This window comes from Abrus precatorius, unplaced genomic scaffold (assembly GCF_003935025.1).
Source record: "Abrus precatorius isolate BTA unplaced genomic scaffold, Abrus_2018 Scaffold4, whole genome shotgun sequence".
In the NCBI taxonomy this organism is placed as follows: Eukaryota; Viridiplantae; Streptophyta; class Magnoliopsida; order Fabales; family Fabaceae; genus Abrus; species Abrus precatorius.
This window is the reverse complement of record NW_020874384.1, coordinates 19,276,132-19,418,796: the sequence shown is the minus strand read 5'-3', so window position 1 is coordinate 19,418,796 and position 142,665 is coordinate 19,276,132. Positions and strand designations below refer to the sequence as shown.

Sequence of the window (142,665 nt, the reverse complement as noted above, 5' to 3'; positions counted from 1 at the left end):
CATTAATTATTTATTCAAAATAAATCAAGTAACTAATATCAAATTCAAAGTTTAACAATATTTTTTAATTGTTTATCATAATATTTATACATCTTTAAACAATGATATTTTCATAGTGCATAAAAGAATTTGAAATGGATATAAGCAAAAGAGAGATAAAAAAATTAAGAAAGGTAAATAAAATAATATAGGTAAATGGAATGCTATAGAAACTATACTTAGAATATTATTCTTACACCTTTTTTAAAATATTTTTCATTTGACATATAAAATATCGTATAAAGTAATAAAAATTTTATAAGTTCATATTTTGATATATTTTATAACTTAAACTTTATTTTATATATATTTATACTAATTATGTTATCAATTGTTACAGTTTAGTTATAAGTTATTATTAGTGCATTACTGAGATATTCTGAAAAAATTAGATACTTTTAGTTATTTCTGTATTATGTGAAGTTGAGTTTAAATTTTGAATTTAAAATTTAAACTTAGATATTTGAAGCGATTCTGATTGTAGATAAAATTAATTTTAAAAGATAAAGCTTAACCGACCGGAAACTCATAGCATAACTTATATAAAAAGACCTTATATTCTACATTGGAGACATTTTTACTTCTTTACATACCTTATTCCCTTTCTTAGTTCAACTTAAATTCATTTTTTAGAGTCATTAGATACTATTGACAAGGACGACAAGTTTTTCCTTGGAATATAAACAAGTAATTGAGTGCTCATTCGGAAAACAAGAATTCTCTTTGTCTTTTATCTTTTTAGATTTTTTTGTTTGAATTTTCCTTTATGGTTATGAATTTATTTATCATGTTATTCGTATTTTATTTTGTTACGAGTAACTAAACCCATAACTAGAGTTATAACAAATTTTACTTCAAACTTTATGTGGTTTTTACTTTAATATTAGTATTATTTTTTCTTTGATGTTTAGTTTTTATTCTATTGGATTATAGTGTGTATGTTAAGATTTGATCATTCTTAGCATTCCATAGTTAGTTGCATTGTAGGCAATTGTACCACGTGTAATTAACGAAACTATAGGATAAAACGAAAGAAGAGGTTAATCATACTTAATTCCTTTCTTTCAACTATTATTGAATTAACAAACTTATAAGATTTTCATACTTTATCGACTAATTACCTTGTATGATCATTAGGATGTTTGCTCAGAAAAAAGAATATTGATGTTGCATAATTATTTAGTGTTAATAAAACTAATTATAAGTAGTTGTTAAATATTTAAATACTAATATCAAAATTAAATTATTAAAATATAAAAGAATGTAATAAATAAACTCATAAGTCTTAGACATATCTCATATGATTTTTCTCATACATTGTGTTACTGTTATTTTAAATTATTGTTAATATTAAGTTTTATTTTTAGTTTATTAAAATCTTGTTAATTTTAAATAATCGAATCAAATTATTTTTAATATTTAAAAATAATTTACGTGAGATGATAATTTAAAAAAACATAGGTAAGAGAAAAAAGTTGGGAGAATAGTATGTATGGAAAAATTGGCACGTGTGGTAATGGGTTATCAATAAATACGAGACCGAAAGGTTATCAGCAGTCACTCAGAGAGAGCAACAGTGACAATAACATCCATTGTTCTTCCTCGCTTTCTGCGTCAAAATACAGACCCAAATGGCATCGATTACCACCGTCTCAGCACCTCCTTTACTACAACTAGATTTTTCAATGAAGAGAAACCGCTCCTCCAAGCGTCCTTTAACTCGATTGAAAGCCTCAGTCTCAGAAACGACGTCGCTGTCAGTGGAAGAGACCCCCACCCTTCCTCTGCGTAAGATCCCCGGAGATTACGGCATCCCCATCGTAGGACCCATAAAAGACCGTCTCGACTATTTCTACAACCAAGGCCGCGATATCTTCTTCCAAACGCGCATCCAAAAGTACCAATCCACCGTCTTCCGCGCCAACATGCCCCCTGGCCCCTTCATCTCCTCCAACCCAAACGTCGTCGTTTTGCTCGACGCTAAATCCTTCCCCGTCCTCTTCGACGTCACTAAAGTGGAGAAGCGCGACGTCTTCACTGGGACCTTCATGCCCTCCACCGATCTCACCGGCGGTTACCGAATCCTCTCCTACCTCGACCCCTCCGAACCCAAACACGAACCACTCAAGCGCCTCATGTTCTCCCTCCTCAAGTCTCGCACCCGCCACGTCATCCCAGAGTTCCGTTCAACCTATACGACCCTCTTCGACACGCTGGAGAAGCGACTTGCCGCAAATGGAAAAGCTAGCTTCGCAGAAGCTAACGATCAAGCAGCGTTTAACTTCCTCGGTCGCGCCCTTTATGGGAGCAACCCCACTGACACCAACTTGGGACGTGACGGTCCAAGCATTGTTCAGAAATGGGTGCTGTTCCAGCTAAGCCCAATTCTGGTATTGGGCCTGCCCAAACTCATCGAGGATCCAATTTTCCACACCTTCCGTCTCCCTCCTTTTCTCATTAAAAAAGATTACCAGAGACTCTACGATTTCTTCTACGAGTCATCGGGTTCTGTTTTAGACGAAGCGGTGCGTCTTGGCCTCTCCAAAGAAGAAGCGTGCCACAATTTGTTATTCGCCACGTGCTTCAATTCGTTCGGGGGCATCAAGATTTTTTTCCCCACCGTGTTGAAATGGATAGCACGAGCGGGCGTTAAACTTCATGCCCGGTTAGCGGAGGAAGTGAGGTCCGCCGTCAAATCTAACGGAAGTGAGGTCTCGATGGCGGCGATGGAAGCCATGCCGTTAATGAAATCGGTGGTTTACGAGGCGTTTCGAATCGAACCGCCGGTGCCGTTGCAGTACGGGAAGGCGAAGAAGGACTTAGTGGTTGAGAGCCACGAGAACGCGTTTTTGGTGAAGGAAGGGGAGATGCTTTTTGGGTTTCAACCGTTTGCGACGAAGGATCCGAAGATATTCGAGAGAGGGGATGAGTTTGTGGCTGATAGGTTCGTCGGTGAAGGAGAGAAGATGTTGAAGCACGTGCTTTGGTCGAACGGTCCTGAGACGGAGGAACCCAGCGTTTGTAACAAGCAATGTGCTGGGAAGGATTTTGTGATGTTGTTTTCTAGGCTTCTGGTTGTGGAGTTGTTTCTTCGTTATGATTCTTTTGATATTCAAGTGGAAAGGTCACCCTTGGGTTCTGCCGTTACCTTCACCTCTCTCAAGAGAGCAAGCTTTTAGATATTTTGTGCATGTTTCTTCTTCCTTTTGGCTTTTTGTTGGGAATGGTATTCAACATTTTTATGGTTACTTTCACCTCTTTGAATCTTTGAAAGAGAGCGTGCCTTCAAATATTTTTATCGACTTCGCGCATGTGGTTTTTTCTTTTGGGTTTTCCTTGTGTACGAGTCATACCATGCAGATGATTCGATTAAATTATAGTATCTTTTAGTACATTCTTGTATGGATATTATTAATTAAGACTGAGCGCTGAACAAAGCATGTTTGCTCTGCACTGCATTAACCCATTTGGCATATACGGTCTCCCTTCTCAACGTCATTTATTATATATTTTATTTGTTCTCTCTTTCTCTTGTCTCTGTCTGTACCCAAAAATGAAGTGCAGAAGATGATTATCCCTTTTCCAGCTACGTATCCGTTTAAGCATTACTCAAAACCTAGTGTTTTTGATAAGGTTTAGTTGGCGTTTAAAACCTGTAAGGGGTAGAGAGAGATTCTCACGTAACAAATTGCTGCACTGTTTAGTTGAAATCAGAAAATTCTTTTCGTAGGATTTGGAGCTTGGGAGACTCATTTTATTTTAGAATTACAAATTTTAAATATTAAATTTAAGTCAGATGAGAAGATTTTTGCCCCAGTTAATGTAATAAAACATAATATCAATGTTGGAATGTTATTAAAACTGAGAATGAATGGTATAGAACTCATTCCCAAAAATTAATTGTTAATTATGCAGGTCATTATAAAAGTATTTTAACCGTGCATGTATACTTAATTTATGTGAGATCTTAACATAAATTTCTTCCGGACATGATTGGATATTTATATTTTATTTGGATAAGGAGGGAAATGCAAAAAAGAAAAAGAAAGAAAGAAAATAAAGGAAAAAATAAGACAGGTAAAAAACATAGTAAAAAGGGTTGTTTAAATAAATAGAAGTAAAAAAAATGGTAAAAAGGTACAAAATAGTAAAAAAGTTAAAGTGGAATATAAAATAATATTTAAAACTTTTAACTTAATTAAAACATTTTCACTCTATTATTTTTATTAACGTAAAATTATTTATTATGTCTATCAATTTTTATGCTATAGAAAACTCATTTGATTTTTAAAAGGCTAAAAAAATAAAAGCAACTTTCCCTTCTTCACGTTCACACTTGCATTTGGGGGTAAGTTTATTGATGTTATTCTAAAGATATTTCCTCCTCCTTATTTTTCGTACTACATAAATAGTGAAAAAGTACATTTTCATCCAATCTCTCTCTTGCAATTTTTTATCCCAACGTAATGTTAGAATGTGAAAAACTCAAACGCAAAGCGTGTATGAGTGGCCCCGCCTTACAGATTTGATCAGTCATGTACGAACTTTTATGGAATCTTATCACATTCACTCACACTTGAAGCTTAAATTTTGAACCGTAAAACTTCTAAAACAAGACATCCACGAGTGGCCAACATTAGGTTTGGATAAAGTTTTTATACCTACTCAACGTAGGTTCTTCAAAACTAATAAATGGTGAGTTTATTTTAGAAGATCGTAAATCTGTTTACAGTATCATTATCAAATATTCAAAATTGAAAAAACGTTTAGATAATTTGATTTTTTATTAATAACAAAAGCAAAGTCATCAACAGTCCCACTCATGATGTAACAGGTTCTGTTCACTAGCAACTTGTAGGAGAGCACATAAGGGATAAAAAAAATGATAGTGAGGACTACGGCACCCTACCATTTTTTGCTGGATGTTCAAGTGACAAGATATAGTGGATTGATGGGTAGGACCCTGGAATTCCAAGGTAATGATCACTGTACTCTCTGCATACCAATCGGCCACGGACCAATTATATCGAGTGAATTCTTTCTCAAGTGCGTGTACGAAAGAGGTACTAAATCAGGCTTCTTGACAGTAGAAAACTCTTTTTTGGTGGATTTGTACCTTACAAATTAAAAAAAAGTAAGGAGTGATGGTTCGCAAAAGAAACTGAAAGGATGACATTATAATAAATTTTTTTTAACATTTTCCTTTTATTCACGAATCGACATATTGAGTTTAAAGTTTACAAACATTTAAGTGGCCGTAACATGTAATAATGATCATATTATGCCAAACATTTGTGGAATCTCAAACTTAGGACTAACATCTCCAGAACACGAAATTTGTTAGATTTGTGAGTGATTCAGTCTCAAGTTTAGGCGTAGCTATAGCCCTAACTGTAATAGGATATTAATATTATTATACATAAATGTAATATTAACCATTAATCTTATTCTCAGTGATTATTCTCATTTTTTTAATTGTTGCCTTTAAATTAGTGAGAATTGATTGTAGAAGCATATAAGTCTTTTCAAATAAACAAAAAAAAATGTTATAAGGTGTGAAAAGCTCATTAGATATAAGATAGTCTACTTCAAAAGAAAAAAATAATATATTAAATTTTTCAGTGAGAGAGATATATATACTAATTTAACTTTTTTTTTATCATTGACGTAGTGAAAATTTATAAATTCTTCTATTTTTATTTAATATTTATTTTATAAAATATATTTATTAAAAGAAGAAGAATTCATGAAGAGAAAACTTGAGAGAGATTGAAAAACTGTATTTTTTTTTATTAAAAAGGTTATAGAAAGATGAATTATATATACAAAGAATATAATAAAAAAAAGTAATTAACAGAAAAATTAACTAACCATTATACAATTCAGCTACTAATAGAAAATAGAGTGTAAAACTAACTAAAACAAAATATAACACTAACTATTGCTAATTATTGTGTAAACAATATTAAAATAAATAAATAAATAAATAACATAACAAAAATCTAAAAGAAAATAACAGTACGAAATGTGGAACCCGAGTATTTGATTTTTATATGGATATGCTGCGGTACCAATGACGATAGAGGTTGATGCATGGGAGGATATATAGGGCAATGTTCATTGGCACACAACCATTATCTTCATGACAATTGGTCACTGACCAATTACATGGGAAAATATAAGAGGTAGTGAATCAAGTTTGGTGCTTTATTTCTTGTATTCATGTAATTAAGTAAAATAAATAAATAACAAGAGTAAATATATTGCGATTTTAATTTTGTTGTGTGTGAAATATTATTTGATTAGAAGGAGGAAAATAAAGGACAACAAAATTAAATTTCGGATAGAAATGCATGAATTCTTTTGTCAATAAAATTCCAACCTAATACTACAAGACAAATTTAAATTCATATTTCCTTACAATATGCATAACACAATTTACTTTATAAAATATGCATGCATGCCCTTACGTAAATTGTCGTGTAAATAAATATTCTTTTTAAGTGACGGAGAAGAATAAACGTTAACAGTTAATGTAATCTGAATAACGATATTATCATTTGTGACTTACTTTTTTGTATCTCTCTGATGTGATTATAATGTTATTTCAATAAATTTTTAAAACAATCAACTTTTATTACACACTTTAACTAACACTCTAAAAATTGATTTTATGTTTAAAACAATTCTCCCTGTTAAAAATTAAGTCTATATTTCAGATTAAAATATATTATTTTTTCTCATCATATTGAAAAGAATTCTTTTGACAAAAAAAAAAAGGGATACATATTCATTTTGTACAATGCATTAGACCCTATATTTGTTATACTGGAACAATATCCAGACCAAACATGTTTTTAATCAATCAAACAAAATTGATTTTTACTTTTAAAATATCATTTTTAACTACAAATTTAAATGTTTAACTTGAATTTTAAAATATTTCTTTTAATATTATATTTTCATAAACAATTTAAACAAAATCAACCTTAACCTGCCATCCACACTTTTACATATCCTAGATAAGAGGAGAGGAGCAAAATAATGGTCGAGGCTCGATGTTGGTCGGTTAACTTCTTAGACTATCTTTATCTTATCTTTCATCACTAGGGCTCCCTTAGCCACTAATTTTATTCATATAAAATAATTAATTTTAAAATAAATATTTTTTTTAATTTATGTACCAAATTTTTTAAAGATATTTTTAAAAATAGATTGATTTTTAAAATTATTTTTATTTTAATCTATTATAATTTAAATTTAATTTTTAATATACCATGTTAATAAAAATGATATGTGTCGTGATTTTAATAATTTATTTCTCATAATTTGTTACTATTTAATTTTTTTCATCTCTTTAATTTTTATTAATATATAAAATATTATGATTAATAATAATAATGATAATAATAATATAGTACTTTATTTTATTTTCTACTTGTAATTTATATTTAAATTTAAAAATATACGTGCAATGCATTAAAATTTTGCTAGTTAAAAGTAATGATATATTTATAGTAAATTTTACAACATTTTTATAATTTATTTATTCTCTAACTCTATCTCTCCATCGCGATACCTATCTTATTTAGCATTTTCTTTTCTATCTCATAATTAAATTATAAAATCTGTCGTATAAAATTAATTTATGAGTAACATGTTATATATATGTCAATATATATATATATATATATATATATATATATATATATATATATATATATATATATATATATATATATATATATATAACGCGAAATACGTCTCTCATGTCAATGAACCAGGAATGTCCAGCTGTTAATTGAATGGTTTACATGTATTAACTTATACGAATTATTTAAATTTAAATTTTATTAAAGGTTAAACCATTTTTCAAAATTGAGATCCCTTACAAAAGGGATATTCATCCGCCATTGATTCAACGAACACAGCTTTTCAAAAGGCAGACTTTTCAACAGGAAGAACCTACCTACCTTGCTTCTCAAACTCGTTAATTACATCATGCTTATTGAATACCCGCGTGATACTTGTCGATACAATTTACGTAATAAGATGTGCATTATCTTCCCACCCCTAAGTGTAAATAGACCCAAGAGCAAATGAAAATTGGGATCCAAAATCAGATCTTTATCACATAACCATGACTCCTGATAAAGATCAATAGAAATCCCAACTAAGCTACGTTTCACTCGTCAGATTAGGTTTTAATTTAAAGATGACGAACTTTTTTTTTTACAGTTTTTAATGAGACACGTTTACTTTTAGGTATGAGATTTTTATGATTTTTTAATTTAAAGATAACTATTTTATTTTATGTTAGGGTGATAACTTTCAATATTATTTTTATTATATAAATTATTAAAGTAAAATTTTAACTCTGACTAGAGAATAATACCATTACTGATATGTCTATTTTATTTTTAATAAAGTTTTGGGTTTTTCACTGGATTATGTGAAACGAATCTTATTTGAAATATTACGGTCATCGCATCTCAAGTGGTCATCGCATCTCAAGTGGTGTGTGTAATGCAGATGTTAATTAGATAATTATTTGAATAACTTAAGTACTTTTTATAAAATTGTTTGGGGTAAAAAAAAAATTTTAAGTTATAAAATTATTTTGAGAAATTTCTGAAGGATTAGAGAAGGAGGCTTATTCTTTATTGAAAAATAGTTCCAAACACAAAAAAGTATTGAAAAGTTTTTTGATAAGAACTTTAGTTTCTATTGAAAAGGTATTATTTTAAGTTATTTTAGAGGCTTTTACCACAAAAAAGGATTGTGGGCAATAACTTTAACGAAAGAAACTACAACTGAAAGCACGGTTAGAGCCAATTGTGAATAATAGGCAATAGTTAAAGGTAATTACCGAAAAGTGTTCATGAAAAAAGAAAAACGGGCGGTTTCACTTGTCTATAAATATATCAAAGTTTACTTTTCAGATGACGACTTTCTGTACTTAGATACCGCACCTAAATTCTCTGTATGCTAAAATTATGTATCGTGCCAGACAACAGCTACAAGGAAATATATGGCTATTGTTGTTCATTGCTATAAATCGTTCATTTATTTTCTTGCATCATTTATGTTTTTGCATTTTAGTTTTAACTCAATTCCTTTTATGCAATTTGATTCTTGTTTAGCACATTTTTGTAAAATCCTCTACGTTTAATCTAGTTCTACATATTTACTATTCACTAATCTTGTTTAATACTCTTTTTACACTGTCTATATAATCATTTTAATCGCAACATCTTTAAAAGAACTCAAGAGAACCTAAATCTAGTTCCTAGATTAATTTTGGATTATTTATTTACAAAGTAACATTTTTTTACCGTAAACAAAAATAAACTACGCTTATATAATTGTTGGAATGCCTAAAGAAGTAAAATAATTTTGATTAGTTTGATTAAGAAAACTTCACGGGCTCAAATGCTTGTTTGTCTGTAATTATTCCTGCCTTCGGCAATTATTTTGTTCACCTCATTTAGATGTCCATTTGATAAAAGGAGAAAATTTTAGCTCTCTGTTTAAGAGTTTGGGATGCAAATTTTCCCCGTTCTCACTAATAAAATTCCAAACAAGCATATTGTTAATAAATTTAAGCTTTTTTGCTTAGATTTGTCTCCGTTAAATTGCACAGTATAGAATAAAGCATAAACTGTTAATTGAAACATTAACGGTTAAATTTTTTACAATTTATTATATATTCATGCCTATCACTTCTCATTTTAAAAGAATAAAAAATCTTCTCTCAAAGTTTGACAGAAAAACAATGTTTGTTGCACTCTCAATAGTTGAACTTAAATTTATTATTATTCAATATCTTATATTTAATCCGATGAAATGTATAATTATGTTATCGTCGTGTTTGGTTTCTGGTAAATTGAATTTGGATTTCTTAGAATACAAGAAAAATCTCCAAACATTCCACTATAATTCAGAAGGAGAGGATTCCTATTCAAAGTGGTTTGTGATTTGGGCAGAAATCTTAGGCATAAAGGCAAGGAATTCCATTGGATAGCGCGTCCCAAAAGTAAAAGGGTTGCTAAGGAACAAAAAATTGTATAACAGATCAACAGTATTCTACAAGACTAGCACGCCAACTCTGACAGTTCGGCAATTGGCATGGCTCAACTTATAATGTTAACAGATACAGACCATCCACATCGTCCAAAATTACGGTTTAATGCGTCCACATTATAGTAACACGCATTATCAACAGCGAGGAAATGGAATGCTTGACTGAATTAAGATTTCGGAGACAATATCAAAAATATATATTTTTTCAATTTAAGAAGATCTCATTAATCCATGTTCAAAGAGTGATTGGTGATTAATCTAGCATTACTTGAATCATGATTTGGTTAATTTCTCCCATAAATTATATTTGTCCTAAAAATCACCATCTTATAACACAAAAGAATTATGTCCCTCCCATCCCACCTTAGTGATGAGATATTTTGGGGTTTGTGTGTTTCCCTCCTTCGAGGTCATCATTCAAATGATTTACAAGCAAAGTATTTGACGTAACATAGAGCTGTCTTACTCTATCTTATAGCTCAATCAAAGGTCTTACTGGGAAAACTATTTGACGAAGGTGAGCTCTGTTCACTCAACCACAGGTCTTGGTCTTGAACCGAGACCGGCGAATTACTATTAGGCTTTTGTATAGGCTTCAAAGTAATGGGCCCATTTTGGAGATAGAGATGGTCTTTACCCTTTGGCCCAACCTTGGTCATTGTGGTGCTTAGTGGTTTCTCACTTTCATTTGAGGAGGAAGAACAAGAGGACAACTCGGTGGAAGTTATACAATTGTTGTCTCCGAATGTTGTCCACTTACTCAACCTAAGTTGTTCAAGCTCAGAAGCCACTTCTGTCATGGAAGGCCTCATATCTCTGTGGAACGCAAGGCATCTGAATGCCAGCTCAGCAACCTTGTGTATGGAAGAGAGGGTCCAAGCATCATTACTCGCTTCGGGCTCAAGGAATGGGTCTATGATCTCATCCAAAAGCCCTTTCCCGATCCTGTCTGCAGCAAGAGAAGCAAGGTTGACTTCATTGTGAGGACGAGAAAAGTCCACCACTTTGAGTCCCGTTATGATCTCAACAAGAACAACACCGAAGCTATACACATCACTCTTATCAGAAAGGTGAAAGTCTTGATGGTACTGTGGATCAACGTAGCCAGGGGTGCCCTGTGGAGCAGTTGAAATGTGGGATATTTCGGTCATCCCAAGTCTAGAAAGACCAAAATCTGCTACTTTAGATCCAAAATTGTAGTCCAAAAGTATGTTACTTGACTTGATATCTCTGTGGTAAATGGGAGGATTAAGGGCCGAATGAAGATGTGCTATGGCTTGTGCTGTTTCAGTGGCAATTGTGAGTCGAACTGGCCATGAAAGTCCACTCCCTCTCTCCCCCTGTAAATGCTGACTTAGTGTTCCATTGGGCATGAACTCATAGACCAGGATTTGTTCTCCGTAGTCAATGGAACAACCCAACAAGCGAACTAAATTGGTGTGGCTAACTGAGGAAAGGAGCTTTATCTCATTCATTACTTGCTCAATGCTGTCGGTATCTCTATGTTTTATCCTTTTGATGGCAACCCATTCGTCGTTGTGAAGTTTTCCAGCATAAACTGTCCCGTATGCCCCAGTTCCGAGTCGTTGTTTCTCTGAGAAGCCATTCGTGGCTCTCTCGACGTCTTTATAGGGATAGATAGGAACGCTGTAATTGCAAGTTGCTTCGGTTAAGCGCCTTTTTGTGCTCTTTGTGACTCTCAACTTGGAGCGCCGGCGAAAGAAACAACATAAGGAACCCAGAGTAATCATCAGTGAAACACCAAAAACAAATCCTGCAAAATTAAGTTAATTGAGTAACCGTAAGATCTCAATCTTGAGTTTAATATTCCTAGTTATTTTGCATTTTAAGTTAGTAAAACTGAACACCGAAGAGCAACAAGATGAGTGGTTGATTGTTCCGAATTCCTAGTAGTTTACAAAACATGAAATAAGCACAAGTTACCTCCAATCAAGACAACAAATCTCGCTGTCCCTCCACATCGACCAGACATGTACTTTGCCGGGTTGCATGGTGAGGAGGCTGTTTCTACAAGTCCAAATTCACATGATACAGTTAGTAACTTGATCCTGTTAAGGTCATTACTTCATTATTACAGAGAATGGAGTTTTGGAACCAGCCAGATAACTGGAATGTTATGCTTTTAAGGATTTAATGGTTCATTCTCTGATTGCTCAAAGGGAGAAATTTGTTTAACAGCAATTAGCAACAGCTTGATAGTTAATTAAGGTATATTCTTAGCGGGAGAAATCCCTTGCTCCATACTGTTAGTTAAACAGCAATTAAATAAGTTACGACATTAAAAAAAAGTATCAGATAATAATATTTGGCATGACACCCTTATGTCCTTGTCTGGGTACGTGCGGATTGAAAACGACAAAAAGAAAAGAAAAATTAAAGATGAAGATAAAATAAAGAGAATAAAGATTTTTATTATTTAGATTAATAAAAAAGAAAATCTAAATATTTTTTTCTTTATATTTTCTTCAAAGAAGAAAAAAAATTTACGAAGTTTCACCATATTTTTTTTTCACTATTTATAATGTTTCTTAATAAAACCAGAAGTCCAGAGCTCTGATTTCTCTGTCTAACTTTCCTCGTACTATTTCCTATCATATGAAACGGAGAGAGAATGTGATCGAATAATATATTTTTCTTGGGGCTTTGGCCCCTCTTTATCACCTAATATATATTATATTGTTGATCCCGGAATATCAGAGAATTTCTGGTTAAATAATTAGTGAGTCTACCTCTCGAAATTCAAATCAATAATACGTTCATGCAATAAATAAATAATCAAGACTAGGTTACAGCTAGCTGTCTCTATCCTTCTTTAATCTTTGATTTCTATTCACAAATTAGTGCCCAAAAAAAATAAAAAATAGTGAAACGGAGTTAAATTTTCAGTCCTGCCTTGTACCGTTAATGACATGCGGCGAGATTATCGGAAGTCTTAAAAGTTAAAACAATTAAAGCTAAAAATGCTAAATTAACATATATTAAAATATGGTAAATATTTTAAAATAAAAAATTATGAAAGTATTATTAACACATTTTACTATGTTTTTAATTAAAAATATCTATTATTTCCTTAATTAATATCTTAAAAATACTAGTTAAAATATTTATCCACTTTTTTGCTCTTCAATTTTTTATATTTTTTTATTTGCATATTATCTATAACATTTATTATATTTTAATTTCACTTTCACGCTTATCTTTCTTCTTTCCAAAAGTATACAACATACACTTCTCAAAATATGAAATGATAATTTTATAAAATTTATTGATTGTTAGCTAAATAAGGGTATCAAAATCGGTGAAACTCAATGGAATAACCCAAATAACTAGACGCTAGACTCATGTATAGGATAAATTCAGCTAAGCTTGAAAACATTTATATATATATATATATATATATATATATATATACACATACAATCCAACTCAATCTGAAACCTTATCGACCTACAGTGAGCCGATCTAAACGAATTATGCTGTTCGAATGAATACTTCTACATCTTAAGTTTTAAAATTCACTTTATAAATGAAATTATTGAAGTATTCAAGAAAGCATTTGAGTTTTGACGTGTAAAAAACGATTATCCTTTGATTTTAAAAATGGACCGAGATTTAATGAAGTTCAAAATTAGCGCAACTATCAAATTGGAGTAATCGGATGAAGATCAGGCAATTCAGAATTTAAGCTATTCAGCCTGCTTCCTACGATTCTGATTTGATGGTTAGATTGAGTATTCAAATTCGAGTCCTTAAAAAAATAGCAAAAAAATTCAAATTACCTATTAAAAAAAATATGGTTATAGGTGAAACTTCCCTTTCTTGCTGGCAACGTACTCTTCAAAAATTCATATATAGACAAAAAGGGAAAGAAATGAAAAAGGAAGGAAAAGCCCTGAATGGAGCGAATTATGGAAAGAAAATTTGACCACTTGAGTAATTGATTAGTCTCGTTGACCTGAATTCCCCTAATCATGGCGTTCTCCAATATATTAAGTGATACGCATGTTTCAGGTCCACTATCTATTTCCCTCCTCTCCCTATATTCGTTGCACCCGGGCCCCACTTGCTTCCTTTACAGCATTTTTCTAAGGTATCAGTCATTATTTTATATTGGTATTTAGTATATTTTCCTTCTTGTAAAAAAATATTTTTTTAATCATTCATTATTATTTAATTATTAATATCTATTTTTTAACTTGGTAATTATGATATGATGTAATATTGTTTCAGATCATTTTTTTTTATTTTCAACACTCACAAATATATTTTTTTTTACAAAAGCGTTTATTTGCACTAAAATTTGTTTTAAAAAATAGTTATAAAATATTATCAAACCTTAAATGCAAACTTATGTTTATCACTATAAAAAAAAAAAAAAACTGTATAATGTAGTTATCAGTGATGTATGCAATGGAGAGTATGCATACAATAAAACTAAAAGATCAAAGCAACTTCTTTTTTTTTTCACTTTTTCAAAAGGAACGTGGCCTAAAATCTTATACACGTGTATCATTGTGGTTGGCCACTTAATGTATAAAACGAATAATTTTCAGCAGAGTTATTTCCTACGGATAGAAGGAAAAGGTCATGATCTCCTCATGTCAGCACAAGACTAATATGCAGAAAAGGATTTGAATTATTAATGTTTGTGTAAACATTCTACCGAGACGAAGAAAAAGAGCTTAGACTAAAGATGTGCGGAATAAAAGCGTGAATCAAACCTTTGCTTTATTTATTGGTTATTAAGCATTAACGCGGTTATTATTCAAGTCAGAAAATTTGTTGTTATTATTATTATTTGCTAGTGCCCCGCAATGTTTTTAATTTTTAACATAATGCCATCTTATCAACATGAATGGATGAAAACAGAACACTAATCTAATGGATTAATCATTATTATCAAGGCAGAATGAACATGGACAATTGGACATCATTATGGGAAGTCAAATCGACAACAAAACCACTTTAAAGTTTTCATTAAAAAATGTTATTACGCTAATGATATAGAAAGAGTTATTATTATTATAGAAAAATAGTTGTGATTATAAATCGAGGAAAATAAGTTAAAAAAAAAAACAGCAAGAAGAAAGAACTACTAACCTCTGTGGCAACCTGTTCCGGCCAGAAACCCATCGCCGATGAACCCTTCGTTGCAGCGACACCGGAACCCTGGCTTTCCATCAACCGGCGATTGAAGTTTGGTACAATTGGCATGATCGGAACATTGACATTGATCTCCCTGAAGCCACCATCCAAGTTCTACAGTAGCAACCTCCAAGGACACCGCACCCGAATTGTTCCTCAAATTATTGGATGAAATCGACGACATAAAGTGCTTGCACTCGATTTGCTCCAGTATTCGGTCACTCACGAACCCTTTCGTGCTCTTTTCGAAGTAGCAGCTTAAATTGCCGCCGCCGGAGCCGCTGCAACCGTCGGATTGGAATTGAGTGCGGACGAGAGACTCGGGTATGAAGCAGGGCAAGGGGGTGCCTGTGCAGTTGTCAAAGAGGATAACGTTTTCTGAAGTGGGTGCGTATTTGTGGCTGAAGAGGTGGTGGAAGGTATCGAATGGGCGATTGCATTGGGCTTTGATGTTTACGATTATGCTGTCGGCGGTTACGGTTTGGACGGGGAATTCTCCGACGGAGGGTCCGGCGTCAGGGGTGCAGTTGAGGCGGATGGCGCAGCCGGAGGAAAATCCGAAAGGGTAAGGGAAGGGTTTGGATGAACCGCATGTTTGGTGGCAGTCGCGGTGGTTCACTTGAGTGTTGATTATGGGGAAGGGAATTATGAATACAACTAAGATGAAGAGAGGTGGGTGTTTTGTGATCATGGCAGAGAATAATTAAGGGAGGGGTATTTTCATTGCTGAAGGAGAAACCAAAAAGAGAAAGGGAAAGAGACAAGGTTTTATGGATGGTGTGTGACTATGAAGGTGAGAAAATGCATGTGATTTTGGAGTGGTTTTCATTGGAAAAACGTAAATTGATTGGAATCCGTTAAGGAGACTGGCCAAAGGGGCCAAAGGGGGTGGGAGATTTCTTCTGTTTCCACGCCTGTCTTAATCTTTGTCTTCTTTTCACATTCATCACCCAATTGTTTAATCACATTAAATAATGCAACAAGAAGAAAACAGAGACCACATTGTAAATATGTAAAACTATTAAACACATAATAATATTATTATTAATAACTTTTTTAATTTATACACAAAATTTATACATAATTTTTTTTATTAAAAATTGTATAATTTAAAATATTTATACTATTAAATATTATATATTTTAATAAAAACTTATTATTCATTAAAATTTATTGTGTATAGTATTGTACAAATAAAAAAAACTTTAATATTATTAACAAATGTCTTCAAGTATCAATTAAGGAGTTGAAATAAAAAAATATTTATAAAATTGCTAATAATCAATATTGTATTGTTATCACATTATATTTTTTTTTTCCATTTATCTATTTTAAAAATGTTACTTCTTTATTATTATATTAATCGTTACTTTAAGGGTTTATTTTTTTAAAATGTTTATCATTTAAAAATTAAATATATTAATTATTTTTCAACAGTATTTTTATTTATTAGTATTTCTACCTAACCTAATACCTAAATTATTTATATTTACATTTTAAGTGTTTGTGTGGGACAAATTATTTGTAACAAATAATATCTCGTTTTTAAAAAATAAGTAAAAAAATTCAAAATAAGCTGAACTAAATAGACAATAATAAATACAACTAATAATTTTTTATTATTAAAAATTTAACGTTATAGTATGGCTTTTATTGTTTTTTTCATTATTTATGATAAACACATAAAATGTCTAAAACAATAACTCAAAGAAGTGGAAATAAAAATAATTAATATCATCTCAAATTTTAAAAAAATATAACTTTTATTTTAAAAAACAGAAGTAAAAAAAAATTCTATTAAAAAATTCCTATGATATTTTAAATAATAATTATTATTATCACTGTAATATTTGAAAATATTTTATATATAATTTAAATAAAAGATTAAAAAAAAAGAACTGGAATCCAAATGAAGCTTTGAATAATCATGGTGGATGCCGAGCCGATGCCGCTTGCTCACGGGTGGTTGACTGGTCCAGTCAACATTTTTTACGGCGAACGGGTGTTGAAGGATTTTGAGAATTGTTATTCATATATAATTTCTTTTGAATATTTTTTTACGAGCACTTTATATTATATAATTTGTTTTATCTTAGTTTTCTTTTTTCCCTTATCTTCCTATCTCTATTGAATTTATAAAAGTTGTGATAAAAAATATAGCAAGAGTAAAAAGTTATAACAATTGATATGTTTTTTTAAGTAAAACATGATGAGTTTTTAAGTCTAAAAGTTTTAAGATTAAGACTTGTTGATTTTTTAAAAAATTATATATTATAAAATTTAAAATAATATGGTGTTTTTTATATTAAATACGGTAATTTTTTTATTAAATAAATATACCTCGCGTATATAAACGGGACGAAAGTTTATATAACTATGTCTGATCATTGGGTTGACTATTTAGTAATTACACTTTAATACGCCTGTGGACAGTCTCTACTTTAATTACTACTTTACACTTTCCAAATTTATCTTTACTTTAATTTTTTAAAAAATAAAATTTAAAATCATATAAAAAAACGAAGAAAAGGAAGATTACTCTTTTTTTTTCTTTTTAATTTACATGGCATGATCATTTGTAATGTATAAACAATCATAATGACGATGAATAAATAAATGAACTCAACTCAAAGATAATAATAATTTTTAAATAATTTAAATTACAATTTATTACAGTTATGTCTGAATTAAAAAATAAATATATATAGTAATATAAAATAGAATAAAGCAAAAAATTTAATTCATTGTTTAAATATATTGTGATGGAGTAGATTATATATAACAAACAAAGTAAACTGAATTATAATATTTTTTTATCATACATTCTTTTAAAATTATATTCTTATTTTTATACTTTAATAAATAATTATTACTAAATAAAAAAATTATATATATTTAAGTTAAATTTCAATTTAAGTGGTAAAAGATAAGAAGGATGAGATTATTACAAAGTAAAAAGTAAAATATTAAGTGAAATACGAGTTATTATAATATTAATTTCAACATAAATATGTGAGATTGTATAAATAAAATTTGTTTACTCTAACATTTTATTTTATAGAACTTCATCATAAGAGGAAAAAAAAACTTTGAAAAGTTGAATATATCTTTTACCGTTATTACTGTTCAAAGGAAAAAAAAAGTAAAGTTAAATAATGTTAAATTTATTGATTATATTAGTATTTGATTCATTTGTGATGAGTAAGTGTAAAAATGATGAAACACCCACGCATGGGGAAGATAATAAAATTGTTATGAGAAATAGATTTGTGTTAAGTCATTAACATTAACATAAATACTTACATAAAAAATTGTAAAACTTAGCTCAAAGTTTTGAGTGTGGAGGACTACCGTAAGTAGACGAAGAAAGTCATGATATGAGCCAATATAGAAAAAGAACTTGAGACGACTATGTTTAGGTTAATGTGAAATCAAATGTTTCACTTATCACAAGTGATGATGTAATGTTATCTTTAGATTATATTTATCATTTTTAGGATAATAAAATTAAAAATTCAATTATTCGTTTGAGTTTTGTGATTCAATTTTTCTGTAATTATAGTTTCTATAGTCTAAATAGTTTTGTTTTTATTTTTAAAATATTTAAATTAATTTTTTATAAAAAAAATAAAATTTTAATGTATAATTTGAATAAAAGTTGCGAATGATTTCTTTATATTTTTTAACTAAATTCGGGGCCGTGAGACACGACTTAAGGTTGGCATATTGGTTCTTACATGTTGAGTGATGCGTAGCAGTGAAAGCAGTTGCTAATACAACGTGGACACATTAACATTACTATCAAAAATAGAATCTAGAAGCAGAAGACTTTAAAGTTATCAACATAATTTTAGCTGCATAGTAGGGAGTTACCTCTCACCTTGTTTGCGCGTTTTACAGCCACAACTCGGCCATCATCTTCTAACTTAGCCTTTTAGACATTTCCAAAAACACCTATTTATACAGCTTTTGGGAAATCACGGGTAGCTCTTATAACCTGCTCAGGTTGTGATGTAATCATATAAGTCTAACTGACTTTTGGGGACATTGAGAATCTTGATGGACTTGGTGGCACACGAAATGGATTGGCTGGGATCTTATAGGAAGCAGGTACTTCAAAGGAACACCCTGAATTCACTACAATCTCAAAAATCACCCCTAATCTGAAAATTGTTTAAATATATCATTTTTCCGCATACCTTAATATATAATGCATGCAAGGTATCCCATATGAATTCTCAGCAGTAAATATCTTTTGAACTCAATTGTCACACTCAAAATCATGAAAAGCCAGATAAATTACATATCTGTGGTAGAAGGTAGATAGTTCTAATCCTCATCTCTGGAAAAGTTCTCCCGTTTTTCTGTCTTGAGTATGTGTTCCTCTGGCTTATCATCACCCAAAATAAGAGACCAAGTTAATTAAATAAAAGAGAACCAAAAATATAATCAATCAAAACAACCTTAATTTGTTCCAAACATTTAGTTATACCTCTAGATTGTGTTCAGGATGCCTGTACATTTAAGGGCCAAAGCTTACTCACAAACCCAAGTCATGGTTTCTGACTTCATATGAAACAGAAGAACAAAAGCAACACAACTTATGGTTAGAGGACATTCCATTCCTTCACCCACTCATCAGCAGAGAAACATAATAGACTGGACAGTTGAGAGATAAGAAAAAAAGTTGGAGCAAAAGACCTTTAACTTGGTTGAAAAATTTAATTGTATCCCCTTCTCATATCAAAACATAACAACGAAAAAGTAATACAACGTATCAGCAAAAAATATTGAGAGGACAAAGTTGAGCAGAAGGGGTTGCTTTGCATAAAGTCTCAACCATTTGTACATATTAGCAATAGTCTGGCCTAAATCTCCCTTTGTTCTTTCTTAAATTTGATTCCCTCTGGCTCAGTATCACTACCTATAACAAGGATTTGAGTTAATTACACATTGGAACATTACGGATATAAACCAATCTTTTTCAAACCAGTTGTTTTCACCAAATTTTTTGAAAGAAACAACAGAATTTGAGTTCTAATCATTTCCTCTGGCATAGTATATAGCCTGAATTCTGCTTTTTGGAAACCAAGATTTCTGAATCAGTCTCCACTGAAGGCTTCTATTTTATTAATTTACTAAAGCAAGAGAACAAGTCAATATTACAATTAAACTTCCTCAATAGAAACTTATAAGAAAACAAGAAAAAGAATTAGGTAAAGATTTCAATCATACATGGGTGAATTTACACTCCAATTTCTATCTGGAATTTCACATCTTCCTTAATACTAACTATCACACCAAGATTTCCGTTAGTTTTTAATAATGCATTATCTTCTATCAAAATTTTCTGTACAAGAATAAATCAATGACTTCCTAATAGTCTCTGTGTCCTGAAAAACAAGAAAATAAAGTCGGGGAAACAATCGATGAAATTAGACGCCAATCTTTTCCAGAGTTAAACTTAATATCATACCAACATTTCAGTTTCACTGATGGTTCTGCCCTTATCAATTTATCTGAACAAGAATCTTCGACTTGTTTGACATTAGTTTATAACTTACAATCTATAAGTAACGAAAATTTTGATCAAACCAAGATTTTAACTCCTATTCTTTTCCGAGTTTCATGTCTTTCATACGATATTGCCGTGATTACTGCTTCAGTCTTCTTTCATCCTTGCTCTTTAATCAGTTCTATTCAAGAATGAATCGGTGATACGAACAAAACTTATTAATCGTATGAAGTAAGCAATGCACAATGCACAGTCATCAATTTCTCTGAACGACAAGAATCTTTGAAGTAAGCCAGTTCTTGATAGAATTTTATCGTAAAGAAAAAAAAAAAAAGAAGCTGAAGATTGTGAAGCAAGCGATGCAGTTAGAACCGATCAAGTTCTTAAAAGAATTGTTTCGTAAATAAAACAAGAAAAAAAAAAAGGAGAAGGAAGCAATCATTATTAGACACCGACATCTTTGAGTATTCCAATATCAGTTTATCTGCATAACAATTCTTCCTTGAACCAACAAAGTTCCAATTAAAACCTGTAGTGACTGGTGAGAATCAAATTCAAGAAGCACAACAAAGTGGCGATTGATTTCGAAGCGCACCTGGAAATAACGTCGTAAGGTGCTGCGCTTGGGCCATTTTATAGGATAGGGAGGAGGACGGTTCCGTTCCTCGTCATTTAAACCCATTCTACCCACCGATTTAGAATTGTCCGTTTTTAAATGTAAATGCCTTTTTATTTATTTATTTTTAACAAAATTATATTGTTGTATACGGATTAGCTATAAAAATAATTTAAATGAAAAGTATATTCTTTCAAGCATAGCTAATGTAAATTTAAAAGGAAATTAAACAAAATTTCAAATGAATAGCTAATGTAATATAAATCGTTAAAAATAATTTATCTTAAGGTTTGTAGAATTGGTTATAAGAATAAAACAAAAAAAAAATGTAATGGTGGAAATGTTAATTTGACATGTCGAAAAAAATGAATTTTAATGTACTGTAAATGTAAATTTTTTATATTATTAGTTAATTAAAATATATGATAAATATAACCTTTAAATTAATTATTGCAAAAATTAAATTATTATAGTAATTTATAATTATATAAAAAAATAAATTTTATATTCCAATTAAATTATTGAGAAAATATATTTAATCAACAATTAAAATTTGGTTGCGATTTTTGTAGTTTTTTTTTCATAGTTACTTTTTACCTTTTTTTCCAGTCCACCAATGGAGGCCCATTTAAGATTAGAATTTCATATATCATCGTTCTATCAAGTACAACAAAATCAGTTTATCACTATATAAACTCTCCTGGTTTTTGTAACCATTATGGGCTGCAAGAAGAGCAGGCCCAACAGACGTCAACACCCAACTACGCTGTGAAGAAGGAGAATTATGAGATTCTCATGAGAAAAAGGAAAAAAGAGAGATTCCAATCTATATAGACATTGGGTCGGGTTCGATTCCCAGCCATCCAAAAATCCTGGGCAACAAAATAATAATAAAAAAAGATAAATAAATAAATAAATAAAAAGAAACGTGCAGGCTGGCTGCAACGAAAAAAGAAACTTTAACAAAAGCGAAACAGAAATCTTTAGCTAAACAAATTAAAAGCAGTAATACTACATTGTTTAAGGTATTTTGCACAAATTTTTTATTTTTTTATTTTTTATATATTCAAAAACTCAAACATGCGATTTTATTTAAGCGAGCCGCTTAACACTCGTAACAACCTCTTTCACTATTTTTCACAAATTTCACTAAATAATATAATCTCATTCTTTATTGAATGAGTGTAATTTATTACTTAACGAAACCGACGTAAATTTCATCTAATAAAAGAAACTGTACGTTAAAAAACGTGAAAGTGTAATACAATATTACCGTTGCCGAATCAATCTTGAACAAATAATAAAAATTAACATCAATTGCTAGAACGAACTAGCAGAAGCTAAGAGGAAGATGGTACAGTAAAGTTATTATAAATTCCCCAGTAAAACAAATACAACCATTTCCAGGGCACGACATTACTCAAACTATGATTAAGATTTGTTACATTTAGAAGAGGAAATGGGTAGGATTTGAATTTACAAGGCAGCAAAGGCATCATCGACCCATCTCTTTCCCTGAACAGATGGGTCGCTTGTGTTGGTGGAGAAAGGCGAACGTATGAACGCTCCTACAGCGGATCGCACCTTATTCATACGCTTTCGATGACGAATCCGCCGTAGAACAACCTCTTTATCGAGACTCTCAGAGTTCTGCATCGGTTTTATGAACAACTGGCTCGTCACAGACACCGCTTCTTGCTTCTCGTACTCTCCTTCATCTTCCTCTGTGCCCCTCCTCTCGCTGTTACCGAAGTCCACTTGCTTGTCGTTTGACACAGCACCTTGCCGTTTCGCCGCCTTGGAGTTGGAAGACATCCTTTATCACTGAATAGAGTGAAAACTGCTCCAGAGCATAAGCATGAGCGCAAGTATGAGTGATGAGTAGCGGTGATTCGTTTATTTATAGAGAAAATTAAAAGACGGTGGGATGCGATGTTCGATGTGTCGTTGACACCGACAACGATAGAGAATCCGACACGCCATCAATGGTTTCTGTGGTGGTCGGTTTCGTCCTTCCCCTTGTTTTTCAATGTACCAAAGTTCTCGCACATGACACGTGATATCACTTCTCGGCTTCATAAGAATCAGATTCTGTTCAGTTTCTTATTAATTTTATGTATCTAATTACTGCGTTCATACGTGTACCTAACTTGATCTTATCCATTATGCATCCATTTTTATTATTTTTGGGACGAGAGCTTTTAGCTTTCCAAATTCTTACCCAGCTAAAGCTTCTTTTGGCTATTTTTAACTAGATTTGCATGGGAAATTTTAGGTTTGTCATTGTCAATAGTTTGTGAGTGTAACATGATTTAAGGGAAAAAAAGAGAGGGAAAATTAAATAGATGATTACTGATGTAATAAAAATAAATAAATAGAGATTGAGTGGATATAATATAAGAGTTCAATTATATAGTATTACTTAATAGTCTTAAGTATAAAACTTTTTAATTATTTTACAGGAATTAATAAATATAATTACTTTTATTGATGACATTAAATTTATTAATAAATTGGATATTTTTTCTAAAAATATCTTTCAAATTATTAATTTTGTTAATATGAACCCAAGAAAATAAAAGGATGGAACAGAAAAAAAGATAAAAATAAATACAAAAAATGGGTATAAAATATTAATTTTAATGACATAATAAGAAAAAACAGAGATATATATAATCATTTATTGAAGCAATTAATTATTTTTTCATTATTCTTGAGCTTGTTAAGTTGTTTTTTCAAATGACCTACCTTGCATGTTTGATTGTAAGAATAGTGTTTCTTATTAAAGGGGTGCAGTGAATAGAAGTTGTTTGGAAACCATTATTACTCGTTTTTTAGAACAATACAAACCAAATAGTAGCAGAAGATTCTCAGTGCAATAACAAGGAAAAGGAGGAGAGTAAAATAACTCATGCAATTTCAATAAATTACCGGGATAGAAATGTTCTTGCAAATGACAATACTAAGATAAACGTTCTAAAAATAAATTCACATAATTTTTAACACATTTGTATATTCTTTTATACATACTCGATCGAGATTCCTAATTAAATTAAAATAAGTTTTTTATATACATCAGAAAATTAAAGAAACAGAAAAATAAGTTATTACTAATTTACGCACTAAGTGATCCTCAAATATACGATTGGATGTGAAGAAATTATTCTTCCTTTTACTTTCATGGAAGAATAAATGCCTCCTAATTGTCGAGCTAAAATCTCTCTATGCTGTAGAGACCAAACTTAGTAAATATAAGCCATATCAATAAACATATTGAGAGGTACTTACGTTTATTGCTCGATCATGTTAAAAATTAGTTTTTTATCTAACCTTAATTTTCAGGACTAAATAAGTCACTAATAACAATAAATTTTAATAAAAATAAAAATATTTATTATATTTGTCTAACTTCAAAATAATAAATGTATATATTTAAATGATTTTTTATTTTTAAGTGCTTAAACTTAAAGTTAACAAAACTTTTTTCGATATGTAAGATACTAGTGAGCTTTTATTAAAAAATATTGTTAAATATGTAGAAATTGATATTTTAATGACAGGATATAATACTAAGATAGTTGAAACTTGAAAATGTAGGAGTTAACAAAAAAATAAAAGAAGTTCAAAAATATTATAAAAAAATCTTATTTAAGAATAAATTAGTTACTTTCAGTAATCATGAGAGAAACTATTTTATTAAAATGAGAAATGATATTTTTCTAATAAATATTTTTACAAATTAGAGATATATAGAAATTACAAAGAGTAAAAAACAATAATAAAATAAATTTAAAAAATTAGTAGTTTTTAATAAATTTTTCAATATTTGTTGATGTTACACAATTTACCAATATTTTTTTTACAATTTCCTGATGAAAATTGTGTGGCTTAAGAATGAGCATGAAACTCAGATGACAGTAACGGTACGAAGAATTGAAGATCAGATTAATAAGCTGCAAGAAAAGTTTCATCTCTAGAATTCCAAAGTATGGAATGTCTGATGTATTAGAATGATTTGGTCAACAATTTCGATTGTAAGTTTCAAATTGATAAGGAATATGTTAAGGAAATTATATGGTGACGTACAGTTTCTATCTCCTCCAACTCATACTTTCTCTTAGTGTTAAAGTCATCATTAGCATGCTCAAATACTGTATTTGTTAATCAGATTTATTACACAATAAATCAAGAACCATTTACAACACACGATCATTTCTCTTAATTTCTTCCAAACCCTTTGATAATTCGACATGCTTATTCTCTAGTGTTATATCATATATTGCATTTTAGCATTGATATCTTTTGTTTGGCAAGAGCCACTAATGACTGACTTTGCAATGGCATGAAAAATGTAAAATAAAAGGCAAGAATTTGTTCCAAAGTCAGGAGAATCAAATATATACCATATATTTGTTTTACCGCACTAGTCTAACCTTTTAGGTATATTGATGATTTTTGAAAGGAAAAGAAGTAAAGAACGTAATTTTAAATTAAAAAATTTATATATTATTTAAGGTGATAAATAAATGATTAGTATTTTAAATTTATATTAATATATTAATTTATATTTTTTATTCTAAAAATATTAATTTTAAATATAATCATTTAAAATAAAAAATTTAATCATTTCGCGCTTTTTCTCTAAAATTTCTTTTCAAATAACTTTTTTAGTTTTTTTTATTTTATAAATTGTTTGACTTCTTTAAATAAATAACAATTAAATTTTTTATATGATAATTTATTTTTTATCAAATTTAACAGTGTTGTATAATATTTAGCAGAATAAACTTAATTGCTGTTGTATTTTGCTTTCTAATGTTAAAAATTTGAAGATAAGCCTTCTAGAAAAGCTAACAGTTGTGGCAGTATGATAAGACGCAATTAACTAAAGCAGATTACACTGACATACCTTTGTGTATTTGATGATCTTGTATTTTCTATCAATTTTCTGTTTTCTAAACTGAGTCGAATATTAAGACTTCTCCTGCCTTTTTTGAGATTAATTGAATTTTCAGTTTTTGATTCTAAACTCAGTTCTCTCAGCAGCTAATGGACTGTTCTACGATGGCACTTGGGTATTCCAAGTTCAGTCACATTATTTTTTCACTAGAAATTTACCATTTGAGTTGTATCCTCTGATATAATATCAATAGATTACTATGAAGCTCGTCATACACGTTTTGAGCATTCATCTCCCTGAAGCTACACCTACATGAAGCAAGAACATACAAAGAGTTTAGCTCATTAAGTCTGCTCAAAAGTTCAAGCTTTAATTCTCAGAAGTTTACCGAATATGCAACAAAGCCTGAACCAATACTTTGACGTCTTTGATTTCCACAAGCGATGTGTCAAAAATTTTTAATGATCTCACAATTACATAAGTGAATTATTTATTTATTTATTCAATTTCTCCTGCGTTACGCAATTTCACTTTCTATTTGACTGTTGTCTGATGAGGCTGAACCTCTCCCAACCTTGAGTTCAAACTTTCTAACGAGCCTACAGCTGTTAACATTTCTTCTGCATTTTTTTAAACATATTATGTACTTACAAATAAGTTTCGTAAAACAATTGAAACTAGTAGGAAGTTTAGGGTATAGGATATCTGCCAACAATTTATGAAGGTATTGATGTCAACCACAATAATATCTAACAAAAAATGTTTCTGTATAAAAACAACCTAACATGATTTCACTGCTAGAAAACAAGGGTTGGACGTCTCGATCGCTCAGCAAAGTAGCGAGAGCGTTAGGAATTGCTTTTTATTTTACTTTTTGTAATGAAAAAAATTCTGAAATTAAAATATTTGTATATGGATTAGCTGAGAAAATATTTAAATAAAAAATGACCTTTCAACGATATATTAAAATTTTTAAAGAATCAAATAGTTAGTAAAAATTTCAAAGATAATAAAACAAAAATATATCAAACTTAGTAAATCAGCATCTAATACAACATTTCGATATAAAATACTACGTTAATATACCGATCGATATTATTACATGGAGTCATAAAAAACTGGGAAGGAAAAAAGCTTTAACGAGAACATCAAGTAGAGTAGGTTTATGCTTGTTGTCCTTAAATGGGAGGACATAGATCCTCAATACTCTTCATTATCTTGACCATTTAAATTTGAGCATAAATATGAGGAGAGAGACGAGGAGTAAGAATGGCTTGGAGTGGAGAGGCCTTGATGTTGGTTATGCCAATATGTTCATTCATATCGACAGGTCCTCCAATCCATGCAGTAGAGTAGCAAGTGTTAATTCCATTACTTGAAGACCGAAAGAGAGTCCAGGACACATTCTTCTACCTGCGCCAAATGGAATCAATTCAAAATGTTGACCTTTGACGTCCACACCCTTATGAGTTGAGAGAAATCTCTCTGGGCGAAACTCTAAAGGATCAACATATAGCAATGGTTCACGTTGAAGCTTTGAAAGGTTAGTTAATAGACGTGTGCCGGCGGGAACATGATAACCACCGACGATGCAATCTTCCATGGACTCGTGTAACAAATTAAGTGGTGCAGGTGGGTACAAGCGCAATGTTTCCTTCACGATGGATTGGAGATACTCAAGCTTCTTCAAATCTGATACCTCTACCATCTTTTCCCTCCCAATTTCTGTGTCCAATTCGTGGATGGCCTTTTTTAGGATTTCACGATTGTTGAGAAGTAATGCCAGAGCCCAAGTCAATGTCCCTCCGGTAGTGTCCGTGCCAGCTAGAATTAAGGTCTACAAATTACAATAATTATAAATCTTGTTATATTTCTATACACTCTTGTATACTTAGTTGACAGAGAATGAAAAATAAATATCCGTGCTTTGGACATAGAATTTTAAATGATTTAAAAGAGTTAAATGTGAAAAAAAATTACGAATAATAATTCAAAGAGTTAAACATAATGTAAAAAAAATTTAAATTTTACTTAAAAAGTGTCATTTGAAATTGTTTTTATTTAATTAAAATTTTGTAATATTCTAAAAATTCGTTCTCTTTATCTAAATATATGTAATTTAATAATATAAAATTACTTCATCCAAACATAAATTTTATTTTTATTAGGGGTTACATTACCTGCTTTATGTTATAATTTTTCATAACAGATGCAAAAGTTTTAAAGAAAAGACAAAACTTAACAAAGTCATTTACTCAAATTGATAATGTATTTTTCATGAATAGTTTCAAAATTTATGAATAGAATAAATGGAAATTTTCTTTAAAAGTGAATACATTTAAAAATGGAAATGTATATATATATATAAAGATTATGAGCACAATAATTAAACTTCCATTCATATTATCAATCATTAGTACTTAGTGCCCGAATGAACTCATACAAATGTGTCAATTCAATACAACACAGTAAAATGCTGGGTAAAACTTTTTAAATTTTTAATTAGTGTATGTGCTTAGGAAAATTTGTTAAGGTGCTTTCGTATTTTGACTTATAATTCTGTTTTTAAAAAATAGTGTTTTTACATTCCTTTAACGAAAAAATAGAGAAAATAAAAAAACTATAAAATGAAAAGTAACTAATGTTTAATTTTTATTTGGATGTAGTTGAAAGGACAAAGGCAAATCAAATATGCACGCAAGGCAAGAGTTTAGAAAAATCCTATTCTTTTTTAAAATTTTTACAATATTATTCATAATTAAGTGCGAGATTGTTCCAAAAGAGAATAAAAATGTGAAATGATATTAAAAAAATATATATTAACATCAATTTTGAAAATCTATTTAAAATGTAAAAATAATAAAATTAATATTTATTGAAAACTAAAATGTTTATTATATTTTAATGTTATAAATATTTTTTCTTAATAAAAAGTAAAAACTTCTAATTTCAATATTTAAAATTAATCTTAAACATTCATGTTAACAAAATTCTATAAATAACGCAATAAAAATAATTATTTTTTTAAAAAAAATACGATGTAATTAATACCAGGCATGTAGCTTTGACTGTGGTATCGGCATCCCTGCCATCAAATTCCTCACCGTCTTTAACATGAGTAAGAAGAGTGTCCATGAAATCAGATTTATCCAAACGACCCTTCCTGTTGCGTTTGTGTTCTTCAAGCCAAACTTGAATAAACCTATCTAATTCTCTTGCAGTTCTCTTCATCTCCTTCTCTCGTCCATCTAAATCCAACCACCTTAAATACGGCAAAACATCAGAGACAGCAAACGACCCACTAAGATCAAATAAGTCTCTCAGCGTCTTTCGAATCAGTTCGTTCTCTTCGTGCAGGACACCATCACAATTATCCAATGCAACAAAACGTTTCCCTACCACCATTCTAAACAAAATGTTCAAGGATATGTCCCCAAACCATTTCTTCATCTCAATCGCTTCCTTTTCAGAACCACTCGTGTTCGCGTTCATCTTTAACCAAATATTGTAACTCTCTTTCATTGCCACCTTCACTTCCGATTCCATGACGTGCTTGAGCATCTCTATCCGGTTAGTGGAGAGGAGCTCTAAGGTGGCTATCTTGCGTACTCGACGCCAATAGGAACCGTAGGGACTGAACCCAATCATGGAAAAGTTATAGCCCAATACTTCAAAGGCTAAAGATTTCGGACGATTAGCAAAAGCTTTGTCGTTTACAGTAAAGCACTGTTTGGCCAATTCTGAATCGCTCACAATCAATGTTTTGTGAACACCGAGACGCAAGGTGAAAATGGGTCCATATTTGTCCGCCATGTTACCCAAGGTGATGTGAGGTGGTTTTGAGCCACCAAAAAGATGGAGGTGCCCAATCAAGGGCCATGCACCGCTAGCTTCTGGTGCTGCTTTTCTAGCTGCATCAGTGCGAATTCTACGTCTCCATATGGATGAAAGAACTAAGAGAAATAACGGCAGCCCGAAGAAGATGGTGAATGATACTATTGATTGCGAGAAGGGATTTTCCAAGTCCATGTCGCTGGAAGATCTTCTTGTGTATGGTTATTGATGGGGACGGGCTTTCTTATATATATAACAGAAACTAAAAACAATTGGATATCAATGTAGAGATGCTATTTGCATGTTTAAATGAAAAGTAATATATAATCAATTACTTGTTTAAGAAGTAAATAAGAGAAACACCAAAGTTTAAAAAGAATTCTCTTGCATCACATTGGAGTTATGCTTAGCACTTTTTCAATAAAAGGAGACAGTCAATGTCAACAACTTAATTAAAACGATTTCTCTTGGTTATTATATAGGATAAAAATCTAATTTCAAATCAATTAATAAAATTAAAATCTGGGTTTTTTTTTGTAAATAAAAATTTTATTAATTAATTTATTAAAATAGATTTAGTTACAAATAAAATTATTTAAATAAATCTAACTAAGAGGTAGGATAAAAAATTAAAATAATTTTTATAAAATTTACGTTAAATTGCATTAAAATTATAAAAACAGATATATTTATTATATTTTTAAATAAACATTATTATTTTTTTCACCAATATTTTAAAAACACTTAGCTAGCATTTACCTAAATAATAAATTATAAAAGAAAAAGCAAAGTTTGCTGAGAATTCTCCTGTACGCGCTCACAAAGTTGACTTAATAGATAAAAGAAAGTCGTACTCATGGTGTCAGGAAAGGCTCTTGAAAGTTAATTGGACTGTTTTTAACTTTCTAGCACAAATTTGACAAAGAAATAGGTTAATTAATGGATTTTTTAAATAATTTTATTTTTTATCTTTTCATTTTTATAAATTTTCTGAATTATTAAATAAAAATATTAAATAATTTCAAATTTCAAGTTAGTGAATATATAGGGTTTATTTTATAATCCAGTGAAAATAATATTAAAGGAATGTATACCATGGATGCAGCCAATTTTTTTTTATTGTGTAAAAAATCCTACTGTATGTATTTTCGTGTTTATCAGCTAATGGAATCATGGGTGGATGGTTAAAGACTACACAGCGTTAGTGATTAATAGTTGCCGACACTCGAGTGTTAAAACACACATTTATCACTTACGAATTTTAAATTTTTTATAAAATAAAAGATTGATGAATTTAATCATTTGATTATTTTATATTATTTTTAAATTATTTATTAAATTGATGTAATTTATATTTATAAATACATTATTCAATTCCAGAAAAAATATATTATTCATTAAAATAAAATAATAAATTATTTATAACTTTATTTTTAATAAAATTTTATTTAATGTCAATTATTAATGAGTATATATATATATATATATATATATAATTTTCTAAAAAAATAAAAAATAATAATTGATAATTGATATAGCTACCTTGTTGTACATGGTTTGGCTGCGTGGGAGTCTGTACTTGTTTTTTCCTTTAACGAGTGCGCCACTTCTTTCATTTTATGATTGCGCATCAATCAAGCAAGCAATCAATCATGCTCTCGCACTTATAAATTACCCCATGAAAAATAAAACGTTTCCACATTTGTCACTTAGCTCGCCAAATTCCAAATAGCCCAGAGTGAGAGTCCATCACGGCTTAAATAAGGTCTTTTTTTTTAATATTCGTTATTATTTATTTGATTATTTAATTTTCAATATTTTTTATTTTTACTTAGTCACTTAACTAATACTTTTAATCGATATAACTTTATCATTTACATCCGCTACACATTATTTATATAAGTCAAGTTGAATATTACATATTATATATAAAAAATCAACAAATTACAAATAGTAAAATTATAGAAAAAAATTAGAGAATTTGTTTTAAAAAATAAAATAAATGAGACAATTACAAAATTTTAAGAAATAAAAACTTTGTTTAAACTTAAGTCAATAATGATTGTATTTTATAATAATACTATCTAGAGTTAAAAATAAGTTAAAGAATTAAAAACTTTAAAAATAAATTAAAGATAAAAACAATTGTATATATAATATATATTTAAATAATAAAATTGATATAAAATAAAAAATGACATTCTAATTTAAATCGATGAACAAATCATAAGTATTAATTTTTTGAGGTACATTCTCTCATTTTTTCACACAAAACTTTTAAGGCTTAATTATGTTTTTCATCCTTATAAATATAGATTTTTTTGTGATTAGTCTCTACAAATATTTTTGTTAAGAAGTGGTCTTTCTAAAGTTGATAATTAGAATTTAGTTCCTGCCGTTAACATTTTCTCTGTTAAGTGCTGAGCTGGTTAACAAATAACTAATTCAACATTCTACGTGGCCTATTTGAGTCGCTTATGTGGTATGTCATGTCATTATTTTTTTTATTTTTTTAATTTAAAATTATATAATTACAAATAAATCTTAAAAATAATTTTTTATAATTGCATAAAATTCTTTTAATTTTGTTTCTTTCTTGTCAGTCCTTTTCTTCTCCTCTCCCACAACCCGGATCCATACCCTTCCCAGCTTCAACAAGCGCATCCTTATTGTCCACAAACACTTGTTCAGGATTAACTTCATAATGAATATTCCAGCGTCTTTTGTATTTGGGGATTCCCTACTTGATGTGGGGAACAACAACTATTTTGTTTCATTGGCCAAAGCAAATCATGACCCTTATGGAGTTGATTTTGGAATGCCCACTGGTCGTTTCAGCAATGGAAGAACTATTGTCGATATTATAAGTGAGAATTGCTAATTTCTGTTAGGTTCTATCATTTAGAAAAAAATTATTTTATCAATTATTATTTCTCTTTGGACATTGTGTACTACCATATCAGCAACTAGGTCTTGACTTTAGCACTTTCACTGTCCTATGAATAGCCACTTTCAATGGTTATGAACAATGAAAACCCCTTAGTTGATTTATTGACCAGTGACACAAACAAAAGATGTGAACAATGTTCCCTTCCAAAATGGGACCCCACCACACAAACTCAACACGCAATCTAAAAGGAAATCAAGTTGGAATTAGCTAAACAAGTAACTACACATTCAAGTTCGAACTAGATATTGGAGATGGGTTTAACTCGGGGCTTGTCACGCAAGTAACTACACATTCAATCAATGAAAACGAAAATTAGAATCAGAGAAGGTGAATCGCCGTGTGGAAAAATGGAGAATGACAAGAGAGAGACACCCGTTGAGGATTCTCGTGCCGACCTTGCAAAATTGGCAAGGTATTCGAAGAGCTTAGAGTTTGAAGTGGACATCGAACTTGCTCTCGTCCAACATTGAATAAAAAATTATGGAGAAAAATAGTTTCAAGAAGAGTCCTAGAACTCCGAGATTAGCGTTTAGCAACGGCAACTATCGCATGTGGGAAGTAGAAAAGGTGCCGGAAAGTGGTGATAGAGGGGGGAGTAGGTGGAGGTAGGAGAACGTTGAGAATGAGAAATAAATAACGGAAAAAGTAGGAATGTATAAAAGAGAAAGGGTGCCGGAAAAGGGAAAGTAGGGGTGGGGGAGGGGTTGGAAGAATGGGTGAGAATAGAGGTTGGAGTTGGGGTGAGGAAGGTGGAGGTTTAGAGTGAGAGTGGTGAGGTTTGAAGGAAGGAATGAGAGTAGAGGTTGGAGTGGGTTGCCGTATTGTAGGAGAGAAGTTTGAAGAGGAAGAAGTTTTTTTTTTTTTAAACATCTTTATGTACTTTTTAGTAAATATTTATTTTAATTAATAAAAAATTTAAATGACATACTATATAACATGGTATTACATGAATTGTTGAGCTGGTTAACTGCAGGTTTAATGAAAAAAAAGTTAACAGTAAAAATTAAATTCTAATTATCAATTTTAGAAAGACCTTGTTATAGAGACTAATCACAAAAAAAAATTTATATTTATAAGGATAAAAATATAATTAAGCCAACTTTTAATATAAGTATTATTTTGAAACACTAACAGTATTCAGATATACATCAACCATCTAATTCAAAACATACATCAAATCATGGTGGGGGAGGTGAGACCATAAAGGCCTTGGTGGTTATCTAAGTGGGGAATACAATCAACGCATGGAATGTTGATTAATGTGTGGGTTTCCTCTAACTTCGTCAACAAAGAGAAGCTGATGTGATAATCGAGGCTTGACTAAAACATCAAGTGGAGTGGTTTTGATGTTTGTGAGTCCAAAAGTGGCGCTCATATCAACTTGAGCATTAGATGGAGTCATAACTTCAAATGCTTGCAGAAAAGATGCTAATGCCAAGTGTGTCATTTGAAGACCAAATGATATGCCAGGGCAAGCCCTTCTTCCACCGCCAAAAGGAAGGAGCTCAAAATGTTGACCCTTGACATCCACACCCTTATGGGTGTCCAAAAACCTTTCGGGCTGAAACTCCAACGCGTCCAACCATACTCGTGGGTCTCTATGTAGCTTCCAAATGTTCAAAATAAATCGTGTACCAGCTTTAATATGATAACCACCCAAGGAACAGTCCTGTGTGAATTCACGTGGGCCTGATAATGGCCCAGCAGGATACAATCGCATTGTTTCTTTAACTACGGCTTGAAGATAAACTAATTTCTTGATGTCTGATTCATTCACTAGCCTTTCCTTACCCACGTGCTCATCCAGTTCCTCTTGAATTTTGATCAAAGCATGGCGATTATTCAGCAATAAGGAGAGCCCCCACGTCAAGGTAACAGTTGTTGTATCAGTTGCCCCAGCAATTAAGGTCTGTAACAAGCAGAGATGTACTAACTATAATTAAACAGAGGGTGAAATAAAACCAGCTAAGCTGATTAATTAAGTTGATACTTGAAATAATAAAGCTAAAGAATTGATGTAGTGCCGCGTGTGTACCGAGCAGGTGCCTTTTATGACGGTATCAACATCGTAACCAGCAAGATCAACGCCGTTAAGGACGGACAACAACACATCAATGAAGTCTTGTTCTGTTTTAGTCGCACTCTCACCTGAGCTATCTCTTTTCCGGCGATGCTCTTCTAACCATTCACCAACGATGCTGTCCATTTCTATAGCCGTATTCTTCATCTCTTTCACTTCGCCTCCAAAATCAAGCCACCCAAGAGCAGGAATCGCGTCACCAACCACAAACAATCCCGTCAAACGGAAGAACTCTCTGAAAACCCCCCGAATTCGCCTAACTTGTTGCTCATCTTCACTTTTGGTGGAGTATCGCTTTCCCGCAATCATCCTCAGAATCACGTTCAGATTCATGTCTCCAAACCACTTCTTCATCTCCACTGAAAAATCATCGTAGCCTCCTCTATTTTCGACCCATGATCTATACAGTTCTTTCAACGAGCTTTTCACCTCGGAATCTCTAATATCTCGTAGCAGTTCAAACCGGCTAGCAGAAAGTAACTCTGAGGCGGTTATCTTACGCATCTCACGCCAGAAGTGTCCGTAAGGGGAGAACCCAAAATTAGCATAGTTGTGTCCCAAGATTTTGGCAGCGGTATATTTGGGACGAGAAGAGACAAAGAGATCAAGAGTAGTGAAACACTCTTTGGCGAGCTCCCAAGTGTTGACCACAACAGCAGGGTGCACACCGATTCGGATGCTGAATATTGATCCATATTTGTCTGCTAAGGCTCCTAAGGTTATGTGAGGAGGCTGAGCTGAACCAGCTAAGAGGTAAAGATGACCGATCAAAGGCCAGCCACCGGCGGCTACGGGTGGCTTACAGGAATCACTTGCTCTACCCCTCTTGATGAAGTGCAAGTAAGCAAACAGTAGAAAGCCAATAACTACAGCTACTGCTGCATCTAGATACTGAATCGTGAGAACCATGTCACTTTGCGCTGCCTCAGTTGAATGATTAGTAACTTAATATTTGTTTGTTTGTAGAATGGCAGCCCTGTAAGGATCGAGACGAAAGTGACACCGGCTAAACGTGAATAGTTAGACAAAATTAAATTTTAAAACGTATAAGTAGGCAAGAGTAATTTCACTTCATAAATGTTATTGTCGTGAAAACAAAAGTATACATTTTATTTGCGAAAACAAATTACCAAACAAAATCGAATTTTATATTTTTGTGTTAATATTTTTATTGAATCATTAGTTATCTTTTAAAATGTTTAAATTCGTTTAACTTGGCGTGACTAAAAAAGTTAAAGACAAAACAGAAACGAGAAATAAAGTTTAATAAGATTGTTTGAAACTTTTTTTGAAAAAAAAAGAGCAAAAACCAAATACAAAGCCTTAGCATGTTAAAAAGAACACACAAAAAAAATGCATCAAACAACAAAGAGTTATATAAAATATTTATCAATAAATGGAATAACGTCTCTTGAGAAATTTTGACATACGTAGGTTTTTTTACACACACGTAAACACGGAAGAGTTTCACAATCATTCTACTCTACTTTTTTTTGACATATATGCAATCTCTTACTATTAATTTCATTTTCATATAATTGCTCAAATTCTTACTATTAATGAAAGTGAGACCAGTGCATTTTACTCTTCTAATAAATAAGTTGTCCTTTTCTCATTCTTAAATTGATTTGACCGAATTAAAGTAAAGTATACTAAGCATATACAGGACACAAAAGGAAAAGAGGGTAGAAATAAACGACACATTTTAAAGCCAAACTGAAAACTAGGACTGAGGTGCAGTCATAATAAGCTAGCATAGAAAATATGTGGCTGGATTGGATTGAATCATTCGCAATGAAAAAGCACTCCTCCCAGAACCCATGGGACTAGCTAGCTTGCTCGTTCTTCCTGGTTTTCTAAAGTTCACTACTTATCACTTCCTACAAGATATCAACCCGTGCATCAGGCGAACCAAAAAACAGTGATTTTAGACTCTCTTTTTTCCCTAAATTAATGAGGGAATAGTGCCCCAAGAAATAAAACTACATAAAGTTCCTACCAGCACGGGGTATAAAAATGTAAAATTAGAATAAATTAAATTCGCTAGAGTAAGAGGAGAACTGTCTGATTTTTTATAGCACATGTCCAAAATCAGTCGTTTGAATATTTTTCTCTTGATGCTTGTTCTATCATTTTTAGAGCCGGAGTTAGGTAAATTAAATAATTTAAACAGTAACTCAATTAAAAATATATAGTCTAAAAGGAATGTAACTGGCGTTAAGAGTTAAAAAATTAAGATAGCCAGCCTATAAAAAATGCAATTGATATCGAAAGAAGAATGGTTTTTTTAACGGGTCTAAAAAGACATGTTAAGAAACATCAATATATTTTAATAAATATTTTAAATTATTATAAAAAATTTACACTGATTGCTTTTTTATGATTTTAAGATAATAAATATTTTTATTTTAGACTTGTTAACATGTGTCATTAGATACACATTAAAAAAAATTAAAGAACTTAAGAAAAAGTCGTCAAGTTGAGACAATATGCATGATGATGGGGTAACTAAAAAGAGTTTATTATTTTTAATATGTTAATTACACATGCTTCAGATTGATATAATACAGATAAATGTACATAAATTTGGGCAAAAAATCATAAAGGAAAACAATTTATCGTAGAGTTGAACATTTGATCAAAATAAAGGTGCATGGCAAAAAGAGATAGGTACGTAGTATCATGAGAGGCAACAGACACAAATGAACCAAAATAACCTTGTTTATTTCTGATCCATTAATTCTTTTGTATTTCATGCAACTATGTATATATAGTTATAAGTGTTTCTCATTTGTATAAATTGGTTTAGTCCAAGAATTAATTATTGTGTATTCTTGTAGGAATTTACGTACTAATTAAGAATCGTCAATAAAGTTAGATGAAAATGGACGGATGACAATCTTTTACAGTAATTGGGTACTGCTATTAGTGTATTTTCACTTTTGTTTAAGTGATTTCTTTTTGCTTAAATAATAAATAAAATAAAAAAGCAGTAAAGCTAAAAAAATGAAAGGATACCTGTACCTGTCCGGGAATGGATTGCGCTATCACTTTGGATACTGATACCACATATTTTGAAGCCAATCAAAAGCCAACATGCCAAACTTGCAATAGCGTACCAAAAGTTAAAGAGGAAAACAGATTGTAGAAATTTTGACCATTTGATTAAAATAAACAAGGCCAAAAGTGAATACTGTCACATGTCAAACTTTCTTATTATTGTGTATTTGATGCACTAGAAACAAATGAAGAATGAACATGTGGTTCAAGCTTGCACGTAAATGTTTTAGGGGCAGCAGATCGAGACCTGTTAGAGGAAAGAAATAAGGAACAACGAGGGGTTGTATTGTTCACAGCTGCGTACATGTTCAGCTTGATTAGTACTTGTGTGGATGAAATGAAAACCACAGGTTGGGTGGATGTGTAGAACTCCACAAGATGCTTAGGATCTGAATTGATGGACGCCATAGGATTGGTGGATGCTAGTGTCGCGTAAGGCTAGATATTAGTACTTTGTAATAAGGTATTATTAACATTTTGAATATAAAATTAAATCAATAAACAAATATAACTATTGAATATTATTTATGGGCATATATATTATCATTTTTCTCAAACATTTAACTTTTTTTGAACAATTATTAATTTAAAGCATATTCTACTCAAATAAAGTTGTGCACATCAACTTCTAATTTTAAACATGTACCAATTCACGGCGTTGGAGGGAGAGGTAAAACCATAGAGACCTTAGGTATAGATGCTGAAGGTTAATGTACTGAATTTTCTTTAGCTTCATCTATAAGGAGAAGCTGATGTGATAAACGAGGTTTGATCAAAATCTCGAGGGGAGTGGATTTGATGACTGTGAGTCCAAAAGTGGCAGTCATATCAACCTGGGCATTGGATGGGGTAGTGACTTCAAATGCTTGCAACAAAGCTGCTAATGTCAAGTGTGTCATTTGAAGGGCAAATGATAGGCCAGGACACGACCTTCGTCCACAGCCAAAGGGAAGAAGCTCAAAATGCTTACCCTTGACATCCATACCCGTGTGCGTTCCCAAAAACCTTTCTGGCTGAAACTCTGATGGTTCTGACCATACTTGTGGGTCTCTGTGCATTTTCCAAAGGTTCAAGATAAATCGGGAACCTGCTGGAATATGGTAGCCACCTAAGATACAGTCCTGTGTGAATTCCCGCGGACCTGAGAAAGGCGGTGGATACAATCGCAGTGTCTCTTTAACTACAGCTTGTAGGTAAACTAATTTGTTAATATCTGAATCATGCACTAGTCTTTCCTTGCCCACGTGCTCATCCAATTCATCTTGAACTTTCTTTAGAGCATGTCGATTATTCATCAATAACGAGAGTGCCCATATGGTGGAAACTGTCGTAGTATCTACTGAGGCTGCAATTAAGGTCTGCAAGATACCACAAAGTCCATTGTCAACTGTATCAATCTCACTCGCTACAATAACAATTAAAAAGGACCGTCCTTTACTAATCTTAATCATAACAAAAAAGAGGGTGAAAAACATTGACAATTCATTCCTATTTTGGAATATGCTCTCAAGCAAATGTCAAAATGTATTGTAGTCATAATAAGTTAATTTTATTCATTTACGTACACGAGTAAGTTTAATGTAAATCGCAAGGTATAAGATAGATATTGAACATAATCAAAAGAGGAGAGTGGAAATGGGAATGTGTAAAGCTGCGTACCGAGCAAGTGGCTTTTATGACGTTGTCAGCATCGTAACCAGCAAGGTCGACGCCATCAATGACGGAAAGCAACACATCAATGAAGTCTTGTTCTGCGATAGTTTCACCAGTGTCTCTTTTCTGGCGATGGTCTTCTAACCATTCAACAACGATGCGATCCAACTCTATAGCCGTATTTTTCATATTTTTCACTTCGCCTCCCAAATCAAGCCACCCAAGAGCAGGAATCGCGTCCCCAACCACAAATAATCCCATCAAACGGAAAAACTCTCTGAGTACCCTCCTAACTCGCCTCGCCTGTTGCTCATTTTCGGCGGAGAATCGCTTTCCCGCAATCATCCTCAGAAACGCGTTCAGATTGATGTCTCCTAACCATTGCTTCATCTCCACCAACAAATCATCGGAGTCACCTCTTTTCTCCACCCATGTTCTGTACAGTTCTTTTAACAAACTCTGCACCTCCGAATCTCTAACATCTCGAAGCAGTTCAAACCGGCGAGTGGAAAGTAACTCTGAAACCGTTATCTTACGCATCTCACGCCAGAATTTTCCATATGGGGAGAACGCAAAACTAGCATAGTTGTATGTCAAGATTTTTGCAGCAGTGAATTTGGGACGAGAAGAGACGATAACATCAAGAGTAGTAAAACACTCTTTGGCAAGCTCCCAACTGTTAACCACCACAGCAGGGTACACACCGATTCGGATGCTGAATATTGCTCCATATTTGTCTGCTAAAGCTCCTAAGGTTTCGTAAGGAGGCTTAGAGGAACCACCTAAGAGGTAAAGATGACCGATCAAAGGCCAGCTACCGGCTGCTACCGGTGGCTTGGGAGCACGACCTGCACTACCCCTCTTCAAGAAGGAGAAGAACACGTAGCAAGAAATTAGCAGTAAGCCAATAACTCCAGCAACGGCTGCTACGTCCATGACAGTTTTCGATGTCTATGCTGAACGTAAGGTTGGTGTTGCTTTTGTAGTGCGCCAACCAGAGACAAGGGAGATCGTACGCATTATTACTTACGTGCAAGTACCGTTAATTGAAAACAAGGTTACGAAAATAATTTAGAAAACGAAATTAATAAATAGCAGGAAAATTTGGATTAATGAATTATCTTTTTGTTAAGTTATTGAACTTGATTATTATTATTATTATTATTATTATTATTATTATTATTATTATTATTATTATTATTATTATTGACTTTTAAATCACTTAAATAAATACGAAGATAATTTTTTTTAACGCGAACATGGCTAAAATCTCATGCTATTTGTTTTCCTATATTCAAATAGTTATTTCATGAAAGTATATTATGAAAAGCCTTAAAACTTACTTTGAGTAAATATTCTTTATGATCACCACGAGATAATTTCTTAACGTCACAATCAATGTTTGGAAAAACAAAATCTCGGGGACGTTATCAGTTTATCTTCTCTTGTCGCTCATTCATTCATTCATTCTATTCTTAGCAATTTTTATATATTTATATTTATTTTATTTTTCTTCATCTCTATCTTCCTTTCACTATTTTCTTCCGTTTATAAATTTGTGGACCCTTCGCTTACAGATAAAACAATTTTTCAGAAAGCAAAAAAAGACTTAACGAGAGAATCACGCCCACATATGATTCAGAGAATCATGTCCACATATGATGCACATCTAGCTTTATCTGCAACATATCACCCTTTATTTAATTGTTAGCATAAACTTAAGAAACTGATATCTGTCCTTTCCTCATTTAGTTAGTTGTCGATTTTATTAGTACCTTTGTGAATTGGATATATAAATATATGTATCAGCACTCAATAAAAACGATACAGAAAATATACATTCTTTTTAGCAAGACTGATCCACCAATTATTAGTTATTTGGAGTCAATCTGGGATTGTTAGGTCAATGGCTGGACTAGCATTGAAGGCAACAACCGGATCAGTTTTCTGCTACAATCTTTGGGAGCTAGCTAGAGTGAAAGTGCCATTTGTAGACTCCACTTGGGTGCAATGACCATTATTAGCTAGTCCTATACGAACCCATGCCTGGATTAGCTTCCACCTTCTTCGCTTGCTCGTAGCAAAATTTTGAATCCATCTGTTTGATAATTTGAATTTATTTAATAAGTTCGTACAATTTTTTTATATAATAAAGAGAGTGACAGAAAGAGAAAAGAAATATATTCTAATATAATTAAAGCGATGCAGAAAATTAATATATATATATATATATATATATATATATATATTGTAAAAAGTTCTGTAAAAATATATCGTAAACAAATAGCATAGTATAATTTTTATTACTAATTAATTACAATAAATAATTTTTAAAAAGTAATATTTTCTCTCTTAATTAGTATTTTTTTTTTGTTCAATTACTGATATTGTTGTTGTTATTATTAATTAAAATATATGGTGCATTTTATTCATAAGTGTTGCAGTGAAAGAATTACACGAGTAAGCTTAGTTTTTATAATTTTTTAAGAAGTCACGTCTAAATTTTGTGTTTAAATCATTGAATTAAGTGAGATAAATATGAAGAATATTCTCTTAACGAGATAAGTCTAAAATTTCAAGTTATCTCCCTATTTCAATTTGTTTTCGCATATTCATATCATTATTTTATAAAAGTATGTCGTTAGAGCACAAATTAGTAAGACTCGTATTTTTTTTAGGCTGAAGTGTTACGTTAAAACTATCATCACCTCGCAAAATTTTTAAAAACCTCTTTATAAAATAAATATATGAATCATTAATTCTTTATATAATTTAGAAACCTCGCTCACAAAATTAAAACAATTGCATATGTTAAAGAATTAATTTATAAGATACTTTATTTAGGCACAAGATAAAAAGTTTAGGAAGTTTATCACTTCCTTGGAATCACTATTTTGAGGGGGGGAAAATTTTACCTTACCACTACATCTAACGTTAGGGTTAAGTTTATTATTTTGTTTCTGAAAATTTCCAATAAAAAAACAAGAAGGAAAAAATTATACATCTTAACTGTTAGGATATATATGACTAATCTTTTGTGTCTAATAATCTTTTATATTTAAAATTTGACTTAATTGACCATAAAAAAATTGTAAATGTATAAAAACAATTCTCCCAAATTTGGCTTTCACGTGTGGCAATGGCCAATGGATATGAGGTTGTGATTCACTCAAAATATGGCTTCATTAAAGGACGTTGGGTTAAAGTGTAAACGTTCATTTCTTTTTCCTTCAATTTATTCCATCAAAAGGTATAATCTCTAACTTTATAAGGAAAAAAACCTTAGTCTATATTTTAAAAAAATTAAATTTAAAATTTGTCATATTATATTTTGTAAGGATCTGTGGGGATAAATTCCTTTAACTCAAAGGTTTATTAATTGTTATTTTAATATTAATAGACATAAAAAAATTAATATTGTTAGAAAGAATCTCTATTTTATAATTTAAATGTATTTCAATAGATTAGCTTTTTTATCCATAGTGAGTTACTAAAAAAGTTAACTTTATTATAAGGTGTAAAAAAATTTAACGTACGTATAAAAAAAAAATAAAAAAATATTGCTTGTTATTTGAGTATATTATCATTTTTTCTCAAACATTTAAGTCGTTTTAAACCATTATTCATTTAAAACATATTCTGCTTAAATGAAATTGTGCACATTTACATCAATTTCTAAACACTTACCAATCATATAGTATTGATGACGGAGTAAAAGAATAATACAGTTCTCAGAACAGTTTCTCATAATATATTTTTACTTTCTGATCATATATGTGTGTGTGTATTTCATCTCTTCCTAGATGAAATTATTATTGTGAAAAACATATATATGAAAATTACATTACTAAAGATAAAAATATAGAAGCACTCATCAAATTAGGATAAACACCGCAGGTTGACGCAGGGGAATTTTCCTTAAACTTTAACCCCTAAAGAGAAACAACTGCGATAGACGAGGTTTGATTAAAACCTCAAGTGGAGTGGCTTTCATGATTGTGAGTCCAAAAGTGGCGCTCATATCAACTTGGGCATTGGACGGGGTTGTGACCTCAAATGCTTGCAAAAAAGTTGCTAATGCTAAGTGTGTCATTTGAAGGCCAAATGATAAGCCAGGGCATGACCTTCTTCCACTACCAAAGGGAAGAAGCTCAAAATGCCGACCCTTCACGTCCACACCCTTGTGAGTGTCCAAAAACCTTTCTGGTCGAAACTCTAATGGTTCTGACCATACGCGTGGGTCCCTATGCAATTTCCAAAGGTTCAAAATTAATCGGGTATTTGCTTGAATATGGTAGCCACCTAAGGTACAGTCCTCCGTGAATTCGCGTGGACCTGAGAGTGGCGCAGGTGGATACAATCGCAGTGTCTCTTTAACTACGGCTTGAAGGTAAACTAATTTGTTAACATCTGAATCATTCACTAGTCTTTCCTTGCCAACGTGCTCATCCAATTCATCTTGAACTTTCTTTAGAGCATGCCGATTATTCAGCAATAACGAGAGTCCCCATATCATGGCAGATATCGTAGTATCTGCAGCCCCAACAATTAGCGCCTGCATGATATAATAAATTCGATCATCAATTGTTTCAAAAGAAGGAAATAGCAAGCTTTTAAAAATAATAAATATAAAGTGTATATATACGAAGCTCTTCAAGTTTATATCATATTTGAACGTAATAAAATAGTAAGACTACGTAGTAACTGAGCAAGTGGCTTTTATGACAGTTTCAGCATCATAACCAGCAAGATGGACGTGGTGGATGACGGACAGCAACACATCAATGAAGTCTTGTTCTGTTTTAGTCTCCCCGGACTCTCTTTTCCGGCGATGTTCTTCTAACCATTCACCAACGATGCTGTCCATTTCTATAGCCGTATTCTTCATCTCTTTCACTTGGCCTCCAAAATCAAGCCACCCAAGAGCAGGAATCGCGTCCCCAACCACAAATAATCCCGTCAAACGGAGGAACTCTCTGAGAACCCCCTGCAATCGCCTTACCTGTTGCTCATTTCCACTTGTGTATCGCTTTCCTGCAATCATCCTCAGAATCACGTTCAGATTCGAGACTCCAAACCACTGGTTCATCTCCACCAACAAATCACCAGAGCCACCTATTTTCTCCGCCGACGCTCTATACAGTTCTTTCAACGAGCCCTGCACCTCTGAATCTCTTATATCATGAAGCAGTTCAAACCGGCGAGAGGAGAGCAACTCTGAAACCGTTATCTTATGCATCTCACGCCAGAAATCCCCGTAAGGGGAGAACCCAAAATTAGCATAGTCGTATCCCAAGATTTTTGTAGCGGTATATTTGGGACGAGAAGAGACAAAGAGATCAAGAGTAGTGAAACACTCTTTGGCAAGCTCCCAAGTGTTAACCACCACAGCAGGGTGCAAACCGATGTGGATGCTGAATATTGCTCCATATTTATCTGCTAAGGCTCCTAAGGTTTCGTAAGGAGGCTTAGTGGAACCACCGAAGAGATAAAGATGACCAATCAATGGCCAGCAACCGGCTGCTACCGGTGGCTTGCGACCATGGCCTGCACCACCCCTCTTGATGAAGGAGAAGAACACGTAGTAAGAAATTAATAGTAAACCAATGACTCCAACAACCGCTGCTACGTCCATGACAGTATATGCTGAATGTAAGGTTGTTATTGCTTTTGTAGTGCTTCGACCAGAGAAAAGAGAAAACGTCTGCATTATTACTTGGACAGCTTAATGGAATTTTCAACGAAGGTTATGAAAATGATTTTAAAAATGAAAATGATAAATAGTAGGAAATTTTGGATGAGTGGATTATTCCAGTTTGATGGAATATTTAAGTTTTCGTTTTAAATTCAACTAACGGTTTTGATTTCTTTTCTTAAAATTGGAGCAATATATTTTGTATACTACAATAAATGTGTTTTGGAAAATAAGAAAATAAGTTTGTGACTTGTTGTCATAAAATAAAAATACTTAAATATGTTTAATTACTTGTTTTTCAATAATTTAAAGGTAATAACAATTTATTACTTCTTTTAAAATATATTTTGAATTATTAGAAAAACCATTTACATTTTTATTAAGCAACTAAAAAATGTAAAAGAAAATAAATAAAATGATAAGCGATATAAAAATATTAAATATTTTTTAATGTGTGCTTAAATTACATACTAAGAATTTAAAAATATTTTTTTAAAATAAGAAATAAAATGAAAATAATATTTTTTTAATTTCTAATTACAGTAAATAATAATTTCTAAAAATTAGTATTTTATCTTTAACTTTATTATTTTTGTTAAGTTATTGATATTATTATTATTAATTAGTAAAGTAAAAAATATAAAAATAGAATATATGTTTTAATTAATTCGTAACTATTGCAGTGAAAGTTAAATGAGGAGAGTTTAACCTTTGAATTGAAAAAAAACAACTCTAAACTTTGTGTTTAAATAATTTAAATAGATAGATACAAACATTATTTTTTTAAACGAGGCAAGTCTAAAAGTTCAAGTTCTCTGCTTATTTCAATTGGTTTTCCTATATTTATATAATTTTTTTATAAAGTATATAAATTTAATTTATATTCAATGTTTGGAAATAAAAAATGAAAATCTTAGCACCATTATCCGTTTATATTCTATTGAACACTCACTCGTCACTCTCTGTTTTTTATTAGCAATTTTTGTGTTTTTTTTCATTTTGTTTATTTTAGATTTATTCTTTTTCTCTCTCTTCATTTATTTTATATCACGTCATTAATCATATTTTGTTCTTCATTTTACAAATTAAAGGTAAAGACTTTCTTGTTATAGATTTTAAATTTGATTTGGTTTGTGGACCCTTCAGTTACACATAAAACAATTTTTTGGGAACAATTAGGTCAATTGATGGAAATAAGGAAAACACTGATCCACTTACTTTTTATTTTGCTTTTCTTAAGTCGTTTATTTTATTTTATTTTTTATTTCCTTCTAATCTCTTAATAGATATGATTATTTTCGTCAAAATCATGTATGAAAACTACAATCCTAGAGATAAGAAATATGGAGGCAGTAAGATTAAAAGGAAGAAAATAATTTAAAGAAATTAAGAAGATAGAAAAAAGAAGAAGTTAAGCTCCTCTTTTATTTGAGTGTTTTTATATTTTCAAAATTTATGAATTAAATTTATTTTAGAATTTTGTTACCTGTCTTCATAAATAAAAATATTAAAAAAGTATGATTGATTTATATTTTTTGTAAATTTAAATTCATAAAAAATTATATATAATTTACAAATATGTTTTGAATAATAAAAAATTATTTAAATATTTACTAATGAAATCGCTCATTGACATGTGACCTGTTTTGAATTTTTTTATAAATAACCTATAAAATATAGTTTGAGTTTTAGAAGTTATTTTTAATTCATTTTAGTAAATTACTTTAGTTTAATTTATTTTAATAAATCTTATAGTTAAAGTTATAACATAAATGGTTATTTTGGGCTTGGTTTGGATGGTAAAAATGACCAGTAGTACGAATAGGTTGGTTTGGATGGATAGTCGGAAAATAATTTTGGGCTACTGAATATAGAGAATCAGTTCACCAAAATCAGCTACTGGACTTTGTTTTCGGCTTCAAGTCCAGTAAGGTTTTGAACAACAACAAAAAATAAAGGGCACAAAGAAGATTGGATTAAAACTAAAAAGAGCGATACTCAAATCCAATATCGAAATCTACATTTATTGTTGTTAAATCTTAATCTTTAATAAATCTATCTATCACACTTAATCAGCTGGGAATTGACAATTTTCCATTTTTACTTTTAACACCACTCCTGATATATTTTTTTATTCTTCTTTTAAAATTTTTCATTATAATAAATAATAAAGAATTCTTCCTTATCACTCTTATTTTGTTTTGACTTTTCATGTCCATTGAGATTTTTAAAAAAGTATTATTTTCAGTATATGGTTTTCATTTTTTTTTAATTAAAACTTGAATGTAGAATTACTAAAGTAACACTAAGAGTAATCTATCAATCTTTATCCTATTATTTTTAAAATTCATTAAAATAGTTCTTAAACTAATTAAAATATTATTTTAATTCTCAACATATATAATTATGAATCATTTTAATACATATAATTTTGAAAATTATCAAAACAATTCATAATATGAACAAAATATTATTTTAGTCTTTAATGTATGCAATCATCAATCACTTAATTTTTTGATATATGTAATTGTTAATCATTTTATTCTATATCATCATTTAGATATTAATTTTTTTAACAAACAAGCTGACTTAGTTAATCATATCACATAACATTTAATAATAATATGACAAAGTGGTGTCTTGAAATTTATTTTTCTTAAGATTTGCTATTTTAATTTCTAAATAATCTCTAAACTTAGAATTTTATGAAGATTAAATTAGTTGATTAAATATTATGTATCATGTCTACATGACACTTAACATGTTAAATTATCTTATTCATTAGATTAACTAATGTTTAGATAATACATTGATAATTAAATGACTAACAATTACTTGTATTGGAGAGTAAAATGATATATTTTTTAGATTATAGATTATATTCTTAAAGTTATAAAAACTAAAATAATTAATGATTATATACATTGAAAATTAAAAAGACGTTTTACTTAATTATTTTTATAAATTTTACAAACAATAAAAATCAAATTCACATCTTTCTCGTGATATTGATATGAATAAATTTCACTAGGTTAATTTAACACATGACATGACTCGGGACTTCTCATTGTAATGGGCCTAATGGCCTCGTGGCCTAAGTTTATATCAAACACAGAATTTCATAATCAATTCCTTATTGAAATTGACTTTATTAGAACATCCGTTAAATACTTATTAGGCATATAATTTGGCTGGAAGGCAAGGAGTAAGAAGAACTTCCAATGGAGTTGCTCTAGGAATGGTAACCTGGACTCTCAGTCATGTCAACTGGTTCATCTGATGGGGTTGCAAATTCAAATGCATGAAGCAGACGAGCAAGTGTTAACAACTAGGAGTGCAAAGGACATGCCAGGACATGACCTTCTACCAGAGCCAAAGGGAATGAGTTCAAAGTTTTGACCTCTAACATCAAGTGCATGGCTTGTCACAAATCTCTCTGGTCGAAAAGCAGAAGGGTCATGCCAAATCCTTGGATCCCTATGAATCTTCCACAAGTTAACCACCAAGCGTGTTCCAGCAGGAACATGATAACCAGCAACATTACAATCTTCTTGGACTTCCCTTGGTTCTAGGAGTGGACCAGCTGGGTATAGTCGCAGGGTTTCCTTGATAATGGCTTGAAGATATACAAGGTTTATTATATCTGATTCCTCAACTTGCCGATGCTTCTCAACATTCAAGTCCAATTCTTCTTGTGCCTTCTTTAATGCTTGACGATTGTTGAGCAGTAATGAGATGGCCCAAGTAAGTGTGCCTGCTGTGGTATCACTGCCACCAACTATAAGAGCCTGCACACGTTCACCGGGAAAAAAACAAGAATAGTATAGTAATCAAACTACAACAGTAACATAAAAAAATACAAACTATTACAACTTACAAGCACTTGATCCAGTTAGACAATACTTTTTATAAGGTATAACACTGTTGAGCACTATTAAATTTGCATGTACTTGCGGAGAAATTTGATTCTATTTACTTTTTTATTTCATTTCCCTCTTGTCAATTCATGTTTAAGAAGTTTGTCCATATAGCTCTTAACTACAGCTAGGTGGCAGAATAACGTCAGAATATTGGTGATTTTCACCGACAAAGCATAACAAATATGATAGCACAAACAACCTTTGAGGGATTTGGGTAGCTATGGCTTACTAGGCAATTAACTATGAATTCTTCCTCTGATAGCACATATCCTAAAGCATCATAAATCAATTCAGGTACTTGTTGAGATAATAAAGGCAATATAAAGTTAATTATTACAAGAACAAATTAAGTTCTTTTTTTTTCTCACTTACTAGGCATGTGGATTTGATACTTGTATCCGAATCATATTGGAAATTAGACAAATGACCTCCCTCCTGAAGTGACAACATGACATCAATGAAATCCTTTTCAGCCTCCGTCTTAACCATTAACTCTTTGCTTCCGATGCTCTTGTAGCCACCCTTCAAGTAGAGCATCCAACTCCTTAGCTGCTTCTTCATTGCCCTCTCATGCCCTTGCACATCAAACCAACGCAAAAACGGAATCGCATCTGAAACCACAAAAATGCCAATCAGATGAAAGAACTGATCAATAGCCTTCTGACACCGCCTTGCCTCATCATCATCATCACACACAGATGAGGCACCAAAGTAACGTTTCCCGGGCACCATTCTAACCACCATATTAAGAATCAAATCCTCCAACCATCTATCTAGCTCCACAAGCACAGACTGAGCGCTATTGTGGACCCAAGAGTTGTATAACTCCCTCATACCCACGTTGAGCTCAGACACTAACATGCTTAAGCCTTTCAAGCCTGCGGTTGGAAAGAAGTTCAAGAGTTGCAATCTTTCTCATTTCACACCAAAACGGACTGTGAGGCGCAAAACCAAGCACGGCATAGTTGTAGCCCATGTGCTTTGCAGCAACTGTTGTGGGACGTGAGGCAAGTGCTTTGTCATTAGTTGTGAAACATTCTCTTGCCACTTCCCAGTCACTCAACACAAATGCTCTGTGACTACCAAGCCAAATATTGAATGCTGGCCCATGTTCATCAGCCATTGCTCCAAGTGTTCGATAAAGAAGTTGATCATCACCACCCAAAAGGTGGAGGTGACCAATAACTGGCCATACACCAGCTGGAACTGGAGCCTCTTTACTCTTGTTACCTCCTTTCATTCTCTTCTTTACTAGAAAAGCGTACCAGAGAAATAACAAGAGGACCCTAGAGTAGCTACAATTGTTAATAGTAAAGAACAATTCATGGTTCAGAACAGATTGCTCAAAATAGATATGGCGCTTAATCATTTTATATTGCAAATCGCGCTAGATTCAATATCATGAAGCATGCCGGATCTTAAGAAAGGGGTTTCTGACTAGCCTTCACTTTACCAGGGTATATGTTGGCCAAATAAACAAATTCAACATGTTAGATATCTTAGTATTTCAAACATAAATTCAACAATGTTAAGTTAAACGAATGTCATGTTTAACTTCCTCAAAAAATAGTAAATGCTGACAGGAACAGGACTTGTGTACAAGTAGACAACAGATTGTTTGCAATTTCAAATCATTAGTTAAGCCACATGGTGAGGTGTGAGCAAAAAGGAGTGTTAAAGATTCATCCTATTCCACTAATTTGGTATGAATAGAACGTAACTATGAAAGGTTCAAGTTCATGTTTCAGAAATCAGATTATAAGTATTTTATGAATTTGAGTTATGCTTCAAGTCTTTTATAATCCGATTTAATTTCATTTTTTTAGAAAATTATATATTTTAATGATGATATATTGGTAATAAAAGTTAATAATTTGATACATAATATTTTGTATGATATAATTTTATATTTATATTAATTTTTTATTTTAAAATATATGCTTTAAAATATTTTTTTTAAATATAGCTCCTTATATAATTATATTGTTTATAATGTTAAAATTAATATATTATGTCAATAAATTAGGTTAATCTAATATCGTCTTGTTTATTATCTAATTTGATCAAATAGAGTTTAAATTTAAATAACTTGCTTATAAAATTCAGATCAAATAAAGATTAAAATAAATTCGTCTCAATTATTAAAAAATTATCTTAATATATAGTTTTAACACTCAGACGAAAAATTATCTTTATATACATAGAACATTATTATTTGTATATATATAAGGACAAAATTTTCTTACACTAATTTAAATTTAAAAAAATTCTTACATTCTATTTGAATTTTTTATTTAATTGATATATATATATATATTATTTTTATTTTTTTACGGTGTCATTTGCCAATGCCGTGGGGTAGACATTAGAATACAAAACCATTTTTTCTTCCCTTTACAATTATTGGGGTTTCAAGTGATGGCAGAGGTTTTAATCGTGTTGTATAAAGTGGAATTTATAATAATGTATGACAGAGAAAACAATTTAAACGAAAACGCATGCAGGTGTAAATTAACAGCTTAAATTTAAAGAAAAATTAACATGATCTAGATGCAACTTGACTTGTAATATGTTTCTCAGCCTTCAGGCTTGGTTTCACTGTCATTTTGTCGCCCCAAATTACTTTAGCTAATCCGTTACCAACCAAAACAAGAAATAGATTTTATCCATCTAATATTTTTCTATTCTTACCTTCTTAAAATGGCATGCCAAACAAAGCCCTACTCTTGAACAGGGAAGAGATGCCATTCGGCTTAAAAATCATTGCCACAAGTTGTCCAATCTACCCTCCCAATCAGTTAAGAAAGAGGGACGAACCTTCACTGAAAATTAAGGATGCTCAAATTTGACGATCATATAGCATGGCTATTTTATGCTTCGATTGCTGACTCATGTCATCATAATATTGGCAGTGTTGCAGAGCTCCAAAAATTGAACGATAGATACACTGAGTAAAGGACAAGAATGATGTCATGATCAGAATGAGATCGGACAATAACCAGTTCCGTTAGTTTTCACAAAGCTATCATATGATTGATATTTTTATGCCCTGGATGAAAAAAAATAACAAAAATACGTTTAAAAAAAGAGATTTTGATGTAAGTGAGTTGAACAACTTTATCCTAACAAATTTTTCTTAAAACTCCCATGCTATTGAATAAACTCATTAAATAGCTTGGTGGTTTTACTGTAACGTGTTAAATGATTTAGAAGATCGGCCTCGGCCTGTATTGAGTTTATAAGAAAAATTTTGTTAAGAGTATGAAATTTATTGCACAAATTTTAACGAAAGGTTGCTAACTAATCAAAGTCGTTGATTAAATTTGACGGAGAAGCATAAATATTCCATCAACCACACTGGTTTATTACTGTGCAAGCATCATTTCAAAGCATATTAACTTCTATGATTAAAAGTTTTCATTCCTTAGTGATCTCCCTTTTTTGAAAGGAAATCTTCCTCTGTCGATTTAGAAATTCTCGAGAAAAAATTGCTTTTGACCCCATGCACTATGACAGTGGTAAAGAAATTTTGTTTAGGTTGCCCGAACGGATGGGCTTTTTTGTCAATGGATGGGCTTTTATTTGTGAGTTATTACACACAATGACAAAGCTTAATGGGCCCAATGAGTAGAGAGCCAACCGGCCGGCGCAAGTCGTGTGTCGGTCATGAACGAGTTGCAAGATTTACAACCCCCTCCCCCCTTTAGGATTTCAAAAAATTATTTTCTTTTTATTTTAAAATATTTGAAATAAAAAACAGTGAAAATGTAAAAATTTTAATTCCATCGTTTCTTATATAAATCTATAAAAAAAAAATTAAAACCAAAAGTAAAATAAGGTGGTAGTTTTTACAATTAATTATAAAAATAGTAGATAAAAAATTCAAATCAAATAAATTCTGGAACAAAATGGAAGTAAAAACTATGAACATTTTGGTAAAAAAGAAAGGAAGAAATTTATCGCTTTTTAAAAAAAAATAAAAATCATAAATCTCGTAGATACATGATCTGAAAATTATGTGATGATAGTCTCGCATAAATCTTGACCCACCTGATGGATACCAGTATTCTCGAATGCGAATGGGTCCTCCTCTGAACAAAAATTGCAACACATGGTCCATTGTCAGAAAGATCCATTATATTTCTTTTACTCTTATACCTTGCACTGAAAATGACCTCAAAGACGATATTCTGAATTCTTTGGACGGAAGCAAATGTTTCCTAGCAAGCATCCATCATCCTCTTCCCTCATCGCTAGACAAAGCTAATAAATATATATCATAGATAAAATTCATTCATACATACGAATGTCTAGTTCCTCTCTTCATCCATATATAGTAGGAGGAGTGCTTAATTAAGGGACAAAATAAATGTTAGTATATATATTTAACACTTAATTGGGGGAAGAGCTAATGCTGTTGGTGATTCCGCGTGGTATGTTTGCAATTAGTGGTCCTTCCGAGGGTGAACTCTAGATCAAGCATCACATCGGAACGTGACAAAGAGCTAGAATCCAACCTCTCCTTCATGCAATTCGACAGGCCTCCATAATGCTGTCCACCCAACTGTTTAAATATTATTACTCAAATATATAATAAAAAGTAGTATTTCGATTATATAGTACATGCAAACTATACAGCTAGCCAAATTGTATGCCATGTTTGGTCAAGTTCCGAGTCTATGGTTACCAACTTACCATGGTTTGGTTTCCTTTGAGATGAGAATACATCGAATTGATTTCGGGTTTTTGTAGGTAGTTATTTGTCTTTGTCCCTATTGATGATTGCGATGACGCCCTGAATGTATAAAGTGAGCGAAGAAATTAGTGTGTAAAGAAGGTAAACATGTTATAAAGCAACCAAAGCAATAGCTAAGCTTATTTTAAGACTCTATAGAGGCAAGCAAAACTTCGTGCCCAAATGCTAAAAATATGAATCGTGCAAGCATTCGTTAGCTGTTTACGATTGGCTTTTGATGGTAACGTGACAACTAACTGTCAACATCGAAATGTTTCAATTTGGCAAGGAACTTGGAGTCAGATGTGAAAAGCATATAGTAATATCAAGGCGGAAAGGGAAATGGAAAATCTATGCATCGAATAATCACCATTATCAGAGACTATCTAAGCCTGTGATGCTGGTAATCACATTTTAACTAACACTCAACGTAATCACAACGTAAGATCAGAGCTAAAAAAAGCCAATTAATAAAACGATTAGGTGAAAATCAATAAATTATATAATTTCTCAATTATTTCAGGCAGATATAAACCACTTGTCCCTTTTAATTATCTTTATAATTTCTCTAATTAACAAGGAAAAGGTACTAGCAACAAAAAATGTGTTTAGAATAGCTTTTTTAAGCAAATTCTTGTTTACTTTTAAATAAACAAATATTTTTTTAAAAATAGATCAAGCGTGCAATAAATAATAATTAAAAGAGAGAAATTTTCTCGTTAGCGTATTATGTTCTACTTGGAGAAGGAAATAAATAAAGGTTACAGATACGATATACTGATATGGATACTTGTATCGTAGATAACGACTCTTTCACATTCTTTTATACTTTACACTTTATTTGTAACTATGTAAATTAGTTAAATACAAAATGATGATAGGATATAATAAGGAAAAAGAAGAAAGAAAAACTCCGTGTAAAGTGAGATGATCGTGAATCATTGCTCAATCCAAATATGAAATAAATGACCACCCACACATGCACTACAGAATAATTTTATTAATTGAATTATTAAATATTAATATTGTATATAATACTATATCGCTTCTTTAATATTTTATATATACATATGCTAAAAAACATACTTCAAACTATAAGAGTGTTTCTGTCTAGATGTAAAAAAGCATTTCTGTCTACAGAAACCCCTAAGTTTTCTTTGTCTAAACCTATTCATAGCTGGTAGACTATTCATCGTAGAACCTGGTGATGAAAAATTAATAAATATTAAAATTTTATTGAAAATGATAAATGATATATTTTTTTAATAAAATTTTGTTATATATCATTAAATGTATGTTTAAAAAATTGAAAAAAAAAAACACGTTCACGATAATAATGCATAGAGTAGACGCCATCAACCAAAGAATTTAGAATATCCACTCAAACCAAAATTACAGGAGAGAAGAGGGATAGAATGAAATCCATACCTTTGGTATTTTTGTAGTGGATGTGGCAAATTGGCTCTCTCACAAGCTGAGTCTCCATGCAGATCGACAATTCCTGGCTTTTGGCTCAACCCCGTATCTGTCTGCCCATAACCTGCAACTTCACCGCCGATAGAGCCATTGCTCTTGCTTTATCAGACACCAACTTAATAATTCACATCAATACTTAAAACTCACTCATATCCCAACCAACATTTATTTTAGACTTCTATAACCTTTTTTACAATTTATTTTTCTCTTTTACTCTTAGTTAAATAACATACGTTATCGTACATTTTTTTATCCCTTTCTTAATTGTAAAAACTAATTTTAAAAAGAAAAATTATCTTGTTTTTTATTAATGCGAAACGGTACTAGAGCAAATCATAGAATTTCTGCCACTGCCATACTCGAATCACCAAAGATCTCAAACAAAGAGAATAATAATAATAGAAGAAATGAAAATGGGGTCATGGAGAGGGAGCATCCAACTACCTGTGCTGCCTTTGTCAGTGCTCTTCACTGTTCTATACATCTGCATGAACACCCCGCATGAAATAAAATGAGAAGAAAAGTCCACAACGCTAAGATTACCATCTAGATACCCCTTTGTCCTTAGTCCTTGTTCTACCTTCCCCACTACTTGAGGCAATGACTAAGAAACTTTATATACATAGAATTTGTTTATTTTGTCGAGTTAAAAAGTGTAAGAGAAATTAAACTCATTAATTGAGTGGAAAGATTATGAAGAATGGAGAGATAGGAACAATAATCCCACCTGCAAGTGACTCTTGACGTGAGCTAGAGTTAGATCCTTAACATTCATTAACTCTAACACAGACTTCGGAGTTGCCCCTGAAACAGACGTGACAACCCAAAATTAGGCAAAACCTGATACTGTCCAAAGCAAATTAACTGCATAAAACTTTCACGAGATAGAATAATTAATGAAGAAGCTAATGAATATCGATAAAAACTAATCGTGCATGTAGCATAATCTGCAGTTGGAATCTTCAATTGATTTACTTTCATGACCACCAAGTAGCTGAACCGCGTGAACAAAATGAGCATGGAGGGTCGTAGTCCATCTCATTCTAGGAGCTCTAATGGTCCTTTTCACACCGTGAATGATTCTAGCATTTCGTTTGAAGTCGCAAGCATAAATGTGAGGTTGGTAGTTGTGGAGACTGCGATTAAAGTTTCTAGAGAGTCCTTGCACTGGATGAGGATTCAAAGCTACCGTTGCGAAGCCTAAGCTCAATGTGGGTTCACGATGACCATTTTCATGGCTTAAATCGCTTCCACTGCTACCAGAATCCGAGGTTGAGCACATATCGTTGTAAAGCGTTTTTCTAGTCAATGTTAATCCATTGTATCTTCCCACTTGTTTGGTTTCAGAATCTGAAGAGAAGGGTGGGCTTATGTTTAAGGAGAGGTCCGGTTCTGGCAAAGGCGCAAAGGTTGGCATCACAGTGTGCGAAGAAGTGTACATGGACATGGTAGAGAATAGAGATCTGGGTCAGATACAGAAGGGCCAGTGCAGTAGCACAATATACATAAGAAAGGAAAAGAATGAGAGTTTAATCAAGGATATGGGAAAAGGATCTAATGAAGCAAATATAGTAAGACATAGAATCCCCAGGAGGAACTGAGCTGTGAAGAAGAGAATAGAAGAAAGAGTGTAATGGTAATGGAAATGGATGTGTTTATTTATTATGTCATAACTGGCTTATGATTTGCATTGCATTTGTTGTGAGAGGAGGTGGTAGCCTTTTTAGTAGCTTCCCACTAGGGATGAAGGAAGATAGCGAAAGTTTTAATTAATTTGAAGCAGTGACGAAACAATTGCTGAGACTAGATGTCAGTAGTCATATAGCCAGATTAAAAATATGAAATGAAAGAGAGTTTTTTTGGGGGATGGTGGTTTGAACGAAAAGGTAGTGAAAAGGGAAGTAGTTATTTATGGAAGCTGAGGATTAGTCATCGATTCAAAGTACTGTGCAAATAGAAAGAGAACGAAAGGGAGAATTTGAAGGGAAATCTGAGGTCCGTTCCTCTCTCTTCTGTATTTGTAAAATGGTACAACACAGATATTATTATTTAAATGAGGTTGGAGTGATAATGGTGGTTCTGGCAGGAATGGTTGGAATTAGAGAAAAACAAAATGAGTACTATTCAAGGGAATATTGGAATGGAAATTGGACTCTCTCTTTAACGTTGATGGATCGATGATCCATTAAATTTCCATGCTCTTTTTGTTTCTATTTCGAGGTTTTGTTTATCTCTTTTTAATATCATTTCTTTAATTGGAATATTTCACATTTTATTATGAACGAGGACTGAGTGGCAGACCAAAATTTACAGGTTCTAAACTTCTCTGTTTTCATGCAGATCGATGTGGCATTAAACATGCTCATTCCTCTATGTTCAATTGACCACGGGCTGGTTTCATTATTAATCAAATGTATATATTTTTCAATCCTTCAAATTAAGAGGATAGCTCAAATATGGAATAATTTTTTTAGAATAAAACATCCTCATGTCCAACCAAACTCAAAGGATCAACCAATCATATTCGACCGTTTTTTAGGAATAAAAACGACGGAATAAAAATTTAGGAAGAAGATTAAATGTAAGTCACAATTAGATTAAATAGACCCAGCTAAATTTGAGTAGAAATGTTGGAAGAAAAAGTCTCATATTAGTTAAAAATTATAAAAAATATACAAATTCACTTATCTTAAATATTTTGAACAAAGTTATAACGATAATTCTAAATCTCTCAATAAAAAAATTAACAACTATTCTTCGCAAATGTAAGACTTAAAAGTCTATTTAAAACAAGAGTTTTCAAAGCAAATTTTATGTGATAACAAAATTTTTAACAGTGCCATAGTAAAAATACACAGGCATTCAAACATGACTTAGATCAAACCCTGTCCATGAGCTCATCTTCTTTAAATGTCATATTATCTATGACATGACAAGAAAAAAAAAAGGATGAACACGGAAATCAAGAGGGGGTTTTGGCTGCTGACATACTCGACGATATTACATGGTGTATAACTAATCATTTCATTTTCAGATAATAGTTTAGAAATCAACATTGGTTATTATTCATTAATAAATATAGCATTCAATATTATTAATATAATTTTAGAGGTTAACTTTAATATATTATTGATATGAAAATTGTATTGCAATGAAAAGTTATCATCGATATAACTTTTAAAATAATTTTGCATATAAACTTTTATTAAATAATAGTATAAAAATATTTTCATTGTTATATATTTTAACTAAATACGTATTTTTCATAAATTTTAATAATAATATTTATTTATTAAAATTTAATCTAATAATAAATGTAATAAAATTATAATTTTATTATTTGGTTCTAATCCTAGTAACACCTAAAGCAGCAGCCTAGATTGTAGAACTAAATTGAGAAAGGCAAGCACTTTATTGGGTTTGAAAAATTTGAGTAGATGCACCAAATTTCGTGACACAATTAAAGATACGCTGAAATTTGGGCTTCCCTTAATCGTAACAAATTAATTCTATAATGCATCCATTAGACATGTACACAAACTACTGTGATTTAATGTAAACCATAAAAATTAAATTAACCAAAAAATTAAAAATCACAAAAACTAAACCTTTTTATTAAATATAATTTTAGATATAATTTTTTAAATCAATTTAATCTAAATTAAACTAAACATCCAGATACACATGTACAATAATTTTTAATCAGATTAAAGTAGTTTTAATATACTATTTTTTAATTAATTAAAATTTATTATAATATAATTTTAAAAGTAATTATTAAAAGAACAACAATTTTTAGGCACTGACGGATTACGAGTTGTTTTGCGGATTCAACAAAAGCTTCAATAGCTTTAACCTTTTTGTCGAGTGTGGCAGCTTTTAGGAATTAGGCAAGCAAGAGCACCACTCGTAAATGGCAAGTTCTCATTCAAGAATACCCATAACTATGCGCTGATGAGTGAAAACTAAGGTCAAAAGATACTGCTCCAGCTAGCTACCCATTAGTTACACCTAACGGCGATTCTAAAAGCATTTTAACGGCATATCTTAACAGAATACTTATCTCCATTTTTAAAAATATATTTGCCTCATGAAGACATTATTTTAAGTACTATTGCTATTACGAACAACCCCAACACAGTGAAAGATGAATTCGTTTTCTTTGCTTTAAAAGTATTGAAAAAGTTCCACGAGCAAGAGAAACCTTGTATTACTGATAAAGTTGGGCTAAGGCCCAAAAAGGACGTGTATAGCCATTGCTAGCAAAAATGAACAAGGTCACGAAATACTTTACCAAAAAGAGTGGACCAAAAACAAATAGAATATCAAACAGTTGACTTAAACAAGAGTAGTACCGAAAAGTTGCTCTCCTAATGATTAAGAGAGCAATGAGAATAAAGCCAGTGTAAACATAATTAACACGTACAAATTAAATTCATGTCTAATATGCAAAGATGTCTCCAACTTTGAAATTGAGAAGTTTTTAACCCTTTTTTTTATGTTTTATTAACCTTTCCCTGGAAATTCAACAATTATATTTTCTCAAAAAAAAAAATCGACAACTACATCATGCCTTTCAGTACGACCTTTGCTATGTTGTCTATTTTTAATGATTCTCCTATTATTTTATAAAATAAATATAATATATTTTAAAATATAAAAAAATATATATTTTTCTCTTCATTTAACAATTAAAAAGTTTGTAGATATAAAAAGTAAAAAAATTCAAAAGTATTTTTGTTACCTTAATGGCTTCAGATCAGATTCCTTATAATCATAGAAAACCTATTGCCATGTACGAGCAAGCTAAATAATTAGCTGAATTTTCATGATTCAACAAGGACCTTGAAACGGTCCATGCTAATAAATGCTAGTACGTCTTACTACTATTTAGTCTTTTGTTTTACATATTCCTACCATCAATTATATCTATACACATTTACAGTGTTGTTATCTCTTTCTATTTTTTTTTCACTTCATACACCATAAAAAGAGTACATGACAAGCTTCGATTAACAAACCATAAATGTGTTTAGATTAATTTTTAAGTAAAAAATTAAAAAATAGACAACTTCGATAAACAATTGTATTTTTCTCACACTATATGAAATAGGTGCAGAGAAAGGACTATGAAGAGGAAAACAAACAAGAAATGATAAATAAATAAATAAGTGTGTAAATATGATGTAGAAAAATATATGAGAAAGTCAGAGTTACTTGATTAATAAGAACAATTATTTCTTTATTATTAGAAGTAGAAAAGGTGTACTCTTGCGCTGAAAGGTGGAAAAGGTCCAATTTGTGGGTATTGGCAGAGATAAATGGTTCTACAACTTAGCTAATCGATCAATTGCAAATATGAAGTGGGTGCAGAAGCAATGCATCTAGCTATTTGTGTCACGGGTCCACTCTCGTGCAGAAAATCATGTGCCTGTAATCAGTTTTGTTGGGCATTTGACAGTGGTCACTGAAAATTGGATCCTGCTAGAGCTCCTCTGCTACTCTCGGAAACCACGAAACCATTTTCCAGCTTCTCCTGCTCAAAGGAAAAAGGGAGAATAATAAACTAATAATCCAAAAGAATTTGAGTTTGGATGATCCTCACAATTACTATTTAACAGTTTACAAAATGAAAATGAGACGAGACAAACCAGTTACAATTTTCTTTTTTTTTTCATCCGTGACTCTCCACAAAATGATAAATCACCCATTAAGATTTAGTGTGGTATATGGGTTCTTGAAATTTAACTACACAATTATATTGAGAGGAAGACACCATCGATCCAATGGCTACTCATTATATAAAGCCGGTTACAGTTTGTCTCTCCCATAATTCTGGGGTGTGCTTGATTACATTTCAAGACAAATATATAAATCTGAGAAGTAAATGATATAAAGCCATTGTGTTACTAGTAAATTATACAAATTCCATATTTCTCCTGTTACGATACATAATATAATTTTAGGATTGTGTTTGTACACAAATGCAATAAACATACATAATACACGACGCATTTGTTATATTATAGAATTAAATTTATATCATATTATCACTTGAGTTATGCTACTATATAATTTGAAGTGAGACGTGTTTAATATTGGATAAAACGAGTGATCTTGGATAAGAACAAGTAATGTTACGTAGCTTGTCGTGGGTTGATCTTCGATGAAAACGAATGATCAAATAACCCTTAAAAGTCCGTGGATCAAATCAAGACAAGAAATTTGGTTTGTATATAAAAAACAATGAGATATATTTATAATTTAAGATGATTAGTTAAACACTATATGATTAAGATTAATTCAATTCGAGACCACTGCCTTTTCTCTCTCATTTAATATGGTAAGGCGTATGTGTAAGTGAGAAACGGAAAGAAGCGTAGATAAGGGCATATGTTTAATAGATTGTGCCCTATCTTTTTTGGTACCATATAGGATTGCATTTGTACGTTACCTGATTAAGTTAAATTCAGTAGGAGGCGTGTGGGTTTTCTCTCTCATTTATGGGGAGTTCAGGATCAGTTTGGTAAGTTTGATAAACTAATTATTGAATTTAATTAATGTAAAATAGCATAAATATTTGTTTGCATAATATTTATTATGCAATTCGACAGTTTAGTATTCAGAAGAGAAATGAAGGAAATCATAGCAAATATCACATTTAACGTCCAAACGTAGCTGCATAAGGTTTCATGGCATTTATTGTTTATTAATTATTATTTGGCAATGTTTGATAAATGATAATGAGGAGCATGCGAATTAATTTAATTGTGGGGATGAACTATTCACAAGAATCTGTGTTTGTCCCGCGAGCTGCCCAAACATATATAAGATAAATTTGACAAAACGGGAAAAAAGAGAGTATTAAATATTAATAAATTAAAATTATTTATTTTTAAATTTAGGATGACTATTAACTTAATTAAAGTTTTGAAAATCGTAGTTTAATCTGTTGTCATTAAATTGTGTACATTACTAGCGGAACATAATCCAGCTCATCATATTAAATATTTCATAGTGAACTTGCACATAAGGGTGAAAGAATTGTCTAAATTATTTTATAAGCAAGTAAATAGGTATCGGAAAATGATATGCTTTTATTTTTTATTTTCACCGATAAAAGTATGCAAAATTTTGATATATATTAGTTGCAATGCTTGAAAAACTTCATAAATCAATTTTAATGATAATTAAAAATTAAAAACTAGTAAATCTTATTGGGTTTTGATAAAATACTAACTAACCATCATGCTTTGACATCTCATTTAAACTGATAAAAAGGTCTAATATTTGGATATATTGGTCATAATATAGTTTTTTGAAAAAAAAAAGGTCAATCAGTTTCAATAATCATTAAAAAAACAAATTTAATCTTCAGAAAAGTTGAAGAGTCTTCCAGTATAAGGATTAACCTGAAAAAACAATTAAATTGAAAAATTAAAATTAATTTAAAAAATGGAGAATAATAATCATTTTTATCTAAAAGTATTGTTGTTTTAGAAATTTTTATTTTTTTTTTGGTTTAGCACAAAACACAATTCTAGTTCAACTTTCTATTTTTTGGGGTCAACAGCGGACTTCAGTCCAAGCCCGGTTCCTGTTTTGTCTGGACCACGGGCTTTGCAAAATTTGAATGGTCGTTTGTTAGAGTCTTAAGATTTTAAAATCAAAGCCCAGAAAAGAACTGCCGAGCCCTTATATTATAAAAAGAAAAAAAGAAAGGTTGTTATTATTTTAAAAATAAATTAAAACTAGTACATATTTTTTTTGTAAGAGTGGAAATGGATTGAGAGTTGAAGTAATAATAAGCAAGACACACAAATGCCTCAAATTCTCTGCCCCAACATCTAAAAAACAAATTGTGTCCTGTTAACTTCATTGTTGCATTTTAAGTAAATTTAGGTACCTTTTCTAATCTCAATGCTGAGCTTTTGGGCCATATTTAATGGAGCAATATTATCTCGTATAAAAGGTTTCTACGAAGATTATCATTTAATAAGGAATTATTTCATTCAATTCACATTTTGGATTGTGGCTTTCAAGTTTTCTGCTAAGATGTGTCTGCTGCTGATTAATTCATTGTAGTTACCCATTTTTTCTTGGGTCTCTGACCCTTTGGCTCAGCCAAAAAATTAACACAGTCAAATTCAATCTCAATCGACATTTATTAAAAGAAAAAACACTCAGTTCCAGAAAAATTACTTCCCTGAATTGTCTAAGGATACGCTCAAACAACGGTTCACGATAAAAACAAAGAATATTACAACTAAATGATTTTTAAAATCTTATTTTTAGTAAAAAATAATATTAAAGTCACCTTTACGGTTTTATTTTTCATATTTACTTAAATCTAAAATATTATTATAAAAAAATATTTTAAAAGATCAAATATAAGAATATATTTGACATGCCATTTCAATTAACTAATAATTTATTTGATTAGTTTTGTTTTAATTTTAGTTTACTTATTATATATTTTTGTCAAACATGACTAGTAATATACATACAATACATCTTCATGTATTAGCATACAAAATATTTTCTTACAAGTAATTAATTTTTTTTATCTATCTGATCAATGCATGAAAACTTTATTATTATTATTATTATTATTATTATTATTATTATTATTATTATTATTATTATTATCAAACTATAACTTTTTAGAAACTGCTTTTATATCACATGACTTTTCTTCATTAAATATTTACTTTTTTAGTTATTTTTACTTGACTCTTCTTAGATATTATTTATTTATTTTAAATTGTTTAAATTTAAATATCAGCATACTGTATTAAATTTGTTAAAGTCGCATAAAAAACTATATATATTTTAAATTTAAAAATACTCATTTTATAAAAAAAACTAATAGTACACATGACCCTGAAATTTAAAATATTTAAAATTAAAATTGCTAACTTTTTATTTATTTTTTGGTTTTAATATATATTTGATATTCTATTGAAATGAATTATACATATACATATATATTGTATAATTAAATTATTTATTTATTTTAACCAAATATAAAAAACGTGTGTGCAAATTGGATACCCATGGATGATTGTTTATACATACGGGATAAGATATAAAATCCAAAAACATTTAGATAGATGAAAATTTGAAGTTAAAACAGGTTTCTTAATTTCTTCAAAAGAATTAATAAAAAGATATTGATTGTGTAGGAAGCAGAAAAAGAAATATTACGTCATAAGTATTAATAGGAGAGTGGAGTGGGAGTGGGTTGAGTGAGGGGAGAATCAGAATTCAGAAGGTGAAGTCGAAGAGGAAGAGTTTTGTCATTTGGATCTGAGAGAGAGAAAGTGATGACGGTCTTTCACTTCTTTAACTGTGCGATTCTCACCTTCGGCCCCCACGCCGTCTACTATTCTGCCACACCCTTGTAACTATCTTTTTCTCTTTCCTTCACACATTAGATCTCTTTTCTACGTTATTTTCCCCTTCAATTGCTTTAATAATTAACCTTTCATATATCAATTCCATGTTCTCACCACTTTGCCTGCTTCAATTCTTCTAATACCATTTTTTTCTCTCTACATATAGTTGAATGGAATTTCCCTAAATATTTGTTTGTTATAATGTTATATTTCTACTAGGTCTTGTGTCTGGTTTCATATGTTAGTAAAGTAATCAGTTTCAATATGCAGATCTGAGTATGATACACTTGGCACCTCCATCAAAGCTGCTGTTGTTTATCTCGCAACAGCATTAGTGAAGGTTGTTGAATATTTTGAATTCTCAATTTCTTATGCATTTTGCATAAACTTTGATAACAATATCACTCCTTTTTTGGTCTGTATAATCTTGCAGCTTATCTGTCTTGCTACTTTTCTCAAGGTATCAGAGAGTGATAGCTTTGATCCGTACCAGGTTCGCATTTGAATTGCTTATGAATAAGTTTGCATTTATATATGTATTTTGTACATGTAGTGATACTAAATAACACTTCAAGTTTTTAAGCCTTAAATGAATATTGTTTACTTACAGAACAAGTTTTTATTTTATAGTTGAAAGCTTTGGCAATTTGCAAATGGCTGGCATGATTAATTTTATATAGACTACTCCTCAATTTGTGGTTTACTCTTAAATTGTTAAGGTGTGGAAATATTGTAGTTTGAGTTGGAGCTACGGGCATTAGTTGTGCATTCCATGTGTTGAACTGTGTACATACAGGCAGTGGAGGGTACCGGATATAGTTGCATGCCTATATAGATAGTGAAACAAAGAGTATGCTATGAAAAAAAAATCAAGTTGGCAGGTGTTTTTTTTTTTAGTATTCAGACTGATTTATCAAAAGAGTAAGTTCATATTTAGTACACAGTGAATTTTTCCAATGTTAAGATGAGTATTTAAGTGTTTAGGGAAAGTAATAAACATTCCCCCTTCTAGTATTTGGTTTGCTCAAGATTGCTGTTGTGTGTTATTTCATTCCATTTTACATGTGATACATGGAATCTGCATAAAACGAAACCGAAAATCAAAATTGTAGCTAATGAATATAAACAAGGTAACAAAACAAGCACTTATAGCTTCCAGCCTAGAGGGAATCACCATTTCATTCCAACTAATGGATAGGAAGGGGGCAAAATATCATACAAGATACTTAAATGAAAACTAAAATATTGTACTGCGATTCGAAACAAAATATAGTTCCAAATCATTATATTACTTAATGATTACTGTACTACATTAATTGGAACGAAATCTTTCAGAAGTTTATTTTGAATTATTAACTTTTAATATTTTTCGTTCCCTTTTTCTTCTTCGCTTCGACTTACCTTATCCTTGGGTAATAGAGACAGCAATAAAATGACCATTTTGCGTACCAAATGTCCTGTAAGATTGAGCCTGTGAAGAATATGTCAATCATAGATAAACCTCCTACTATTAGAGTATATATGAGGATAAATAAAAAAAAAAAGGCACTGGGTTAAAGAGGTGATGTAATAGAGAATATCCATGGGAAATTTTCTCATGATTGTCAAGACATGTTGGAAGCATGGGATAGAGGAGTGAGGAAGGTGTATATTATATTAGAGACAATGATTTAAAGCAAGGAGAGGAGAGAAGGAATGCAGGCATTCATTGTTTAAGGAATCTTTTCTTTTAATTTTTGCTGTTTTGCTTCTGCTTTCAGAAATTTCAGAGATATTCCTCTGTCGTAAGGAATTAATCTCTGTATTTTCTTAGAAAAACCTAAGTTCCTATCAGACAATAAAATAAAGAAGACACATAACAATAGCTGACTTTGAATTTATCATCTGGACTCTGAAGCCCTTGGATACTCTTGATGTCTATTTTTAGTCCTTATTAAGCTTTTTGTCTTCAATGATAACAAAAGGCTTATTTCTTTTTCAGGAATTTTTGAAGGCATTAATAGGTTTTATAGATGTTGCTGGGCTTTATTTTGCCTTGACCCAGTTGACTCACAGGAACATCTCTCAGAATCATAAATTTCAAGCAGTTGGACTTGGTATGTGTTGCAGGCTATATCCCTTTAGATGATTTCTTTTATGTGTATCTTAAAGTGATGTTCTCCTTCCTAGATCATCCCTCAGTGTTTCACATGTTATTTTTTATCTTAACCTGGATCCTGGTGGCAATTTTCTTGTGGCAGGTTGGGCATTTGCTGATTCTGTACTGCATCGGTTGGCTCCTCTTTGGGTTGGTGCTAGAGGATTAGAATTTACTTGGGATTACATTCTGCAGGGCCTTGAAGCTAATGCAAATTTGGTAGGTTCTTTCATGCTAAAAGCCTTTTCTTTTGTTCTTTCTAAGATTGATACAGTCTTTAGGTCAATACTAAAGCATTTGGTTGGTAATGTTCTCCTAGAATTTGGATGTTCCTTCAGTTCTATATTGGTTAGAATGATGAAACATTTTGTCTGTGTTGGTAATGTGTTATTGGTAAAAACACAACAATTTGTGTGCAGCTTGTAGTATTTGTGTCATCTGTTATTTAAAAGGTTTCTGCATTTGTACCTGTACAGGTGTTGAGCATATCCCTAGCTGCACTGGGATCTTTGATGTGGCTTCGAAAAAATAAACCCAAGACCCTCATTCCCATTATATACTTGTGCGCAGGGATTGTAGCAACCATGCCATCTATCACAAGGTCTCTCTTGACTATTTACGAATACAACTGCTGTTATGATGTTGATATGCAAATGTGTAATTTCATGCTCAATTTAATTTTTCTTCTCCCTCTGCAATTCAAGGTTTTGAATTAAGGACCAATCATAAAATCTTTCTTCGAACATAATAAACCTCTAGGCTCTAGCTCACTTTCTTCACAGGCTCTGGTTATCATGATCTCCCTGTATAAATGGTGCTTTAGAATAGGATGACCCACCATACGGTGTTGGATTAAAGTATTAGGTATGTTGCATGCCTAGTGGTAGTAATTATTTAGTCAATCATAACATGGACTTTCACGTATCATTTGCTGTAGTGTAGTTTTTGATAAACTGTGTCTTCTGCAGCTATCTGAGGCGTGGATTGGGGTGGCATTTTCCCAAAGTGGTAGGGTTTGAGCTCTTCACATCCTTGGTGATGGCTTTCATAAGTTGGCAACTGTTTGCTGCATGTCAGAGACCTTCAGTGTGAGAAAGCCCATTACACAATGATAGCATCCTGCTTAACTATTTTCTGGCTAGATTTTTTATCCAGAGTCTTCTGCTTCTTTTGGCAGCTTCTATGCTGTTTGTTTAAATTTCACAAAACTGTTTTATCAAATGTAGTTTCTTGATAGTTTGATTTTATCTAACACGCTTATTTATGTATCTTGCGGTAGAATTTTGGCTGCAATTCATTAGAAAATTTTGTTTATCAGAAAATGAGAGCTATGATATATCTGGGATGATTTGTTGCAAATCATTTCTCTTCTTTGAGACCATTGGATTTTTTTATTAATCCACGACCCGTCCATTATTAATCGACGTCACGCCCATCGCCAATTAGATGCTACAACTTACCCAGACTTCAGAATGCTGGCAACAATTCATCAATGATTTAAGCATGAAATGGCCCAAGAAGCTAATTCTGCAATTATTGATTTTTCTCTTTGGTAACACGGGAGTGATGCCTGCATATTTCTGCTTATAATTTCAAATCTGTATGGTTTGCATCCCTGAAATTTTTACGCATCCCTACAATGATTTAAGCACCTCGTTAATGAGGGATTGGGGCTATGATCCTCTATAGTTTCGGTTGAAACTGACACTGCAGGGTGTGCAGTTGTGAAGTTGTCGATCTAACAATTGAAGTTTATAAAATTTAATTTGGAGGAATTAATTTATTATGTAATGAAATAAATTGTATGAATGGAATTCATGCATGTTTGGAAAGTAACTCTAGAGGATCGAAATTTGAGGGTGTGAGATTGATCTGCATCAATCTTTTTTTGTGATAACATGATATTGCTTCAGTTCTTATTTATTTGTTTAGAAAGTTTTAATTATTTTGTTAGAATTATTTGATAGATTTGTTGATTTTTTTCTTTTTTTCTTTTTTTACCATTGGACTATTTAATCAGTATAAATACTTTATTAATTGTACATAGAATTTAAATGAATGAAAAAGTGTTAAAAATAATAATTAATACTTTTTTAAAAAAAATTGTATAGACAAATAAATAAAATGAATTTTGTTATCTCTAAATAGATAAATAACAACAACAAAAATAGAATTTTGAGTGAAATACGAGTCTGTGCTCTGAAACTGAAGTGGAAGGTGGGCAATGTAGGCAGTGATTTTTTTCACTCGCAGAATTAATTATTATTATTATTATTATTAAAAAAAATTACACGTTTTGAAAAATATATGTGAATCGTGTTAATTTATGTATCCATTTGAATTATGTTTAATAATTCAAATTAATTTCATTCAACTTTAAACGCACACCTCATTAATCTAAAAGGTTTTAAGACCCCATTTAGGACGATTTACAACATTATTCTTATAGTTTCTTCTTTATTCTCATTTCTCATACCATTGACATTGTCACGGAGTAGTCCTCTCGAAACAATCGCTGTGTCAAGCTAGACATATGTTTAATTAATATGAACTAGTTTCTTGCAGTTACTAGTTATTATGTAAGAATTGCAAGTGATTTCTCGCGGATTGACGAGAGATCCAATTACGACAACAGAAAAACGAAGAACCTTAACAAATAAATTTAGTCACGATGAAAGCAGAAACAGCGACAACATTCGATATACAAACATAGAACTATTCCGAATATTACATGCTTATCTGATTAGGCTTTCACTCTGTCTCGGACTCCTCCACCCACGCTTCAATTCGTAGGAGGACGAAGCCAATTGCAACCCCAACGAGAACAAGGCCATTCATGATAGCAGCAATGGTGAATATCTCACCCGCGGCATTGCCCGTGGACGAGAGTCCCCCTCCTCCCTTTCCTTTCCCACTGGCTTTCACTGAGCTCACGATCTTAGCAAAGCACTTCTCAGTGCTCAAAGGAAGCCCCAACGAGAGAACGCCATTGGTAGCCTTTAGTCCCCCATATGAATTTAGGCCTTTTATGGGTACTACTTTGTTCATTCTCTTCTTGGTCTTGCTGGTTGAGCTCACGATGGCTCCGGTGATGCTCTGAGGAGAGAGGATTGCGGTGGCCATGGCCATTTGATCCTTATTGATGATGACCCAGCAACGAATGTTGATGAACCAAACTTGCAGAGTGAAGTTAAATGGCTCAAGGATCACTTACCTGTGGTGTGGAGAGGAGTTTAAACGACCAAGATCTAATGGCAGGGAAAGCGAGTATTTATTTGGATAAGGGACTCTCAAATTGATTGGTTGATAGGCCAGCAACGATGAATCAAGATTAGATGCTTCAAATATGGAAAGGTGGGCCACAACTCCCCATGTCCACCTTTCTCATTTCACTTGCTATATTTTGCTATTTAAATTTAGACATTTATATGTTAAAAATTCATAAGATATTATATAATTATTTTTAATTTTTATAATATATATATATATATATTAAAAATATTAATTTTATGTATAATTTGTGAGTACTAATTCTTAAACAAAAGCATTTTTATTGATTAATCTTTTCATTATGCGAAGTTTTCACATATGTATTTATTTTTAATTTAATATTAATTTTAATTTTAGTTTTTATAATTTATTTTAAATTTTGTTTAATATAACATTTATTATTAATAATTATAATGTTTACTTTTTAAATTTATAAAATTTAGTTTAATGATACATGTGCAGTGTATGGAAAAATTACTAGTACTTCATATTTAAATGTTTAAGAAATATTTTCCTTTGGAATATTGAAACCCAGATATCCGATTATTAAAAATAAAAGCAAAACGTAATTTTGGTCTTTAACATAAATAAATATATTATGCATTTAAATGTTTATCATGATGCTAATGATATGCGTAGGAGCAACATAAATAAAGTCTATTGAAGAATAATTCATGGTGCACATTTGAAGGCATGGGTATGATTCAACGAAGGAGAACTTCTTAAGGAAGACCAATCGAAGGTTCACTTAAGAGAAATTGGGAAAATAGAAGTTTGGAAAGGGCGTCCAAAGATAGAAAATTAAACCAGACATGTAATTGACTCTGGTTGAAAGCACAAATTTATGACTAATTAAGACAATGAGGAGGGTTAATTTGCCTAATTAAGATAAGTGATTCCATGGTTGAAAGCACCATCCAATATTAGAGGGCATTGAGAGCTTGGAAAATAAAAATAGAAACAAGCACCATCTATTTTTATGACTACAACGTTTGTATAAAGGACGTTCCCATTGTGGCTTCAGAAATCATAGGAAATAGCAAAATCATTCATATGGCTTGTAACGCATCTCTGCATCTCTCAATATAACCCTTTGTAACATTTTCATATCCCTTAACTCTTATAAGCAGCTTGGGGCTTTCCAAGGTTGTGCGTTTTCATAAAATGCGGGCCTCGGGCTGCTTCTTGTTACTTTCATTATTTCTCTTCTCATCCTCATTTTCTTATGCACTTTCCAATGTTGAAGCCGCTTTCATTGCTCGTCGCCAATTGTTACACCTTCGTGAGAACAATGATTTACCCGACAACTATGCAGATAACTACGTTACAGATCTAACTTTCTCCAACTCAAGAGTCAAAAGTGCATACATTGCATTTGAAGCATGGAAAAAGGCAATCTATTCAGACCCAACAAACTTCACAGGAAATTGGGTTGGCCCAGATGTTTGCTCTTATAATGGAGTTTTCTGTGCTGAGGCTCTTGATGATTCTAAGATTGAGGTTGTGGCTGGGATTGATCTTAACCATGCAGACATCGCAGGTTATATTCCTCCCGAGTTCGGTTTGTTAACTGACCTTGCTCTTTTGCATATAAACTCAAATAGGTTTTGTGGTATTCTCCCAAAAAGCTTTTCCAAGCTAAAGCTTTTGCACGAGCTAGATATTAGCAACAACCGTTTTGTTGGCAAATTCCCTACACATATCCTTTCAATCCCAGATATCAAATACCTTGATCTTAGGTACAATGACTTCGAAGGGGAATTGCCTTATGAGCTTTTCAACAAAACACTTGATGCTATCTTTTTGAACAATAATCGATTCACTTCCACAATTCCCGAGAATCTTGGCTCTTCTACAGCCTCTGTTGTGGTTTTGGCCCATAACCATCTTTCTGGGTGTGTTCCTTCAAGCATTGGTGACATGAAAAAGACATTGAACGAGTTTGTTTTGATCAACAACAAAATTACCGGTTGCTTGCCCGAAGACATTGGAAAGCTTCACGAAGTTTCTGTCTTTGACGTAAGCCAAAACCTTTTTGTTGGCGTGTTGCCTAGGACCTTGAAGGAACTCAAAAAGGTGGAACAATTGTCCATTGCACATAACAAGCTCACAGGTTTTGTGCCACGTGGTGTTTGTAGCTTGCCTAGCTTGGTCAATTTCACGTTCTCAGATAACTATTTCAATGGTGAGGAAGAAGGTTGTGTGCCTCCTAGAAAGGAAATAGAATTGGATGATGAGAGCAACTGCATACCAGACAGGCCAAAGCAGAAGAGTGCAAATGCATGCAATGATGTGATAAGCAAGCCTGTAGATTGTAGCAAGGCACAATGTGGCAGTGGCAACCCATCTCATCATTCCAATCCTCCAACTGAGAAGTCAACACCATCTCCATCTACACCAAAATCTAACCCTATTCCCTCCAATCCTCCTACTCACAAACAAACACCATCTCCATCTACACCAAAACCTACCCCTTCTCCCACTGAGAAGCCATCACCGAAGCCACAACCTCAACCTACCCCTTCTCCCCCAACTCATGAACAGCCAACACCAAAGCCCCAACCCCAACCTACCCCTTCTCCCTCTAACCCTTCACATGAGAAGCAAACACCCCCAGATGATGATCCTCATAGGGAATCACCTAAGCGAAGACAAAGGCCTCCACACTCTCCACCACCACCTGTCCACTCTCCACCGCCACCTGTCCATTCTCCTCCTCCACCAGTTCACTCCCCACCGCCACCTGTCCAGTCTCCCCCTCCACCAGTCCACTCCCCACCACCCCGTATCCACTCTCCCCCTCCACCAGTTCACTCCCCACCACCCCCTGTCCACTCTCCTCCACCTCCACCTGTTCACTCCCCACCACCACCAATAGTACATTCCCCTCCTCCACCGGTTTACCCTCCACCACCAGTTCACTCTCCTCCACCCCCAGTCCATTCTCCACCACCACCCGTATACTCTCCTCCACCACCCGTCCATTCTCCACCACCACCTGTATACTCTCCTCCACCACCAGTCCATTCTCCACCGCCACCCGTATTCTCTCCTCCACCACCAGTTTACTCTCCACCACCCCCACCAGTTTACTCCCCTCCACCACCGGTTCATTCTCCACCACCAACAGTTCATTCCCCTCCACCACCACCTGTCTACTCTCCACCGCCGCCGGTCCACTCTCCACCACCCCCAACATCATCGGTTTCAGCTCCTCCTCCAGAAGAAGACGTCATTCTTCCCCCTCACTTTGGCTCTTCTTATGCTTCGCCCCCTCCACCTGTCATCAGCGGCTACTAAAAGGGCTCAACACCTTACTCCCACTTTTAGTAGTTCCTAGCTTCAAACCTGCATCACAGCCTACATTGACCAACTAACATCTTTTTGCCTTTCTTTCCCTCACGAAATATCTTGTATTCAGTTTAACTGAAAGGGCAAATTAAAGATTATATGAAGGAAAATTTATAATGTATTATATTTTGCTTCTCCACCTTATCTCTTGACCAAAAGGAAAATGATATGCTGAAAACCTTAGAATGGAGTGTGTAATGTATAAAAAAGGGTAAAAGAAAAGAGAGATGGGAAGAAAATAAACACAGAAAAATTAAAAATATGATACTATGATTAAATGTATCGGTATTACAATTAAAAACAATTTACTTTCTCTCTGTTAATTAAAAAGCACATATTCTATTTAACTAATAATTTTTTTCTTTTAAATTAATAGAACAAATACTTTACTTTATCTAAGCTTGAGTTTGAATTATATATTGAGTGAAATGATTAAATTATATCAATCTATATTTATTTTTTATTAAATAATTTTATTATAAAATTAATCATTAATGTTAAAAGTTTTTATCGCAGAAATTTTATTTGTAAAATTTTAATTTAATATAAAGATATTTAATATCTTATTTATGTATACTAAAATTAATGCAATATATATTTTTAAAAATATAAAAATAAATGATTTAATTATATTTCTATGATTATTTAATTTTAATAAAATTTTATATAGATAATAAAAGTAATACATATTTATAATTTAACAGTGAAATGAACAAAATAATATTTTATATAAAATTATTAAATGATAAAAATATATATATATATATATATATATAATTATAAAGATAATATAAAAATTTTCAGAGTCAAATTTGTCAATATCATATTATATAAATAAATTATTAAGCATAGGAATCGAGAGAGAAGAATAAGTAAGTACTAAAAGAAACTAAGTTTATGAAGCAAATCAAAATATTATAGGTTGATGATATTTGTATTAATAAATTATTTTTATTAAAAAATTATATTAACAAAAATTAGTTTAAATTTAAATTATTAGTATGCATAATATATATATCAAAATATAATTTTTAAGTTTTATTTTTGGGTGAACTCGACCTGAAAGTAGGTAAAGTTTTCGTTTTAGAGTTCTAATTTTTAAATAATATAATTATTTGTGCATGTATAAAAAAAAATTGATTATTTAATAAACATTGATTTATTGAGAATAATTATTTTTCTTTAAAAAAAATCATTTTATTGTTGTTATTTTTTCTTACTCGATAAAAAAATTATATATATTATTTCATTCTCTTCCCGTACTAACGTCGTTCTATCGATCTTCTCTTCATATGTAATGTCCCATCGACATATTGTAATATTTGTTTTCTTCTTCTTCTTATTTGGTAAAAAGCTTACACTTTATTTTTAAAGATTAAAAAAATTAAACAAGATTAATTACGACGTTTAATAAGTAATTTTACATTGCAAATATTTAAAAATATATATTTTAAATAAAATTATAATAATTTTAATATACTATGTTATTAATTTTTAAAAAAATCATTTTAAAAATTGTTTTAAACTTAAAAACATTGAGCCGATCCTTTTTATGTGATATCATTACATTATTAAAATGTTTAACATTGAAAATTTAGAATTTATGATACTGTTGTTTGAGAGAAAAGGTAAAAAATTTATAAGTCTAATACTATAATGGAATTGGGCACCATCCAAGCTCCCTAAGCCGAGACGTGGAGCTGCGTTCAAATTGCCAACTAATTAGTCGTAGTCAATGAGTTTGGCTAATGAAAATGTATTGAGACTTAATCAAGATTTGTAAACATCTTTTTTACGTTTAACAAAGCATAACTTATAAGTTAATTAAGAGCATGTTTGTTCTATTTTTAAAAATAAAATATAGTACTAAATTTGTACTGTATTTTATTTTTAAAAACATAAAATTATTTAAAAAATATTAAATATGCTCTAAATATTTTATATTGTTTTCCAGTTGACCTGTATATTGGATACCAATTACCAAGCATATAAATCGCCAAAATTACAATAAAATCATAGGCCAAAACATCAAATACTATTCTTCATAAACAAATAATATTATCATACTAACAAATTGTTAATTTTTATAAAATTAATTTTGAAATTATATCTATCATATATTAATGTGATTAATAAATAAATAATATAGAAAATTATATCAACAATGGATTAAACTTAAACTATAATAAAAATACAATTTTATTAAGTTTGATTTTTAAGACTGATTTTAAATATTTAAATATAATTGTTTTATTGAAATATAATGTTTATTTTTTATATTCTTAGATATAATAAAAATATTTTTATAGTGAAAAATTATTGTTTATATTTCTTATCTTCGATACTAAAGTTTGATGTTAACCGGCAAAGTAAAATAAAATAGACTTATTACGTATGATTAATTAAAAATATATAAAATAGACTTATTACATATAATTAATTAAAAATAAAGAATAAGACATATTTAAACAAAATTATCTTATATTTTTTTTATTATATCCATCGAACAACCCTTATTACTTTGAACTTCATACATTTTTTACGCATTATGTGAAATCTAATTTATGTTTGCTTTTTTTAGTTCTGCAAGTTTCACATGAGTTTTTTATTTTTATTTTTTACTTTAGTTTCCAACGCCTATTATATATATAATATTATATACAATATCAAAATTTAGTATTTTAAATGATTAAACTAATTTGAAATATTAGTCATCCTTAATAAAAAATTAATTTCTTTTAAGGGGCGCAAGTGATCTGACCCATGATCATTCTTGCACTTTTCAACTTCGGAATTGGGATTATTTTAATTTTGTGTACCCTTTGACTTGTACTAGCTCAAAAATTTGACCGTGTATTTTAATGTTAGATGACACACGCGCTTACGTCCCTTATAAAGTAGGAGGCCATTTACTAAGCATTCTTTTTATTTACTAAGCAATTTTAATATCGCAACTAAATTATATATTTTATAACTTCCCATTTTATGAAACCCACGTGATGACGCATCTATAAATCTTATTTTAGAAATTTTATTATTTAGTATCTTTAAAGTGTGAATTACAAAATAAAATATGTTAAAATACATTGATAATATATTATGTTAAAAAATATTTATATTTCTTAATCAATGTTTCCAGCATTTATATCTTTATTTAACAAGACCTACTAACATGGGTTAAGCCCACGGATTACAGAATTAATAAATAATATATTTTTTATTAAAATTTATTAAAATATATTAATAACAAAAATAGTATTGTTTTTAATAAACATTAAAATTTCCTCCATGTAAAAACTTAAAAAAAATAAAAAATATTCATTAAGTAAAATTATAACTGAACTTTTTTAGTTCTTAATCAGTCGAATGTATTTGATAGTATAAATTTATAATTTATTTAAGGTTTGTTAATTCTTTTATTAATAAATGATCAATTTGTACTGTGAATTAAAAAAACTTATATATCATTTATCTTATTGAAGGTTACCTGCTAATACTTCATTTCATTTTTTATTTTTAATAATTTACATTCATATAAATGGATGACATTAAATATTTAATTAATTAAATTATTAAAAATACATAAATAAATAAAAAATAATATTTTTATTTTTATTTTAATATTAATATAATATAATATTATATATATCCTGTAATCATTTTATATGACTAATTTTAATTCAATTAAAAATTTTAACTCATTTAACATATAGTCTTTTAACTAGTTTATCACGTATATATTATACGAAATTTCGATTGATTTAAAGGAAAAAACATGTAAAGTGAAAATATTGAGATTTTATTTTTCATAGATTTTAATTTAATTATTTTTATTTTTTAATTTACAAATTTTGAAAATACACAATAAAAATTTATATTTAAATTTTTTTATTAAAATAGTAAAATATTATAATAATCATTATATTAATAAAATAAAATATTAAAAATTTTCAATTAAGTTTAATATTTGTTATTTTTATCATATAATTTTTTATACAACATTAAAAAATATTTAATTTAAATTCAAAGTGCAAAATGTTAGGAGTTGTTTAGTTTTATGAAGTATTTTTTTTTATTTTTTTAAAAAAATAATAGATAAAACACTGAAAATAATTTTTTATTTTTTTACAAAATTTAAAAAATAAAATAAAAATTATAATCAAAATAAAAAATAAAAAAGAAAGAATTTTGAAATTCAAAATAAAAAAAAAAATGTGTTTTTTGTTTTCACTTTATCGATTTACTATCTTGAGTCAACTACAGGCAAAATCGTAAATCGATAATGAAACAAGTCCGAATCCGATGATTAAAAGCAAAGAGTGGAAGCCGCCATATATTAAAACCCTCTTTCTCTGCTTCTTTTTCATTTTTCTTCTTTCTCAAGCTTCTTCCCTCTCCCAACCGAACCAAACCAAATCACCCTTACATTCAACTCCTTCTTCCGGCGTTCAGGGGGTCGCATCGCCGGCGATTCCCTCCCTTCCCCACCTCTCCACTCTTCAATTCGACTTTTCCGCTTTCGTCTCACTGATTCCTTCTTTCAAAATGCATCTTATCGCTTGCTAGGGTTTCCCCACTCCCCAACCTCCCTCCCCGACACCACACTGTACCTTTTCTTCCTCCGACTATTCAATTTCGTTGTTATGGCAATTCGTGTAACCTTTTCCTTCTCCGGCTATGTCGCCCAAAATCTCGTTTCCTCCGCCGGCGTCCGGGTCGCCAATTCTCGTTGCGTCCAAGAATGCTGGATCCGCTCTCGCATCTTCGGAATTAACCAGAAACACGACTTAGATTCCTCCGCCGGCGGAGTCCGCAGTTTCCATTCCGATCTCAGAAAGCCCAAGCCCAATTGCTGGCCCAACACCTCTGCTTGCGCCTACTCCACCCTCACCGGAGATATTATCGGCGACGGCTGCAAGAACCCGATCATCTTGGGCTTGATTTCGTTGATGAAGTCAACGGTTGGCGTTTCTGGGTCATCCGCGGCGGCTATGGGTATTTTGGGTATTTCGCCCTTCAAAACAACTTCCATCATGCCCTTTTTGCAGGGTTCGAAGTGGCTTCCTTGCAACGAGTCCATTCCTGACCCTACCACGTGGGAGGTGGACAAAGGAGGCACGCGCCGCGTTGTTGCGAGTGTGGAACCGAATTTCAACCCCAATGATTTTGAGAAGACTAGTTGGCTTTCGCGGTTGATGAACGTTTGTTCCGAAGATGCGAAAGCTGCGTTCACCGCTGTTACCGTTAGTTTGCTATTCAAGTCTTTCTTGGCTGAACCTAGATCCATTCCCTCTGCTTCTATGTACCCTACTCTTGAAGTGGGTGACCGTGTTCTAACGGAGAAGGTTAGTTACTAGTTGTATGCAGTTTTCGTTTTCTTATGTGAGACATTTCACACTTTTTAACTGATTAAGATTGTTGATGGTGTAACAGGTTTCTTTCTTCTTTAGAAAGCCTGATGTTTCTGATATTGTGATTTTTAAAGCGCCTCCTAGTTTGCAGGTATCTTTCGAAGGCCTTTCTTCTCGTTAAATGTTAAGGTGATGATGAATTTGTGATGTTCATTGATTCGTTTTTCTTGTGTAGGAATTTGGTTTTAGTTCATCTGATGTTTTTATTAAAAGGATTGTAGCTAAGGCTGGGGACACTGTTGAAGTAAGTTATTTACTTATTTTTTTTTGAGTGATTAATTGATCTCTTTCAATGTGTTGTGCCTTGATCTTTTCAGCTTATATTTGTTTTGGTTTGTGGTAGGTTCGTGGTGGGAAACTACTAGTGAATGGTGCTGGTGAAGAAGAGGAATTTGTTTTAGAGCCTCTTGCATATGAGATGGATCCAGTGGTAATGTTTATAATTTGCCGTGTTAATGGTGTTTTGTTATTTGATTTTGGGGTGGGGCTTGGCAACAGGGTTAATGGTAATTTTGTTTTCTTGTTGCAGGTTGTGCCCGAAGGATATGTTTTTGTAATGGGAGACAATCGTAATAACAGCTTTGATTCTCATAACTGGTAATTTTTCAGTCCTACTGATGACTTTTCTCTGTTTCTGTTGGAGGATATTTGCTCTAGGTCGAAGACAGATTTCGGCCCATTTGTTGATGCTGTTCTTCTCAAAACATCTATAGCTTACGTAAACTTGCTACTATCAGATCTCTGAAGTTCCAAATATATATTTGTATATGTACATTTGAATTATGATGTGTGACTGAACCGTTTTACTTTTTTTGTGTCTATCAGGGGTCCCCTCCCAATTGAGAACATTGTTGGTAGATCCATGTTTCGGTACTGGCCTCCATCCAAGGTATCTGACATTGATACCCCTCGTAAACTCCCATCTGGAAACAGTCCTGTGGCAATTTCTTGACATGATTCCCACTGCTTCGCGATGAAGGGTTTGAGATATTTTCATACGTTCTAAATCGATGGCTTCTCTCATTTTGGCCCGGGAGAGTTGATATTCAACGATTCTCCAAGAAGAGCCAGCTTATCTTGAATACAGTTTGGGATGAATATCTTATTCATTGATGCGCATTTGTCAATGACCTAATAATACATTCATTATGCGTTCTTTAATGCTTTCCTGAGATGTATTCTCTTGCCAAAGTTCGGGGCAAAAACAAAAAAGAATTGAAGAAACATGATGATATTACCCCAAAAAATGAAACACCATGATTGTTTTTGCTTTGTATCCTTTCATATATGCAAGTGTCTGAATGATAGAAACTGGTGGAAAGCTTTGATAAGGAGCTACTTGACTTCCTGTAAGTTCCATGATAAAGCCTCCTCCCAATTTGAATCTGTAATGCCATTCAGTCATGCATGAAATTGTATGGGCACGATTATGGTTGCCAATTCTAAAAATCAAGAATGCATTTTCGCACTTTCTTTTCAGTCTTTTTTTCTTATTTTGGCCAACAGCCTCCTAATTTGACTCTGTAATGCCACTTAATCATACATAAAATTGATCTGATTAAAGGAAAATTTTATGGAATTGATGTGATTACATATCTTTTATGGTAGTGAATGTTTGAGAGTCAGTGTATGGGAAAAAGTAGAAATAGGAAGAATAAGAACGATAAGATATAGGAAAAATAAGAATGATAAAATGAATGTATCCATACAAAGGATAAGATACAAAACGATTATATTTGATGGGATATTGGAGTAACTCTTGGCAAAGGGAAGATGATAGAAAATCTATTGCAGTATATTGGCCCCAAGTAAAAGAAAATCACTTAGAAGCACAAGTGAGGATGGTAAATTACATCTCAGTCTAATAACATGAATCATTTGCCGATGTCATCTAATAAGATAAAGGTTTTATCGATACTGAAGCATCTCAAAACGTGTTATGGTGAGAACATTTTAGACAAAGTCACAAACCCGAATTCGTTTTTCAATCCTTCATTTTTATTTCCAGATTTGATACGACCAGCATTAATCTTTGTTATTTATTTAATATATTTATTTATTTATTATTATTATTATTTGCCTCAATCCTACTGGACCAAGCTTCGGTTTATTTTTAAGCTTTATGGAGCCCGAACTTAACCTATTGCAATCAATCGTAATTGTTCGTGCTTGTTTTGTGCATAAAATTGACCAGCCATGTTTTTAGTTTAATTAGGTTTAAACTGATATCCGTAAAACAAACAAATCAATAATAACTGTTTCATGGTCAAGCTCTCCTATCCTATCCAAGCATTGCATTTGATTTATCATGCGACCTTGTCACCATAACAATCAATCATAGCGATTCTAACAGAGTTTCTTGAGCCGCTGACAAGTTGCTTCCGGTCAGCACTGTTCTGCAAATGATCTCTGTTGGTTGTTTCACAGCAGAAGGAAAAAAAATTTAGAAATTAGAATTAGAACAGAAGATAACTACCGTTTCCGCCATATTATTATAATAATAATAACCCTTTTTTCTATTTATGCAGATTTAGCTAGCTTGTACATAGTGGAACAGTAACGTAAAAGTTACAGTGAACGTCTTGTAGGCCTAATAATCTAAACCTTGGGGATATCAACATTGTCTTTTGAATCACCATGCTTGTCTTCCACTGTTTTGTATCTATACCAAGAAGAACAAACCAAGTAAAAGCCAAAGTTGACTACACTTATCACGGACAGTAACCAGTAAAAGTAATTGAGCTTGTCTCTATTCAAGTTATTGCTTGCCAGCCACCCACCACTAACTTTGTTAACCACCTCAACTACCACTGTGCTTGTAAAGTAACCGAATGCCACAGAACTCCAAGAAATTGCTGTGCCAAGTGACTTCATTCCAGCTGAACTTTCTGCATAGAAAAACTCGAGAAGGCCAATGAGGGTAAACATGTCTGCAGCTCCAAAAATAGCATATTGGTAACCCAGCCAGAACACACTTATTGGCAAAGGTTGTGTGGTATCTACCATGTTGTGTTGGATGGCCACAGACTTGCGGCGTGTCTCCACAAAACCAGCAACTGCCATCGAAATAGCTGAGAGAACCAACCCAATTCCAATCCTCTGAAGGTGTCGAATTCCAGTGGGAATCCCTGTGATTCTTCGAGCAAGTGGGACAAATAAACGGTCGTATAAAGGTATTAGGACAAACATGAACAATAGAGGGATGACAGGGAGAGAGGGTCCTGGCATTTTGAACCCCAGGATTGTGGTGTTCATGGTGGTGCTTTGTTGAATAGAGAAAGTCTGAAGTTGAGCCAAACATGTGTTCATAAATATGGTGCTAAATATTATTGGTAGCATGCGGATTAGGATCTTGGTTTCTTCTACTTGTGTTACTGTGCAGAGACTCCAAGGTCCTGATGTTGCTTCAGCACCTGCGCCGCTTCTAGCAATTGCTGCCCGGTCCAAGAATCTGGGAAATTAACCATTTTTCGAAGAACACCAAATGAGGAACAAATCAACATTTATTTCTAATCAAAGATTACTGGACATTAGAGTTAGAGCACCATACATTACAATTTTATGAACCTCAGTCTCTACACTAAGTTTAAATCTCTTAAAATAATAATTTTTTTATTAAAAATATTTATTATACTGATGATACATAAGTGTAATAAATATTTCTTTTTTAATACTTCAACTCAACTTTTAAAGTTGAGCATAATAAAATCGTAATTTTATATTTATATAATTTTTAATAAAAATTATAATTTTTAGATGCTCAAAATGTTGATCTGTCCTATCTTATAACCTGAACTGATCTGTCCTCTTAAGGATTTCATGGTTGTCCCCTCTTTCTTTTTCATGAATCTCGTGTAGTTGGTCTGCATTCTCTGGAATTTCAAGTTTTCGGTTTCTGAAAGCTGCAACCAACACCTGATAGTACAACGAAGTAAATATAGTAGTCCGACAAGTGTCAAAAAATTTACTTTCAAAATACAAGAACATGTTAAAATATATAAGTGAGCATAAAAATAAATGAAAATAACTTTATTTACCTGTATGATTCGAATTAGAGGGCTTCCCTTTGGGATATTGTTTCGGTACAATGACTTGCCCATGCATATGAACAAAATTGCAAATATAACTATTAAAGTGCATACAGTGAAACTCCAATCCCATCCTAGGTTGGCACCAATCCAAACAAGGAAAGTAACACCAACTATGGATCCCATGGTAAGGCTGAACAAGAACCAGTTGAAAAAGCTTGATAGTTGAGCTGCTTCCTTGGGATCTTTATCATCAAACTGGTCAGCACCCAATGCTGGTAAAGCTGCCTTAATACCACCGGTTCCTAATGCAACAAGATATAAACCAATATAAAGCACTGCAGCCTGGCCACCTTCGGCAGCCTTACATTGGCTCATTTGGGTTGGTGCTAAATCTTTGCATGGAATGGGTCTTAATTGGTGGAAACGTGCTTGAACTGTGAGAATTCCATATCCCTACAATTAAAATAATTAGTTCTAAAGGATTCTATTCCTCCTCCCAAGTATAGATGGGTTGGACTTATTCATTGATAAATTCTGTTGTTTAAATAATTAACATAGTAGTATTGTACGTAATATTGTATATAATTTTTTAAAATATACACACATCTTAAAAATAAAGAAGATAAATTACAGTTGTCTCCTAAGATTTTTGGTCATTCATGTTATCCTTTTGCCCTTTCTTGATATAATGTTTTTTTTTTTTTTTTAACATTTCTCGAATACATCTTGGGAGAAAGAAATAGAGAAAAAATAAGATAAATGTAAAAATTTGACGTGAAAGAATCAGGAATGTTTGCGTGAACATTCTCCTTGAAATTTGATGAACGATCGATGGATTATTAAGTTGGGACAAGGAAACTTAAGAGTATGTTTGAATTTAGGTATAAATTATCTTAAATTTAATTTTATAAGGTTTTTTTTTCCCATGTATTACATACTTAAGAACTAAACCAGTGGAAAACTTTAAAATTTTTATATTTCTGATAAAAGGGAAAAGAAAAAAGTTTCCGGGTAAAATGGTCTCTTTGGATTTTCACTAACGATAAAGTACGATGTTGACCTCAATTAAAATAGCATTTTTGTTGTAATAATTGATGTCTTTTGGTGTCGGCATCCTGCTCTTCAGATGGCGCTAAACTTTCTAATAAAATTTTGGGACGTGCCCATCGCCATATTATTGGTTGTTGGTTGGTGTTTACCGAAAAACATGCTAGTCAAGGAACAAGCTGTGCTTCAATAATTGAGCACTATGGTTATGAGGTTCTAATCTAAAGTGTTCAACAAGATTTAAGAGATGCTTATTATTATTCATATGATTCTTCCCTAATCGTTTTAATCACAACTATTTAACGATGCTGAAAGGGTTCTCTTTTTTTCGATCTTTGATGGGCAATGCACTTGTGAGAGAAATTAGTTCAACTTACCAGCAATTCCATGCAAGCAAACATAACACACGTCTTGAACCTAGAAAGATAGGTATCACTGATTAATCCTCCAACAAGTGCTAGTAAAAATGCAGTTCCCATAAAGTTGGTGAGGGTTGTGGCGGATTTTGTTAAGTTGAAGTTCATGTACCCAAAGAAGTAAGTTACCAGGCTCACTGCATTGGCAACAAAAGCCATGTTCTCTAGCCCTTCCATAGCTGCATGCACAATTTTTAATTTCAATTTATCAGAGAAACACAAAATAAGTACCTCCACACATAAAAGGGTACATGGAGTTAGGTTTTTGCATGCTGTTACCATATACAAAAAGTACAGCTCTGCTTCCTCCTAGCCTTCTTTGTAGCCTAGGTTGTGTATCCATGTTTCTGCAGATTCCCTGGTGAGTGATCAAACAAAATTCAATAAACCAAAATATGACACTAAATGCGCGAGGTTAAACTTAAATATGGAGGTTCAAGAATCATGATCACTAAGGACAAGTGGTATTGAGCTTGATTAAGGAAACCTTTGTAGAACATGATTGGTCTAATTAGAATAACATTAAAAAATGTCATGTAAGAAAAACGAGAGGATTAATTACCATTGTTAGTGCCTTCTTTGATACGAAGGACAGAAACTCCCGCTTCTTAAGGAATTAGTGGTTCATTCAACATAAATTTATAGGAACCAAGTTGCAGTTGAAGTAAGCCATAAGAAAATCGAATGTCAACTTGGCATTAGAAAAATAATTTTGGTCACATTTTGTAAGCTTAGCTCTATTCCTGTTCTCCTACCCAACCCCATAATGCGGATGATTTGAACATATTAATTGACTTAATTATTTTTTTATGACTTGAACGAATTAATTAAATGCTGATACAGTTGAATACCACGTTAGTTAATGGAATTGATTGGCATCTCTGAACTACTTTGTTCATGCATGTATGATGTATCAATGCGTATATACCTGTATGGACCTTGTTGGGAAAATTTTGGAGTTCCATCCTGATATCTGGCAATGGCTTCCAAACTTACAATACATAGTTGTGAGTCAATTCCTAATTTGACCAAAAAAAAAACCAATTTTTATGAATCTGACAAGAATAAAAAATTGTGCTAAGGATTATTATGCAACCACGATAAACAAGTCTCCTCGTCCGAATGCTGTAATAGCCGTATTTCTAATTTGGCAACACGCATGACTTTGGTTTAACAAAATAATCTTAGTATCTTATAGTTGCAACGTTGTTGTTGAGACTACAAAGTAGTGGGAGATTAATCCTACAGCAAAAAAAAACTAAGGGTGACAAAAAAAACTGTGATATGTTTGAATGAACTTGTGGATAAATTAAAATATATATATAATGAATAAATGTTTTTTATAAGTTAAAAATAATTTTTAAACTAGAGTTACTAGGTCTATAAACAAAAGAGTCTCTATACTGTTTATTTATGTTTAGAAGCATAAAAAATTAGGAAAGAAATATATTAATAATATCTTTTAATAATAACTTTATAATTTTGTTTCTTTAACCGGTCTCTTATACATTTACTTTCTTCAAAAATCAAATTAGGTAATCATTGAAATTTGAATATAACGGGTACTTACATTTGAAGGTCAATGTTTTAGAAGATTTAGAGGTTAATGATTTGTTTATTGATATCATTTATAATTAAGGCATCATTTCGCATAGTCTATAGTTCACTTCATGCAGAAGCATAAACTAAAAAACCTCTTTTTTCTGCAATTAGAACTTCGCCCGACAGCAACTATGCTAAGGGTCAATTCCGTTTTATATTTGAGGTTAGCGTTTTGCTCTTTTGTACATTATGGCTAGAGTGTACATTTTCGTTTCTGTTTGGATTTTGTTTTTGCCTCTTCTGTTGTTTGATGCTGCTTATGCTCCCACTCCTTTTGTATAATTTTTCCTAATATTATTAAAGATTCTTCAAATTTTGTTTGTTATGAAATAGCAAGTAGAAGCAAAGAAATCTTGGTTAAAATAAAAAGAAACAAGCTGACACCTATAATTTAATATTTTAAAGTTTTAGATCGTATGTAATATAATATCTCTATATGATTGTGTGTAATGTTTTTTAAAAAATATTAATATAAAAGTAAAAAAGAATTAGATTTATATAATTTTTATAATTTGGAATATAATTTAGTTTTGAAGGTGTTAAAAAGGGTATGTTGCTAACATTTTTTTTAATTTTAAAATTTTTATATTTTATTTTAAAAAACCACATTATTTTAATTTTATTTTCTGTATTTAAATATTTACTTAGAAAATGAAAGGCATTAAATCGAAACACATGTTAACAAGATTAACTCTGATAAATTTTCAGTTCATCTCAACAATAGAACTTGAATTTGGATTCAGAAATTTATGATTTTGGTTAGATTAGCAGTTTGGCTTATTCTTAAAATGAAGACAGCCATCATTCAATAACAGTAGTCACAAATGACTATAATATTATGTTATTGAAAAATGGTAGTAAAAAATTAATTATTATTTTTTAGTTATTAATTAAAAATATTAAAATATGTAAATTTTAATTTTATTTAATAATTTTAATTTTAATTTTAATTTAATTTACCACCCTATCCGATACACATGCATTAAACTTCAAAACTATTTGTAACAAATGCTGCGTGCAATGATTGAACTCCATTACGTGCTATGCACTTAACCGGTAAGGGCTAGGCTAGGCCCAACATATATATAATTTAACAAATTAACTGTTAAATTAAACACTTGTAAATTAAATTTATAAAATTTTATATAATTTTAAAACTATTTTAATGCTTCGTTATATAATTTTACTCTAAATTACAATATATTTAAAAATATCAATAATAAAATTATGCGTATAAATGCCTAATTTACTGAGCGACATATATTTTTACAATAAATAGTAATATGTTAACAACCATAAATATTACTATCCTCTCACTTATTTTATTTAAAAAATATATTTACAAGTTATATACTTAAAAATATAATAATAGAATTAATTACAATTTATTTTTATACTCTTCTAAAATATAGAAATGTATTAACAAATCCTCTTATATATGTGTGTGTCAATTTAAAAGCATCATTAAATTTGTATATAATATAAGGACGTGGTGTGATTATTGTCATAACTACAAAATATGTATCTCAACTACAGTATTTGCATGTCCGTGGGAATTAGCAATAGAAATAAATGTGTTAACAATTAAACCAGCATCACAGCTCAACATATTCCACATCCAACCAACGTAAGCCTATTGTTTTATTGCGTGAATCAATTCGAGTTAATTAAGACAAAGGTTTTAACGAACAAGTTGAGATCCGCAGTATAAGCAACTGTGGCCTATCACAGGGACAGTAGAACGTGTTTATTGTAGCTTGAAACAATACACAAATGGTGTTTACTCAGGCCGAAGAAATAAATTAATTAGTAATCAGCACATTATCGTATGACAAAGATTTACATGGTTATTTAATATGAATTTATTATATATTTCTTTATCCTAATTACAGAAGAAAAAGTACGGTTATCATAGTTAAATGCCTGTTTGATAGATGATTGAAATAAAAAAAAACTGAACTCTATAAATATTATAATGCTTTAATTTGTCTTAACAATGTCTGATGTCACATAATATTTTAAAACACAATTGTTTCTATAATTAATAATTGTGATAATTTTTTATATATTAAATTAATATATTTCACATAATACATATTAATGTATATTCATTTTTCCTTTGGTTTCCCTTGGAAGATAATATTGCTAAATATGTGGGTAGGGTTTGTTTAAAGGTAGATACAAAGTTTCCACAGTATTTTAAAATTTGAATTGCTTGTCATCTTGAACGTTTGCTCCAAACACTAACTTCGTATGCGTCCTTCATCGTTTCTGCTTATCAGCATCTTTGTCAGCATCTAGCTCGACACTTTCTAATAACTAAATATTTAGTAACAAGTTGAGTGACAAACCCTTTCTAATTCCAAATATCTTAAAAAGTACTTGATGATTTATTATGGAATACCTAAACAAATATAGCCAAATAGCAACGCGTATATTACTAACCACGCACTTAATAGGACACCACTTTTCCATCACATGACGAATGAATTTCCAGCCACTTGCGTAAGTAAGCAAACTTTGAGGAGCATCTTTCTAGTCTCTTGTTTGTGATACTTACAAACGACACGTAGTACGTGAAAAAGCCCGAGGTACTCGCAAGGTTGCGATTGGCGAAAAATTGTAGTGTTGGGCTACCTTTACAAAATTGATTCCAGAATAACAACTAACAAGTCTCGTGTATTGTTATAAAATGGTTAGAAAGTTCTTGACTCCATATGAGAATTATTTAATAAACTGATGTGTATACCACCTACATTCAAGAGAGAGAGAGGGCTTCTACCACTAAATGTTTACCTTTAAATTTACACCAAATTTCAATTCGCAAGTATCATAATCGATGAATATCTCATGTTAAGAAGGAGGACAGCTGTATCAGACTAAAAAATTAAAATAATTCAAGTGGCTTAACTAAAATTTTGAATTTAAGTCTATGTATATATAAAATATTTTTAGTAATAAACTAATTCAGTACATTCGAGTGTATGATTCAAATCAAATCTAAATTAAATAAAAAAAATTAAAATTATAATATATTAATACGGATAAAAACTAGAAGTAAGGTTAGACTAATTTTAAATAATTGTAATTTATTTTTTAAATTTAAAATTTAAATCTAACTTGTTGACTTAATATAATATTTTTAAAAGCTTATGTAATCACTTTAAAATTCTATTTTACCTTTAAAACATTTTTTTTCATTGAAACTCTTTAAATACAAAAATAAACCCATCTCTCCAAATAAATTAATGAAAAAAACCTTTATATAAAATAATAAATATATAACTTTAAGATATTATTATTATTATTATTATTATCTGCCACTACACAATTTATGACTTAACCCAAAAGTCGTCATGTGAAGGCGGAACACTATCTTCTCCAGCCACAAGCATATAAGTATGGAGAGTGGGATCCATTTGGTAAAGGATTTGCAAAAGCAGCGGCAAAAGAAACTAACTTAATGTACCGAAAAAAAGGGTCCTTTATCGCCATTAGAATATTAGATCATTCCTCAATCAAGTTTAGTCGTACGAGATTTGATTTAAAAATTATGAAATTTGTCTGATTGAGAATTTGATTTCGTTCTTCCCTTCTTCCAAACCCAGGTTTTGTTGTCCATTCAGGGTTTTAACTTATTTTATCCAACTATCCGATTTTAATAGAGAAAATTGAAGAAGTTGGAAGATACCTTTTTTTTCTTGGTCGATACTATACTCAACTTCATCTTTTTTTTCTTTTTCTTCAAAGTATATTGACCTGTCTCACACAGAAGATTGTTGGGGTTATTTTTGTACTTTTCTTGTACCTCTATTCAATTTTTGTTTAAATACTCTTTATAATAATAAAAGGATTTTCTTAAATAATTATTTTAAATTATATTTTTCATTTAAAAATTAAATTTCCCAAAATAAAATTTCAAATTTATAATTTTACACTTCAAGAAATAAGTTTTCATAATTAAGATTTTATAGTTTCAATAATTAATTTTTGGGAGTGTAAAATTTTAATTATAAAACTTTTTTTTGAAAATGGTTAATAATTCTGAAAATTAATTTTTAGAAGTATAAAATTTAATTTCAAAAATTTATTTATAAAAATATATGAAAATTATTTTTGAAATGAAAGAGTATTAACATAGTTAACGAAACTAAATAAAAAACTTTTTTCTTTACGATAAACTAGTTATTATATAATGTATTGAAAACAATTGACATATTTAAAGTGTAACATGCTTAAAATCAGCAATGAAACTTGAAAAAGTTGAAAGTAAAAATTGAAATGTTAGAAGAGACAAAGAGTGAATTTTTAAAGAAGAAAAAAAAACTATTCAATAAAAATAAAAAATTAAATTATTATTAAAAGAATTAAAAAATACAAAAAATATTAATAACGTGTTAAAAAAAGAAGCAGCAAAAAGCATCTCTTAAGATTGGCCCAGGAGAAGACAACATTGAGGAACAGAGGATCTCAGTAATGGGTAAGCTTTTAGTTCATGGGCTTGGTTTTTTTATTGGACAAGATCAGCCACACGACCCCAAAAAACGGGCTAAAAAGTTTCTAAACTCCAAATTCAATAACAAAAAGCTCCAAATTCCAAACTTAATCCCGAAGCATCGGCGTGGCCACGTAGGCAGAGAGTGAGAAATGTCAAAGTGGGAGCGCGACACGGTTGTCCTGAATTAAATTCGGGCGTCGACTCTTGAGTGTGTTTGGAAATCGAAACAACAATGGATCTCCGTGAATCAATCAGCAACCAAACCGACGTTTCTCTGAGCATAGCCAAACTCTTGTTCTCGAAAGAAGGTTCCGACAAGAACCTCGTATTTTCGCCCCTGTCGCTCCATGTTGTGCTCAGCATCGTCGCTGCTGGCTCTGAGGGTCCTACACTCAATCAACTTCTCTCCTTTCTCCGATCTCAATCCACAGACCATCTCAACTCCTTCGCCTCTCAGCTCGTCTCCGTCGTCCTCTCCGACGGTGCTCCCGCCGGCGGGCCTCGCCTCTCTTTCGCAGATGGCGTGTGGATTGAACAGACTCTTTCTCTTCACCCTTCCTTCAAACAACTTGTCGAAACTGATTATAAGGCCACTCTGGCTTCCGTTGATTTCCAGACCAAGGTAAATAACTCTCCATCTTTTTCATCACAATCCTTCCTTGCCCTGTTTTGTTAGCTATTAATTTACCTTCACATATATGCATTTTTATTTTTTTTTACTTCTTAACCTAATTTAGAACAAATGTTATTTATTTCATACAAACAATTAAATTTTCCTAACAGATAACCGTCTAATTTAGACGCAATTTTGAAAAATGTAAAATAAATCTTCCACTTGATGTATTATTTCGTCTCCTTCGTGGACCGCCCCACCCCTCACCGAACTTCATCTTTGAAGTCATCACCAATTTAATAATGATCCAAGCATTGATGGATACCATACGTTGTTCAAATGTTAGGCTAGTCCTGTTAATCTTTTCTTTTTGAGTGTGTCATCAAGTGAAAAAAGAGTGTAAATGAGATACCAAACAAGTGCAGTACTACCTTGCCACAGTAAGCTTCTAGGCTCTGGCTCTTGGTGGCATATCCTTTAGTGACTCCCCAGATCCCTTTAACATACCACTGAAATGGTTTAGAACAGCATAAGTGTTGAGTTTCTTGGCAACTAGATGGTCTATTTTGTAACTCTTCCCATACTTGATCTGTACTGTGTCTAACTAATTTGTTAACATAAATATGCTAAAATAAGATTAGCAGAAAGTTAAATTCTTCTTAAAATGCTTACCCAAAAAAAAGATCAACTGAGATATTTACGCATTTGATTTTAAATGCGGTGATGGTTTTAAGGCTGTTGAAGTGACCAATGAAGTTAATTCATGGTCTGAAAAAGAGACAAATGGCCTCGTTAAAGAGCTTCTTCCTGCTGGATCAGTGGACAGTTCAACCAGGCTCATCTTTGCAAATGCACTGTACTTTAAAGGAGCATGGAATGAGAAGTTTGATGCTTCAACAACTAAAGACTACGATTTTCACCTTCTTAATGGCAGCTTAGTCAAGGTTCCCTTCATGACAAGCAAGAAGGAGCAGTTCGTTAGGGCTTTTGATGGTTTCAAAGTCCTTGGCCTTCCCTATAAACAAGGCCAAGATAAGCGTCAATTCTCTATGTACATTTTTCTTCCAGATGAAAAAGATGGGTTGTCAGCTTTGGCTGAGAAGTTGGCTTCTGAATCTGGGTTCATGGAACGCAAGCTTCCTCATCAAAAAGTGAAAGTAGGAGATTTCAGGATCCCAAGATTCAATATTTCTTTTGGGTTTGAAGCATCTAATGTGCTGAAAGAGCTGGGAGTGGTTCTGCCTTTCGCTGGTGGATATTTGACAAAAATGGTGGACTCTCCTGTGGGACGAAACCTATACGTTTCCAACGTTTTCCACAAAACTTTTGTTCAAGTAAATGAAGAGGGCACTGAAGCAGCAGCGGCCACCGCTGCAACTGTGCGATTGAGGAGTGCGTCAATTATGACTGAAATAGACTTTGTTGCTGATCATCCGTTCTTGTTCCTCATCAGAGAAGACGTAACTGGAACAGTACTCTTTATTGGGCAGCTTCTCAATCCTGTTGCTGTTTGATAATAGCTCCCATACACTGGACAACATTGGTAGCAAAACGTGAACCATTTTTATTCTGCTATCTTGTTTTTCTTATGGGTCCGCAATTTGTTACCATTTGACTCGTGAATTAGGGGTGGAGAGAGTACATATTTATGGACCGGCGTTTTTATATTTTTAGTTGCTGAAAGTTATTAGTTATCACTTATGTAGTTACGTGTTCGAGGGGTGCTGCGAATTTTCAAATATTCATACTTTAATGGATAGGAAAGGGGTATTGAAATTAACAGTGTGACTTGACATCAGGAAAAATTTGCGATCTGTTAGTGTTAATGCGTTCTCTCCGCTTCTCGTTTGCACATTATCTGGTTTTCCACCTTACCAATCAATCTTTTTACTTGGTCGGTCTCTCCCCCTCTCGTATTTATCAAATTTTTTAATGAATTCATTATTGAATTTAAACGGAAATATTTTAAAATATAATATCAATAGTTAAATTGTTAATAGGATGCAATTTTTATAAATCTAATAGTTGAATTATAACTGTACATTGTTTTGATTATTCGTGTTAATATTTGATCGATTCACTTATTTTAAGAGGAGGCTTTGGTTAATTTATTATGCTTAATTTATACATATTGAAATTTATGAATCCAACCATCATTTTAAGAGTAGTTTAAATTTGTAAAATTTTATAAAAATTTAAACAATATTTGATTTTCTTAAAATAAATATCAGAATCAGGTGAAAAAGGTGTCAAACTTAAGACAATAACACCTGTGACAATTTTTTATTAAAAATAAAATTAATAAAATTAATTATTTAACTCAATATGTTTACAAAATAAATCAAGTATACAAAATTTTATACAAATTGCGTGTGCCTGTGTGTAGTCCTCAGTATAACATTAAAAAATTTAAGAGTTAGATTAATAAAATTAACTTTTAATAATGAAGTTATTAAAGATGATATTTTATTTTATTTAATATCTGATGTCATTTGGTTCTATTGATTAACTCATTAACTTACTTTCTTCATTTTCTATTTTATTAACCTATTTAATAATGCTGAACATGTTAATGTATAAAAGTTTTAATAAAATCGTAACATAATTATAAAAAAAAATAAAAATATTGGGAGAGTTGACTTTTATTATGTTGTGAAAGTTTTCAACTCAGATAAATTTAACTCTTATCAAGAATACACATGATATAGACCTAAAAAGAATAAACAATTAAGAAAATAATGAATGACAAACACAACATATTTTTTAAATAGCATATATAATTATGTTGTAACAACTTTAATGATAATTATTGACTAACTTATTTTTCTTAATAATTTTTTATATATAATAAATTTATTTAGTTTAATAATTTATTTTTAAATTATTAATAAATAGATAATTTTACAAAAAATAAATTTTATTAAAAAAATTTATTTTAACGTATAATATAATCTTTAAAATATAAACTGATGTTAGTTATAATACTATAATTTTATAATTGTTTAATTTATTTAAAATTTGTTATGCATTGTTATAAAGATAATATTACATAATTTAATAATTAGATTAATGAAAATTTCATGTAAACAATTATTAAAAGAGTAAATTAACAACACTTGTTTGTGAAATAAGTGGATTGGTTCTCGTTTTTTTTTAGACAGTTAGTATGTTTCCACAACTACATTTATTTTATAATATTAATATACTTTTAATAATGTTAAACGGTTTAACGGAATAGAAATGAAAAACATCAAGTAATAGAATAGATAAAACTTGATCAATTGATGGAAGAAATTTCATCAAAGCAAAAAATAAAATAAAATATTGTGTTTCGACCAACAGATGTTGCAAATGTAGAAGAAACAAAATGGAGCCTCTCGCTTCAATCCAGTCTCGCTTAAACAGTGATATAAACTGTGAAGAAAACATGATTTTTAAAGTTAAAAATACAAAAAAGAATATGATAGACACACATTTGCAAAAATTAAATAAAATATTTTATAATAAAATTAATATAAATAAACATGTTTGAATACATACTAAAAAAGTTGAAAACACTTCAAGCTGTCAGGAACGCATTGTAGGCGGAAATGTCAACCCGGTCCTCTGACAATTTCAGTATTTCTGTATGTGGGTAACATTTCTATTCATTTTTCTTTTACTTTATCCTCATCGTGCTTTTCTATTCCTTCTTCTTCTTCCGTGGGTTACGTCACGTGTTTTATAATCTTAACTTGGTACACCTTTGTCTTAAAAATTGCTTCAACTTTAATTCCAAAGTTTAACTTTTAATATTTACAATTTTAAAAATATAAATTTTAATTCCTGTTATCAATACCAAAATAATTAGGCTGCAAGATGTACTTACTTGAATGAATATGTACAAGTAAAGACAATAAAATTAAAAGTATTAAATCAAAATATATTGAGATAAGGTGAATAGGTGGAGTAGATGTTAGGTTTGAGTTTAGACCTGAGAAGCCCAAGTCAAGAGGCAAGACTCACCAGCGTTGCTCTCTCCTCCAATTTCCTTGAATTGAATTGAATTGAATTAAATTGAATTAAATTAAATCCAAAGTCAGAAGTGCTGACCATGAAAACCAAAATATTGGCTATTCAACCCAAGAGGCAATTTGAATTGGAAAAAACAGCGAGCAAAGGTAAGAAACAACGTAGGTGTTTCCTTCCTCTGGTGCTCGCTGCCACTTTCCATGCCACACCAATTACCAAAAAACAAAGAAAGCACCACTCTCACATGACGACTTCAAGTTCAATAACCAGCAATGAACACTGCAACATCTCCAATGAGTTTTTCTAATTCTAATAACTCCAACAAACCAACGTCTCCTTCACCTACCATTCAGCAACGCAGGCTTACGAGACAGAGAAGGCTTCGTTACATGAGCGACCAAGACGCTGGGTTAGGGTTACATCCAACCTCTTCTTCTTTACCTGCTTCTCCTCTTCCCTCCTTCGTTAAATCTTCAGACCACTGGTCTTCCTCTGCTATTCCTCAACCCCTTCCACGTCCCGATTCCCCGTTGACTCGCAGACCTGATCTTGGATCTCCTCCGTTCGAACACCCTCCCTTCGCTTTTCCCAGGTAAACCCAACTCTTGTGTTTTTTCCTTTGATTTTCAATTCAAGCATGTGTTGATCCGTTTGTGAATTCATTTTTACGTTTCAGAAAGTCGGTGGATCATGATGCGGTGAAAAGTTTACGATCTTCGAGCAATTTAGGAAGACCGTCGTTTGACCAGGCTACTGCTAATGCCAAATATGATTTGAGAGTGAATATTCCGCACGCGAGAGTCTTGGCGGGTGAGTTATGCGTTCTTGTTGTCAATTAAATTTAGGTTTTACTATGTTTTTTATTATGTCTCCTCGTTCATACAGGTAATACTAGTTCATGTAAAGTTCACAAAGAGGTTTCTCATGATAATGATTCTGAGAATATTTCCAACTTGAGATTGCGTTCTTCTGCTAAGAGTGCCCCAACCAGTATATTCTCCAGTCCTGTTACTAGTCCACGTAGGTCCAGTAATGTAGATTTACACGATCCTTCCCTCAATTTTCCTCAAGATTTTCATGATATTTTGAAAGTTTCACTGCCTAAAACTACTCAGAGTCCAGACCGGTCTCCTCTGCACAGTCCTTACCTTAATCCTAATATTCAAGAGGGGTCTCAGCTCCATAAATTTTGCTCCAGAGTGTGGCCTGAAAGTAATCATGTCGATGCACATCCGCTTCCTCTTCCTCCTAGAGCTTCACTGCCTGCACAGTCATGTTCACAGCATCAACCTGTCATCGTGCATCACACCACAGAAAACTCACCTTCCTTGAAAGGTCAATGGCAGAAAGGAAAACTTATTGGACGTGGATCGTATGGAAGTGTTTATCATGCGACCAATTTGTATGCACTCCTTTTTTTTTTTCTTTTCATTGGCTGTTATCTGTTTTACAGTTTACATTTTCAGTAGTTACTCACTTGTGTTCCTGTTTGTGTCACAGAGAGACTGGCGCCTCTTGTGCAATGAAAGAGGTGGATCTGTTCCCTGATGATCCTAAATCTGCTGACTGCATTAAGCAACTAGAGCAGGTTCTTTGCTCAAGTCTTTTATTTTATCATGTTCTAAATTAAGAATACCTCTATTAGAGAGAACAATGTTATGCTAACAGTGAAAAAAAGAATGTTAGCAACACAATCTTTAACACACTTTTTCTAATACACTTTTTGTTATTGGCTAAAATATATTGAAAACTATAAAAACCACATGGATCCCACTCTTTTTTACTATTAATTTTATATTTCTCTCTCATACTTTTATAATTTTCTATTAATTTTAACTAATAACAAAAAGTGTTAGAGAATGTATTGTTAACATTCCTCATAGTAAAAAAATGTTTACAACATGGTCAACCCAACTCCATAGCACAATTTGATTGGCTACATATATTGCTATTGCTCTACTGTTGGATTTAACCACATTACCACTTCTTGAAATGCATGAGGTATCAATCAATTACCCTGTTAGTACATTTCACACAAACAAGGAGAGGTTTTCACGGAGAGCCTCTTAGTACTAAGACTTGCTTCCAATTATAGAAGCCAAATTGTTGTACTGGTCAATTATGCTGTCAGTGTTGATTTGCAGTTCATATTTCTCTTTAGTAGATAATAATAATAATACTTGATTATCATTATTATTATTATTTTCCATTCCATGATATCTTTTCTTATGTACCCTATAATTGTTTGTTCACATTTGCCAATTTGTTGGTGTTTAGCCCGTTGTTCTGAATAGTCCATTATTTCAGGAAATCAGGATTCTCCGTCAACTACACCACCCCAACATTGTGCAGTATTATGGCAGTGAAATAGTGAGTTAATTGTTGGTTCTTGTTCCAGTTATACTATACGAAATGAAAAGTTTAAGGATCTTTATGGCTGTGAATTAAGATTGAATTTGTGGAACATTTGTTTTCAGGTTGGCGATCGACTGTACATATATATGGAGTATGTTCATCCTGGATCACTTCATAAGTTTATGCATGAACATTGTGGAGCTATGACAGAATCTGTAGTTCGCAATTTTACACGGCATATTCTCTCCGGATTGGCATACTTACATAGTACCAAGACTATCCATAGGTATTTCTCTGATTGATGACTTTTTATATTTTGTGAACAATCTATTGGCATCTGAGGATAAAGCTTATTCTAGCTAAAATCATAACTCTTAAATAAAGAAGAACATATTGAATTTGTTCTTGATCAGGAAGAATTTTTTTTTACTCTGAATTTTTGCTTTTTAGGGATATCAAAGGTGCAAACTTGCTAGTTGATGCATCAGGCATAGTTAAGCTTGCAGATTTTGGGGTATCAAAAATTGTAAGTTTTGAAGTTATTTTCTTCTATTTACTTTTAATTATGTAATAATCAATGTGTGCTTTTGCATGTGTGTCTAGAGAGAGAGTTTGCTTGCCAATCTTTTGTTTTGTCCCCCCCCCCCCCCCTCTCTTATCTCTTTTTCTGGAGGTCGTGTAATTTGTACAATCTGCTCCTTTCAGCTGACAGAAAAATCATATGAACTTTCATTGAAGGGCAGTCCCTACTGGATGGCTCCTGAGGTAATTTATTAAATGTATAATCTATGGTACTTTTGATGGGTAATGAGTAATGACATGCCCTTCTTTTACTGTAATTTGTTCGTTGAAGCTCATGAAGGCTGCCATAAAGAAAGAATCCAATCCTGACATTGCCATGGCCATTGATATATGGAGCTTAGGGTGTACTATCATCGAAATGCTGACAGGAAAACCTCCTTGGAGTGAATTTGAAGGGGTGAGCACTTTAAGCATTTTAACTCATTATAGTCAAGGATTTTGCATATTAGTTGGTTGGTTTAATATAAGATCAATAATCCCTCCACCTCGGCTGGGTGGCAGCAGGGTAAATATGTAAAACAAACATCTCGGTACCAGTTATTCACCACCCCCCCAACACAAAAGGGAGTTCTTTCAAGTTTCCCGTGTAGCTTAAATTTATAAGTTCGGTACATGTTTTCCGACAGACATTTCCTAGCGATGGGGTGAGAATGTATGATTTCTATGAAGGTGGAAATTTTTTTTGCATACTCATGGCATGAAACATTGTCTAAAATTCTTTTTTGGCATAACAATCATATTTATAGCAATCTCAAAATAATGATTCTTAAGTAACAATTCCTAGAACATAAAAAAAGATTTTGCAAACCAAATGGCCCTTTAGATTGACCATTTACTGATTCCTTTTTGTTTTTTTATATTAATACATGTTGATTTGATTTTGCTTTCACATATGTCTAAGCAAGGAATTTGAATATCCTTGCTCCCCTTTGATATTACTATTATTGGCATTGGTTTTCTCATTTTTTGTTACTTGGTGAACATAATGGCCTGATTGAATTCTGTCTACTAGCCTCAAGCCATGTTCAAGGTACTTCACAAATCTCCAGATATACCCGAAACTTTGTCATCAGAGGGACAGGATTTCCTTCAGCAGTGTTTCAGAAGGAATCCTGCTGATCGACCATCGGCGGCAACACTTCTTACGCATGTCTTTGTACAAAATTTGCATGATCAAGATGTTGTAGTTCATTCACATGGCCATCCCAGAGGAGACCCTGGACCAGGAGTAAGTGCTATTTACATTTGAACTCCTTGATCATGTCCAATGGTCCAAGGAGATCAATCATTGTGAATTATAACCCAATACTTGCTTGGGTTTATAGGTTTGTGCTAACCTGTTTGGAAGACATAACTCGCTGCTAACTTGTCCAATTGTTTGTGCTTGTAGGATTATTCACGTAAGCATAGTCCCGGTCACACTTCAAAAAATAGCCGTGGTCTAGTGCCAGCCTTTCGCACACGAATTTTTAATAAAATTAATAATTTAATAGGGTATGTGTTCGTCATTATTTGCTGTTGGTATTTCTTACATATATGTTAAATTTGGAAATATGCTTCTGGCTACCTTATCGGAATAATTTTCTTTGTTGTTTTTGTTGTTGACAGTGACACTTCCAAAAAATATGATACTGAATCTAATCATATGACATCTTCTCGCGACTCTCCTTGCTCACTGACAGAAGTAAACAGTCCTCAATCTCCCTTGAGATCTAACGCACTCAATTACATGACTGTTACTAATTCCGGCAACATACCCTTCACCGTTATGAGAATCATCAGGCACATTTGAAGCTTGTCACAGTCAGTACTCTCACTGGGTAAAGGACAATTATCGTTGCAGGGATTTGGAAACTAGGCATTATTCGTGCTGTTAAAAAAATATATCAACCCGAAGTGGTAAAAGAAATGATAAATTCACATTCATTTGCAGTTATTATGTACATAATAACAAGTCTAGGTTAGTTGAACCTATTCCCACGCGAGAAGTTCACATGTAAATTTAATTGATTATATAATCTTTTAGGAATAATCATTATTTGTTCTTTTACATTACAATTTTACATCCTCCGTCGTATCCTTCATCTTTGATCTGTTGACACGTACAACTAGACTTTATGGTTGAGAAGGTGCAGATGCCTTTTTGAATTTCCAATATCACCCGTCACACATAAAATTCAATATTAGAAAGAGAAATGTAATACCAAACGGAAAAAAAATCTTATAATGAATTATTCTAATTATTTTTAATTGTTTAAGGAAACAATAAATTAATAAATAATATTTTATTGAAATTATAGTATTTAATATTGTCAATCTAGTGGATCATGATATTTTATTTATAAAATGTTTATTATATTTTTTTTTTACCGTGAGTCATTGACTTAAGAAGTGTTGTTTTTATTTCATGATATTAAATATGGATTATAAGTTTTCTATCAAAATTATAAGTTAATTAAGTCTCTCTTCTCTTAAAAATAAATAATTTTTGTCCCTTTATCAATTTATTCTGCCAGAAACTTTTAGCTTTTCATTAAAATATTTATAAACTAAATATATTAAATTTTACTGAACTTTTTGACTTCTAAACATTTAAAATTATTCTATACAATATTTTTTTTTTGTAAATCTCAAACATTTGGATAAAAAAAAATAATTTGAGGAATTTAAATATAAAATATCAATAAATAAAACCAATTTTGCTAAATTTAAAAAAAATGTTTAATTAGCTAAAAGATTATATAATTCAAGCTAAAGAAACTAAAATTGAATAAGCCAATAGAAAAAGATACGAACGAGAGGCAACATAACAACGTTTTTTTGTCAGATTGTCAAGTTTAAAAAAAGGTCGTTCAACATGGGTTGAAACTACTTATCCATCAGCCCATTCGCAGCCCAATTAAGGTGCGTTATCTCGGGCAGACCCAGGTGCCAGGGGGTCCACTAAGTCTGAGTATCAGTAATGGCTCCGCCATTAACATTTGAAAGCCAAGCCTATAAGCCTGTTCCGTTCCGATCTCCACAGTCTACACTTTTGTTTCTTACTAACTCTTATTTTCCTCCCCTCTCTGCGGACCAATCCATGAGTGTTCGCTAATAATTCTGCAGAAGAAGATGGGTGCAGAGGCACAAATTTCCCGAAGCTTAATCAACAGAATCTATGCTCCATTGGCTAATGAATTTCATTTTGCAACTCCTCTCTCCTCCTTGCGAACAAATGAACTTGACCTTGTATGCTTCTCTTCTCTCTCTCTCTCTCTCTCATTCATTCATTCTTGATTTGCATTATCCTTTAACTAATGTGTCAATTCGTTGGTGCTTTTCCTCATCCACCTCGTTAATCTGATTAAAGGTGCGAGGTGTTTTACGAATGCTGCAAGGGTTTTCCGGTTCTTTATTCTCTTGGGATAACAGTGGAAACCGTTTTCGTGCCAAGAGTGGAATATACGTTAGTCATCTCTCCCAGAATAGTCTCCACTCTCTTCTCAATCAATTTATCCACGCAGCAACTTGTCTCCAATTGGTAGATATTACACTCAATAGAGTTGAAACTGCGGTGCCAAAACCTCCTCCAACTTTGAAGGCTTTTGCGTCCTCTGCTTCCGCGTGGCTTAAGGTTTCTTTTTTATTCTCATAGAATCCAAAATTTATACATGTTATTCTGTATCGACTTTTCTCTGTTCTCTTTTTTAAATCTGAGTCTACTTTTGCTGTCACGCAGCGTTTACGGAATATTGCGTTGAAGGAGGAAGTGTCCACGAGCAATGCAGATGGCATAACCACTCCAACCTTGTTAGGATTAGCTAATTCTTTATCGAGGTTTCTGCTTTCTTTAAATTTTGATCTGTAGCGGAGTTAGGGTTATTTTGCATGTAGGCTGGTAGTTTTCTGTCTATTGTGTCACAAGAATTTGATTTTAGGAAAGTGAGTTCACATTTGGAATCTTCCTGAATTGTTCTTTTGAATCATCTCTACAAGTTAAGTTTGTTTCTGGGGGTTGTGAAGTTTGTGATAGTATCTGATGGTCATTTGTTGACTACAGTCTCTGCTCAGGGGCTGGGTTCCTATTGCGAATAGTTCATGAGGCCATCCCTGCGGTATACTTTGAGGTTGGTGCATCTGTACCGGCGGCAGAACTGGCTGTTCATGTGCTTGACTATCTTCATAAAAAGCTTGATGAAATGTGTCTTGTTGAAGGTGGTGAGGTCGTAACTATTTTTTCCTGCAGCATGTTACGTATCTTTAAAATGTTTTTCTTGGTTCGTGTTGTCAAACTTTAGAAACTTTCCTAATCACAGGAGGAAGCTTATCAGATGGTGCTTTATATGTATTTTGGAAGCTTATTACCATATATTGAGGGTCTTGATTCCTGGCTTTTTGAAGGAATTCTTAATGATCCTTCTGAAGAGGTAATGGTTATTGAATCTCTCAATTGCTGGAGGGGGAAGAAGTTCTTTCTCTATGTTGTGCTAAAGAATGTTGTAGAAATAAGTATGTTATGTTGTCCAACCAAGTCATTGCTTGGTACTGTTTAAAAAGCAATTATTGTACTTTCCATTGAATATCATGTGTTTCAATAAAATCTATAGCTAAGATCAATTTTGGTGCATATTCCAATTATGTTCAATGGTTTAAACTTCAAAATTAATTCTATTAAAATTGATTCTTCTCAACCCTAAACCAAATAGGGTCCCAAGAAATACTCTCAAGATTCTTTTGGTGCTAGAATTGCTGAGGAATGCCTTTATTTCCTCCTGTTGCATTCTTGAAGTGGTTATGATGGTTTTGCATGACACTCAAGAGAATCATTTGAGTGCATAATTTTCAATTTGTCCTAAGCAATTTGAGATTTAAGTAGGTTGTATTGATGCTGTGAGTATTTGTGGTTGACACATACTGTTAAGAACATATATGGTTTTATTTAATCTTTACACTTCCACTCATACTAAGAAAACTTTTCAGCCAACATCCTTATGTAGAACTTTCAACTTTGACCATAAACTTTCTAAACATAAAATAAATTAATCTTACTGTGTATTAAAATGCTATATTGATTGTATCATCTCTCTTTTCAGATGTTCTTTTTTACTAATAAAGAAGTGTCAGTTGATGAGGCTGAGTTCTGGGAGAGGAGTTATTTATTAAGAATGCTACAGCATGTTAAGTTTGATTCAGAGTTCTCTTCCATGAATTATGCCAGTGATTCTGTGTCAGCATCAAATGACAAGAAGGAAATGGACAGAAGGGATTCCATCCCTTTGTCAAGTACAACTAAAGGAAAAGAGCAGAACACTAGAGGCCATCCAGCTTGTCCTTTTTTTATTAAGGATTTAGCTAAATCAATAGTCTCTGCTGGTAAATCTTTGCAGTTAATGTGTCATGTCCCCAATTCCTCAGCAGCATGTAGCAAGGGAAGTAATTGTGAGACTGGAAGTACCAAATATTTGAACGATGGTTTATATCCTTCTCAGAGATTGTCTGGGCTAACGTTGTCAGAAGTTTTTTCCGTATCACTTGCTGGACTTGTTGGTCATGGTGACCATGTTTTTAAGTACTTTTGGCAAAATGACTGGTACAAATCTGTATCTGTTTCTTCTGTTGTATCTCATGTAAATGAGGAAAGCACAGAGAATGACAATAATAATAAATCATCTCCTCCACCTTACTCAGAGAAGACTTGGTATAAGTTCTTGATCGATACATTATTTCTGAAAGGATCAACTGATTTGAAGCTAAAATACAAAGGCATAAACAGTGACACAAGAGACCTGAGAGGGGCCAGAGTTGTTCAAGATGAAGTGATTCTCTTGAGATCATATGTAGAAAATCCGGTTATTACTGTATGTCAAATGAACCTTGGAAAGAATGGGGATGCCTTAAAAACATTGAATTTGTCTCAGAAATTCTGCTTGCCTTCATTAAATGATGAGGGTTTAAGAAAGGCAATATTTGGTGGAGAAAGTACAGCATTTTCTGATAGCGAGGGAACAAACTATACTTTTGGCTTTCAGTTTGGTGAATCTGAATACCTTCGCTCACAGGATGAGAGAAATCTGTTAGGAATGTTGTTTCCTTTTCCCACTATTTTGCCTTTGTTTCAGGTATTTCTACTAGGTACCGGTAGACTGAGCAGCTTTAGATGCAGGGTGCAGTACTTTAGTATATTGAACAAATATTTGATTTGAAACAGAATGATCTTCCTGTGTCAGAGCTCTTGCCTTTTCAGAGGAACAGCAGTCTTCCTTCAAGAGTTCTTCGTTGGATGCAAAATGTTGACCTAAGAACTACTCCACTTCCACTAGTTATTATGCAGTACTGTCTAACTGTCTACATTCAGAAACAGGTGAATTAAATTAAACCATCTGACATCCAGGATTTAAGAGTATGGCAATATACAATAGCTCTATTTTGAATTGAACAGGTAGAATATATTGGAGTGAATATGTTGTTAAAGTTGATGAACGAATGGAGGTTGATGGATGAGCTTGCAGTGTTGCGTGCTATATACTTGCTAGGTTCAGGTATTTGCTTATTATTTTAATTGTTTTATACTTTTTCTATGTTGTATATTGAGCTTTATAGGGTAGGAGTGGAGTCATCTTGGTTTCTTTGTCTTCTGCACTGATAATTTGTCTTGTGCAGGTGATTTGCTGCAACACTTTTTGACTGTAATTTTCAACAAGTTGGATAAGGGTGAAACATGGGATGATGATTTTGAATTAAACACAATATTACAGGTAGATGTTCTTGTTATTTGCTCTAGTATACATTTTTGTTCTACTTTATTTTGAGTCCATCTAACATCTGCTGCAATTTTTCTTCAAGTTAGACTAGAAAGTTGCATCTAAATTATAATTTCTTGTATTAAATTAAATTTATTTAAAGGTTTGAGGATTAATGGCATGGGTTATCATTGAAATGCTTGATTAGTGATAGAAAGGTCATAACTCATAAGATCTTTGGCTAATTCCATCTAGAAAGAGTAAATTTATATAGTGTGTAAGGCCACTAGAAAGGACCTCAGTACCTATCTATTTCTGGCTAACTTCATAGACTTTTGAACTTTTTAATGGTTGTACTGTTCCCTGTGCATGTGACTCTGTCTTATCGAAATATTACTGCTCAACAAGGAGTAAGTACCAATTGGTCACTTGATGGTATGATTATTTGAATTTCACATTTTTCCTCATTTCTCTGTGAAATGATTTTGAGGGATCATTGGTGTGTTGCACTGTTGAATTGAGCTTGTTTGTGGATCTTATGTTATTGTATAACTCTTGCAATTTTCATGCCCATTATTAACTATTAATGGTTTGGAATTAATTGTTGTGCTGTCATTTCTAGATTCAAATGCTACCGAGGAATGCAAGAATTGAACCACAGTAAACTATTCCACTTAGGAATGGTAATGGGTAAAATACTTAATGGGTACCTGTAAAATTTACCCTCAATGAGTAGGGTATTTACATACTAAATGGGTACAAGTATGAGTATGAAAAAATACCTACAAATTTTAATGGGGATGAGTGCGAGTATAGATACCTAAGTATCCAACACGCCTCATATCCGCATATACTAATATATATATTAATTATGTTACTTATGTGAGAGAGAAGTCTTGACCCAAAAATCTATTATGGGAGAAAATTAGAGTTAATATTTAATATTTTATAGGGCTAAGTTTTCTCTATAATCGTTACCAATTATATAATCATATAAGTTACTTTACAACTTACCCTATCGAGAGTTATATTTTCGAAGTTTGATTTACAGATAAATATCTAATCTATCACTTTTTATAGGATTGAGAGATCAAGTTTGACAATTTTCATATTAAATTAGTTTTTAATAAGTAAGTTGAAAACTCTATTATAATAATAATAATAATTATTATTATTATTAGTATTTCTAATTATCTTTGTTGTTTGAATAATTTTTTACTTACAATAGAGTAACTAAGAATTTAAGAAAACAATAACATAACTCATTTTTAGTTTTTAGGAAGTTTTTGTGAATATATTTATAAAATTTTGGTCAATATAAAGATTTTACTATTTATTTTATGTAATTTCATGTCTTATATTTTTTACTCAGTTCAAAATTCTTTGAGAAGGCCATTATTATTTTATTTTTTTGAATGGACAAATTTTTTATTTTGAATTTTTGAGTAATTATTTTTCAATTTATAATTTTCTGTTTTTAAAATTTTTTCTATGCAAAATAAAAGGTTGAAAAATTTAACATAAATATTTATGTTACTCAAATAAAAAAATGTATATTTAAAGATATAAAAATTTATCTAATTAAGTTTGTTTAATAAGACTAACATAAAAATATATTTACCAATAAACTAAACCATAAAAATAATTTTTTTCATATTTTTAATAGAAAAATTCATTTATTATTTTATATTATTTAATTAGGCTAGTATAATTTAATTATTACATGGTTGATATAAAAATTAATTCTTATTAAATACTTGTATGTTCTAGTTTTTTTTAGTATTCCTAAACCAAAGCAATATGTAAACCTAAAAGATAAGTGTTTGCTCTAATTTAGATTATTTAGTTTTGATGAAAAGGCAAAATAGCCTAATTATATCTATTATTTTGATTTTATAATAAATAATTAACTAATATTCTTTTTTTTAGGTCTTAGAGAGTGACAATACATGACTCTCAAGTTCATGAATTGGTTGTTTTAGATGTCTTGAAGATTATGTGTGAAATTTTGTTTATAGTTTCTAAGTACTTTAGTTTAGAAAGTTAATGTATTAAAATGCACTTAGCACTTGTTATCTTTGAATATTTGTTTTCTATCTATGCTTAAACTTTGTTCAAAAGTTACGTATCAAATTTTTGTATTATCATGCTACTTGTGTAAAATTATATAAGTATTTTTTTTCTTAGACAAGCGTAGGTAATAGAGGTGAGTATGTGTATGTGGATATATAAAAGGTATGGGTATATGGATATCCAAAGGGTACAGTTATGAGGATTAAAATTACTACCCACCTGTAATGGTTTGTTCTTGTGGATTTTCTTATAGTCCATTTAGTTACTGGTATTATTATTTAGACATATTGACTCAATGGGAAAATGATGGGACGAGGTTGTATTACACTAATCACCATAAAAAATGGATGATGATGTCAAATTGTGGATTCTACCTCCTATACTAGTTTGGCAAATTGGTAGTAAAGCAATCATGTGATTAGTCACTATTGCTGTGTATAATGCAAAAGAGATTAGCTATAGTATAATGATGGATTCTATTGTGTGCTTCAGTTTATTTAATAAATTTATGAGTATTTATATGCCCTTATTTTTTATACAATTTTCTGATCATAATCCATCTATGCATGTCAATTACAGGAATCAATCAGAAATTCTGCTGATTGTATGCTGTTAAGTGCTCCTGATTCATTGGTAGTGTCAATAACCAAAAGTCTTGTTGACAGTGATGAGGAAGCTAGCACATCTGGTGTTGTTTTGAGTACTCATAAGAGTCATATCAGTAGCTTTGGAATTAACGGCCTTGATATGCTCAAGTTCACGTATAAGGTCATTCTTTAGTCAATTTATTCTGCCTTTCTAACTGAATTCCTGTTTAGTATGGGTTTCTGTAATTAAAATTATGAATAAAGGTATATGGAAATTGGGAACTGGCAGGTCCCTTGGCCCCTTGAACTCATTGCAAATACAGAGGCAATTAAGAAGTACAACCAGGTGCCTAGCTTGTTTTTGGGATTTTTTCTCTCTTTACGGTAGCCTTATAATTTTTTTCATCATTTAGATTATGATATTTGTCCCTTCTATCTGGTTCGTTCTTTTTGCTTACCATATTCTGTTCCTTTATTAAAAAAAAAAATTAGGTGATGCGGTTCTTATTGAAGGTCAAGCGTGCAAAATTTGTGTTAGATAAAGTGCGGAGATGGATGTGGAAGGTGCTTCTTTCATGAACTAAACTCGAGAATCTAGTTTTGTATTTTACTACATTCTGAGTATTTACTGTAAGGTTGGAAATTGAAATCACAATTTGCAGGATAGGGGATCTATTACAAACGACCGAAAGCATCATTGGTTAGTGGAGCAGAAACTCCTTCATTTTGTGGATGCTTTTCACCAATATGTGATGGATCGGGTATACACAGTACACATTACACTAAGATAATTGCAAAAATAATTGTTCCAAGAAAATATTTATCTGTGACACAATATATATAGGACATGATTAATTCCATTGAAGTAATGATCTAGCATAAACCGACATAACATAAGAGCTGCTATTATAACTTTTTCTGCTAGATTTTGGATGAGAAAAAAAAAGAGGGAATATAATCATTGACGTGTAACCTACCAATAGAATGGCTAGTGGTAATTGCTTTTAATGCCTTCTAATTCATTTTATGGTATTTGCTAATCACTCTATGGAATCTTCCCATTACACTCATGCTTTCATGGTTTGTCATTTTGTCAATGGAACCTGTCACTACAATTTCTATGCAGGTATATCACAGTGCTTGGCGTGAACTATGTGAAGGTATGACTGCAGCTAAATCACTGGATGAAGTCATTGAAGTCCATGAAGCTTACATTTTATCAATTCAGAGGCAGTGCTTTGTGGTTCCTGATAAGCTGGTGATTTATTGTATCTCTTGATTTGGGCATTTATTTTATCAATGTTTTGACTGGCATATTTATAATTTATAATAGAGCAAAGCTTGAGTAGTTTCAGTAATGTTTATTGCATTCAGGGGGCTCTGATTGCCAGCCGCATTAACAGCATCCTTGGAATAGCTTTAGACTTTTATATCATACAACAGACATTAAGTAGTGGTGGAGCTGTTTCTGCAATCAAGGCAAGGTGTGAGATGGAAGTGGACCGGATAGAAAAACAGTTTGATGAGTGCATTGCTTTCTTACTCAGGGTATCCTTCTAAGAATTTATTTAACTATGCTGATACTGTGTGACTGCCAGTTCAACTTGATCTTGATGAAAATAATGGATTCTTTATACTTTGACTAGAATACATGTGCATCATCATTTTCCTCATGAAGTTGTTTGTATAAAACTGAGCACTGGAGAAATTTACAGATGTATGTGACCATACAACAAAATGCTCTCGGGGATTCTATGCTGCTATTGAGTGTCACAAACTCAATCATATTATAGTCTGATATGTGCGGCATGTTGATTTTATAATTAAGATGCCCTCAAGTTAGAAAGGAAAAAATTTGGATCAATAGAAGCCCAATTGACAGATGATAGTGGAATAATTAGAAGTAGAAAAAGAATAAGAAAAATATATGTAAACCCTGAAAATGGATCAGATCTAAATGGCCTGTCTGAAGAATTTGTTTTTGAAAGAGAATGGTGTTATTTAAACCAGGTAGCTGACCCCACATAATGGGAAAAGGTTTTAGTGATTGTTTTATGCCCTCAAATTTGCAGTACATAGTCCATAAATAATATCAGGGTTTGAATTTATTTGATTGGCTTACCCGAGTTGATTGAAATGCACTAGTTGACAGTTAAAGTTCATGTCTGTATAAAATGTCTATTAGAGAAAATACTTGTGGGAAAAAATATTATTGAGGAATCATATTCATAGTTGACTACCCAATCAAACACCATGGTTCAGTTTGGTGCTTGATTTGACATGCAACTATTTCTTTTCTGAAATTTGCCTTCATCTAATCACTTTTTACAACTAGCGATATGTTTTGTCATGGAAGGTGGTTATTCAGTAGGACTTTTTATATAGAAAAGAAAAGGTTGCAGCAAAATGGAATATGATGGCATCAAATAGCACTGAGGAATAATTCCCTCAATGCTATTGTGATAGCATTTTACATTTAAGATTGTGCACTCTTAGTATGTGAAATTTAACACTGAGAGTTTAACTCTACCAGAGGAATCTGGTCATATCCTTTCCCTTTCTCTTCCCCTCCACCATCTTCCAGAGAAAAAAAAAGGGTTAACAGTGTTATTCTTATTCTGGCTTTTCAGGTCTTATCTTTCAAACTAAATGTTGGGCACTTCCCTCATTTGGCTGATTTGGTGACCCGAATTAACCACAACTATTTCTACATGTCCCCTAATGGAAATTTGATGACTGCCTCCGGTTCTGGAAGTGTTACTTCAAGGATGGGGAAGGCCCCTGGGTAGATTGTTTGATCGAAGGTGGATTGTCATAACTTTAATCTGAATATGAGAATAGTTCTGCACCTGCTTTCGTGTTGTACAGTTTTTTGAGAGTATATTCATTTGCTTGATCTTTTGGCTTAGTGAAGGAGGAAAGTTGAAGGCTGTTGTTACTGTGTTGCCAGTAACTGCAGGGCGGCATGTGCTTACGGTTGCAAGAGTGCATAGTAAGATGTAAGTTGTATTGGGTATTGGTTATATGTCAGCTACATTTGATCAACTCATTTTTTGTCTGCATGTTAGTTTGTGCTGGATTTTCTTTTGCTCTACTTTTTTTTTCCATGTCCTACACAGTATTAGCTGTACATAGATGGGCTTCATGAATTAATTTAAAATGGGTAAATTACATTCACACCTCCTAAGGTTTAACAGAATTTTCTCTGATACCCCTCCTTATTTATTTTTACATATATGACCTAATTTATATAATTGTATAAGAAATCAGGGATAGTTTATGTAATCTAGAATGGTGTGTGATGTTATATTATTACATAAATTAAATGAAACTTGTGTAAGGTGAAAAAAATTATCCGGTGAAATTCTATTAAACTTCATGAGATGTGTGTGTAATTTAGTCATTTTAAGTTGTAAATGTGATGACTAAATTAAATGAAACATGCACTACGGGGTAGGAGAGCCCTGATTTTGGAAATATGATGACTAGTTTTTCTCTGGTTAAGGTTGTTTTGGTTTCTGATTCCTACAACCAGCCAATAAGCTATGAATGTTTTAGTGTTATTTAGGCAGACAAGCAAAATGTCTCCCCATAGTGCATGTTTAGTGCAGTTCAATTTAGAAAATATGTCAACTTTTAATTCTTTTTTTTTTTGCAAAGTATGTAATATTTTCTTAAAAATAATCTTTACCCAAAACATGTTTTGCCACAAGATGCAACACACCAATATTAAAGGATGACAAGTGCTTGACTCTTGATGGACATCATGGTCGGTTTCATCTAAAACAGTGGTCCAGGGTATACCTGGAATGAATTCCTCTGCTATAAAACTGTAAGGAACACAATTCTGACCTTGAATAAGTGGCACCAATTCAGTAGAAGAAATAGATCATGACTAAACACAAGAAATGGAAGACAGCAATGTCATGACATTTCCATGGAATAAGACAATGGTGGAATGGTTCTTGGCCGTTATAATCCCCTAAAAACAAAACACACGCATGATGCTCTAGATAGATCTCTGAATATTTTTGCTAGTGATTGTTGCACATAAATATAAATAATTAGAAATTTTAAAATATTTGAAAAAATAGTTTGATTTTATCATTCACATTGTTTAAAAATTGTCATTTCTTGCCATTTAAATGGAACAAACATGAAAAATAATTAAAAATGGGGAAAGAAGTAAAAACTTGGTTTGGGGTGCTGGGAATCGTCCACTGATTTATTTACTAGTACTCGTCAAGACAAATGAATGATGGCAAATAAAAGATGTATGACCATGGTTCTTCAGCCATTTGAATTTTATTTATTTGGCATTGGAAGAGGGGGAAAGATATGTGAAAATTTTAACACCCAAGAATCATCTTACATATAACTTGTTAATTGTCACTTCTTGAACTATATTTGGAAGGTTCAGCCATTTGAAGTGTGAGTGAGTATTGTTACTCTATTTTGTTTATTATTACTTTTATGCACATTATATTGTTTGTCATAACATTTTTTTGGTTATTCAAATTAATATAAGGGTATAAGACTGACAGCAGAAATAATAAATAAGAGTGACAATAGGACTCTTGAATTAGATGTGGACAATCCTTAGAACCCTACCTGAGCCTAAAAAGTATACCAGAATCAGATGTTCACGCACTAGGAATTTAAAAAAAAAAAAGTTTCTCCCGTGTTGTTAAGGTTGTTCACTCATGCTTCATACAGTACCCAAACTCCTGAAAAAGCTCGTCGATGTTGTTTTGAAAAGGGCTTCTCGAGAAAAGGGTAAGCACTTTTCTCTCCAAAGATTCCACTTTTCTGATTTCTTTCGCCTTTCCTTTCGTCCTTTTACTGTCCCTCGGGGTTCCTCAACTCGGTAATAATAATTTTAACAATTTGGTAACCCTTGCAAAACAAGCCTTCCTGTCCTTCCATTTAAACTCCCTCCCTCTCTAATCAAAACCAGACCCAGAGGGATAGTAAAATAGATAAATATTAGACAACAATATAACTCGGTAATAATATTAAACTCCCTCCCTCCTTCTTTCTCTTTCCACACAGAACAAAGATCTCTCTTTATCTACAATATAACTCTGGTCCGGTCATCCTTTGCAAAAAGAATTTCAGAATGAGAATGTGTCACAACATCTCAAGCATCCATCTATGACTTTCTTTTCTTTTACGCTCTCGACCAACCAAATATCCTTTCCTAATTATCTTCATCTTACACCTTAGAAGCTTACACTGAGTAAAGTCCTTGCACATCACTCCACCCCAAGAAAGCAATTAACCATTGCAGAGGTAATTTCGGTTTGGTAGTAGGAAGCAAGTAGCAAGTGGTAAAAATGTCAATGCCAATGTATCAACAGCAAGAACAACCTCCTCCAATGAATGTGGCACAGCAATCACAACACGAGTCTGTGGGTCCCGTGGTTGGAGTTATGGTGGTTGTAATTGTGTTGGGGGTAATTGCGGTTATGATTGGAAGGCTCTGTTCAGGAAGAAGAATAATGGGTCATGGCCAGTACGATGTAGAAAGCTGGGCAGAGAGGAAATGCTCCACTTGCATCGATGGCAGAATTAACCTCTCAATAGCCAGACCTGGTGAGTCAAGTACCTCGCTTCCTCCAACACCAATCCACACCTCTCAAGATACCAAGCAACCAGCAGACCAGCCTTCTCAGACCTCAACACCAAACCATTGAATTATTTCTATGTTGCTTTCTTAACCATATTTTGTTGTCCTGTTTTTGTTTCAATTTTCATCCTTTGTCCTATTGCATCATCCTCATCAACTAGTTATCAAAATTTAGTGTCAGCCTTCAGATCTAATTTCTATATGCAACATATAAGGCTGCACTACTAGTTCATGCATTATCCCTGGATTCATTTTCAATTTACAGAGATAGTTTAATCATGTATCCTATAATATATTATTGTGTCAAACGTGTTAAAGGCAATAATTGTTAATTTTAACTATTGTTATTTTTTATTTTTTTTACAATTTTTATTTAGTCAAAAAATTTAACTAATAATTAAAGGCACTCCTTAACCTTAGTACTATTTCATCAAAAAGTAGCTTATTAAATAATTTAAAGGTCTATGTATGATATCTTCAAATAAGTCATTTTTATATTAATAAAAAAAAGTTATTACCTGTTTTCATACCATTAACGATAGTGTTTGACAGTGTTTACTGTTCATTTTAATTTTTAAATTTATTAGTGATAAGTTAAAATTTAAAGAGTAATGAATTAATTCTAAAATTATACGGAAATGGTAAATTCCCACACTATGTAAGGCTAGCATGAAACTATAGTTATATAACACTACAAAAGGATAAGTTTTGAATACATTTAACCAATGACGCATTAGTCTCTGGTAATCGTAATATAAAACCCACTTAGAGCAAGTATAATGGTAATTGCCTATTGCATAAAAATTTTATATTAAAATAAAGTATTAAAAAAGTAATTTTTTTAAGTTGTATAACATAGTTATATAAAAATTTATAATATTTATATTATTAATCTATTAAATTATATTAATTTTTATATTTTTAATCAAAAAATTTATATATGATTTTTTATCATGTACAATATTGCACATTTTTTAAAAATTATATATATATATATATATATATATATATTATCTTTAAATATAAAAAAAATTAATTTTTCATTTAATTATTAAAAAATCAAAATTGAATCTAGATTTATTCATACTATAATATGACATGACATGAGCAAAACAATGAACTTTAAGACGTGATTACTTTTACCGTAACATAGGTCATACTGGGTTTTACATGGTTACTTTCTCAGCTGTATCTTGCAAGGACGAAGAAGGAAAGAAGAGATACCAGCAGGCAGAGCCACCTCCCTTCCTTTATCAATGCTTTTTTCTGTTCACTCACTTTATTTCTTTTCCTTCATATAATATTCTAATATTCTTGTCAGGATAAACAAACTTTCAAAACATCACACCACAACTGTTTTATAGGACTGATTTGTAAGAGGAAAAAATACTGGTTTCACAAGTAACATTGCTCATTTATTTCTTCTTAAGTCATATTTATTATCTTTTTAACAAGACCTTACAAATGGTAAAATTAATTGTTCAAAATTCTTTTATTTTGTGATGGCATTTACTCTAACAGAGTGCACATAACTGGCAGAATCTGAGTGAAAGATAACATGCAGTCAAGAGCAAGATTGCAATTTGCAGCCATCATACTTAAAAAGGCTTATGTTTTGGGTCAGTTGTTCGTTGGGAAGGAGTACTAGTAATTTTGAAAAATGAAGAGACTCTGGCCTAGTTCACCTTAATTATTTTCTAGAAAATAATTTTTTTAGAGATTCTTTTAATAAATTTTTAATTAAAATATTTTGAATATAAAATAAATACTAATGTTACATTGATGATTAACAGTACAGAATATTATTAAGGAAAAAAGGAACTAACTATCACCTCCAAAACGATCTATTGTGTTTAATCATAGCCCTAGAATGGTGCCTCTTTGGGAATATATGTACTGAAATGACATAGTGATTCTGTGAGATCCTACTCACCCATACTTAAAAATACGTTAAAAATAATGTAAACATAAATTTAATATAAAATTATGAAATTATAATTAATAGTTTTAAAATGACCATATATAAATCTATATTTATTTAAATGTAAATATAAACATGCACTCAATATATCTTATAAATATAATATATTTTTATTTAAAAAATAAGGTTTAAATGATAAAAGTGGAGATTTTGTAACTACACTGTCCAATTTTATTTTTTTTATAATGGTGAGAATCTGTATCATTTACATGTATTATGCATTCCTTACCAGATGAGTGCTAATGATATAGTAAATGAGAAGGAAAAGATTATTTAACAAAGTTAATGATATAGTAAATGAGAATTATTTTAGATGGCTAAGTAGTAAGGTTTCTGTGAGTTTGTACAGATCACGTTTCGTCAAAAAAGATGTATGCAAAAGGAAGAGACAACCGCACCTCACCAATTTTTGTTGTGTCTTGCACAAGGGTTAATTATTGGACTGTCTAGGATCATCATGTGTATGTGGTTTCAGTCAATCATTTTGTGATCTGTGATTAAATTTTAATATTTTATTATCAATTAAAAAAGTATGACTTTGTCACGTGATAATTAGTCGACTAATAAACCTGAAAATTAAATTAGATTACTCAAAAAAAAAAAAGTCCTTACACAAGTTGCTCTTCTCTCCAATCACTGTTGGTAAATACTTATCGCTATGGCTCTATTACATAACACTTGTTGTGTCGTGTTTCCAGCTCGTCATTAATCAATACAAATTAGAAATGACAAAGCTCAGCAATTTAATTTAAAAAATAATTATCTATTTCTCTTCATGTTATAAAACAACCTTTAAAAATTATTTAATCACTTCATGAAAATTATAACTATGCAGATATCTCATTTTCTCCAACATGCGACCGTAAGAAAGAATCGTTATGATTAATGAGGCATAGTAGACACAGAGACATTAACAATGTCATGACATGGACATGCATGTAGGTCTTTGTCTCAATCACGGTTAAAAATGGACCACTCCTTGAAGATAGAGAAAGAATCAAAGCAGCTCAGTGACTTCAGGAGTGAGGACACGCTGCGATCAGATATTCGATTCCACACACTGTTACTGACATGGCGGGTTCAGTTGTTCCTTTAGCACAACCTACCGCTACCCCAACCATGCTGCTTCTGCTTCCAAACTTAACCTAATTTTGAGACATTTTCTCGTCTCAGTAGAATCATTTTATAAGCATATTATTATGTTGTTATTATTATCTTTTATTAATGTTTTAATTTTGGATTGTTTCAATTAATGTAGCTACTCGGATAGATCTCTGGACATGGCTACCTGACATACATTCAGATTGAGTGGGACCGTATACCTGACCTCATTACCCATAAATTCTTGTATGCAGGCACGTGAACATGCCGTGGAGCTATGCAACTAGTACCAGATGTGAATTATAAGATGAAAATTTTCAACTATTTATCAGATATTTGAGTTGAGGTGTTAAATTTGGATGAAGAATGCAAGTAATCTCAGGTTGGAGAGATCAAAGAATGATTTTCAAAAACAATTACTTAAGAAAGAAGTTTATAGAAATAACTCATTTAAAATGAATAAAGATAATATTACTGGTGCAATTGTGTGTTTATGGGATAGATAAACTATAGATACTCCCAAAAAAATTATAGAGAAAAGCAAACTAACTAGGCTTCTACTTCTGCTAACCACATGCTAATTAGCTTTTTCCCAGCCGAATGACTATTATATACTCTCATGTTAACTGATACTATTCTTATCTTTATCATCTTAAATTTATACTTATTTGTATTTGTATTGGTAATTCTATATTTACTTTTATATTTTCAAAAATATAATTAATAATTAGAGTAATTAACATTAATATCAAAATCAAATGTAAATAGTTTTTTTTTTCTATTTTTAGAGACGTTGTGTATGTTGTGTATGGACAACAATAAAACTTGCTATTATTTATATTTATAAGTGATGGTGCAATTGTGTGTTTATTGTGGTTCATGCATGACTAACCTAGACATATATATCATAAACCTACCATTATACTTGCTAATTATATATTTTTTACTTTTTATTTAAAATGTAAAAAAATGGCTTAAAAAAATGTTTGAACATTTAAGAATCAATGACATAATAATTTTATATTTTAAAAAACTTCTATAGACTTCATATTTAAATTAAGAATTTAATTTTTAAATAATAATTTTTTATTCTTTTATTGAAAAATAGTATTTCTTATATTTGAAGTTATAATTAATACAATCAATCCTATTTTGGCCTCAAATTAAAAAAAAAAGAAATACAATTTAATATATATTAGTATAATTACTAAAATATTTTTTAATTATTTAAAGGAGCTAAATAAATCTAAACAACATAAACAAGATTAAGGTCCCAATCTAGGAGATCAAATATCTAAAGAATTAATACAAAAGAAAAGAAGGAGGAGTAGTGAGCAGCACTTTAATTAGCTTCCGTGTACACACGCCCATAACAAATTGAATCTGTTTAAGTACATTCCTAATCCTACTAATTATATATTTAAAATAGTGGCAATAGATCTCAAACAAAACACAATATTTGTATTAAGGATTGTTTAAGAAGAGAAAAAAAAAAAGAGTAATTAAGGGATTGGATACTTTCTGTGATATAATATGATCATGAATTGGGCCCAGAGTGATGGGATTGGGTAGTTCAGCCCAATGTTGAACAAATGAAGAATATCAAGAGAAAAAGACTGCAGGCTTAATAAACTGAGTTTGTGTTGAATCTTCAATTTTGTATGACACTGGCGACATGAAAGACCAAACAGCACGCTGATGTTTGAGTCAAACATCAGCGAGCACCAACCCACATTACTAGTCTTAATCTCAGACACTGTAATTGTCGTCTCACGACCTTGTGTCCCAATTTTGTGCACTTTTGCCAAACTACACACCAACAAATCCTCTTCTAGATGCGCGTCACTTTAATACCAAACTAACATAGCTTCCTTTTCTTCACTCATTTGTTCACCTAACGAGAGCAATATAAATATTTGTATCGATCTCTTATGACAAATTGAAAACTTGTAAATTTCAATAATCAGTAAAAAATAATAATAAGCGAACAAAAAGTCATTGGGAGCATGTTGACTTGTAAGTATGAAAATGTGTGAGATTCTGATTTTTTGTTCAAGTCGCACATACCGACCGTGTGCCAAAATAACAGAATTTAATTGAAATTCGTGGGCGATAGATTGATTGATTAATGTTGAATCAGATTCTATATTAACCCTAGCACCAAGCCAGGGTATGTAACCCTAAACAGAATTGAGCCACAAATCCAATAATCAATAAAACATGCAGAAGCATTTGGGACGAGGAGTACTTGTGTTCCTTCTTGTGATCACGTGTGTGGCTGCAGGAAGCGAGGGAAGAAGCATTTTGGTTGGTGACTCTCAAGGTTGGCGTGCGGGCACTAACTACACTCAATGGGCTATCCAAAATAGTCCCTTCCACATAAATGACACACTTGGTAAGTACAAGTACCACAATCCATATCAACATCAATATCAATTAACTAATAGCATTGGTTTCTAGTCACTTTAAATGTTACATTTTCTCATAAAAATTCTCCAAACACCACTAGTTAATTTTATCCGTTGTCTAATTAATATATAAAGTATTGGATTGATTGATGCGGTGATTTTGGGAGGTGCAGTGTTCAAGTATCCGCCACCAGGAAATTCAACTGTTGCTCAGAGTGTTTACTTACTACCAAACCTCTGGAGTTACATAACCTGCGAATTCAGAGGGGCAAAGCTATTGGGGAGTGCAAATGAAGGGGCTGGTGAGGGCTTTACGGTTGATCTCAATCAATGGAGGCCTTACTATTTTGCCTCTGCAGAGGGAAACGCCTATGATTGCATTGCTGGCCTCACCAAGTTCATCGCTGTTCCATCTACACGCTCCCTCTCCTTCACGCATCACCCAAATTAAGCCATTTCCATTTATCATTATTGAATATTTGAATTCCAACTATAAATAAATGCACCCCTCTTAGCCAAACACACACACTGCTTTTAGCTCATTGTAAGGGTGTTAATGCACCCTCTGTCCTGTTGTGTTTTCCTTTCATGTATCTCCCAAAAACAAATCCTCTACCTTGTTTGGTTTGTGGATATTCGATATCATGTTGTATTTTTGTCTCGGTTTTTTAATAAGACTACTGTTTTTGTCTCTCTGTGTTCACGGGCTTCACTATGAAAGCCCGTTATCATTTTTCATTTGTGTCTGAGCAGTCTATATTGAGAAATCATGCTTAGGCACACATTTCAGGCCCATTATTGTTTGTTTGGTCTGACCAACCACAGGGTAAGCTAATTAAAACAATTTGCCATGCAGATTTGTTTGTCAAAAATGGAATTAAAATATTTGCAAGTAAAAAATATATTAAAAATAACTTTAAAAGAATCGATTTAACTTAAACTAATTTACAAGTTAAGATTATTCAAATCAAGTTTATTATCACCGACTGAAACGCAGAGTCAACTTTATGTTTGATTGCGTAACCTAATAGTTTTTCTTCGAGTAAGAGAGTTCGCGTTTTTCTACTTATTTTTACTATTTTAACTGTTGGCATGGAAAATTTTACACACTGCAGTCTCATGATTCCGTAAAAGTAGCGCGACTCTACGGTTTCATCATTACACTTACGCGTTAATAAGATTTAAGATCTAAACTTGGTGTTCAATTGCCCCGAAGCAAGTCATCATTAAAAGATGCTCATAGTAGCTAGTTGGGATACTATATTGGACAACAGAGGCATGTGATATCACAAATAACCCATGTCTCGAACAACGAATCTAAAAGGACCAAAAGTTTTTCTAGTTAACAGTGATGTAAAGTTTAACATAATCATATTGTGTATTGAAGTTTAATCAGTGATCAAATGCAACTTATCCAATAAAAAAATATGAATAAGCTTATTATGCATTGTAATCCATCTCAACGAAACTTTAATGAGTCTTCAAGTGCAAGTTAAACCAGCGGCCCCTCTGCCCCTAGCTATAGCTTGCTGCGTTTTAAATGCTTTTACGAAGTTTGTCCATTTTTGGTTAGAATCATAGGGTCCATCATCAAATAATGAACTAGTTCCAGGATCAAGAATATACGACCTTTTACCTAAGCCTTTGGCTGCATATGGTAGGAAATAATATCACATGTGTCTGCGTGGCAGGAACATTAAATTATTATTCACTATTTTTTTTTATCTGGATCGATATTATATTTTCTTAAAAGCAAATAATTAACACCAAATAGTTTCTCCACAAAGTTTTCTTAATTAAAAAATTGTCAATAACAATATGCTCACCGTCACTGAAAATGTTGTCGGATACAAAAAACTAGTCCATTAATCTCGAATATCGAGTAGCGCATGACCCTAATCTGCAGTCAGAAATAGGGTAATAATATATACATTTATTTGGATAAGGTACTGCCTGTGCTTTTATCTGATTGCTGTCCCGATTGGTTACCTACAGTCAATGAACAGAGTAATAAAATATAACTCTATATTAAAGAAAAAAAAAAGTATAATTTTTGTCAATTTCAATTAATAAAATTTTGAAACAATTAAAGTATTTTTTTTTGTAAAAATCATATATTTTCAAAATTATTATATCATTGTTTATTAACAAAAATAATTTTCAAAAATGTTCATCAATTTATAGAAGACAATAGTTTTTTATGCTATTGAAAATTTGATTTGCTTTTAAAGATTTTCTGGTACAATTGTTATATTTTTAAACTGGTTCTAAAATATTTTTACTTTAAATTTTCAAACAAAAAACATATTTGCATTTTTATTATTCCATGAATAACGACTTCTTGTGATTACTGTTTCTTAGATTTGCTATTAAGTGTGCTAGAATTATCAAATATGATAAAAATATTTTAATATTAACATTTATACAACTCAAAACTCTATTTACAATTTATCTGGTATGCATTTGAGTGATTGCTTTCAAACCTAATTGAAGTAATTTTAATTAATTATGTAGAATGAACTATATAAAATTCTCAAAATTACATAATGTGCAAATTCATATTTAACGGTGAGTCTGTTATCATTGTACCCAAAAAAAAAAAAAGGCTAACAACAGACACCCATTTAACATTCAATACTAATGTCTCAATTCCTTCAAACATTTCTGTAGGGATAGATTCTTCTCAAAACCTTTGCAGGTCTGGTCTGATAACAAAAATACTAAAGCTTAATCAAAATTTGAAAATAAAATAAAGCATAAAATAATTTTAAGGAGTAGGGTTTGGGGTTTCTATTAAATTGCGTTTTCTCAAAGATGATATTATCACCCAGGCAGGTCACAACTTTCCACCTGCCAAAATCAACATTCATCTTCAAACATTCCACTCAGTAAGTAATTGGCAAGCGAATACGTCATGTTTTTCCCCCGACGGATTTGTGTTTCCTTAAAAAAAAAAGGAAAGAAAAAAGAGCTAATAGAAAACGATGGTTCGCAAGAAAAATAAAACAGAAAAAGAAATTTGTTATTAACAGCACAAGAGTTTGATTCCCCGAAACGATTCTGAACCTAAGCAAGGCAATATCGAAGTGCAGAATAGTTTACTTGAAAAACAACAAAACATAAAAACGATTATGATTATAATTCATTCAATGAAAACCCGAGTTGTCAGAAAAATTAGACGACACATATTCCCTCACTTCCCTCGCAATCACATCTCTCATCATATCCCAAAACCCCGTCGGCACATTCTCCGGCGAGGGTCGGTGGTCGGCCACGGCCTCCTCGACCACACCACCGTTACGAACCCCGGGGGGAGCCAGAGTCAACGCGGTCAACGGGTCGTCTTCCAAGGGGCAAGGAGTAGAAGAAGAAGCGCCTCCGTCGTTGGGATTTACAATAAGAGAGCCACCCTTGGGTCTGCGCTTGAGCGTGGAGTTCCAATGGTTCTTCACGGCGTTATCGGTTCGACCCGGTAGTAACCGGGCAATGGTGGCCCACCGGTTACCGTACTGTGCATGCGCCGCTATGATGGTCTCGTCCTCTTGCGCTGAGAAGGGACGGTGCTCCACGGTGGGGCTGAGCTGGTTGCACCACCGTAGCCGGCAGGACTTGCCGGACCTGCCCTTTATGTAGCGGCTGATCAAGGACCAGTTTCTGGGTCCGTATCGCTCGACGAGTCGGGTGAGGATCCGATCCTCTTCGGCGCTCCACGGGCCTTTGATTCGGTCGGGTTTGTTGGGATTCCTCTGATTGGAGTCGGAAGAGGAAGAGTCGGAGGAAGACGCAGTGGAGGAGGAGCTTCTGTTCATTGCTTCCATTTTGAGATTGAACGTGGCAATGGACAGAGGGAGTGTGGTTTGGGTGTATATACGGAGAGAGAGAGAGTGATCGGTTAAAGGTGCATGCAGCGTAGTATTATAATAAATATGATGGCGAATAGTAATGAAAGGTTGCGAGCGCGAGGGAGGGAGGGAATGGGTTACTTCCAGGAAATTGGGCTTTTGTATAGTTGGTGGGTGTGGGGAGTCTAACTACAATGACTCTGCAGATGCGATTTGATTTGATTTACGCTTATGAGAGAGCGAGCTTTATGGCTGGCACACCCTCATCCAGGTTTGTCTTCCTTATTTTCTTTGACCATTTTGTCCCCTTTGAAATTTCCTGGTCACCTTCATTGCCCTTTTATTTATTATCATTTTTGGCAGCTCCTGGTTTTTGTTTCTTTCTTTGCGTATATGGATTCAGGTTCAAGCTTTATTCTAGTTATTCTTCCGTCCTCTTCTCCTTACTATTTTGGCTTATTGTAATTGATAACAGTTAGACTGCATTTGGGTATACTCAGGATAGAATAAAATTCAGACTAATTCGAGTTCACACGTATGTAGTCCAAATAAATAATCCAAATTGAGACCCGAGTATAGATTGGTATTCCCATTGAACAGCTGTAGAGAGTAGGCACTAGACAGTAGTAGTATGATATTATATATACACACATGAAACTAGAAATAAGAGGGTATGAATTATAAAATCATTCTCGTACTGAATAGGTAAGGTATGGAAATTGGGATGGTAACTGGATATAATAGTATTGTTAGGGGCACAAGTAGTTAATTGACTCTTAGTTGGGTGCGTTTAAAACATGACAGGAAAAGTCGAGCTGTTTAACACACAACAAACGTTTTTTAAAATGTTAATATAGAATACAAATATTACTAAAAAGGGCTGTGAGTGGGGTCCAAAGCCTTTTTGACTACTTTTGTTTGCCGGGCATACACATACAGCTGTAATGTAAAAGTGAAACTCATATTTTATCTTCCTAACCCTATCTATCGTCACCCCCAAAGGAAAGGAGTGGGACTGTGAGAGTGCTCAGTGCTGTGCAGCAATCAGTTATATTACCAGGCCATAAGCTGCAAAACCAATATTCAAAAATTTCACTGTTTGAAAGAAAGCCATGGAAAAAAAACATATATATATATATATACGCTTCCAAGATGACTTCAACGTCCTCCACGTAGGAAGGCCCCACTTCCAGCCTGTAAGAATCTCACGAGATTCAAGTTTAATCTCTTTGACTTTTTTCCCTCTAAATCTACCATTTGTTCCGGCCCCACAATTTTCTCCTTCAGCGTCACCTCACACACCAACTTCTATCAATCCCCCAACTCTCAACCTGTTCCCACCTTCATGTTTCCATAACCAGCCCTATCCTTATTTGTAAGTAGTAGGACTTTTTTCAATACTTTTTGTAAGTTTTAGATCATTTTATTAATTAAAAATGTTAATATCGGTTCTTAGAATTATTTTAAATAATTAAAAAATAAGTTTCATTAAAAATATTTAATGTGCTTTTAATGTAATAAATATTTTATTTTTAAAAATTATATTATTTTTAGATGTTTGACAAAATAAATATTAATTTTTTATGAAAATCAAAAACCAATTTTAACAAAATCGATAAGACTGAACACATACTGTTTAACGAATTGCTTATTATCATAAAATGCATTTAAACAGTCATTAAGTAGAGGTTTACTAAGGTTGTTAAGATATGTGTCAATGATTAAAACAAAATCAATATGTTGATATAGTTTTCTTCCCTTAACTGATATGTCATAAATTATTTAAGCTACTCTTTTTAACAACAGTATAACTTTTAATAGGCAAATGTTTATATTAAAAAAAATATAATGATTTTAATGTTATGAGTAGATATTTTGAACTTGTATACTGTCTCAATTTTTATTATTATAATGGATGTTTCTGTTCATTCGAAGTTAAGTTACCACTTACCAATAACAAATAAATATGAACAAATGGTGAGTACTGTGTCGTTTTGCATTATTTGTTGAATAAATGTTTAAACTCGTAGAAGCGATGATAAAAGGTTAATATATTAAAATGAGGGGAATATGTTAAAGCACGCGCCTAAAAGGAGTTAGGATGAGGGAAGGATGGAATGATGACAAAGAAGCCGCCCACGTGGCATAAATAAATGGGTTTTGGAGTGTTGTGGGTGATCTAAAGGAGGGAAGCAGTTGGGCAGTTGATATAAACAGCTGGCAACAAACTCTAACGCACCGACTTATCTTGTGATTCGTTAAGTTACATTGGAATTGGAATTGGAATTGAATGGAGCAGCACACCAACAAGAGTGTAGAGAGAGAATGGGTCGGGTCGGGTCGGGTGGGAGCATAATAATTGAGACTTGTACGTGGGGGCACAGAGGCAGTTGCAAAGTGGGACCTGGAATTAGAGGATGAATGTTTCATGCAGAATTTTAATTCCTGGAAGAAGAGGTTGATGACTGAGGAGTGTGAGAGGTTGCTCTCAAATGGGCCCGTGGGTGCTCCCTTCCAACCCATTTGCCGGTAGGAATTGGGCCCACTTCATGGAATGGTCAACCGCTCGTTTAATGTTGCCTCATCATCTCTCCCCTCTTTCCTTGTCACACATCCCTCCTTCTTGTCTTACTCTTCTTAAGATCCTTCATCCTGTGCCTCAATCTTTACCAAATTAATCCAAACTTTATTATTGCACTAACATTTTTTTTAATCTACACCATCACCTCTTTATCAACAATATTTATATAATACTGACAATTTCTTTCTCATTTTATAATTACCCTGTTCATTTTTATGTTATTATCGTTTTATCAAAACTTGTCAACTTTTTCTCAATGTTTGTTCCATGTCTCTTAATATTTTCCTTAGAATGCGTGTATATTGAATAAATTTCCAAAAATTTATGTGAACTATTTACCTTGTATAAAAATATCTAAATGCTTTATTTTGAATGACTATTCGTACCATTCCATACGTGATTTTATCAAGTAAACAATATTAATTTACGTTGTTATTAATTTCAAACATAATAATAAAAATTGTAATATATGTTTTTGTTTATTTCAAATTGTATTGTAACAACAAATTTATTGCAAGAATGAAAAAATATCACCTCAATATTTTTAAAACACTAAATTAACATTGAGTATGCTTGTTTAAAGGATTAGAAAATTTGAAAGTATTTAATCCATAAACTTATATTACTTGGTTTTTATATGTGTGTTATCAATTGTCTAATATATAACAATTGATTGACAAATGTATTGTGCTTACATCCTTATGTTATTATTATTATTATTGAAACAGTAATATTGACATCTTTAACTTTTATTAGCACGTTTAGGATATTTAAAAAAAATTATTTCAATTTCCTTTTTTTTATAATCCCGTATCAAAACAGTTCAATCAAAATATTCAGATGAAGAAATAGAACAGGATGCACCAGATAAGTTATATTCAAAGGAACAATGTTATGTTTTTAACAAAGAAATATTCATGTATATGATGACAATAATTTTACAACACATCTGATGGTATTTAATATTTTCAACAATGGCAACTTTCATTCTCGTGGCATGTAATAAACAATATTCTGTTCTAAATGAATTATCCTAAAAAATATTTTTAGATGCCATATCAAATATGAAAATATTATACCCTAAAGTTTATTTATTCCAGAATAATTTAACAATCCTTGAAAAAAATGCATTATTATTTTCTATTAAAAATAAATGCTCAGTGTTTTTTCTAGTTGTGGGTAATTAAACAACCCGACCAGAGGCCCAAAACAGCAAGGGTTCACTTGGACCTATTAAGTCTTGGCCCATGCAGTGTGGACCGGAACGTGTCACTTGTTCTGAACTGAAAACGATCAACCCAGCAAATCAGAAGCCTTAATTGGGAGGGCTTTTTCGAAACTCTAGTTTTCTGCAAGTCTTGGAATGTTTGATTATTAAATATTTCTTTATCTTAAAATGAATGGGCCCATTGCCAGTGTTATGTAAGTGTGGCTTTTCCTTTCCAGCCCAAGCTTATATACTGCATATTTGCTATTTCCTCTACTTCAATTTAAGCATTTTCTTAACATCGGTTTCGTGCTCTTTTGGAATAGTTCAATTATTTGAGATTGAAGGTGTGTTTGAGTATATGGTTTAGTTAAGTATTTATCTAATACTTTTTATACTTTAAGTTTCATCATGAAAACTATTAGAATAAGTTGAAAACAACACATAAATTAAAACATGAAAGGTGAAACATGCAATTAACTATAATCCGAGATCTAATACACAGAGATAGTGAAATAGACGATTCATATTTGATTTCTATTACAGTTTGTGAAACGCCAACTCACAAGAGAAATATCACCTTCATCCCAATATCAAAATTGAAATATATATGCCAAACAAAAATATAGCTATCCAAATGTAGAGCGCACACATCCTTAATAGGTCTCAACAGCTTTTTATTAAACAACAAAAATACATTAAAAAGGTTAATCATTTAATGTGTAAGTCATATGACATATATATAGATATATATATATATATACATATATAATTATTAAATAATAAATTCTTACGCTAATCAGTTAATAACAAATTAAAAGATATACAAACTAAATATTAATAAATAAATAAATAAATAAATTATTAAAGTTAAGATAACTTGCTCTTATGTTTTTACATGACATCAGGACTCCAATTTTAAAGAAAATTGAAAATTTATGGCCTTTTTAAAAGAAAAAAAAAAATAATAACCAATTTTGCGTATATCTCCCTTACTACACCTCATGGAAACAAAGCCGCGTAATTGCTGGATTAAGGATAAGCATCATATATACCTACCATTGTCCCCATGAATCATGATCAATGTCTATGAATATTTTTTAGTTGTATGATATGACAATGACATCATGCTCTATAAACAACGCGCTACACATAAATTTCTTATACAGATCTTTTTTGATGTTTTCCATCAATTGCGAGAAAAAGATGTTATCATAACTCTTGATGTTAACCTATGATTTTATGTAAAGTACTCCAAGTCTCTCACTAATAGCATAAACTCTAAACCTTGGGTATACTTTATTGAATTGATAAATAAAAATATATATAATCATTTTTTATTAGGTTTTGACTAATTATAAAAGTATGCCTCGTCTTGTTTTCAACATTTTTCAGTCCTAACCACACACACCTATGAAATAACTAAAATAAAACAATTTAACTTATTATAAGAATGAAAATAATAAATATAAATTATGGAATTTCATTAAAGGGTCAAATTCTTTTTTAAAAAAATCACATATTCTGAGTACTATTTTTTCAACAAAACGTTTTTAACTTTTTTAAATAAAAATATTTTAAAGAGTTAATTTTTTTATCATGTCAAATTTTTTATATTGGACATTTTATTTTTAATTTATAAATTTTAAAAACAATTACATAATATAGTTATTATATCATTTTTAAATTATTTAATTTAATAATATCGATAATATATATACATATATTCTCTAAGAACGCAGGGGAAAGGACAGAGCGCTGCAACCAAATACCTAAGTGGTGTCAGGTCATGACCTACAAATCTCATAAAATCTATATTAAATAAACTACCCGATTTATTACCAGATTATTATATATTATTAGAGAAATCAATTTTTTAAACCATAAAAGCGTAAAAAACTTAGAAGAGACCTTAATTCGCTAGATTAAAAAAGGTTTTAAAAAGAAAAATTACAACAATAGAACCAAAAACAAATAGATAATAAATCAGTAACAAGTTGTAAAAAAAATAAAAAGCCTTATAACAAGAATAAAACAAGTCATAAAAAGTAATGTGATTTTATTTTTATAGATTATATATGTACTTAGCAAAATGAATATCAAATAAAATTAGCGGTACAGTGCCTCATAAATTCTTTGAAACTACTGCAAGAATTCTTCAGTTATTATCTGAGCATTTTAATTTATTATGAGGCAGTAAATTGCAGATTTTTTATCATGAAAAAAATGCATACAAATATACAAGTGATCAAAATAAAAATGTTTAAAAATAACTGCATGTATGTATTATTTACAGCCATGTTGTTACTTGGTGTTCGAGCTCGTGAATCTCTTATGAAAATGTTACGTAAAAATTGAATTATCCTTAAATTATCTAATTTACATTAGCCGTTCCTGCTAAAATTGCCCTGATATTTCTTCTCCGTACAATTTATCCGGCTTTGATCACCATCGAAAATCTTGTCAACCTTGACAAAACTACTAATGGACAAACGGAGAGAGTAGAAAGACAAGAAACAAATGAAATAAAAAATGTTATCTCAAACCTGTGATTAAACGTTATAATTTATCGTTTATAGCTTTATCCTATAGCTTAAGCTGGATTTTTCCTTTCTGAAAGAATCGACTTGAGAATTTAGTTTATGATTTCGGGGGAGCCCAAACCAAGGCGGCTTCAGGATTAATTGGCTAGATCATATGACCATGAACTTTCTAGTGTCAGAATATATAAAAAACACGTAGTAGCTTGCAGAATAAAGAGATGACGGAGATAAAAAAAAGAAAAGAAAAGAAAATGAACTGTCTAATAATCTGCAGTTGCAAACTGCAGACAAAGACATGCACAGAGAAAAGCAAGACACACGAGAAGCCACTTTGGGTTACAGAATCGATCATACAAATAGCAATCAACATGAACAATTGAAAGGGGAACAAAGCATAGTATATTAGCGAGTTGAGAGTGTGGCGCGATTCATTTAATTAATCAAAAAGCTTGAGCTTACATTCTTACAATAATAATGAGACAATGTAAGCTAGGTACAAGGTACATATACATATATAAAGAGAGATATTGGTTCATTCTAGTGAGCTCTAACAAAGAAAATACTCAATTCCGGGCCTTGAGCACCATCTGGATTTATCATGTACAAGGCTTCTGAATCCTTGGAACCAACGACCCTTTCAAATCTAGCCCTCATATACGTCATTTCTCCATCTGAAGAATCTTTATCAGATGTGCCAGGGAGCACCCCAGCTCCCATGGACACCCCTCTCAAATGCTGCATTACATGGAGTTCATCATCACTCATCTGTTTCCTCCTTATTGAGTACCCAACTTTTCTCCCATTGCAATACACTGCCCACACAAACTCCTCGAGCAACTTCTTCTTGTTGGTTTTGGTCTCACTCTCTAGCGCGATTCTCACTATATCAGAGGCCATTTCTTTGTTCAAAGCGCTTGTAAGCATTGGTAGCTCTATGAGAAAGATTGGCATTTGACGCGTGTCCTCTTGTATGGCAAGACTCACTCTCCCTTTGCGGTAACCAAAGATTGTCCCAGTGGTGGCACTGTCCTTAAGCATAGGCTTGCGGGGTCTTCCCAAAAGTGCCACCATTTTGCAGCCTGAGGTCAACATAGGAAACAGCTTGAACATCTTCAAGAGGCCTCCAGTGGAGAACTTACTACGTTTCTCCCCTGATGTGTGGCGGAGTAAGGATGCTAGTGCCGGATTTTCCATAGGGTAGCACGGGCTAGAATGCACAGATGGCATTATTGCATGTTAATAATGATATATGTTGTGTTAATAAGTAATGAACTGAGGTAAGATAACAAAAATAAGAGGAAAAGAGAGAGAGAGAGAGATGGGTGCAGTTTACAGCTCACAGGATGGATGGATCATAGATATAGAGAAAGGAAGGTGTGACTAACTATAGGGTCTACCGAGCTAATAGGATGTAAAAGAGGATTAGGAAGTTAGTTGGTCACTAAATCGGGTTGTCTTGGAATCTTTATAGTGGCAAGTGAGAGAGATCCTTTCAATTTGCTTGAGTGAAGGAAAAACCGAGATTAAAGTTTGATGTGACCAAGTTTGTGAAATAGATAGGGGCTTGAATGTGATAAGATAAGGGCAGGCTGGACCACGGGATGTGGGGTTATTGAGGAAGAAAAATAACGCAAAATTTAGAAAAGGTGAAGGGGTGAGGAAAGGGATTGTGGTAATGTTGGACTGGCATGTGCCTCTCTGATCATTACATAGAGTATCAACATCAATTGCTTTATGCTTTATCAAAGCTCTCTCTCAAACCTTCACTAATAATTATTGAGATGAAGCTCATCCTTCCCCCCCTAACATTTCTGCTGTGTGTACATGCAAGTTTGCTTTTGCTTGTAAGTGACTCTCTCTTTCCATCCCCTCTTTATTTAGTTGCTACTTTTTTTAAATGTGTCAGACCATAGGTCATATTCAGCAAAGGTGTGTTAGGCAGTAGAAATTATCAAGAGGCCCGGTCGTACCGAGCCGACTCTTTCTTTCCTTTAATGCCTTTTTTCGTATTATTTCCATTCCAAACTAATGCCTTTTGCACATACCTCGTTCTCCACCCCCAACTCCTACCTACACCTACATACTCTAAACGTCTCATTAAACTTCACATCAATGAAATTATGATAATATACCTTCACTAATATTTATATCACCCCGTAGTAAAATAAATGGAAGAAAAAAATAAAAACACACCACCGGTACGGGAAATCAAACTGGCGCATAGTAAACATTAATGTCTAGAATTAACAAATTGGGGTTAGTGTCCAAAGTGGGGACCTTTCACGCGACTAATGAAAAAGGAAGAAGCAACGTCCGCATCAGCCTGGTACCATGAAAGGTTGACAAGTAGCATTGGAAATAAAGTTCCTTTTACGTATGGCGCATAGCAATATGATTTGGGCATTCCTAATTTTTCTGCCTCTCATGTGCTTCTGTATGTTTGCATCATTCATGAGCTAGGTATATATTCTAGTATAATAAATGCTAAAGAAAAATAAAATAAAATAAATTTTGGAGCTTAATCAAGTTCACATATCATAATCAAAATTCATGGGGTTGTATCAAGTGGAGGATACTGTAGAAAATTATGGTGGGTTTGAGTGGATGTAGATGGATTTCAAATGTGACCAATAAAAGAATTGAAGCCAGCTATGGCATGGATTTGATAATCCTAGCTTTACTGGACCTAAAACACTACAAACCTTGGTGTACTGTTGAAGAACAGTGACGGATTACCAGCCACTATTTTCTAAGTATGTCCTTACTTGGAGCAAACAATGAAATGTTTATTTTCTGCCTTACACTTGCTCCCTTGTATTGTTTTTGGATTTGATTTTCTTTCCAAGTGAAACATCGAGTTAGGCTAAACTTTGACATTATTATGAGCGGAAGAGCGGCAGTTTGGAATCAATGAATAAGCCTAAAATAAATTATTCTCAAATCAAAGTAGCATTGTCATTGCCTTGGAATTATTGGGGGTAGTGATGGGATTGATGATTGTACATTACTTTTCTTTTAGCTTGTATTATGTGACAGATTGAATTGCCTGTTGTTGTTCATTTGGGAAAGATAGACATAACAGAAACATTTTACCAGAAAATACACTTTCTGGAGATAGCGAGAAGCTTTAGTGGACAATGTTGCACGTCAGATTTGACTATAACAGCTTGCCAAAATTACCAATCCAAATTATGTGTTGTTAACGTACAGTTTCCCCAAAACCCAATCAAAACTTGTCATTCAATTTTTCACGTATAAAATAATACCAATAAGAAAATTTTCCATTCAACAACAAAGTGAGGAAAGCGCCTTCCAGTACCTTTGTTGTGCCGTAAATACCATTATTAAAAATATGTAAGTAGAAAATGAAATTTATAACATTTATAAATCATGTAATGCAACTTTAATTATTGTTTTAAGAAAAAGTACAACTCTTTTACATAATTGCAATTTTTATTTTATGTTAGCATCGATGAACTTACAAGTCATGTTTATCGTATTTTTTTTAGGTTTTGCTTGTGAAAAGATTTAAGGCTTCACGGGAGGAGAGAAAGTAGGGTTAAATTTTTAGCTTGTCCAAATGTTTAGCATCAATATGATATGATAATAGATAGTTTAACATGTGCATGATATTATTATATTTTAAAATTTTTTATTTATATATTTTTTTGCCTTTTTTATTTTATTCAAAAGTTACAAAAATTAAATATTTTATCTCTCTAAAAATTAATATTTTTAAATTTTTATTTTTTATAATTTCAAAAAAATACTCTAAAGACTAACATTTTGGTGAAAAAAAGATATTTTTTAATTTTTTATTTTCATATTAATCTTCTCAAAATCATGTTAAATATTTAATGTAATAAATAGAAATATAGATGACAAATCTCACATGAGTCACTAAAATTTTTCGTAACAATTTTTTTCTAAAAAAATGCGTTTAAATTTTTTTTTAATTCTCTCTCTCTTACTTAGTTAACTTTCAAATAAGAATTAATGATAACTAACTCTTCTTTTCTCTTTCTCTTCCCTCTTAATCATAAAATCCAAACAAAACCTAAAAATTCGTCTTCGAAATTAAATCTTTGTCTATATAAAACTATATATATTATAAATTCATATTCAAAGAAATTGAAATTAGAATAATCTTTAGTTCAACACATTAAATATATAATGTATTGCATTTCGTTTATTTTTCATATAATTTATCCTCTTTAAAACAATTTATCCTCTTTCTTTTTTACTGTTAATGATAAAATAAAGATTTTAAGTGTTAACGTTGTTCAAACTTTATTTTATCTTAAAAGTGTTAAAAACAATAGTAAGAATAACGGTGAAAGTTGGATGGGGATCCTCCGGAGTTAAGGAAACAACTGCAAGCTATGTACGTAGTTATTTTTATATATGAATCAAATTTAATTGACGGTCAAGATTGCCTGTAGTTATAAAATAACTGCAGATTGATAGTTCTTGTCAGTAAACAAGAAAGGGACCATAAACTAATCTTAGTTATACCAACAACATTAGCTAAAATGAAGGAATTAAGCTGAGGAATTCTCCCATTGATAGTTAGCAACCACAAACTTTTTCTTTAGCCTTTGAAAAAACAATCTTTTTTGCAACATTGTTGTCGGCCTCGTTGATTTGGGCTTTCGGTGATCCGAACGCTAATTTAAGTAAGGCCAGCTACAATATTACCGTTTCTTTTTGAAATTTAAAGCCCAATTCTCGGCCCGTCAAGGGAACCAACGTGGATGAACAAAGACCCAGAGAAAATTCCATTTATATTGAATGGATTGCGATATTTTATAGACAATATCCGTAATTACAATTGTAAAAAATGGGCCTAATTTATAAATAAAATTTATTTTTAGGCATTGTTAACATAATATAAAATTTATACTGTCAATTAATTAAAATATACAAATATATATGATTTTTAAATTAGTTATTACAAAAAATAATATATTTTATTAATGTGACAATTTGTGATTAAATGTGTTAAGAAATTAAAGTTAAATACACTCCGACCGTCTATTGTAATTCATAGACGTGAATGAAAGTATACATAAAATAATTATGAAGAATACTTAAAAATAATTTACTCTGCTAAATAATAATAATATACAAAAGATCATTATTTTAGTTTTAACGGAACTCTCTTATTACAATTGTAGCATTACAAAAGATTAAGGAGTGAATCCAAATATCTTAATATATAAATCCAAAACTACACTTTTAAATACATTTTATAGTTTATATTAAATATTTCCTAAGTAATGTATTATTGAATAATGAATGTAAAATCTTTGAATGCAGAAGATCCCGTTGAGTTACAAAATTACATCACCCGTGTCCTTCTAAAAATGAAAAGAGCTGAAGTGGTGCAAGAGATAACGAACACCTTCACCTAGTCATCTAATACAAATTTTAGTTATGTTTCTTTGTTTGCCAAATTGCCGTAAGTAATGAAAAATTCTTAACACTCAATGATTACGACGAAGCTGCATTTGGTACAATGTAATGTCGTTAGGCCCCAGATTCATACCGATTTGTCTTGGTCTCTAGCAGCACATGACACATGTTATTGTCTGTGAAAGTGTCGGTAATAACATAAAATTAAAACATAATCGTAAGAGAGCACATTACACACAACACGGACCAGGAACAGCCAAGAACACGCCATGAAAATTTTGCAATTACCAGTGAAAATAGCAAAATCATGGTCTGTTAAAAAAAAAAACCATCATGGATAGAGACCCAAACGAAAACAAATAATTTTTCTGCATTAATATGAACATATTCATTTAAAGAATTTTTTTTTATACATTTTCCATTAGTCAATAGTTTAAAATTTGATTTAAGTTAAACATAAGGAAAAATGTTATGAACGTTCTTAAAATATTATTTAAATAAATTAAATTTATTGAACATTTCATTTATTATTTTAGAAATATAAAATACATATTAATATTTTTAATTAAAAATACGTAATAATGTGTAATAAATACTTCTCAATTAATATACGACACATGTTTGCAATATTCATAACTGAAATATTTCATGTAACAAACTAAAAGTTATGAAATAATCCGTGTACTTATTTTTATCTGTCATTTTACAATAAAATATTTAACGGTATTTATTTATTATTTTAAAATGAAAAATTATATTAATTATAATTTTTTAATTAGACATTTTTTAATTATATTCTCAATTTCAATTTTTTATATTTGATAATGAATTTTATTACAATGCTATAGGAAATTTTAGATAATTACATAAGAAATAAATTAACTAATAAATAAGATAATAGTAGAGAGATAAAAATATATAGTAAAAAATTGATTTTTTTTAAAAGATAAACAAATATTTTAAGTATATTTATAATTTATGCATCGTTACTTCAAACAGATAAAAAAAGAAAAAAATTCATTAATTTTAAAACCTTTTTGATTTAGGTATTCACACGCATAAATCAATTAAAATCTTATTTATTTGGATAAGTTTGATTTTAATAAGGTAAATAAACAATATTTTTGGGCACAGAGAAGTTTTATGGGAAGAGAATAGTGCCCGCTTCTAGGCAGAGAATCAAATAAATTTCATTTTAAACATTTAATCCATATTACATTTTCTACTATAAGTTTCAAATATTTAAAGTAATATTCAGATTAAGTTAATTTTACTGAAATCGAATCAATTTTAATTTCCTTAACAATTTTATATGCGGTGATAAATAGAATTATGAATTTTGTTTTCCACGTGCACCAGATAAGCAAGAAAAACATTACCGTGGCGGGGACATACCACATGCGGTGATTGATAGTTTGCGTGGCTTTGGGCAGATTACCAACCTTGTTTATAGTAAGTCTTCGTACACAAATTCCCAAGCTTTGGCCTTTATGGATTGACTTTGTGACTTACATTTTTCATCGTCGACCTTAATATTATAATCAAATATTGTTTAGATAAAATTTATGTATTATTTTATACGTGTTACTATTTATCAATTAAAAGTAAATTGTATTTTAACAAAACATTTATACTCAATATTATAATAGATTATTGAGATGAAAACTTAATTTTAATTGATAAATAATATTAACTGAATTTAATTGATAAATAAAATTTATTTTTTCTCACCTAATGCTCATCGTTTGTCATATAATTCTATTTGAAAGATGGTTAAGCTTTAAATGAAAGCATTTTCCAGAGATTTTAATAATTCGTCACTATGTATATATAAAAAAAAAGTTCATTTCCCTCAGTTTGCTGGAATTATATTATTGTATTTTGATTTCACTTTTGAAGATATAAATATTTTTTTATTAAAAAGTAATATATTTTATTTTTAAATAATTAAACTAACTTTGTTACATGAAAGAGTCCACATATCACTAACTTCGTTCGCTTTTATATTATTTATATAGAAAGAGACTGTCATGCATTGCCACAAAAGGAAGGGCACATGATATGGCATTTCGCCTGAATTGTGCAGTCGGAAACAACCTTTGCAGGAACATCTTCAGACGGTTTTACCCGTAAATGCAAATTATTCATGATCTTTTAATATTAAGTTCATACATAAAACATTAGTTCTTAACCTTAAACTTATATGTTCAACAAAACATAAAATTTAATAAAGCATTTAAAACTAGGAATTCGAATAGTTTACTAATAACATGATTGATTCATATTTACTACAACTTTCTTTATCATGATTTAGTATTAAATTACCTTTTTAGTATAACTTTTTTAAAATAGATTATTACTGTAAATATTATTAAATTATATTAATAGTATATTATATTATACTAAAAAACATTTTCGTTAGTATACCATTAAAATTTATATTAATAATTGATTTTTTATTAAATAAAAGTCGCTCGATAAATGACATTTTTGTTCTTTTTGTTGAAACCGCTATCCTTGACCATGTCATCGCATTACGGCTATTAAAAACTTAAAACAAACATACTGAAGTTATACTAACAATTAGGACGCTGTATGTGACCAACATTCATCACAGCCCATACTGTATTCTTTGAAAAATGAGAAGAGATGTGTATTTGTGTATGACTTAACGAACACCTTGATCTAGTGATAGTGAATTACATGTAACCCGAACTCATCTGATACCGATTGAAGTTATTTTTCTCACTGACCGATTAATATTTGTTTGCCGGTATGTAACGAGTGAAACAATGGAGGATTTTTACCAAACCGACTTTGGTACAATGAAATGTCATTAGGCCCATACACACATTGATTTGTCTTCATCGCTAGCAGCACATGCTTTTGTCTGAGCAAGGCTCGGGATATAAAATAAAACATAAATAAACAATCGTTACAGACTAATATTACACAGAACTCAAGTATATGTCTGGGAAAGAGTCGGTGTATAACATTAAACATGAATAAATGCTATAAAAATAAATAACCATTGTTAAAATGCTGATCAGTGATTTCAGTTCTATTTGCAACTTAAATAGAGAAAAACAAAAAAAGATGATAGTAAAATTTCAACAAAAGAATACAGTTTCTTTAGGCAAATTAAAAAAATAAAATAAATCATCTTCCGAAGCCAGCCAACCTTCCCAAAATCCCCTGTTTGTAAGGCAAGAAGGTTCTCTTCTTCAAATCCTCAGATTCCGCTTTCTTCCTTGCGTAGTGCAATTCATGTGCGGAAACGGGTTCCTTCCTTCTCACTTTGGGGATGTCAGAGGGTAATCTTGTGGTCGATGCTTTTGCTTCTTCAGGTTTTTTGTACATAGCAGAGAACTTCCTGAAAGGGTCCTTGCTGGAACCTCGTCCTTCGGAGGCACTGCGGAACAACAACAAGTCCCTCAGTCTCCATTTCCTCGAACTCTTCGAAGATGTGGACGAAAGCGAAGGCGCGTTTGGAACAGGAACTGAATCCTCTTTGTTGGTCTGCGCTTGGTGTGTTTCTTCGTCCCACGTGTAGTGAGATATTCTGTATGGAGAGAGGGAACGCGCCACTCTGCGACCCGAATTCGAAGAATTAACACTCCTTTCTCTGCCTCTTCTCTCTCCACTCAAACCCTCATCACTAGACTCTTTCTTCTTTCTGGGTGAGAGGGCTTCGCGAATCGCCTTCTTACCTTGCGCTATTGGAGAAGATCTTCTGGGCTGGCCCTTAGACAAAAGCGGGCTTTTAGCCGATTCCAACAGTTCCTCCTCGTTCAAAGGCTTTATCTTGCCACCGTCAAAAAGCTCTTCCGCCGAACGAGAGGAGTTCCCCGATTCCCCACTAACGAAAAACGCGAAGCCATCGTCACCGTTATCTTTTGGGGTGTCGGGCTTGTGTTCTTCCCAATCAAAAGGGGTAGCCGAAAAGTAGTCGAATTCGGAGTAGAATCTTGATGGGCTTGTGGGAGCACTTAAATAGTAATATTCTCCGAAGCGTTTGGGCGAAGAGGGAGCGCTGAGATAGGGTGAAATCCTTGCACGGTTGAAATCGAAAGGATCCTTAGTGGGACTTCCATTGGGACTAGGTAACACCACTTCCATATTGCTGCTTCGTGGTTGAATTGGCTCAGGTGACTAGCAAAGAGATATGTTTGGTGGTTGTGAAATATTTATAGATACATATGTAAAAGGGAAAGTGGTTGGAAGGATCACCTAATGAGATGAGAAAGGGGATGAGATTGTTTTGTTGACCACTGACAAGAGAGTCCTCGTCCTCGTCCTAGCCGCCTTTTAATACCACTCGTGATTTGTTGCTAAAGTGAATTTCTCACGCCATATGGCCCAGTTTCAATATGTAGTTTGGTAAAAGAGGATGTAATAATTTTATAGCTTTAAGCTTCTGGCTAAGTTAACCCACCAACGTGTGGATTTTACGTGAGGCAACGGATTGAAATGGACGGCGCTTTTAATTAACTTATTTGGCTGCTTCTAGATGGATCATGATGATGGATGGTGTTATATGCTCAATGAATGAACGTGTGCGTATGCGCAATGGCAGTCATCACCCCATCTGCGTGTCTTACTTACCTGACTTCTTATAATTTGGTCAATTAGGACCTGCCATTAAAATATATGCACCCTTTCATACTTATCAATTTCGGTGGCGGTAAGCAAAGGATAAACTTTGATTCTAGAAGAGAATGACCCTTCCTTATATTACATAAATATTAATCATTCAAACCCCCTACACGTTTGCTTCTTGGGCACTTGGATCTCCACGATATTATTCCAATATTTCTAACTTCTATTCTTTTCTCACGATTTTCTAATTTAATTATAAAAATAGTTAATTTTATACATTTTATCTTAATTTAATATTAATTTGGGCTTCATTTCTTCAGTAGTTAGGTCATGATTAAATCAAGTTTGTGATTAAACCAACTTTAAGCCCCTTGCAACGATGAAAGTCGTAGAGAGTGCTTTTTTATCTGGCTCTTTCCTTCCTAACACAACAAAGTCTACGTTTTCTAAACTATAATGTCCTTTGCTTCATGCTTCACTTATTTCGGGTAAAGAAAGTCAAGGGAACAAGCCTTTTTTTGTATTTGTACAAAATATTTTATATATTAAAAGAAACAAAGTCATAAGGTGTGATAAAATATGAGTTTTTGTTTTTGAATATTGGGTGCCTTGTATCGTATTTAATACAATATACAATTGTTTTTCTTTTTCTTTTTTTATATACATATTTCTCAAAAATGTTATATTGAAATGTAACGAAATAACAAAATTAACTCTTTCTTATTGTAAAATAAATAAATAAATCCTTAAGACATGTATTTTTGTTTAAAAATTAATTGAACACATTATTAATAAATGGAGAGTAACGTACTCTCTCTCTCTCAATTAGAACCAAAAATCGTGTTTTACATGACAGTAAGTGTTAAACTTGTATCGTACTATCTTATGAGCATCACTATTTGTTCTTACAAAAAAAAAAGTTTGTGAGTTTTTAAAAATTAATTTTAAAATATAAATAAAAAAATGAGAGAAAAGTATTTAAATTATAAAGTAAATTTACACAATTAACTTTAATAAATAAATCAATCAAAAAAATAAAAAAATATTTTTTATGTGAAATATGGTTTTGAAAGGAATTAATTGAATCATAAACAAATAAGACGCGGAAACAATAAAACTAAGCGTACAAATGATATTTTGAAAGGATGATAGGTACGCCTTTTAAAGAAATTAATTTAAATATTACCTTAACAGATTTAAATTTTTTATTTAAAGATATTAAAAATGATGATAAATGATGTTTTAAATTATTTTACGAAGGTAAATTTAATAATTCAAAATCTTTTATTAATGAAGAGAGAAAGCATTGTATTCGGACACTGATAAGGAGAGTAATTGAATAAAATAATAATAATGAAAGAACCATGTTTTAATTGTTTTATGCAATAATTAATTTTAAATATTTAATGTCATTTTCAAAATTACCCCTTTTGACTTTTTTGTTCTACTCTGAACAGTGAATCGGGATGTTTGAGAACTAACTATCATTTTCTTTGTACTGCACCAGTATTGTCAAATTAAATTACTTTTATTCAATAAATAATTTAGTATATATTATATGAATAGATTTAAATCTATAAATTTTTAAAATTAAAAATTATAAGTATCAATAATAAATATTTTATTATATTAAAAAATATTTTAAGAAATTAATATTTAAAATATGCATTATATAAACAAATTACCTGACATGATAAAAAAATAATATGCAAAAATATATTTGAAACACCATTCATGATTTTATTTCACTCATTTATTTATTCAGACAATGTTGGAAATAGTTAACATTTTTCTTTAATGTTATTTTAAATTTTATTTCGTTTAATTCTTCTGTATTTAAGTTATGATAGAGAGAGTTCAATTTGATTTACGGCTTGAATCACTCATCGTAAGCAATTTCACTCGTAGTTTGCACAGCTAGGTTTTTTTCCTTCAAAGTGTTTTATGAGAAATAATCATTTACTAACGATTTAATAGTGAATCGGCTTTTGTTAGTTTATTTTTTATTTTTTATAATACAGGTACTTTGTACAATATGATATATTGTATTAACAAATAATTTTGATTAGTACAGAACATTAATACAGTACATTGTTTATTAGTACGCGTCTTTAATTTTTTTCAATTGTTGTTAGACAATAATTACGCTTATAAAGACTATAAGTAAATAATATTATTTTATAATCACATTGACAAGGAATTATATTCCTGATATTATAACCCATTTGGACCAATGAAATAATTGGGTTTGCTTGGGTTCAGGAAAATCATGAGCCGCAGTCATTTTAGTCATTTCCAATTCTCATTCCATTGGCAATGGCGTATACATAGGACAGCACGTGGTTCTTTTTTTTTTGGTCACAGGACTTCGTGTTTTGAACAGCCCAATATTCGGCCCAATTGGGGGTCCATTTTAAAGATTTCTAACGAGACAAAATTCGCAGTTACAAAACTTCGTTTCGAGCCATTTGAATATCTTCTTTAACAAATTCCCACAACCTCCTTACCAATTTCCAATCTGTGCGGGCATGCAGGTATTAGTTTATTTATTTTATTTTATTTTTTAAAGTACACATTGATATATAAACCAGATTGCTTTTTATCCCAAAATAATTATTTTATTATAATATACATTTTAAAGAATTTAATTAAAATATACCGACTGCAAATTATCATACTAGCAAAATTTGTTGGTTTTAGTAATAAATAATTTTAAAGACTTATTTATTATGTATTTTAATTAGTTGATAGTATAAATTTTTATATTAATACTAACTTTTTATTAAAATTTGTAGTATTTAACGTTACCAGTGCATTAAAATTTTGTAATTTTTAATAAAAAAATATTATCTTTAAACTTTTGTTGTATATTGTTAAATATACATTAAACAAATTATTAAGTAAAAGACACAGGTTAAGGAGACATTTAGAAAAAAAATTTAGAAATAATTTATATACTTTTTTTATATTTTAAAATTAATTTTAATAATTTTTTGATATAACTTATCTAAATAATTTCCTTTCAACTAATTTATAGAATAAACCCTTATATAAAAAGTATTTATTAAATAATAATCTAATTGAGTTGTGTTTTTAAAAGTATCTTTTTAACAAAACTTATCATAATAAGTTTTATCTTCAACTATAAATTCTAAATCTCAAAAGTTTATATATAAAAATTATTAAGTAAATATTCAATTAAGCTGCATTCTTAACATCTTAAATACTAAAGAAATTTATCTTTTGTCTTTATCTTATTCTATTTTTTGGGGACAAATATTTGTGAGACTATTTTTTTTTAACCTTAGGCATACGAATTCTACTTTTTTTTTTTTTTACGGATTTAACCTTGGAAAACAAATAAAATAGTCAAGTTGTACCATTAGTATGTCAAAATTTACTTTTAAAACAGTAATATAACGTGTTGGACCAAAAAAATTAAAAGAGAGGTGCGTTTGGTTTGTAAAAACATATTTTTTAATTTTCAATAATAATTACAATGTTGTGTTTTTTTATACATATATAAAAATATT

The 142,665-nt window shown here is 31.6% G+C and overlaps 20 protein-coding genes and 1 pseudogene across 28 annotated transcripts; 9 read left to right on the top strand and 12 right to left on the bottom strand.

Moving 5' to 3' along the window:
- Positions 1-1,603: 1,603 nt before the first annotated feature.
- Positions 1,604-3,554, top strand: LOC113865137 (allene oxide synthase 1, chloroplastic-like). Its single transcript, XM_027499517.1, has one exon. It carries the CDS (start codon positions 1,671-1,673, stop codon positions 3,216-3,218), a length of 1,548 nt encoding a protein of 515 aa, XP_027355318.1. The 5' UTR covers positions 1,604-1,670; the 3' UTR covers positions 3,219-3,554.
- Positions 3,555-10,456: 6,902 nt separating this feature from the next.
- Positions 10,457-16,071, bottom strand: LOC113865796 (wall-associated receptor kinase-like 14). Its single transcript, XM_027500546.1, has 3 exons — positions 15,244-16,071; positions 12,067-12,150; positions 10,457-11,896 (listed from the first exon to the last, which is right to left on the bottom strand). Exons 1-3 carry the CDS (start codon positions 15,977-15,979, stop codon positions 10,602-10,604), a joined length of 2,115 nt encoding a protein of 704 aa, XP_027356347.1. The 5' UTR covers positions 15,980-16,071; the 3' UTR covers positions 10,457-10,601.
- An 11,474-nt stretch (positions 16,072-27,545) lies between these two features.
- Positions 27,546-30,348, bottom strand: LOC113866281 (annotated as a pseudogene).
- Positions 30,349-34,195: 3,847 nt separating this feature from the next.
- Positions 34,196-38,518, bottom strand: LOC113864343 (cytochrome P450 CYP82D47-like). Its single transcript, XM_027497949.1, has 3 exons — positions 38,208-38,518; positions 35,139-36,189; positions 34,196-35,012 (listed from the first exon to the last, which is right to left on the bottom strand). Exons 2-3 carry the CDS (start codon positions 36,090-36,092, stop codon positions 34,341-34,343), a joined length of 1,626 nt encoding a protein of 541 aa, XP_027353750.1. The 5' UTR covers positions 36,093-36,189; positions 38,208-38,518; the 3' UTR covers positions 34,196-34,340.
- On the bottom strand, positions 34,199-40,958 carry LOC113864344 (cytochrome P450 CYP82D47-like). 5 transcript variants are annotated; one of them, XR_003504824.1, is made up of 4 exons: positions 39,903-40,934; positions 38,890-39,601; positions 38,202-38,665; positions 35,057-36,159 (listed from the first exon to the last, which is right to left on the bottom strand). XR_003504824.1 is itself a non-coding variant. In XM_027497950.1 (2 exons), exons 1-2 carry the CDS (start codon positions 40,830-40,832, stop codon positions 38,951-38,953), a joined length of 1,581 nt encoding a protein of 526 aa, XP_027353751.1. In that variant the 5' UTR covers positions 40,833-40,958; the 3' UTR covers positions 37,596-38,950. The 5 variants fall into 5 exon arrangements, 1 of the variants encoding a protein (XP_027353751.1); XR_003504826.1 differs by lacking the exon at positions 35,057-36,159 and having other exon boundaries at positions 38,090-38,242; positions 38,491-38,665; XR_003504825.1 differs by lacking the exon at positions 38,202-38,665 and having other exon boundaries at positions 34,199-36,159.
- Positions 40,959-43,573: 2,615 nt separating this feature from the next.
- Positions 43,574-45,645, bottom strand: LOC113864342 (cytochrome P450 CYP82D47-like). The gene is made up of 2 exons (XM_027497948.1): positions 44,602-45,645; positions 43,574-44,451 (listed from the first exon to the last, which is right to left on the bottom strand). The coding sequence occupies exons 1-2, from the start codon at positions 45,604-45,606 to the stop codon at positions 43,822-43,824; spliced, it is 1,635 nt and encodes a 544-aa protein (XP_027353749.1). The 5' UTR covers positions 45,607-45,645; the 3' UTR covers positions 43,574-43,821.
- A 3,120-nt stretch (positions 45,646-48,765) lies between these two features.
- Positions 48,766-50,837, bottom strand: LOC113865890 (cytochrome P450 82C4-like). The gene is given in 8 exon segments (XM_027500684.1): positions 48,766-48,835; positions 48,837-48,917; positions 48,919-49,379; positions 49,884-49,995; positions 49,997-50,063; positions 50,066-50,367; positions 50,369-50,796; positions 50,799-50,837. Coding segments are annotated over 8 exon segments (1,560 nt in total).
- Positions 50,838-53,849: 3,012 nt separating this feature from the next.
- LOC113866280 (probable transcription factor KAN4) lies at positions 53,850-57,169 on the bottom strand. Its single transcript, XM_027501161.1, has 6 exons — positions 56,698-57,169; positions 56,450-56,526; positions 56,167-56,206; positions 55,675-55,792; positions 54,207-54,306; positions 53,850-54,075 (listed from the first exon to the last, which is right to left on the bottom strand). Exons 1-6 carry the CDS (start codon positions 57,167-57,169, stop codon positions 53,920-53,922), a joined length of 963 nt encoding a protein of 320 aa, XP_027356962.1. The 3' UTR covers positions 53,850-53,919.
- A 7,790-nt stretch (positions 57,170-64,959) lies between these two features.
- Positions 64,960-69,027, top strand: LOC113865513 (transmembrane protein 147). Of its 2 annotated transcripts, XM_027500116.1 has the most exons (7): positions 64,960-65,125; positions 65,391-65,460; positions 65,554-65,613; positions 67,102-67,216; positions 67,361-67,476; positions 67,734-67,858; positions 68,226-68,645. In XM_027500116.1, exons 1-7 carry the CDS (start codon positions 65,049-65,051, stop codon positions 68,347-68,349), a joined length of 687 nt encoding a protein of 228 aa, XP_027355917.1. In that variant the 5' UTR covers positions 64,960-65,048; the 3' UTR covers positions 68,350-68,645. The 2 variants fall into 2 exon arrangements, with proteins under 2 accessions (XP_027355917.1, XP_027355916.1); XM_027500115.1 differs by having other exon boundaries at positions 65,391-65,613; positions 67,361-69,027.
- Positions 69,028-69,800: 773 nt separating this feature from the next.
- Positions 69,801-70,521, bottom strand: LOC113864739. The gene has a single exon (XM_027498799.1). The coding sequence runs from the start codon at positions 70,384-70,386 to the stop codon at positions 70,009-70,011; it is 378 nt and encodes a 125-aa protein (XP_027354600.1). The 5' UTR covers positions 70,387-70,521; the 3' UTR covers positions 69,801-70,008.
- Positions 70,522-71,622: 1,101 nt separating this feature from the next.
- Positions 71,623-73,827, top strand: LOC113864737 (pollen-specific leucine-rich repeat extensin-like protein 3). The gene has a single exon (XM_027498796.1). The coding sequence runs from the start codon at positions 71,692-71,694 to the stop codon at positions 73,825-73,827; it is 2,136 nt and encodes a 711-aa protein (XP_027354597.1). The 5' UTR covers positions 71,623-71,691.
- Positions 73,828-78,197: 4,370 nt separating this feature from the next.
- On the top strand, positions 78,198-80,487 carry LOC113864738 (thylakoidal processing peptidase 1, chloroplastic-like). 2 transcript variants are annotated; one of them, XM_027498798.1, is made up of 7 exons: positions 78,281-78,677; positions 78,717-79,223; positions 79,312-79,380; positions 79,465-79,533; positions 79,633-79,719; positions 79,819-79,886; positions 80,115-80,487. In XM_027498798.1, exons 1-7 carry the CDS (start codon positions 78,522-78,524, stop codon positions 80,239-80,241), a joined length of 1,083 nt encoding a protein of 360 aa, XP_027354599.1. In that variant the 5' UTR covers positions 78,281-78,521; the 3' UTR covers positions 80,242-80,487. The 2 variants fall into 2 exon arrangements, with proteins under 2 accessions (XP_027354598.1, XP_027354599.1); XM_027498797.1 differs by having other exon boundaries at positions 78,198-79,223.
- Positions 80,488-81,887: 1,400 nt separating this feature from the next.
- On the bottom strand, positions 81,888-85,786 carry LOC113866279 (protein NRT1/ PTR FAMILY 4.5-like). The gene is made up of 6 exons (XM_027501160.1): positions 85,712-85,786; positions 85,063-85,141; positions 84,745-84,962; positions 83,327-83,773; positions 83,080-83,204; positions 81,888-82,740 (listed from the first exon to the last, which is right to left on the bottom strand). The coding sequence occupies exons 1-6, from the start codon at positions 85,784-85,786 to the stop codon at positions 81,888-81,890; spliced, it is 1,797 nt and encodes a 598-aa protein (XP_027356961.1).
- A 5,204-nt stretch (positions 85,787-90,990) lies between these two features.
- LOC113864791 (serpin-ZX) lies at positions 90,991-93,346 on the top strand. Its single transcript, XM_027498902.1, has 2 exons — positions 90,991-91,505; positions 92,231-93,346. The coding sequence occupies exons 1-2, from the start codon at positions 91,116-91,118 to the stop codon at positions 93,008-93,010; spliced, it is 1,170 nt and encodes a 389-aa protein (XP_027354703.1). The 5' UTR covers positions 90,991-91,115; the 3' UTR covers positions 93,011-93,346.
- A 2,230-nt stretch (positions 93,347-95,576) lies between these two features.
- LOC113865299 (mitogen-activated protein kinase kinase kinase 5-like) lies at positions 95,577-100,527 on the top strand. The gene is made up of 12 exons (XM_027499759.1): positions 95,577-96,099; positions 96,184-96,317; positions 96,393-96,909; positions 97,008-97,095; positions 97,815-97,877; positions 97,985-98,148; positions 98,313-98,388; positions 98,568-98,627; positions 98,716-98,841; positions 99,457-99,672; positions 99,835-99,938; positions 100,053-100,527. The coding sequence occupies exons 1-12, from the start codon at positions 95,780-95,782 to the stop codon at positions 100,234-100,236; spliced, it is 2,052 nt and encodes a 683-aa protein (XP_027355560.1). The 5' UTR covers positions 95,577-95,779; the 3' UTR covers positions 100,237-100,527.
- Positions 100,528-101,384: 857 nt separating this feature from the next.
- Positions 101,385-111,241, top strand: LOC113864557 (gamma-tubulin complex component 5). Of its 3 annotated transcripts, XM_027498408.1 has the most exons (17): positions 101,470-101,675; positions 101,797-102,060; positions 102,166-102,263; positions 102,487-102,649; positions 102,743-102,853; positions 103,520-104,545; positions 104,635-104,787; positions 104,866-104,965; positions 105,087-105,181; positions 107,819-108,007; positions 108,116-108,172; positions 108,319-108,390; positions 108,489-108,587; positions 108,953-109,084; positions 109,201-109,374; positions 110,457-110,630; positions 110,741-111,241. In XM_027498408.1, exons 1-16 carry the CDS (start codon positions 101,559-101,561, stop codon positions 110,613-110,615), a joined length of 3,009 nt encoding a protein of 1,002 aa, XP_027354209.1. In that variant the 5' UTR covers positions 101,470-101,558; the 3' UTR covers positions 110,616-110,630; positions 110,741-111,241. The 3 variants fall into 3 exon arrangements, 2 of the variants coding, with proteins under 2 accessions (XP_027354208.1, XP_027354209.1); XM_027498407.1 differs by having other exon boundaries at positions 101,385-101,675; positions 110,457-111,241; XR_003504877.1 differs by lacking the exons at positions 110,457-110,630; positions 110,741-111,241 and having other exon boundaries at positions 108,489-108,526; positions 109,201-109,342.
- A 1,641-nt stretch (positions 111,242-112,882) lies between these two features.
- LOC113865842 lies at positions 112,883-113,634 on the top strand. The gene has a single exon (XM_027500615.1). The coding sequence runs from the start codon at positions 113,163-113,165 to the stop codon at positions 113,520-113,522; it is 360 nt and encodes a 119-aa protein (XP_027356416.1). The 5' UTR covers positions 112,883-113,162; the 3' UTR covers positions 113,523-113,634.
- A 5,123-nt stretch (positions 113,635-118,757) lies between these two features.
- On the top strand, positions 118,758-119,396 carry LOC113866278. Its single transcript, XM_027501158.1, has 2 exons — positions 118,758-118,932; positions 119,119-119,396. The coding sequence occupies exons 1-2, from the start codon at positions 118,758-118,760 to the stop codon at positions 119,394-119,396; spliced, it is 453 nt and encodes a 150-aa protein (XP_027356959.1).
- Positions 119,397-121,585: 2,189 nt separating this feature from the next.
- On the bottom strand, positions 121,586-122,829 carry LOC113865833 (transcription factor MYB77-like). Its single transcript, XM_027500607.1, has one exon. It carries the CDS (start codon positions 122,761-122,763, stop codon positions 122,092-122,094), a length of 672 nt encoding a protein of 223 aa, XP_027356408.1. The 5' UTR covers positions 122,764-122,829; the 3' UTR covers positions 121,586-122,091.
- Positions 122,830-129,655: 6,826 nt separating this feature from the next.
- LOC113865869 (protein MIZU-KUSSEI 1) lies at positions 129,656-130,457 on the bottom strand. Its single transcript, XM_027500647.1, has one exon. The coding sequence runs from the start codon at positions 130,343-130,345 to the stop codon at positions 129,656-129,658; it is 690 nt and encodes a 229-aa protein (XP_027356448.1). The 5' UTR covers positions 130,346-130,457.
- Positions 130,458-137,300: 6,843 nt separating this feature from the next.
- LOC113865325 lies at positions 137,301-138,882 on the bottom strand. The gene has a single exon (XM_027499790.1). The coding sequence runs from the start codon at positions 138,650-138,652 to the stop codon at positions 137,693-137,695; it is 960 nt and encodes a 319-aa protein (XP_027355591.1). The 5' UTR covers positions 138,653-138,882; the 3' UTR covers positions 137,301-137,692.
- Between the last annotated feature and the right edge of the window lie 3,783 nt (positions 138,883-142,665).

Coding starts and splice junctions, on each gene's coding strand:
- LOC113865137 (XM_027499517.1), top strand. CDS start 1,671: ATGGCATCGATTACCACCGTCTCAGCACCTCCTTTACTACAACTAGAT.
- LOC113865796 (XM_027500546.1), bottom strand. CDS start 15,979: ATGATCACAAAACACCCACCTCTCTTCATCTTAGTTGTATTCATAATT. Junction 12,151..15,243: donor CGGAACAGGTTGCCACAGAG/GTTAGTAGTTCT, acceptor TTGGACTTGTAG/AAACAGCCTCCTCACCATGC. Junction 11,897..12,066: donor ATTTGTTGTCTTGATTGGAG/GTAACTTGTGCT, acceptor TTAATTTTGCAG/GATTTGTTTTTGGTGTTTCA.
- LOC113864343 (XM_027497949.1), bottom strand. CDS start 36,092: ATGGTTCTCACGATTCAGTATCTAGATGCAGCAGTAGCTGTAGTTATT. Junction 35,013..35,138: donor TCATAAAAGGCACCTGCTCG/GTACACACGCGG, acceptor TGCTTGTTACAG/ACCTTAATTGCTGGGGCAAC.
- LOC113864344 (XM_027497950.1), bottom strand. CDS start 40,832: ATGGACGTAGCAGCCGTTGCTGGAGTTATTGGCTTACTGCTAATTTCT. Junction 39,602..39,902: donor TCATAAAAGCCACTTGCTCG/GTACGCAGCTTT, acceptor GGTATCTTGCAG/ACCTTAATTGCAGCCTCAGT.
- LOC113864342 (XM_027497948.1), bottom strand. CDS start 45,606: ATGCAGACGTTTTCTCTTTTCTCTGGTCGAAGCACTACAAAAGCAATA. Junction 44,452..44,601: donor TCATAAAAGCCACTTGCTCA/GTTACTACGTAG, acceptor TATATCATGCAG/GCGCTAATTGTTGGGGCTGC.
- LOC113866280 (XM_027501161.1), bottom strand. CDS start 57,169: ATGTCCATGTACACTTCTTCGCACACTGTGATGCCAACCTTTGCGCCT. Junction 55,793..56,166: donor CACTGACAAAGGCAGCACAG/GTAGTTGGATGC, acceptor TCGGCGGTGAAG/TTGCAGGTTATGGGCAGACA. Junction 54,307..55,674: donor CCACTACAAAAATACCAAAG/GTATGGATTTCA, acceptor TTATACATTCAG/GGCGTCATCGCAATCATCAA.
- LOC113865513 (XM_027500115.1), top strand. CDS start 65,049: ATGACGGTCTTTCACTTCTTTAACTGTGCGATTCTCACCTTCGGCCCC. Junction 65,126..65,390: donor TACTATTCTGCCACACCCTT/GTAACTATCTTT, acceptor TTCAATATGCAG/ATCTGAGTATGATACACTTG. Junction 67,217..67,360: donor ATTTCAAGCAGTTGGACTTG/GTATGTGTTGCA, acceptor TTCTTGTGGCAG/GTTGGGCATTTGCTGATTCT.
- LOC113864739 (XM_027498799.1), bottom strand. CDS start 70,386: ATGGCCATGGCCACCGCAATCCTCTCTCCTCAGAGCATCACCGGAGCC.
- LOC113864737 (XM_027498796.1), top strand. CDS start 71,692: ATGCGGGCCTCGGGCTGCTTCTTGTTACTTTCATTATTTCTCTTCTCA.
- LOC113864738 (XM_027498797.1), top strand. CDS start 78,522: ATGGCAATTCGTGTAACCTTTTCCTTCTCCGGCTATGTCGCCCAAAAT. Junction 79,720..79,818: donor CATATGAGATGGATCCAGTG/GTAATGTTTATA, acceptor TTCTTGTTGCAG/GTTGTGCCCGAAGGATATGT. Junction 79,887..80,114: donor AGCTTTGATTCTCATAACTG/GTAATTTTTCAG, acceptor TGTGTCTATCAG/GGGTCCCCTCCCAATTGAGA.
- LOC113866279 (XM_027501160.1), bottom strand. CDS start 85,786: ATGTATTGTAAGTTTGGAAGCCATTGCCAGATATCAGGATGGAACTCC. Junction 85,142..85,711: donor TCCCAACAAGGTCCATACAG/GTATATACGCAT, acceptor ATCACTCACCAG/GGAATCTGCAGAAACATGGA. Junction 83,205..83,326: donor CTCTAATTCGAATCATACAG/GTAAATAAAGTT, acceptor TTGTACTATCAG/GTGTTGGTTGCAGCTTTCAG.
- LOC113864791 (XM_027498902.1), top strand. CDS start 91,116: ATGGATCTCCGTGAATCAATCAGCAACCAAACCGACGTTTCTCTGAGC. Junction 91,506..92,230: donor CCGTTGATTTCCAGACCAAG/GTAAATAACTCT, acceptor GATGGTTTTAAG/GCTGTTGAAGTGACCAATGA.
- LOC113865299 (XM_027499759.1), top strand. CDS start 95,780: ATGAACACTGCAACATCTCCAATGAGTTTTTCTAATTCTAATAACTCC. Junction 96,910..97,007: donor GTTTATCATGCGACCAATTT/GTATGCACTCCT, acceptor TTTGTGTCACAG/AGAGACTGGCGCCTCTTGTG. Junction 99,673..99,834: donor GAGGAGACCCTGGACCAGGA/GTAAGTGCTATT, acceptor TTGTGCTTGTAG/GATTATTCACGTAAGCATAG.
- LOC113864557 (XM_027498407.1), top strand. CDS start 101,559: ATGGGTGCAGAGGCACAAATTTCCCGAAGCTTAATCAACAGAATCTAT. Junction 104,966..105,086: donor TATATACTTGCTAGGTTCAG/GTATTTGCTTAT, acceptor TGTCTTGTGCAG/GTGATTTGCTGCAACACTTT. Junction 109,085..109,200: donor TTGTGGTTCCTGATAAGCTG/GTGATTTATTGT, acceptor TATTGCATTCAG/GGGGCTCTGATTGCCAGCCG.
- LOC113865842 (XM_027500615.1), top strand. CDS start 113,163: ATGTCAATGCCAATGTATCAACAGCAAGAACAACCTCCTCCAATGAAT.
- LOC113866278 (XM_027501158.1), top strand. CDS start 118,758: ATGCAGAAGCATTTGGGACGAGGAGTACTTGTGTTCCTTCTTGTGATC. Junction 118,933..119,118: donor CCACATAAATGACACACTTG/GTAAGTACAAGT, acceptor TGGGAGGTGCAG/TGTTCAAGTATCCGCCACCA.
- LOC113865833 (XM_027500607.1), bottom strand. CDS start 122,763: ATGGAAGCAATGAACAGAAGCTCCTCCTCCACTGCGTCTTCCTCCGAC.
- LOC113865869 (XM_027500647.1), bottom strand. CDS start 130,345: ATGCCATCTGTGCATTCTAGCCCGTGCTACCCTATGGAAAATCCGGCA.
- LOC113865325 (XM_027499790.1), bottom strand. CDS start 138,652: ATGGAAGTGGTGTTACCTAGTCCCAATGGAAGTCCCACTAAGGATCCT.